Source organism: Pristiophorus japonicus, chromosome 12 (assembly GCF_044704955.1).
Source record: "Pristiophorus japonicus isolate sPriJap1 chromosome 12, sPriJap1.hap1, whole genome shotgun sequence".
In the NCBI taxonomy this organism is placed as follows: domain Eukaryota; kingdom Metazoa; phylum Chordata; class Chondrichthyes; family Pristiophoridae; genus Pristiophorus; species Pristiophorus japonicus.
In genome coordinates this window covers 51,287,297-51,431,475 of record NC_091988.1, presented here as the reverse complement: position 1 = coordinate 51,431,475, position 144,179 = coordinate 51,287,297, and the positions used below count along the sequence as shown (strand labels likewise).

Sequence of the window (144,179 nt, the reverse complement as noted above, 5' to 3'; positions counted from 1 at the left end):
AGGCTATGGGAACCATCCCGGCTAAAGCCCAATATAAAAGCAGCTTTATTTTGGTCCTAATGCAGTGATTCATTGTCATTCTTTACCAGTTAAAACCACATACTTTATTTTTCATTTCTTCAGGATGGGGGAAAGATTGAAGTCTACAGCTTGAAGATCAATTCGAAAGTTACATCTCGATTCGCTCACAATGTGATAACAAGCCGAGTGGTAAACCGGGCGACTCAGTCCAAGGAAGCCCTCTTTGAAGTTGAGCTTCCCAAAACAGCTTTCATTACCAACTTTACCATGTGTGTAACTATAACAATTAACCAACAAACTACCAAATTAGGGTTAAAATGGATACATTCGCACACCCTATTTTTATTTTATATTATTGGTGACAGCTGTTAATTCCTTTTCTTTCCGTAACCTACTGGTCCCTTGTCTTTTAAAAAAAATATATGATGGCAAATTCTCTGCCCAAGGAAGCAGTTGAGGCTAGCTCATTGAATGTGTTCAAGTCACAGATAGATAGATTTTTAACCAATAAGGGAATTAAGGGTTACGGGGAGAGGGCGGGTAAGTGGAGCTGAGTCCACGGCCAGATCAGCCATGATCTTATTGAATGGCGGAGCAGGCTCGAGGGGCTAGATGGCCTACTCCTGTTTCTAATTCTTATGTTCTTATGTTCTTATTAAATTCTTTCCACCTCTCCTCTGACAAATCTTAATACCTTTGCCAATTATCATATGCTTTTGGTTGTAGACCCCACCACGTATAGCGGGCATGTTTTTGCTGACGCGATTTGCCCGTTATACGTGGTGGATGGTAAAACCTGAATGAAGCTGCTGGAATTCCCCACTTTCCGACTGCCCCTTGTAGAGTGCAGACAGCTGACTGAAGCTGCCTGAAGTCTCTATCAGCTGTTTGCATTGTTAATAATGACAAGTGGTCATCAGAAAGTGGAGACTTGTAGCTCCCTGAAGACCTGACGTTGCCCCAAATCAGCGGAGTTTTAAAATCGGTAAGTAGTGAACTGCAAAAAATGGCCAGCGTTTTAAACGGCGCCTTTGTAATTGATATCTATGGTGATGACAAATGGTTAGCCCCATTTGCCCGATTATAGTTGGCTGTGAAGAGTATGGATGGTGTACATGGTGGGGACTGTACATAGCAAGTGGGAACTACTTGTACTGTTTATAATTTTATTTTTGGAATTGTAGGAGAATGTAATCAACCTTTGCAATTCAAACTCACCACTAATGCAGAGTACTAAGGCAGATAATGACATCTTAAAAAGGATGTGCTTTACGTACAGCTTGTAAACTGAGAAATGAAAAGTGGGAATTTTTTATTTCTGAGTTTTCATGCTGATTTGTGTGGAGTTAGAATGGGGATAGATAATACTTAAGCCTACCTAGTTACTCTTCTTCTTAGGCAATCCCTTGGATTCGAGGATGACTTACTTCCACACTAAAAATGAATTCTCAGGTGGCAGATGAGTCCAATGCGGGACCTACAGTCTCTGTCACAGGTGGGGCAGATGGTGGTTGAAGGAAAGGGTAGGTGGATTGCTTGGGTTGCCGTGCGCTCCTTCCGCTATTTACGTTTGGATTCGGCTTGCTCCCAGCGAAGGGACTCGAGGTGTTCGGCGCCTTCCCTAATGCTTATCCTCCACTTTTAGCGGTCCTGGGCCAGGGATTCCCAGGTGTCGGTGGGGATGTTGCACTTTTTCAAGGAGGCTTTGAGGATGTCCTTGAAGCGTTTCCTCTGCCCACCTGGGGCTCACTTGCCGTGTCGAAGCTCCGAGTAGAACGCTTCTTTTGGGAGTCTCGTATCGGGTATATGGACACTGTGGCTTGTCCAATGGAGCTGATCAAGCGTGGTCAATGCTTCAATGCTGGGGATGTTGGCCTGAGCGAGAACACTGATGTTGGTGCACCTATCCTGCCAATGGATTTGCAAGATCTTGTGGAGGCAGCGCTGGTGGTACTTCTCCAGTGTTTTGAGGTGCCTGCTGTACATAGTCCATGTCTCTGAACCATATAGGAGGGCAGGTATCACGACTACTCTGTAGACCATGAGCTTGGTGCCAGGTTTGAGGTCCTGGTCTTCAAACACTCTCTTCCTCAGGTGACCGAAGACTGTACTGGCACACTGAAGGCGGTGTTGGACCTCGTCGTCGACGTCTGTCCTTGTTGACAGTAGACTCCCGAGGTATGGAAAATGGCCCATGTTGTCCAAGGCCTCGTCGTGAATTTTAATGACCGGGAGGCAGTACTGTGTGGAGGGGGCAGGTTGGTAGAGGACCTTTGTCTTACGGATGTTTAGTGTAAGGCCCATGCTCTCATATGCTTTGGTGAAGATGTTACATAGAAAATAGGTGCAGGAGTAGGCCATTCGGCCCTTCATGCCTACACCACCATTCAATGACTGAATATGCAACTTCAGTACTCCATTCCTGCTTTCTCGCCATACCCCTTGATCCCCCTAGTAGTAAGGACTACATCTAACTCCTTTTTGAATATATTTAGTGAATTGGCCTCAACAACTTTCTGTGGCAGAGAATTCCACAGGTTCACCACTCTCTGGGTGAAGAAGTTTCTCCTGTTGATATTGGCTTGGAGTTCGGCTTCCGAGTGTGCGCAGACGCAAGCTTCGTCTGCGTACTGTAATTCAATGACAGAGGATGGGATGATCTTGGATCTGGACTGGAGGCGATGGAGATTGAACAGTTTCCTGTCTGTTCTGTAGATTAACTCCACTCCAGTGGGGAGCTTGCTGAGGGTGAGATGGAGCATTGCAGAAAGGAAGATCGAGAAACATAGAAACATATAAAATAGGTGCAGGAATAGGCCATTCGGTCCTTCGAGCCTGCACCACCATTCAATAAGATCATGGCTGATCATTCACCTCAGTACCCCTTTCCTGCTTTCTCTCCATACCCCTTGATCCCTTTAGCCATAAGGGCCATATCTAACTCCCTCTTGAATATATCTAACGAACTGGCATCAACAACTCTCTGCGGTAGAGAATTCCACAGGTTAACAACTCTGAGTGAAGACGTTTCTCCTCATCTCGGTCCTAAATGGCGTACCCCTTATCCTTAGACTGTGACCCCTGGTTCTGGACCTCCCCAACATCGGGAACATTCTTCCTGCATCTAATCTGTCCAGTCCCTTCAGAATTTTATATGTTTCTATGAAATTCCCTCTCATTCTTCTAAACTCCAGTGAATACAGGCCCAGTCAATCCAGTCTCTCTTCATATGTCGGTCCTGCTATCCCGGGAATCAGTCTGGTGAACCTTCGCTGCACTCCCTCAATAGCAAGAATGTCCTTCCTCAGATTAGGAAACCAAAACTGAACACAATATTCCAGGTGAGGCCTCACCAAGGCCCTGTACAACTGCATTAAGACCTCCCTGCTCCAAGACTCAAATCCCCTAGCTATGAAGGCCAACATGCCATTTGCCTTCTTCACCGCCAGCTGTAACTGCATGCCAACTTTCAATGACTGATGTACCATGACACCCAGGTCTCGTTGCACCTCCTCTTTTCCTAATCTGCCACCATTCAGATAATATTCTGCCTTCATGTTTTTGCTACTAAAGTGGATAACCTCACATTTATCCTCATTATACTGCATCTGCCATGCAGTTGCCCACTCACCTAACCTGTCCAAGAAGAGCGCTGATGCAATGACACAGCCTTGCTTGACCCTGGTGAATTGGGTCTGTGGTTGATCCATTGGTCAAGATCACGGCTTGCATGTCATCATGAAGCAGGTGGAGGATGGTGACAAATTTTTGAGGGCAGCCAAATTTGAGGAGGATGCTCTTTAATCCCTCACGGTTGACAGTGTTGAAGGCATTTCTGAGGTCAAAGAAGGCCATGTACAAGGATTGGTGCTGTTCCCTGCATTTCTCTTGGATTTGCCGCACGGTGAAGATCATGTCCATTGTGCCCCTTCATGGGCAGAATCCACATTGCGACTCTGGGCGGAATTCTTAAACCACAGGGAGAAGGCAATTGAGAAGGATTCTTGCGATGACTTTCCCTGTGGCCAACAGCAGGGAACCTCCTCTGTAGTTACCGCAATTGGACTGTCACCTTTCTTGAAGATGGTCACGATTACGGCATCTCTGCGATCTCCAAGAATGCTCTCCTCCTTCTAGATAAGATAAATGAGGTCATGTATTCGTGCCAATAGTGCTTATCCGCCATGCTTTAGTGCTTCGGCGAAGATTCCATTTTCTCCTGAGGCCTTGCTGTTCTTCAGTTGTTGGATGGCCTTTTCTACCTCATGCCGGCTGGGGTTGTGCTGAAATGGTGGCGGGAGGCATGCTGTGGGATAGAGTCGAGGACACTCACGTCGAAGACGAAGTCTCGGTTGAGGATATCTTCGAAGTGCTGCTTCCAATGGGCACTCACTGCCTCTCTGTCCTTGATGAGCACCTCTCCATTCTTGGCCAGCAGTGGGGTAGGACCTTGGGTGCTTGGGCCGTAGGTGGTCTTGACTGTGTTAAAGAATCCATGCACGTTGAGGTTGTCGGCTAGTAGCTGGATCTCCTGCGCTTTCTCCACCCACCATCTGTTCTTTAGGTCGCTGCTTTGAAATGCCTTGGGATGTTTTATTACATTAAAGGCAATATAAATGTAAGTTGTTGGAAATGCACAGTAGGTCATTCAGCATTTGGATGATCATTTAAAAAAACAGATGCAATATCTGCAGAAAATGTTGGAAACATGCAGCAGGTCAGTCAGAATCTGTGGAGAGAACAAACAAGTTAATGATTGGGGTTGAGCCCCTTCATCAGAACTGAAAAATTGAAGAGCAGCTAAATGGGATCAGATCAAAGGGGAAGACAAAAAACATACACCAGAGAGGAAGTATGACTTGTAATGTATTTAAAAGAAAAATAACAGATGGTTAAATGACATTTACATAAGATGATGGTATGAAGTAAAGGAATTTTTATAAATAGTACTGGAGAAATTAATGGGACTGAAAGCCAATAAATCCCCTGGACCTGATGGTCTACATCCTAGGGTGTTGAAAGAGGTGGCTATAGAGACAGCGGATGGATTGGTTGTCATCTTCCAAAATTCCATAGATTCTAGAAAGGTTTCCACGGATTGGAAGTTAGCAAATGTAACCCCACTATTTAAGAAAGGAGGGAGAGAGAAAATGGGGAACTACAGACTAATTAGCCTGACATAAGTAGTAGGGAAAATGCTTGAATCTATTACTAAGGACGTGGGCACTTAGAAAATAATAATAGGATTGAGCAGAGTCAACATAGATTTATGAAAGGGAAATCATGTTTGACAAATCTGTTAGAGTTTTTTGAGGTTGTAACTAGCAGAATAGATAAGGGAGGGACCAGTGAATGAGGTGTATTTGGATTTTTAGAAGGCATTTGATAAGATGCCACACAAGAGGTTATTAAACAAAATTAGGCTCTTCGGATTGGGGGTAATATACTAGTATCGATTGAAGATTGGTTAATAGAGAGAAAACAGAGAGTAGGAATAATCAGGTCATTGGTAGACTGTAATTAGTGGGGTACTGCAAGGATCAGTGCTTGGGCCTCAGCTATTCACAATCTATATAAATGATTTGGATGAGAGAACCAAATGTAATATACCCAAGTTTGCTGATGATAAAAAGCTAGGTGGGAATGTAAGTTGGGAAGAGGTTGCAAGAAACTTCAAGGCAATAAAGACAGGCTAAGTGAGTGGACAAGAACATGGCAAATGGAATATAATGTGGTGAAATGTGAAGTTATCCACTTTGGTAGGAAAAATAGAAAAGCAGAGTATTTTTTAAATGGTGAGGGATTGGGAAATGTTGGTGTTCAGAGGGACCTGGGTGTCCTTGTACATGAATCACTGAAAGTTAACATGCAGGTACAGCAAGCAATTAAGAAAGCAAATGGTATGTTGGCCTTTATTACAAGAGGATTTGAGCACAAGAATAAAGACATCTTCCTGCAATTATATAGGACCCTGGTGAGACCACACCTGGAGGACTGTGTACAGTTTTTATCTTCTAACCTAAGGAAGGATATTCTTACCATAGAGGGAGTGCAATGAAGGTTCACCAGACTGATTCCTGGGATGGGGAGATTGTCCTAAAAGGAGAGATTGAGTAGATCCAGCCTATATCCTCTAGAATCTAGAAGAATGAGAGGCGATCTCAATGAACACAGAATTCTTCCAGGGCTGGATAGGGTAGATGCAAGGAGGATGTTTCCCCTGGCTAGGGAGTCTAGAAGCAGGTTTCACAGTCTCAGAATAAAGGGTCGGTCATTTAGGACTGAGATGAGGAGAAATATCTTCATTCAGAAGGTAGTGAATCTTTGGAATTCTCTGCCCCAGAGGGCTGTGAATGTTCAGTTATTAAGTAGGTTCAAGACAGAGATCGATCAATTTTTGAATATTAAGGAAATCATGGGAAATGGGGATAGTGCAGGTAAGTGGAGCTGAGGTAGAAGATCAGAGTGATCTTATTGAATGGCAGAACAGGCTCGAGGGACCGAATGGCCTACTCCTGCTCCTAATTCTTATGAATTAAAGACATAGGAGAGGCAAAGAATATGTGAGTAGTTGATGGGATGGTGAATAAGTTAGATCCGAAATGGAAACAGAAGAAGCTGACAAAATAGGGTAAAAATTAGCAGTCCGATGAAATGAATGGTAGGCCAACACCTCTATACAGTTTAGTAAGGTTGCCTTTGCATACTTTGTGCTGAATATTAGTATTTACTATGTGCATGGCTTTTCGAGGATCCTGAAAGTCAAGCATGCTCATGTGTTTGTTAGTGATGTAGAACTGGAAATGAATGAGATACCCCAGAAAATCAGCTTCGGGTGGCTGCTGTGTGATTTTTCTAAACACATCATGAGACTGCATCCTGCACTAAGGAGGTCATGCTACTGATGAGACCAGTGTAAGAGTGCAGCTTGAGTCCTGTTAACAGACCCATCTCCTGCTGCTGTCCCTTTTAGCTCTATGCATCAACAGAAGAGTATCTAGTCGGCATTTGTTTACTAGATTTCCAACATAACTGACATTTTGCCAACTACCCATTACTCATGCTATATAATGCTAATGAAAATTCATGGGCATTCTGGCAAGCCATGAAATGTATTGTTAGTTTCAGGGTTGAATAAACCATTCTATAATATTGTATTCCAGCCAAACTTTTGATTTGCATACTATGGGCCTGAAATTGGTGGACAGACCGTTGCATACCACCTGCGGACTGCTGACATACCGCCCAAAATTGCGAAATTGATTGAAAATTACCAACATACCGCCCACATACCACCCAGTGGGAAATTCATCAGCGACATACTGTCGGGCGGTAAGTATACCGTCCGCCCACACAGAGCACCCTACAGACCACCCATAAGTCTGACATTGGTAGCATTCCGCCGACATACCATCGGAGCTGCACACCTTCTGCAAAAAGGTGATTTTATGCCGATGGTATGTCGGCAGTATGTAAACTACAATGTTCCTCTACCCCCAGCAATCTATTTCAGTTCCCCCCCAGCGATCTAGTCCTCCCCCCCAGAGATCTAATCCCCCCCAGAGAGATATAATCCCCCCAGCGATCTAGTACTCTCCCCCCCCAGAGATCTAATCCCCCCAGAGATCTAATTCCCCATTAAAACGCAAAAATAAATAAATAAATAACAATATAAGTATTATAAATAAATCAAAAACACTGCACCAAACAATTGAAAATCTAAACGTACGTCGAGACACTTACCTGCGACCCGACGTCGGTGGTCTCTGGCCTCCGGACTGCTCTTCTTGAAGGGGGGGGGGGAGGGGGGGCAGGGGACGGGACAGAGGTCGATGGAAGAGCATGTGTGCGCAGAACTTGGGATCCAAAGTGTCCTGAGTTCCAGACAACTTAAACTGCACCACCGGAGCAGACCGTCCGTTGAACTCCGCTGACGCACCGCTCAGGACCGCCTGGACCAATTTTGCCAGCACTCCGCCCCAGCGGTACCCAGCGGTATGAAATGACATACCACCGGCATAATGCCGAGAAATGGGCGGACGACCAATTTTGGCCCCTAAGGGTAAATGGCACTTTGATAGAATTATTGTTGTACCTAAAAAGATTTAAAAGAAGACACTGCACAGATTAATTTCTGAGCAATTGATATGTAAGTGTTAATACATTTCAGTGTAATTGTGATCTAAATGAATTTGCCGACCCTTTTTGGTCAGAATTATTGAAGAAATGTTTTCTTTATTAATACTAGCACACACATTCCTCAAAACCAAGTTAACCGTACACGTTTCTCTCACATCAATTATTCTTCCAAAGGTTATTTCAGGCTGGCAATCAATCTAAACAACCTGAACAGATGGTATCATTTTTAAAGGGTTTGATGTTATTAAATGTAAATTGCAAGGATATTGAAGTTTCAGTTCTTTTGTATTGCAACACTTCCAAGCATTGCAAGTAAGTGTGCAGAAAATACCCAGCCTGAAAAGCGTGCAAGTAGTCCAATTTAATCATCGAAGACTATTATGGAAAATTAACTTTATTCCCTCTTTAACCTTTCTCTCATCTGCCCAGGCTATGGGTATGGCTAACAATATATTAAACAGCCAGTTTCATTGTAGTGTAATAATACATTCTTCTGGTGCTTTCCTCTGTAGGACTATAGATGGGGTGATGTACACTGGTGATGTGAAGGAGAAAGAGGCTGCTCAGAAACAGTACAAAGCGGCAGTTTCCCAGGGACAAACTGCAGGTCTAGTAAAGTAAGGGCTAAGCTATACTCATATAATTACAGAATAATTAGCAGAGAATAGTGAGAAAAATGAAAATAATTCACAGGACAGTGCGGTGGAAACATGATTTGCACCCCTACCCTCATCCCACAGACGCTGGGGTTACAAGCTTTCCAATATCCATCGCTGAATTATTTTCGTGCTCTATTCTCAAAATGCTACCTAAAGCGCCATTATTTGATGACTCTTATCTTTTAACTCTTACTTGTTTTCTGGTGAACAAAGAGCATCCGGGAAAAAAATGGAGAAGTTTAAAGTGTCAGTAAATGTTGCAGCAGGCAAAAAAGTCACATTTGAACTAACTTATGAAGAATTATTAAAACGCACATTGGGGAAATATGAGATGATCATCAGCGTAAAACCTATGCAGCTTGTCAATCATTTCCAGGTACATCTATAAAATGATTATTTAATTTTCTGTAACTAAAAATACTTTAACTTGACATACACATAAAATTATCATTAAATTCTTTAATATTTTTGTTAAACAATTTTTTTTTAGATTGATGTCTATATTTTTGAACCAAAAGGCATTGCCTTCCTCAATGTTCATGGAACCTTTTTAACGAAAGACCTGGATCAAACTGTGGTGAAAAATAGAACTGAAACAAAGGTATGTAATTATAAACTTGATGGAGCCATCTTTAACATTCTCTTTATCAGAATTTCAGAATGTGATAACTGGAATCTAAAATCAAACTGACGCTCAATTTAGGCACATATTTCCTTCAAACCAACCCTGGAGCAACAGCGCAGATGTCCTGATTGCAGTGAAACACTGTTGGATGGAGACTTCATTATACAGTATGATGTCAATAGAGACCTGTCCGGTGGTGACATACAGGTGATTAGATGACAATTTGAAATAGTTACTACTTCTTCACGTTGTGCAACATTTCACCAATTGCTTCATATATATTATTTCAGATTGTGAATGGCTACTTTGTCCACCATTTTGCACCTACGAATCTACCAAGATTGCCGAAGAATGTTATCTTCGTGATAGACCGCAGCTTTTCTATGCGTGGCCTTAAATTTAAACAGGTATTGCAATCCGCCTAATCCATCTAGAAATTTATTTTGAAGTTTTTGTTGAAAAATATTTGCCAAACTCTCTCTATTTGTTTGAAAGATACTCTCACATCTTCAATAGTGTTATTTGTGTCAAAACACACCATTGCAACAAATGTGCATTTGCACAGCAACCTTACTGTTGCAGCGATGCTAATATTGAAGTTTAAATTGAGTCATATAAATGTCTGACACCTGATCGCACAACTGTAGTTGCCCAGCCTCAGCCTAAATATGATCTTCAGTCGTGCGGTTTTTGAATTCTTCTCACCTATCACTGGCTCCTTTGTAACAGAGCAGAGGGAGGAAAATTGGATGCTGAGACATCCTGAGCTGCATTGGTCAGGTTTCCCTCTCCAGCTTCACATGTGGAATGTTGCCCAATAAGGGGGAAACACAAAAGAGGAGTGAAGAACAGCCTTAACCTGAATCAATAACACAAGTATTATTTTCTCATTTACAGACAAAGTTAGCTCTTCTTAGAATTTTAGGAGATATGAATTTAAAGGATCATTTTACAATAATCAGTTTTGATTCCACCATTGAAAAGTGGAGGGATTCATTAGTTCAGGCAACTCCAGAAAATGTACTGCAAGCAAAAAGATACATCTTCCACTTACGGCTAGGAGCAGGTAAATATATACTTTCTACTTACAGCTACCAGCGAGTAAAGATTTAAGTAAGAACAGGTAAAGATGCAATTTTACTGTGAGGCGCAGGTAAAATGAGTTCCTAATTATTGCTGTCATAAATTTCAAATGTAAGCATCTTCCAATATAATGTTTTTCAACAGATTATAAAACAATTCGATAAGCATGTGATAAGTTTTAGTAAATACTCTGCAGAGCCCAGAGGCAAAAAAAAAAGCTAAGTAAGAATCAGGCTGCAATCAGACCCACCACAATACTATCAGTGATAAAACAGGTGAAATGTTGTGACATGGCTGCTTCAGCTGAGCTTCCGGTTAATGCTGACCCTTAGAATGATGATAATGAGGAGGAACTTGTTCAAAGTGGCGCCTTTGAAGGTCAGGAGGAGTTTGCTGGGACTTTTCTTATTGGAGATGGTGATTGTCTGGCTTTTGTGGTGTGAATGTTACCCCAATCACGTATCAATCCAAGCCTGAATGTTGTCCTGCTGTAGGCTGGCAGGAACAGTTTCATTATTGGAGGAATTGTGAATGGAACTGAACACTATGAAATCATCAGTAAACTGTCCCAATTCTGACTTTATGAAAGAGTAGTTAGCAACTTACATTCCAATGATTACTTCTAATGTAAAGTTATATAACTGTCTGCTTACTTTTGATTTTTTACTGACTTCCTCTCTTGTCCCTATGCACGATATACATTTGCTGGTCACAGTATCAGTAGACAACCTGCTGCCAGATATCTGCTAAGAGTTATCTCCAGCCAGCTGGTGAGAGAGTTGTTGATTCAGCCTCTAATATTATCTATCTTCTTGTGAAGAAGCACTTAACTGTTATTCCTTAACTTGCTTGGATGTGACAACTGAGATCAGGACCTTACCTTGTGGCCAATGGGGATGAATTACTCAACCTATTACTCAATTCATTTAGTTCTATATTGCTAAAAATTGGACAATCAAAAACAGAAAAGAAAAGAAAACGGCCAAATGCTCAACCTGAATAATTATCACTGTGGCTCAGTTTGTATGCATATGGAGGGTAGGGGGAGATGTTTCTTTCTTGAAGCTCTCTTTTTATGGAATTTAAGTACCTTTTCCCTGTATAAATTATCCCTTATCTTTGGTCTGCTTGCCTTGATGCCTCTGCAGTCAAGGGGCTGGGCAGTCAGCCAGCTCCCAGCTTGCCACCAATTCCTCCTTCCTCCAAGAAGCACCCAGGATTACTCAGGTAACTCTTCCCTCTGATAGGACATCAAAGTCCCTACGGCCCCTCCATGCTCAGCATGATGAAATTAGGTAGCTCTGATATGGCTGACCAGAATCTTTTATATCAGCTTAACTTGCTTGATAGCACTCTAGCCTCAGAGTCAGAAGGTTGTACGTTCAAGCCAAACTACAGACTTGAACATATAATCTAGGCTGATATGTTGATGCAGCACTTGAGAGATTGTTGCATTGTTGGAGGTATCATATTTTGGATGAGACTTTAAACTGAAACACTCTTTGATTGCTTGGGTGAATGCATAAGGCCTCATGACACTATTCAAAGAAGAGCAGGGAATTATACTGGTGTCCAGACCAATCATACTTCCCTCAAACAACACCAAAAATAGACCATTCATTTATTTGCTGTTTATCGCACCCTGTTGTGTGCAAATTGGCTGTTACATTTGAGTGCATAACAAAAATGATTGCACTGTTAAAGTAATCCATTATCTGTAAAGTGGTTTGGGACATCTGAGTGCATAATAAGGTGCTATATAAATGCAGGTTTTTTTCTTTATCATAACTCAATTTCTATGCAGCTAAACTTTAAAAATAATCTGCGAAAAAATGATACACTAGGGCTTGAATTTTTACAGATTGATTGTGAATGAGGGCGGGGAGGTGAAGGAAAATGCAGCCAGATTTTTTAATATTATCACCACATTAAATCGCTGATGAATATAATTGAAAACAAATTACAAAATCCAATTCTTCACAAGAAGTTGTTACTGTGAGAGGGATGGCTCAGTGCTCTGGGCTGATTATACTCCGCGTGCTAAGTGATAAAAACATGAATAATTGAGAAATGGCATTGTGCTTGGGTCAATGTTATATATTTTAATGTTATGTCACTTCGATCAGATATGTTAACAAATGTGAGGCAGTTTGCTATATTTGAAATGTTGTGCTTGAATCAGAATTATAATGAGATCAGTTCTGTGTTTTATGCCGCATCGACTGCACTATTTTGAGTAAGTTATTATCAAATACTTATTATAATTAAATAATAAAAATGGTAGGCCAGCATGCATTTCCTCTCTGTTGCACTTGCAAGTGTCAGACTAAAATTTCTGTTTCATGAAGTATATTGAACAAGGCAGCCATTTGAGTCAGGAGCAAGGGAACAGTTCCTAGTAGTCATGTTATTGGACTAGTAATTTAGAGGCCTGGTAAAAGGTCTGGAGACATGTATTCAAATCCCACCATGACAGCTGGGGAATTTAAATTCAGAAAATAAATCTGGAATAAAAAGCTAGTATCAGTAATGGTGACCATGTAACTACTGGATTGTCATAAAAAACCCATCTGGTTCACTAATGTCCTTTAGGGAAGGAAATCTTCCGTCCTTACCCGATCTGGCCTATATGTGACTCCAGGCCCACAGCAATGTGGTTGACTCTTAACCACCCTCTGAAATGGCCTTGCAAGCTATTCAAGGGCAATTAGGGATGGGCAATAAATGCTGGTCTTGCCAGCGACACCCACATCCTGTGAATAAATTAAAAAAAACATGTCTGAGTGATCTTGCCAGAAAAAAAGAAAAAGTAAGCCCGAATGACATTCAAACGGCAATTAAATGCTGACCTCACATAGTGTTTACTTAAAAGCAGTTAGGCTTTTTGGCCTTGAAGGAATACAAATCGCCTTAAAAGCAGAACAATATATTATGCATTACAATGTATAACATGGTTCTTATAAAACCACATATAATCTGACCTACCATGAGTAATTCCATGGGGGTCCACTGGAATACATATATATATATATATATAAATATGCTTGCACTTCAGAGGGTGCACTTTGTCACACATGCAAGTCTCTGTGTCACACATAAAAGATAAAAAACTATAAAAGAAGAGAAGGCCTCACAATCGATTTTGGGTAGGATCACAGAGGAGAATTTCCCCAATGTCTTTTCCATATATAAGTGTATAAGATATCCATGGCTAAATGTGAGCTTATAACACAAGCTGATTTTCTGCCCCACCTTTCATTCCAGAAACAAATATAAATGATTCTCTGCTACTAGCTGTAAGTCTTCTGGATACAGCTCACAAACAAAAGCAACTGCCTGAAAGAAGTGTCTCCATGATAATTCTCTTAACTGATGGTGATCCAAATGTGGGTTAGTTAAAACAAATTTTCCTAATCGATATAAAACTTTTGGAATAATCAGAATTCTCAAATATTGTGTAAACCTATAACATATATTTTTTTTTATATATAACATATATCTTCTGGCCATAAATTTAGAATTTATGTTATAAGTTTTGAATAATATTTATTTTGGGAGAACCAGTACTTACTTAATTGTAATCATAATCATATTTATATCACAACTGATTTGAGCATAATCACATGCAAAAATAGTGAAGGGAACTTGGAAAAGATGACTTACATTAGCCCACTGTTGCATATCTCCATGCAATTGGTTGCACAGGGAGTTGATAAAAAAAAGCTGTCTAACCTTTCTCTCTGCATGGAATGGTGCATAGTTTATGAAGACCTAAATACTGGAAGAAAACTAATTAAAATGGGGATTAAGAGAAACACAAAGGTTGCTTAATAGGATAAATGTATTCACTTCTATCACAGGGGAAAAGGACCCAGTAAAAATCCAAATTAATGTTAAAAGTGCCATACAGGAGAGGTACAGCTTGTACTGCCTTGGTTTTGGTTTTGATGTTGATTACAGTTTTCTGGAAAAAATGGCACTGGATAATGGAGGTGTGGCTCGACGTATTTATGATGATTCAGATTCAGCCTTGCAGCTCCAGGTAAGCAGATGTCAAAGTAAAGATTCATTCACCATTAGAATCAGTCTCCACACAGGCCTCTCATTCAAGGGGGCATAGGAAATGTTGGTGTCATTTGTGTAGTTTGCCTTTTGCTATGTCAGAAGGGAATTTTATGTGTGACTAGAAGGATTGGATATAAAGTAGAAAAAATGGTTGCCAGAAGGGGAAAGCTGATAATATTTTGCCTGTTATACAGATTTACATAGGCAAACATAAGGGGAAGGACTGAAGTGATACAAACCTACAAAGATCTGATTGATCAAATATTTCTCTAAAGAATGCCATGTTTTACCTCAGCGTTAGTGACAACCTTGTTTTACCATGGAATGGCTTTGTGTAATTCCTTTTCAATTCATTACTGAAAGAGGCTAGGATTGGGTTCGGTAGTGATGTACCGAGGGTGAGTAGTTTGCTGACGCTCACTGCCAAGGTTCACACGCGAAGAGTGTAAGGTACCAAAGGGCAACATGTACCACGACTTCGATTACCCAATTAATGCCTTCAGGAAGGGAGAAAATTGGTGATGAAAAACTAAATAAACCTAGCATACAATCTATGGGCCCTGTTGTACCTTTTTAACCTCCAGTTGGCTACGGTTTCCATTTAGTCCAAACATTTTAGATTTTTTACGTACCATATAGATATTTGCATGTCCCTCCAGTAATTTATGGCCTTCTTTGCAGTTAAAAGAGGAAGGCTAGCTTGTTCACAGGCCAGTTTTTTCCTCAGGTTATTTCTCCCAGCAGAGGAATTTCTCCAAAATGGTGGTCCCAGCAGAAACATGGTACAGTGCATAGCTATCATCAGTTGTTTCACTCCTCCAGCATTGTGATATTTAAATACCAACCTTTCCACCTGAGTCCAGGCTCTGACTGACAATTTTAAAATTGGAAACATCTCAGGAGGCTAGACTGATGCTGGGAGGAAGAGTTGCCCTTTGAATATCATTATGATGAAGGGGTGGAGCAACATCTGATAGGAATGCTATGTATTTGCACCTGCCAGCTGAATATGAAGGTGAAAATTTTGCAAAATAGAAGCTCTGAAATGTTCACCCTCGTCGTATATGCAGGTGATGGATATTTTAGTGAAAATGTGATGGAGGGTGGCTATCTTATGCTGGCGGAGCCTAGTCTTCTGCGGGGTAGAAATTGCCCTCCGTCCGAAACGTGGGCGCACCTTCCGTTTTTTAAAGGGTTGCGGCGGAGATGCCGTCGATATTCGGCACTATGAAGTTTTTTTTGGTGTCGGGGCGGATGCTGTGGCAGCTACGGGGCGGAGGCGCTCTTGCAGCGGGTTGGCCGTCCCAAGCAGGACATCAGCGCGTTGTGCTGTTGCATCCCATCTCTCCCCTTCAGGTAAAGGGGAGGGCCGCTGTGAACTCTGCATATTTTTCACATCGGTTCCCTGTGCCACCCAAGAGGGGGTGCCAGCCTGCCTGTGGGCGGCCCGGCCGAACCCGGGGGCATAATTGTCGGGCCGACCTGGCAGTCGGTCAACAATAAAAAATAAAATGGCATCGCCGGCAGTGTCACCTCCCCTTTAAGGGCGGCCATGCCGCCAGCCAACAAGAAGTGCACCGACAGAAAAAGCTGTCAGGGCACCGACCGACAGCAGTGCCACTCCCACGGGGCAATTCTGCAAAAGGGCGATTTCCTGCGGAGCAATTTTTGGAAGGGGTCAGCGCGTGCATGCTGCAGCGGGAAAACGGGTGGAGCAGTCCCCTACACTGCTCCGACCCTGAGGAAGGGCAATTAAAAATATGGCAGTCCCTCCGCGGAGACTTGGCAGCCATTCAGCACCGACCCATGGCCACCGCTTTCAGGCAGCCACAGGTCTTATAGAAAGGGGCAATTTCAGCCCCAGCTAGTTTTAATTCTTGATACAGTTAGTAGAACTGTTTTTTTTTAAGTTTGTTCATCTTTATTTCAGGTATGCCTTTAACCCATGTGAGAGCTGCAATCTGTATTTTGCTCTCTCTAACATTTTTAAAAAGTTAGAATCAAAGGGGTTTACCCACTTCCTGGTTTGCTGTCTGTGAGAATTCTGCGTTTTGATTGGCTGCTTCGACATCTTGTTGACATCACAGCAGCTCTTTGCTGGGAATCCCCATTAATTTCCGTTTACTTGAAGGTAAAGCCGAAACTCGAGACTCAAAGATCGCAAGCCCTTTGTGCTAAGCATACTTCGAGGCCTGCAACAAATGCCTTTGCTTCACTACTGACCGCAAATTCCAGGCCAATATTTTGCATAGAAGTCCCCTGGTCTGACTGCAAGCCAGATACTCGGCAAGATTCTCACTATTTCATAACTGTTAAAGAAGCAAAGTGAAAATAAAAGTCTCAACAGTTCCAATGCAGTAGAGGCCACAACCCCAAACTACTGTCATGTTTCACTCATATATAATAAACAATTAGAAAAGTATGAAATGTTCACCTTGCACTGCGTATCAGGATTGGCTATGTGACACTTTGCACATAAGAGGGAGTTCTGGCATTTGGCCAGTGCTGTACCTCATCTGAGGATCAGTGATCTGTGATTGGATGAAAGATTGTTTTACCTCTCTGTATATTAACTTTATCTTGTGCATATATGGACTGAAAATTCACTTTAAAAAGTAATCTTTACAATTTGCCTATTTGTATGTTAATGTTTCATTTAATTAGCTTTTTTAAAAAATTGCTTAAGCCCTTCATTCTGTGCAAATGTCTGTACTTATTTGTTTTCCTACAGGGTTTTTATGATGAAGTGGCAAATCCCTTGCTTTTGGATGTTGAGCTGCAATATCCAGAGAATGCCATTTCAGAATTAACAGAGTTCAAATTTAGACAGTATTACGCTGGATCTGAAATTGTGGTAGCTGGCCAGCTTTCAGACAACAGTCTGGATATATTCATGGTTGAAATTACAGCTCAAACTGTAAGTCCCCAAACTCCTCACACATGTTCTTTAAATTATTGCAGTGCAGCATTTGCACTTGATAAAATAGACAATAAAACAAAACAGAACTAAATTGCTACTGAATATTAGTTCCACTTTTAAAATAGTCATTTCTACTTTGAGCAGCACTGTTAAGTAACAACAAAAACCACAGCAAGTTGGTCAGTAGAAAGGTCTAATTTTACATGGCAACTTCTCACTCTCTCTGAAATATCTGAAAGCTTCATACGTTAATTACTTTTTTTTTGGAGTGCAGTACTGTGATAAATGTGGCAGCCTGTTCGGTTAGGCACAAGATTCGACAAATAGAAGTGCAAGGAATTACTCATTTATATTTTGGTTGAGGGGGGATAGTCAACACAGTTCTCAGCTCCTCTTTAAATAGTGCCATGGGATCTTTTATAACAACAAACTTCCATCTATATAATGCCTTTAACATAGAAAATGGCCCAAATGTTTCACAGAGGACTCAACAGTTCCTGTTGCTGTTTTTGTTTCTCTTTCAGATGCTGATCAAACTGAAAGAAAGAGTTATGTTTACATGGCACCTTTTCATGTATCAAATGTGCTTTACGTAGAAAGAACAACTTTGTAATGCAGTGACTGTTTTTAGGTAGACATATGCAGCAGCTATCTTGCACATAAAATGACACCATCAACAATGAGATAAATTACCAGCTAGTATGCTTTAATGGTTGAGATCATCAGGAAGAACACCTGAATATAGAAAACTCATTGATCTTCTTGGAGTAGCACGACGGAATCTTTAACATCCACCAGAACAGACCATTTAATATCTTATCTGGAGGACAGCAACTGCAGCAATGCAACACTTCCTCCAACTACATTAGTCAAAATTATGTGCTCAGGTTCTGAAATGAGGCTTAAACCCATGATTTTCTGACTCAAAGGCGAGAATGCTACGAACTAAACCAAGCTGACAAGCAGTGCATGTACAATATGTTATTAAAGATTTCCTGCATTCAGTTCGTTTCATTTCTGACAACATGCCACAGTTGATTTTTCTTAATTTAAAATGTCTTCCTAAGAACAGAATGACTTATCTTTATGGAGTCAGATTGAAATCTTTAATGTCAACCACATTGATGATGTAATTCCTTTGCAGGCCAGCAATAATTTATCTGTTGAGAGTAAAGTCAACATGTCAGAGGCAGAGAGTGTTCTTGAACATCAGCAATATATTTTTGGTGACTTTACTGAGAGACTGTGGGCTTACTTGACTATTCAACAGCTCTTAAAACAAAGGTAAATTCGTGCTTTCTACAAAATTGCACAATTAATTAGCAAGCAGTACAAACTGAGTTCATATTTGAAAAGAATTCTGAGCATTTTAACGCCCATTTATAGCTAACAAAATATGCTTTGATCATAAAGAAGAATGTAATAAGTTAGCTGATCTAAGCCAACGCAGCAGTAGGGAGCTATAGTTGGCCCTCAGCATCTTACATCTGCGAAGGGGACAAGTTGGCCAAATTGCTCTTCATAACCATTATCAAAAATCCCTGCTAGAGAATGTACTCGTATGGATGAGGCTGCGGATAAGATTGTGATCGGCTGTGAAGACCCCATGGTTAAATAGCCTACCAACACCAACTCGTCAGACTCTCCAATGAAGAATGGCTTTTTGGTGAAGTTGTCCCTAGCTTTGAAAGGATGAGACATTGGTTTCAGAAGAGGATGTGTACAAGAGGAAATAGGAGGGAATGTTGGAGGAGAGAAAAATTGGTTGCTTGTTTGTTGAAACAGTTCGTAAATCATTCAATCGGTTTCCATATTCAGGGTTTCAGCAGGTGCAGAAGAAAAGAAAAAACTAACGAACAGAGCCTTGGAACTTTCGCTGAAGTACAGCTTTGTAACGCCACTAACGTCAATGGTTGTGACTAAACCAGAGGAGAACAGAATGGATGGAATCCTCGTGGCTGACAAACCCATGGAAAAAGGTAACCTTTGTTTTTAGTTCTTTGGTTTAAACTGCTTTTTTGGATATCAGTTAAACTTTGGCCAAGACATCAATCATAAATATTTCCTTCATAAAAACTATCATACAAAAATATTTTGCGAGTGATTTAGCCTCAAGATTACTTGTGGAGGAGATAGCTAATTTACTTAATGGGTTCAAAAGATATTTCTCATGTGTTATTTCAAGAACATCAAAAAAGTTAATAATTCATCCACTGGTATTGCCACGATAATTTCTAGTCTTTTATGCTCTTGCAGTATTTGCACTTCCCAGGGATGTAATAATTAACCACAATAAAAAATACACCATAACAATACACCAAGAACAGTAGTTAAAGCATTGTGCCTGACATGAGGCAGACAGACCATTGAAAATAACTATGGCCCAGAATTTGTGATCAGCGGCAAAGCGATGGTGATCGCTGCTGACCTTGAAGAAAACTGTCCACAAAGATCTCGTGATCTGTGTTGAAACCTTTGGCTTTCTTGACGTTAATTTGATTGTAGCGCTGTCTATAGGGGATCGCCAGCATCCAGCAGCAGTGATGTCATCAAGCTGGCTAAGCAGCCAATCACATTGAAGAATTCTCACAGACAGCAAACCAGGAACTAAAAGGCAGGTTTTATCATTCACTTTTTAATTTTACAGAGAGCAAAATAAAGATTGGTATATATACACGGGGTTAAGGTAGAACCATAAATATCATACATAAACCAAGCATAAAAAATATTTTTTATTATTTAAAAAATCTAGTAATTTCTATCATAATATAGCAATTTGATATTCCACAAATATAAAATTAGTGTTTCAGGGCCAGAACGGTTTTTCAGCAGTAGTTATTACTCAGAACACCATTAAAAACTCAGTTATACCTCATTGAACAAGGCTTGACCTTTTTATGGGGTGTTTAACAGTGATATGACAGCGGAAAAGAGGAAGTTTTAGTTAGTTCAAGTGATTTCAATGATTGCCGGCTATGGGGAGTTTCACAGCGCAACCTGTGGCAGAGCAGCGAATGACTGACTGCAACTTCAGAATTCCTGCGTTTATCTGTGCATGTACTAAATCCTGAAGTTTCAGAGGAGTAATGATGGCGACGCTGACAGGTTCATCATCATTACCACCGTAAAATCTGAGCCATTATTGGGAAGCACAGTTTCAATAAGGAATTAGTGCCAAATTTGTTTACCAGCTAAACTAGCAGGCAGCTCCGGATTTAGGGTGTTTGATAAACTCCTAGGGGACGAAAATGCCCCTTTTTAAAGCTCCGTTAGTGTTTCCGGGGGTCACTAATGGGGCAGAAACATTTTTTCACTCAGGGGAGGGGGTCGCTACCGTCTGCCGGGAAATTGCTCGTGAGTTTGCGGAGGCGCATATACATTGATTCCCTTAATATCCCAAAATCTATCGATCTCTCTCTTGAATATACTAAGGACGAATACATAATGGACATATTCTGGGCATTGAGTGAGTGGTAGCCCTTTCTGTTCAGGAACACCATAAAACAGGATGGCCCCATCTTATTGCCATGCTGTGATGCCAAATTGGAAGAATTCCCCAGACCTCTGAAAAACTATATGAGTTACCTGATAAATATTTGCCTGGTTACATGACCCTGGCTGATGGTCAACAGACCTCCTCACTGTCTGAAATGAGCCGGTGGCATAAAAGTTGTGTGGTCGACACCTTCACTGCTACGGGCAAAGCTCTGAAGGTAGATGACCATAGTTGCAGGTCTTCATGTGGTAGCGGGCACAGTTCCCCAAGTATGTTTTTAGTGAAATGCACTCCTCCAACACAGAGCCCCTCCATAAGGTCTTCATCGGACCTGTGTAGCCTGTAAATTCTTTGGGTGGAGCATAATATCTTAAAGGGTGCAACTCCTCATACACTGCTACACTCGCCTTTCCTCCATCCTCTCCTGCTGTTCCTCTTTCTCTATTATAATGTAAGACAAGGGAATGCCCAATGGGAATTCCATACCTCATCCTTAAAACCTCTCACTGCGAGTAGGGGCAAAAATATCCTAGTGGTCTCACAAGCAGTCAGAGGTTAAGTCCAACACTGTTTAGTGGAAAAGCAAAAAAAAAGGTTTCAAGAACTCTTTTGAAGTTCCAGCAATCTGTAGTCAAAGTTTGTATACTCTTTAGACTGAAAGGTTTCTCAGTTACTCCAGTTTCAGTTATTACTGGTAACAAGTTCCCCTTATAAATCCTGCTCTAAGTTACACCTGGTGCATTGTGAGTGTAACTTTGGAATTTTGGCATGCCAACACCACTGGCCCTCAGTTACATATTTAAAGCTGCTCTATGGTAATTTAGTGGTTGAATCGTGGGGAGGACCAAACCACAATAGGAAATTCAGACATATCAACTTTGAGATAGAATACTGGTGGCAATGGCTTCCACTCCAATTCACAGATCAGTAAATTGAGTTGCACCAATTGTAAGCCCTAGAAATACTGACAATGGTGAGCAAAACAGAGCTTTAGTATTCTGGTTGATTTTGTAATTAGAGCCTGGTCATTTATTATTTGCTGAGTTCACTTTTCTGTTGAAAATGTGCATGGATAACCACAGATCCCCTCTCCTCAATTCAGCATTCTGCAAAACTATACACTGCGCAAACACCAGTCATACCCAGTGAGCATTAACTCACCCTTCTGGAATAACTCAATGGGGGTAATCTTGAAGGACTATTCCACTACATGTTAAATCTAATTTTGGATAGGTATTTTGTAAAATCACCTTTGCAGTAACCAAAAATGTACCTGATGACTACTAACAGATTGTAAGCACGTTATAACTTCACACATGTACCTTGATTCATTGTACCAAATGTATTTTTGATACATTTGGTACAATACTCATTGGAGTTCAGAAGAATGATAGGTGATCTTATCGAAACATATAAGATAATGAGGGGGCATGACAAGGTGGATGCAGAGAGGATATTTCCACTCATGGGGGAAATTAAAACTAGAGGACATTGTCTCAGAATAAGGGGACGCCCATTTAAAACTGAGATGAGGAGGAATCTCTTCTCTCAGAGGGTTGTAAATCTATGGAATTCTCTGCCCTGTGGAGGCTGGGTCATTGAATATATTTAAGGTGGAGATAGACAGATTTTTGAGCGATAAGGGAATAAAGGGTTATGGGGAGCGGGCAGGGAAGCGGAGCTGAGTCCATGATCAGATGGCCTACTCCTGCTCCTATTTCTTATGTTTTTATATGTTAACTGTTTTCATATTAATCAAACAAGTATACAGTAATCGTAAAGCCTAAAATTTGTCAAGCTTTGCAAAACTGAGAAAAAGCATTATGGCTTCACGCAATTAACACAGTGTGAAAATCAACTAACTGGTCTTGGGATTAGATAAGACACTGTCTGTACAATCGGGTCTTAGAATTACCAGGCCTGGGACCAGACAATGTCTGTAGAACAGGAGATAACAGATCCTGAAGTTGTTGGCTAAGGCCTTGAGAAAAAGCAAAAGCCAGATAAGATGGAGGAACAGCCCTCTTCCTCTGTTGTAGGCCAATGATTGGTCAGGCATAAAGGTATGACATCTTGAGGACCAGCCAATCACCCCTTGACCATCAAAGGTAGGGATGGGAAGTGGGCTGACTCTTCTTAACCACTTGCGTGGTCAATTAGCATTACAGAACCTGCCTGATTTTAATTTCCATCTGTTTATTACCCAAGCGGTGAAGACAAGACTTACCACAGTATGTAATTTCATCGAGGCCCTGTTTGCCCTTTCAGGTAGATGTAAAAGATTCCATCACACTATTTGAAGTAGAGCAGGAGAGTTCTTGTCGGTGTCTTGGCCAATATTTATCCCTCAACCAATACCAAAAAACAGATGATCCAATCATTATCTCATTGCTGTTTGTGGGACCTTGCCATGTGCAAATTAGCTGCCGCGTTTCCCTACATTCCAATAGTGACTATACTTCAACAAGTACTTCATTGGCAATAATGCACTTTCGGGCATCCTGCGGTTGTGAAAGTTGCTATATAAATCCAAGTTCTTTCTTTCTTCAATTAAATGGACACAACTGTACAAAATCTTCAGCTTATGTATTTGCAGATGCCATGTAATTTGATATAACCCAAGAGCGCTTGTAAAATGCTGAATTCAATACAATTTAAAACAAAATGTTCTAGAATGGGTTCTCTGTGATGCTATAGAGAGTAACACAAATGAAGACAAGGAGATTTATGAAACATTTTTTGGTCCAGCCAAACTCCAGGCAGTGCCGAATGGAGGATATTCCCGTACATCACAAGATTCCCGTACATCACAAGGCTTCCGTGCATCACAAGGCTCCCGTGCATCACCAGGATATATTCGCACAACAAGCATTGGTAAGATCACCTAGTAAGATTTATTTTTCAAATAAATGTAGTCATGCATGTATATTTGCTAAAAAGCAATATTATTCAGAAAAGAATACAATATAGGTTATGTTCACTCTATTGTGATAATTAGCATCAAATAAGATTTTAGGTAAAGAGATATCACCAAAAAAGTAGTCTGATTTCTGGAAACAGGACACTACAGAGGTAGTCAACTAGTAAAAGAAACCAATAAGATTTTAAATAAAGAATGGTTGAATCATTTTTTGTGGGATAGAAATGATGAGCACTATTGCTCTCATAGGGTTAACCTGCTCATATTGAATTCCTTTGTGCTATTTTAGTGCAGACAAATACCCAGTTATTTTTTACCTTGGTGCTTTAAGTGTAATTATAGAAATATACAATTTAAGCTTTCAAGTTGAGGTGTATAAATTGTTATTTTTATTCATCAGAAAATGTTAGTATTATTCATTTAATTCCTAAATCAAGAATTATTTAAGTTTATAGTTAAATAAAGTGGCACCAACATTCCTAACTACACCTTTCTACTCTGAAAAACTTACTTTTAACTTTATAATTGCTCTCTGTTCTCCATTTTTCTATCCATATGTCAACATAGTCCTCAATTCCACACACCATTATCTTTGCATAAGTCTCTTGTATGGTACTTTATCAATAAAGTGCCACATAAGAGATTTATGGCAAAGATAATAATGCATTTTGAAAATCTGTCTGAATCCCATCTATTCCTTTATCTATGTTTCGTTATTTCTTCCAAGAATTCAGTGAGTTGCCTTGCTAGACTTGATCAGATTAACTCCTCTGCATCCCGTCCTACAGCCCAGAGTAGGACATCCACTCCCTGCAGACTCCTTACTTATACAGTCTTTTACTAGTTGCCTACCTCTGTAGTGTCCTGTTTCCAGAAATCAGACTACTTTTTTGGTGATATCTCTTTGCCTAACCTCTGCTTCAGACATAGACAAAGATCAAAGTGTTTTCCAACACAGTGGGTGAGAGGTGTTTTTCCAGTTAGCTAGACATGCTAATGATTTGTTTATTGTTAAGTCCCTGGGTTCAAAGTTCTTGCATTTAGCATATTAACCACCCTTCACGTGGGTGACCTTTTTTTAAACTAATGAGAATGCACATTGTTTTCACAACACCCCAATTAAAAGTAACTCTTCTGAATTCTTTGTGTAAAAATGGTCAAACAATTCTGAAATATGAGAACTATCTTATCCTGTTTTACCTCTCTCGCAACCTATTATCTAAAAACCTATAAAGATTACTTTTCCTTCCAAACAATCTACTCCCCTTTGTTACTCCCCATAGCGCCATTTAACATCTTCATAAGGATATTAGGTGGACTGTACAGCCACCTAAGAACTCATGTTAACAGTGGAAGCAAGTCTTCCTCAATTCCGAGGTGCTGCCTATGATGATGATGATCCATCATAGACAGTCCCTCGGAATCGAGGAAGACTTGCTTCCACTCCTGAAGTGAGTTCTTTCGTGGCTGAACAGTCCAATACAAGAGCCACAGACTTTGTCACAGGTGAGACAGATAGTCGTTGAGGGAAAAGGTGGGTGGGACTGGTTTGACGCACGCTCTTTCTGCTGCCTACTCTTGATTTCTGCGTGCTCTTGCCGTTGAGACTCGAGGTGCTCAGCGCCCTGCCGGATGCAATTCCTCCACTTAGGGTGATCTTTGGCCAGGGACTCCCAGGTGTCAGTGGGGATGTCGCACTTTATCAGGGAGGTTTTGAGGGTGTCGTTGTAACGTTTCCGCTGCCCACCTTTGGCTCGTTTGCCGTGAAGGAGCTCCGAGTAGAGCACTTGCTTTGGGAGTCTAGTGTCTGGCATGCAAACTATGTGGCCTGCCCAGCAGAGCTGATCGAGTGTGGTCGGTGCTTCAATGCTGGGGATGTTAGCCTGGACAAGGACGCTGATGTTGGTGCGTCTGTCCTGCCAGGGGATTTGTAGGATCTTGCAGAGACATCGTTGGTGATATTTTTTCAGCGACTTGAGGTGTCTACTGTACATGGTCCATGTCTTTGAGCAATACAGGATACCGGGTATTACTACAGCCCTGTAGACCATGAGCTTGGTGGCAGTTTTGAGGGCCTAGTCTTCAAACACTCTTTTCCTCAGGCAACCGAAGGCTCCACTGGCGCACAGGAGGCAGTGTTGGATCTCATCGTCGATGCCTGCTTTTGTTGATAGGAGGTTCCCAAGATATGGGAAGTGATCCACGGTGTCCAGGGCCGCGCCGTGGATCTTGATGACTGGGGGGGCAGTGCTGTGTGGCGATGAAAGATATTAGTCACAGCTCTATTCAGATGTAGGCCATCCCTTTTGTACAACTCAATCCTGCTGTTTCTAGTGCCCAAGAATATCAGAATCTTCAGCATGCCTTGAGCAATACAATAACCTCCCTAAACTGACTATTCTTATACTGGTGTGGCAGTGATGGTAATCCTGAATTTACTACCGTTTGAGGTCCTGCTTCCTAAATTAATTCCTAACTCTTGATACTTCTTCCCTAAGCCATTGACGTGAACTATGACTTTCAGTTGTCCCTCTTCCTTTGGAAGAACTTCTGCACTAGAACATAAGAACATAAGAAATAGGATCGGCAGTAGGCCATTTGAACATTCGAGCCTGCTCCATCATTTAATAAGATCATGACTCAGCTCCCCTTCCCTGCCCGCTCCCCATAACCCTTTATTTCCTTATCGCTCAAAAATCTGTCTATCTCTGCCTTAAATATATTCAATGACACAGCTCTCTGGGGCAGAGAATTCCATAGATTTACAACCCTCTGAGAGAAGAAATTCCTCCTCATCTCAGTTTTAAATAGGTGGTGCCTTATTCTGAGACTATGTCCCCTAGTTTTAGTTTCCCCTATGAGTGTAAATATCGTTCTGCATCCACCTTGTCAAGCCACCTCATTATCTTATGTTTCGATAAGATCACCTCTCATTCTTCTGAACTCCAATGAGTATAGGCCCAACCTACTCAACCTATCTTCACAACTCAACCCCTTCATCTCCGGAATCAACTTAGTGAATCTTCTCTGAACAGCCTCCAACGCAAGTATTTCCTTCCTTAAATACGGAGATCAAAGTACGCAGTAATCTAGGTGCGGCCTCACCAATACCCTGTACAGTTGTAGCAGGATTTCTCTGCTTTTTTACTCGATTCCCCTTGCAATAAAGGCCAACATTCCATTTGCCTTCCTGATTACTTGATCTACCTTCATATTAACTTTTTGTGTTTTATGCACACTGCAGCACTTTGCAATTTTGCTCTACTTAAATTATAATTTGTTTTTCTATTTTTTTTGCCAAAGTCGATAACCTCACATTTTCCCACATTATACTCCATCTGCTACATTTTTGCCCACTTAGCCTGTCAATATCCCTTTATAGATTTTTTGTGTCCTCCTCACAATTTACTTTCCCACCCATCTTTGTATCATCAGCAAACGGTCCCTTCATCCAAGTCATTAATATAGCTTGTAAATAGTTGAGGCTCCAACACCGATCCCTGTGGCACCCCACTCATTACTGTTTGCCAACTAGAAAATGACCCATTTATCCTGACTCTCTGGTTTCTTTTCGTTAGCCAATCCTCTATCCATGCTAATATATTACCCCCAACCTCGTGAACTTTTATCTTGTGCTGTAACCTTTTATGTGGCACCTTATCAAATGCCTTCTGGAAATCCAAATACACCACATCCACTGGTTCCCCCTTATCCACCCTGCTCGTTACATCCTCAAAGAACTCCAGCAAATTGGTCAAACATGATTTCTCTTTCATAAAACCGTGCTGACTTTGCTTGATTGAGTTATGCTTTTCCAAATGTCTTCCTTAATAATGGATTCCAGCATTTTCCCAATGACAGATGTTAGACTAACTGGTCTATAGTTCCCTGCTTTCTGTCTGCCTCCTTTTTTAAATAGGGATGTTATATTTGCGGTTTTCCAATCCGCTGAGACCTCCCCAGAATCCAAGAAATGTTGATAGATTACAAACAATGCATCTACTATCTCTGCAGCCACTTCTTTTAAGACCTGAGGATGTGAGCCATCAGGTCCAGGGGACTTGTCCGCCTTTAGTCCCATTATTTTATCGAGTACTACTTCTTTAGTGACAGTGATTGGATTAAGTTCCTTCCTCCCTATAGCCCCTTGATTATCCACTATTGGAATGTTTTTGGTGTTTTCTACCGTGAAGACCGATACAAAATATTTGTTCAACATCTCTGCCATTTCCCTGTTCCCCATTATTAATTCCCCAGTTTCATCTTGTAGGGACCAACATTTACTTTAGCCACTCTTTTTCTTTTTATGTACCAGTGGAAACTCTTACTATCTGTTTTTATATTTTGTGCTAGTTTACTTTCATAATCTATCTTCCCTCTCTTTATTAGTTTTTTAGTCATTCCTTGCTGGCTTTTAAGTTTCCCAATCCTCTGGCCTTCCACTAGTCTTGGCCACATAATATGCCCTAGTTTTCAATTTCCTTAGTTAGCCACAGTTGGTTATCCCTTCTCTTACAGTCTTTCCTTCTTATTGGGATATATTTTTGTTGTGAGTTATGAAATATCTCCTTAAATGTCTGCCACTGCTCATCAACTGTCCCATACTTTAATCTATTTTCCCAGTTTCCTTTATTTAAGCTTCGGACACTGGTTTGAGATCCAACTTTCTCAACCTCCAACTGAATCTGAAATTCAATCATGTTATGGTCATTCATTCCGAGGAGATCGTTTATTAATCCTGTCTCATCATGCAATACCAGATCTAAGATAGCCTGCTCCCTGGTTGGTTTTGCAACGCACTGTTCAAGGAAACTATCCCGGATACACTCAATGATCTCTTCCTCAAGGCTACCCTGGCCAATTTGCTTTGTCCAATCAACATGAAGGTTAAAATCTCCCATGATTAATGCCGTTCTTTTTTTACAAGCTTCCTTTATTTCTTGATTTATACACCGTCCAACATGTAGCTACTGTTAGGGGGCCTATAAACTACGTCCACCAGCGACTTTCCCCCCGTATTATTCCTCATCTCCACCCCCCACTCATTCTTTTTTGTTTCTTACCATGTCACCTGCGAGGTAACATAACAATTGGAACTCACATTTACAATTACAGAAGTGACTGATTAGTTGTCTCACTGTCCAATCCCCCAATACTCCTGCTTATCTGCATTTAACTCTCATGCCGTCCCCACCACTCCAACCCCCCAAGTAATTTATTAGCACTGCTTATTTATCTACCCTGAATTGCAGTTCTCAGCTGTATTTGTTGGCTTTGTCCCTTTATGTGACCTCTGACTTTGACTCTGGTCTCTCTATTATTGTCTCCAACCTAATCCCTGCTACTGCCAGGAAATATGTAACCCATTAATTACGACATAACCTGGCTGATGTAACCTGAGCTTTTTCATGAACTCGCTTTGGCTGCCTGTGAGTGCTCAGGATTTCGGGTCCAGGGGTGCTCAGGGTGTGGGGTTCTGGGAGTGCTCAGGGTGTGGGGTCTGGGAGTGCCCAGGGTGTGGGGTCTGGGAACGCTCAGGGTCTCGGGTCCAGGAGTGCTCAGGGTGTGGGGTCTGGGAGTGCTCAGGGTGTGGGGTCTGGGAGTGCTCAGGGTGCGGGGTCTGGGAGTGCCCAGGGTGTGGGGCCTGGGAGTGCCCAGTGTGTGGGGTCTGGGAGTGCTTAGTGTGCGGAGTCTGGGAGTGCTCAGGTGGTGTGTGGTTCTGGGAGTGCCCAGGGTGTGGGGTCTGGGAACGCTCAGGGTCTCAGGTCCAGGAGTGCTCAGGGTGTGGGGTCTGGGAGTGCTCAGGGTGTGGGGTCTGGGAGTGCTCAGTGTGTGGGGTCTGGTAGTGCTCAGGGTGCGGGGTCTGGGAGTGCTCAGGGTGTGAGGTCTGGGAGTGCTCAGGGTGCGGGGTCTGGGAGTGCTCAGGGTGCGGGGTCTGGGAGTGCTCAGGGTGTGAGGTCTGGGAGTGCTCAGGGTGTGGGGTCTGGGAGTGCTCAGGGCGCGGGGTCTGGGAGTGCTCAGGGTGCGGGGTCTGGGAGTGCTCAGGGTGCGGGGTCTGGGAGTGCTCAGGGTGCGGGGTCTGGGAGTGCTCAGGGTGCGGGGTCTGGGAGTGCTCAGGTTGCGGGGTCTGGGAGTGCTCAGGGTGCGGGGTCTGGGAGTGCTCAGGGTGCGGGGTCTGGGAGTCCTCAGGGTGCGGGGTTTGGGAGTGCCAAGGGTGCGGGGTCTGAGAGTGCTCAGTGTGCGGGGTCTGGGAGTGCTCAGTGTGTGGGGTCTGGGAGTGCTCAGTGTGTGGGGTCTGGGAGTGCTCAGTGTGCAGGGTCTGGGAGTGCTCAGTGTGTGGGGACTGGGAGTGCTCGGGGAGCGGGGTCTGGGAGTGGTCATGGTGTGTGTGGGGTCTGGGAGTGCCCGGGGTGCAGAGTCTGGGAGTGGTCAGGGTGTGTGCGGGGTCCGGGAGTGCTCAGGGTGTGGGGTCTGGGAGTGCTCAGGGTGTGGGGTCTTGGAGTGCTTAAGGAGTGGGGTCTGGAAGTGTTCAGGGTGCGGGGTCTGGGAGTGCTCAGTGTGCAGGGTCTGGGAGTGCTCAGGGTGTGGGGTCTGGGAGTGCTCAAGGAGTGGGGTCTGGAAGTGCTCAGTGTGTGGGGTCTGGGAGTGCTCAGTGTGCAGGGTCTGGGAGTGCTCATGGTGCGGGGTCTGGGAGTGCTCAGGGTGCGGGGTCTGGGAGGCTCAGGGTGCAGCGTCTTGGAGTGGTCAGGGTGTGTGCAGGGACTGGGAGTGGTCAGGGTGTGTGCGGGGTCTGGGAGTGCTCAGTGTGCAGGGTCTGGGAGTGCTCAGGGCGCGGGGTCTGGGAGTGCTCAGCGTGCGGGGTCTGGGAGTGCTCAGGCTGGGGGTCTGGGAGTGCTCAGTGTGCGTGGTCTGGGAGTGCTCAGGGTGCGGGGTCTGGGAGTGCTCAGTGTGCGGGGTCTGGGAGTGCTCAGGCTGGGGGTCTGGGAGTGCTCAGGGTGCGGGGTCTGGGAGTGCTCAGGGTGCGGGGTCTGGGAGTGCTCAGTGTGCGTGGTCTGGGAGTGCTCAGGCTGGGGGTCTGGGAGTGCTCAGTGTGCGTTGTCTGGGAGTGCTCAGGGTGTGTGTGGGGACTGGGAGTGCTCAGGGTGCGGGGTCTGGGAGTGCTCAGGGTGTGTGTGGGGACTGGGAGTGCTCAGTGTGTGGGGTCTGGGAGTGCTCAGTGTGCGGGGTCTGGGAGTGGTCAGGGTGTGTGTGGGGTCTGGGAGTGCTCAGTGTGTGGGGACTGGGAGTGCTCAGGGTGCGGGGTCTGGGAGTGGTCAGGGTGTGTGTGGGGTCTGGGAGTGCTCAGGGTGCGGGGTCTGGGAGTGGTCAGGGTGTGGGGTCTGGCGTGCTCAAGAAGTGGGGTCCAGGAGTGCTCAGGGTGTGGGGTCTGGGAATGCTCAGGGTGTGGGGTCTGGGAGTGCTCAAGGAGTGGGGTCTGGAAGTGCTCAGGGTGTGTGTGGGGTCTGGGAGTGCTCAGTGTGCAGGTTCTGGGAGTGCTCAGGCTGGGGGTCTGGGAGTGCTCAGGGTGCAGCGTCTTGCAGTGGTCAGGGTGTGTGCAGGGTCTGGGAGTGGTCAGGGTGCGGGGTCCGGGAGTGGTCAGGGTGTGTGCAGGATCTGGGAGTGCTCAGTGTACAGGGTCTGGGAGTGCTCAGGCTGGGGGTCTGGGAGTGGTCAGGGTGTGTGTGGAGTCTGGGTGTGCTCAGTGTGCAGGGTCTGGGAGTGCTCAGGGTGCGGAGTCTGGGAGTGCTCAGGGTGCGGGGTCTGGGAGTGCTCAGTGTGTGGGGTCTGGGAGTGCTTAGGGTGCGGGGTCTGGGCGTGCTCAGTGTGCGGGATCCGGGAGTGCTCAGGGTGCGTGAGAGGTCTGGGAGTGCTCAGGATGTGTGAGAGGTCTGGGAGTGCTCAGTGTGCGGGATCCGGGAGTGCTCAGGGTGCGGGTTCTGGGAGTGCTCAGGGTGCGGGATCCGGGAGTGCTCAGTGTGTGGGGTCTGGGAGTGCTCAGGGTGCGGGATCCGGGAGTGCTCAGGGTGTATGAGAGGTCTGGGAGTGCTCAGGGTGTGTGAGAGGTCTGGGAGCACTTTGGCTGCCACTCTCGACCCAAGCCATTTATTTCTATTTCCACTTTTTTCTCCCCTTTTTCCTTTCCTTTTCTCTCTCTCCCTCTCTGACCGTTCTCTCATGTTGTCACGCCTCTTTTCATCTCTCTTCTCTTGGATAATCTGCCATCCCAAATACCTACCCCAATCCTAATTACTCTTTGACCTTCCAACTCTCTTGCTGCTGTCCCAGGCTTGACTCCCTCTTAGATTAGCCTACAGATTCCCATTGTACCTCTCTTGGCATCCTCCAAAGGGCCCATCGAGGCAGCAACCCCAACAGTCCCATCCGAATCTCTCGCCGACCTTCCCGCCCAGTGGGGGCTAATCTTGCCAATCCCCTCCCCATCACTGACCCTCTCCACATCTCCCTTCAGAATGACCGTTCACTTGCGAACAAGGCCCTTGCCATCCATGAGCTTACCGTGGATGATTGCATCGGCATCTTGACAGAATCTTGAGTGAGGGTTGATGCTACCTTACCCTTAAATGATGCCTCCTTGCCTGGCTATAACCTTCCACCACTTGCCCCGCTCAGACCTCCGTGGTGGCGGCGTAGCTCTCATCAGTAAATCACACCTTGGTCTGTCTCCTCCACCTATATTCACGGCCACCCCCTCGACCTTGCCATCTCTCGTAGCCTCGCTACTCCCATCGTGTCAATTGCAGATAAGGTCATCACCCACATCCCCCTTCCCCCCTCAACCCTGCTTCCTTCTGTGTGCGCCCCTGGAAAAGATTCTCTCCCAACTCGCTTACAACTGCAGTTACGAAAACTGTCCGGTCTTTGAGCCTCCATTGACCCCGACATTTCTGCAGCTACCGATCTGCTCAACCACACCCTCACCATCACTTTTGATGCCCTGGTCCTTATTAAAACAATTACTCTCTCTCAAGGGATGCAGACCTGAACGGATATGGCAGACAACTGGTTTAGCCATTCACCGCCAGATCTGGCTGGACCACATAAAGCATTATCGGGTCCTGCTCTCGTCTGCCAAAATTGTTCACTATTCCAGAATCATTCTGGAATGCAAAGATAAATCCTAGCTTCTATTCTCTACTGCTACAGTTTTCTTAAACATTTCTCCCCTGTCTCTTCCACCCTCACCTCAGACAACCAGTGTGAGATGCTCACGGACTTCTTTGTCACTAAGATTGAGATCATCCGTTCAGTTGTCTCTGCCACTTCCCTTCCTTCTCCTAGCCCACCAGGCCAAATGTCCAATAAGGTTCCCCACTGCCCTGAATTCGTATCTTTCTCCAGTTTCTCTCCGAACTTCCCTCTTGACCTCGCCGCACTCCACTTGTCCATGAGACCCACTTCCTGCTCCCTTGACCTAATTCCCACCAAACCGCTGACCAACCAACTTCCTTTTCTGGCTCCCATGTTGGCTTATATTGTTAATGTTCCCTCTCCTCAGGTACTCCCCGCTCCATCAAATCTGCCATTATCGCCCCCTCCTCAAAAAAACCTTTACCCCTCGATCCTTGCAAACTACCGCCTCATCTCCTACCTCCCTTTCCTCTCCAAAGCCCTTGAACGCGTTGTCGCCTCCGTGCCTATTTTTCCCGCAATTCCATGTTTGAATCCCTCCAATCAGGTTTCATCAAAGTCACAACTGACATCCTTTGTGATAAAGATAAACTATTCCTCCTCGTCCTCATCCTTCTTATTTGTCTGCAGCCTTTGACGCGGTTGACCACTCCATCCTCCTCCAATGCCTCTCCACCGTCATCCAACTGGGTGGGACTGCACTAGCCTGGCTCCTTGGTGACATCATCCGAAAACACAGCAATAGATGACATCCGGTTCTACCTCACCGCCATTTCTCTCGACCCCTCCACGGTCTCTAAATTGTCAGACTGCTTGTCCGCCATCCAGTTCTGGACGAGTAGTAATTTTCTCCAATTGAATTTTGGGAAGACCGAAACCATTGTTTTCGGTCCCCGACACAAACTCCATCCCTCTCCTTAACATCTGTCTGAGAATGAACCACACTGTTTGCAACCTTGGTGTCCTATTTGATCCTGAAATGAGCTTTCGACCACATATCCGTGGCAACTAAGACTGCCTATTTCCACCTCCATAACATCGCCCGTTTCCGCTCTTGCCTCAGTTCATCCGCTGCTGAAACCTTCATCCATGACTTTGTTTCATCTAGACTTGACTATTCCAATGCACTCATGGCTGGCCTCCCACGTTCTACCCTCTGTAAATTTGATGTTATCCAAAACTCGGCTACCCATGTCCTAACCGCACCAAGTCCCATTCATCCATTCCATTCCTACGCTCACACCCACATTGGCTCCCGGTTAAGCAACGCCTCAATTTCAAAATTCTCATCCTTGTTTTCAAATCCCTCCATGGCCTCGCCCCTCTCTGTCTCTGTAATCTTCTCCAGCTCCCCCCCCCCCCCCCCCCCCACCACTCCCCGGGATATCTGTGTTCCTCTAATTCTACCCTCCTGAGCATCCTTGATTATAATCGCCGAACCATTGATTGCCGATCCTTATGTTGCCTAGGCCCCAAGATCTGGAATTCCCTTCCTAAACCTCTCCACCTCTCTTTCCTCCTTTAAGACGCTCCTTAAAACCTACCTCTTTGACCAAGCTTTTGGTCACCTGCTCTTATTTCTCCTTATGTGGCTTGGTGTCAAATTTTTTTCTCTTATAATACATCTGTGAAGTGCCTTAAGACATTTTATTACGTTGAAGGTGCAATACAAATACAAGTTGTTGTTGTGCCATAGATATCTGGTACAGTATACCCATCAGACAGCTTGAAGAACCCGTGAGTTTTCTGCATTGTCTGTACTTGAGTTTTCCTCTCTGTTTCCTCCACCCATCCCCACAGCTGGTGGTCACCCATATCCTTTCTCCTGCCTATGTGCATCTTCAGCTGTCTAATGATCGCCCCCTGCAACTTCCATTCTAACAACCCTTCTTCCATCCCATGGAGTGGCAAATGTCTTCAAATATTTCTGAAGCTCAGTAACATTCAGTTCAACTGAGTCCACCAGGAGACACTTCTAGCACCTGTCGTTCTTCTGGGCACTCACAGTTTCAAAGAAACTCCCATATGCAAGTGCTGCACAATATAGGCTGCCATGTCCTTCCATAATAAATTGATTGAAAATACTTGGAAAATCAAATAACTGAAAGTCTACTACACTTCAGTGCTAGACTCTAGTTCAGGTAAAACTCCCTGTACTCACTCAGCTGCCTTCTCACTCCATTTAACCTCCAGCAGTTCAATTACCTTTTGTTTGTCTGCTCTACTTAAATTCTCTTAGCCCACACAGTCAACATTCAAACACTACCCTTGCTGACCTTGCTGATTTTCAGGCCAATTGTATCTCAGTGCTAATTTCTGTTTGGGCCAAACTCATTTATTTACCTTCTCTTGGTTAAAAACTCTCTGTCAGCAATACACTCAGTCAGCCTCTCAGAAGTAGATATGGTCTTCAAGCTGTTCATATAATACATTCTAATCAAATCTTAAAGTGATAACAGGGGCAAAGGAAATTGACTATTAAAGTCAATTAAGTACAACAACTTATATTTAACATAGTAAAATGTACTAAGGCACTTCACAGGAGCATTATCAAACAAAATTTGACACCGAGCCACATAAGTAGATACTAGGGCAGAAACCTTGGTCAAAGAGGTAAGTTTTAAGGAGCATCTTAAAGGAGGAAAGAGAGGCAGAATGGCGGAGCGGTTTAGGGAGGGAGTTCCAAGACTTAGAGACTCAGCAGCTGAAGGCACGACTGCCAATGATGGAGCGATTAAAATCGGGGATGCGCAAGAGGCCAGAATTGGAGGAGTGCAGAGATCTCGAAGGGTTTTAGGGCTGGAGGAGGTTACATAGATATGGAGGGATTTGTAAACAAGGATGTGAATTATAAAATTGAGGCTGAGGCATTGCTTAACCGGGAGCAAGCACAAGGGTGATGCCCGGCCGCGCAGCACTCTAGACTTCCCACGCCGCCGGCTTTTTAATAGGAAAAAACATGCGTGTGCGATATTTTGAAGGGGCCGAGCACCCAAAAAATAATTATCGGGAATATTGGTGATGGGTGAACGGGATTTTGTGCGAGTTAGGACATGAGCAGCAGAGTTTTGGATGACAGTTTACAGAGATATTTTGATTTATTTTTCAGCCACTCCTGGAGCTGGAAGTTATGCAGAATATTTATATTCACGAGGTAAATTCATCTGCATTATTGTATCTTATCCAAAATAAAACCCTGCATCGTTATCAGCTGATTTTAAAATGTCTTAAATCCAAAATAATAGCAGCTAGGTTTGGTGCAGCAACTTTTGCGGGAGCGCGAAAGTATCGCCGGGCGCTACTCAATTCCAGTGGACGCGAACTTCCGGTTTAGCACTCCAGAAGGGAAGTTAAGGGCTGAATCAAGCGCTACCACTTCTCTTGGAGCGCTAAAGGAGGCAAGAGGGGTAGTAGCAGCAGAAAGCTGCACAATGTCCTGTGCAGCACTGCTGGAATCACAGGCTCCTTTCCTTCCTTGAAGGGAAGGGCCATTGCTGAGGGCATTGCAAGGCAACAATTTGACTGATCGGCGACAGCACCTGCGATCCACGATGATCAGCCGCAAGCACTCTTACAAAGTGCAGAGCTGATCAATCGCAGCACTGGAAAAATTCAAAAATGAGCAGAGAGGTGAATATTTTTTTTTGGCCTACCTGACCACCAATGCCTTTAATTACCGCTCCCCAAGCAACCGGTCAACCTCACAACGCCTCCTGCAGCTGCCATTACGATGCAGCAGGGGGCGGAAGCGAATTTAGGATCCGGGGCGGTAACGGGGCACTGTGCAGCATCATATCAAGTAGCTGTCTTTTACCACATTATCACACATCATTTCTTGTGCTATATTTCCTTTCACTCTGTAAATTCAAATACATTTGTTGGGTTTTGATGGTGAGGTTGAAATTTTTTCCAGAGAACAAATGTACCTTCAGTAATATTTAGAGAACTATTTTCTTCATGTTTGCGCTTTGGAATTGCACAACACATTATGCACAAACTGTTGAAGAAAATCAATCAATGACCTTCAGTATAGTTCTCGTTTTGTTTATTGATACACAATGATGCAGCACTAAAAAATTTACTGATGGATTAATGATTACCAACTAGACAAATTCAGTCATTCACCCTCCCTTACCCTCAATGACTGTATGTCCCATCTGTGCTGGGGACTGTGGTTCTCATATTGGACTGTTCATCCACCTAAGACTCATTTTAAGAGTGGAAGCAAGTCTTCCTCAATTCCGAGGGACTGCCTATGATGATGATAAAACATAGTAACCTTGTTGATAAACATACCTGCAGTTAGACACCAATTATACATATGAACAGTTTCAAACAGGAGAAGACTGTTAGTCCATCTCGCCCACTTATTCATGGTATTCCCTTGATGCATTTCTAATAACCCTGAATCCCATTTGTTGGTATAAATAAAGGGCTGCTTGATGATTTGCTTCAATGGCTGGTCTTGAACCACCCAGCTTTTATTTAACAGCTGAACACATGGCCCATTGTGCCACAGGGACAGATTATGATGGGTACTATTCTGATATGAATGTGTATTGCACTTACATGAAATTCCATTTTAAATGAATTAATGTCTGCATTGAAATAGTGCAGAGAAGAATTTCATGTGAGTGCATTGAGAGTTCGTACAAGAACTGTGTCACTCATACTTCCATCTCTTCCGTGATTCTTAAAATGTAAACAATTCATAAACTATATTTGCTCAAAGTTGGATGTCAGATTTAAACAAGGATTTAGGAAACAGTTCATTAGCTGTAAGATATTTCAATATAATATGTACAATGTAGGAACTTTTTTTCTGTAATTCTGTTTTCCTCCAAAAAACCTGGTAATGCTGGAACTGTCTATATCGAGTTACATCAAGTTTACAGCACAAAAACAGGCCATTCGGCCCAACTCGTCTATCCCAGCATTTACGCTCTACACATCCATCCCATTTCATCTAACCCTATCAACATACCCTTCTATTTATTTCTCCCTCGTGCTTATCTAGCTTCCCCTTAAATGCATCTATGCCATTCGCCTCAACTACTCCTTGTGATAGTGAGTTCCACATTCTTACCACTCTTTGGGTAAAGATGTTTCTTCTGAATTCCATATTGGATTTATTAGTGACTATCTTATATTTATGGCCTCTAGTTTTTGTCTCCCCCCACAAGTGAAAACATTTTCTCCATGTCTACCCTATCAAACCCTGGACGAGTGCAGCTCCCACAACACTCAAGAAGCTCGACACCATTCAGAACAAAGCAGCCCGCTTGATTGGCACCCGATCCACCACCTTAAACATTCACTCCCTCCATCACTGGTGTACTGTGGCTGCAGTGTGTACCATCTAGAAGATGCACTGCAGCAACTCACCAAGGCTTTTTCGGCAGCACCTCCCAACCCTACGACCTCTACAACCTACCAGGACAAGGGCAACAGGCGCATGGGAACACCACCACTTCCACATTCTCCTCCAAGACACACACCATCCTGACTTGGAAGTATATCACCATTCCTTCATCGTCACTGGGTCAAAATCCTGGAACTCCCTCCCTAACAGCACTGTGGGAGTACCTTCACCAGAAGGACTGCAGCGGTTCAAGAAGGTGGCTCACTACCATCTTCTCAAGGGTAATTAGGGATGGCCAATAAATGCTGGCCTTGCCAGTGTGCTCACATTCCATGAATGAATAAAAAAATATATATATCTTCATAAGGTCACCCCTCAGCTTTCTCTTTTCTAGAGAAGAGAGCCCCAGCCTGTTCAGCCTTTCCTGATAGTTACAACCTCTCAGTTCTAGTATTATTCTTCTGAATCTTTTTTGCACCTTCTCCAATGTCTCTGTATCCTTTTCATAACATGGAGCCCAGAACAATGCACAGTATTCCAAGGTTCCATACAAGTTTAGCATGATTTCCCTGCATTTCAATTCTATCCCTCTAGAAATGAAACCCAGTGTTTAGTTCGCTTATTTTGGCCTTATTATCCTGCTTTTAGTGATTTGTGTATCTGTACCCATAGATCCTTTTGCTCCACTATCCTATTTAGATTCTTATTATCTAAGCAGTATGTGGCCTTCTTATTGATCCGACCAAAATGCATTACCTCACTTATCTATATTAAAATTCATTTGTCAATTACACACCCACATTTATTAATATCTTCTTTTATTTCGTCACATGCTTCCTTTGTATTAACTACACCCCCAATTTGGTGTCTTCTAAAAATTTTAGACATTGTGCTTCCGATTCCCTATCACACATTCAAACTACGCTTAGGTCCTACATCACAAATGAAGCACTCCATTAGATTTTATGCGAAGAAAAGATTTGTCCTATTGTCACATGGGATCTTTTAAAGAGTAACAAAAACATAGCAACAGCACCACACTAAGAAAAATATTTTTAAACAATGTTACTACCACACAACCATTATACACAAAAACTGATCCCGAAAGTCTTTCTGAAACAGAAGTTGAATTTCAAAATTTCAAATAATGAACTTAACTAAGAAACTGAAGTTTAAGTGATTTATGTTTGTTACCTGAGCCTCTTAATTAGCTTACTGCTTCATAATTCACTGAAATTGAGTAGTATCTAGTTTCCTCTATGTAATCTTATTGAACAGTGCATTGACTGGCTTTGTTTATTCCTAAACAGCTTACCATCCAGTAACTAGCGGTAAGTTGGTCATGTTTCTGTCTAACTACTAAATAGATGCAGTGCACACCAAGTTACTTTCAAATGTATTTAGCAGCTTCATTAGTAGGTTTTCAATCACATTGAGACATGTTTCGGTCCATTTCTAATCACTTCTATTATCTGTCTTGCCTTCCCTTTGTAAATCAGGTTTGGGCTGGAGAAAGATGGCGACGTTACTTCTCTGTTCAGATGTTCCGTATTTTCTCAAGCCTTTCTAGTTGCTGTGGAGTTTTGTCTTTTGTTGCCATTATTTTGTCTGTGTGCGCTAATGAAGGGGCAGTCAACGGTAGCTTCAAACTTTTTGGAATCAAAAGCTGAGAATCTTTAAATACCCAAATTAATTTCCTTAGAAGCGCTTTTAGCCAAAAGAATATTTCTTCTTTAGAAAGTGCAGCTGTACAGCCATCCCATATAACCAAAGGATCACCAGCTCGCTATTGAGTGTAATTTGATCATTTCATTCTGAAAAGTTATTAATGTTTCAGCAGCATTTTAGAATTCTTCAACTAATGCTGTGTTTATAGTTCCTACGCACAGCTGTAAATCTCTCTACACTGTTTTAACAAGGTGCCATAACCCCATCCTCAGAAAATATCCATTTCTGGTATTGTAATTTTTCTATTCCTTACACTAGCCATCCTCATGACCTGTGTCAGTGCCTTTTCAAATTTAGTGCCTATTTGCCAATTTGTGTTGTGAGCCTGCACCACTAACAAATGTGTTAAGATTAGTGGATTTACAGCTCGTGGAAAGAGTAAACTTTCATTTGATCAATCTGGACTAGGTGACCCACTGCACCATCAATTCCCTGTTATTATATCTTTGATAAATGATTTTCTTCACATAATGTTGATCTAGCCGATTTTATTGCTTGTTATCATGGTCAATGTATTTTGTATCATTTGTGGGGATAAGTATTTAAAGTGTTCCTCCCTTTTCCTGCCCTGGGTTTCCTCACATCATGCACTACATCTGACTGGGCAAGAAGGGAGAGATGAGCTCTCCCAGGCTTTCGTCAACACGACTGAGAAACTTGCTACTTTAAGATGTTTAAGAGCGGCATGGCATGTCATTCCACCCTGCCTATGGGAAAACTCTTGGGCTCTTATCTATATCTCCCCAGGGCTGAGATTGAAAATTCACCATGCAGAGGATCATGGAATTGATCCTGTAAGGTAAAATACATCGAGATTCAGAAGGGTTTGGATTTTTGGGCAACTGGGCCTGTAGATGGCAAATGTGATTTAATGCAGACAAATGTGAAAGAATTGAGGTGGAGGTAAGAAAACAACAGGAGTTATGTGTTGAAAGGGGCTTGGGGGATTTTTTTGAATGAAAATGATTTTGTTAACAGAGTTTACTGTTTATGAGAAAAATATACATAAAACAACGTCTTTTGGAGTTAATATAACTTTTTTATTGCCTAGTGTTTCCTCCATTCTGATATCTGACATCACAGAATGGAATATCCTTTATTATCTTTAAAATATAAAATATTAATTATTTATTGCAATTACTTAAGATTTGTTCATTTTGCATTTTTTTTAAAGTTGATGGAGATCCACATTTCATTATCCAAATGCAAAAGCAGTATGATGCCATATGTTTCAACATTGATGGGAAACCAGATTCAATAGTAAATCTTGTCACTGATCTATACACAGGTAACATATCGTATTTTGTGTATCCAACACTGTGTTCCATTTAAGCAGAGCACTAGAACAGAAACCAACCATAAGTATAGTATTGAAATTGTCACAACGAAGGAAGGAAATAACTTGCATTTATATAGTGCCTTTTATATCCTAAGGATGTCCCAAAATGCTTCACAGCTAATTAATTGCTTTTTAAATATAGTCACTGTTGATTTATGCAAACACAGCAGCCAATTTGCATATAACAAGGTCCCACAGACAGCAGTGAGATAAATGAAATAAATTGAGAGATATATGTTGGCCAGGACCCCTGGAAAATTTCTCTGCTTCTCTTTGATGAGTGCCATGGGCTTTGTTTTCCAGGCAGCAATTAATGAATATGATATAATTGGCATCACGGAGATATGGCTCCAGGGTGACCAAGGCTGGGAACTCAACATCCAGGGGTATTCAACATTCTGGAAGGATAGACAGAAAGGAAAAGGAGGTGGGGTAGCGTTGCTGGTTAAAGAGGAAATTAACGCAACAGTAAGGAAGGACATTAGCTTGGATGATGTGGAATCTGTATGGGTGGAGCTGTGGAATAACAAAGGGCAGAAAACGCTAGTGGGAGTTGTGTTCAGACCACCAAATAGTAGTAGTGAGGTTGGGGACAGCATCAAACAAGAAATTAGGGATGCGTGCAATAAAGGTACAGCAGTTATCATGGGCGACTTTAATCTACATATAGATTGGGCTAACCAAACTGGTAGCAATACGATGGAGGAGGATTTCCTGGAGTGTATTAGGGATGGTTTTCTGGACCAATATGTTGAGGAACCAACTAGAGGGCTGGCCATCCTAGATTGGGTGATGTGTAATGAGAAAGGACTAATTAGTAATCTTGTTGTGCGAGGCCCCTTGGGGAAGAGTGACCATAATATTGTAGAATTCCTGATTAAGTTGGAGAGTGACACAGTTAATTCAGAGCCTAGAGTCCTGAACTTAAGGAAAGGTAACTTCGATGGTATGAGACGTGAATTGGCTAGAATAGACTGGCAAATGATACTTAGAAGATTGACGGTGAATAGGCAATCGAAAAAATTTAAAGATCACATGGATGAACTTCAACAATTGTACATCCCTGTCTGGAGTAAAAATAAAATGGGGAAGGCGGCTCAACCGTGGCTAACAAGGGAAATTAAGGATAGTGTTAAAACCAAAGAAGAGGCATATAAATTGGCCAGAAAAAGCAGCAAACCTGAGGACTGGGAGAAATTTGAATTCAGCAGAGGTCAAAGGGTTTAATTAGGAGGGGGAAAATAGTGTATGAGAGGAAGCTTGCCGGGAACACAAAAACTGACTGCAAAAGCTTCTATAGATATGTGAAGAGAAAAAGATTAGTGAAGACAAACATAGGTCCCTTGCAGGCAGATTCAGGTGAATCTATAATGGGGAACAAATAAAAGGCAGATCAGTTGAACAAATACTTTGGTTCTGTTTTCATGAAGGAAAACACAAATAACCTTCCGGAAGTACTAGGGGACCGAGGGACCAGTGAGAAGGAGGAACTGAAGGAAATCCTTATTAGGCGGGAAATTGTGTTAGGGAAATTGATGGAATTGAAGGCCGATAAATTCCCGGGGCCTGATAGTCTGCATCCCAGAGTACTTAAGGAAGTGGCCCTAGAAATAGTGGATGCATTGGTAATCATTTTCCAACAGTCTGTCGACTCTGGATCAGTTCCTATGGACTGGAGGGTAGCTAATGTAACACCACTTTTTAAAAAAGGAGGGAGAGAGAAAATGGACCGGTTAGCCTGACATCAGTAGTGGGGAAAATGTTGTAATCGATTATTTCAGATGAAATAATAGCATATTTGGAAAGCAGTGACAGGATCGGTCCAAGTCAACATGGATTTATGAAAGGGAAATCATGCTTGACAAATCTTCTGGAATTTTTTGAGGATGTAACTAGTAAAGTGGACAAGGGAGAACCAGTGGATGTGGTATATTTGGATATTCAAAAAGCTTTTGACAAGGTCCCACACAAGAGATTGGTGTGCAAAATTAAAGCACATGATATTGGGGGTAATATACTGAAGTGGATAGAGAACTGGTTGGCAGACAGGAAGCAGAGCGTCGGGATAAAGAGGTCCTTTTCAGATTGGCAGGCAGTGACTAGTGGGATGCTGCAGGGCTCAGTGCTGGGACCCCAGCTATTTACAATATACATTAATGCTTTAGATGAAGGAATTGAGTGTAATATCTCCAAGTTTGCAGATGACACTAAACTGGGTGGCGGTGTGAGCTGTGAGGAGGACGCTGAAAGGCTGCAGGGTGACTTGGACAGGTTAGGTGAATGGGAAAATGCATGGCAGATGCAGTATAATGTGGATAAATGTGAGGTTATCCATTTTGGGAGCAAAAACATGAAGGCAAAATATTATCTGAATGGCAGCAGATTAGGAAAAGAGGAGGTGCAATGAGACCTGGGCGTCATGGTACATCAGTCATTGAAAGTTGGCATGCAGGTACAACAGACGGCAAAGGAGGCAAATGGTATGTTGGCCTTCATAGCTAGGGGTTTTGAGTATAGGAGCAGGGAGGTCTTACTGCAGTTGTACAGGGCCTTGGTGAGGCCTCACCTGGAATATTGTGTTCAGTTTTGGTCTCCTAATCTGAGGAAGGACATTCTTGCTATTGAGGGAGTGCAGCGAAGGTTCACCAGACTGATGCCCGGGATGGCTGGACTGACATATGAGGAGAGACAGGATCGACTGGGCCTTTATTCATTGGAGTTTAGAAGGATGAGAGGAGATCTCATAGAAACATAGAAAATTCTGACGGGACTGGACAGATTAGATGCAGGAAGAATGTTCCCGATGTTGGGGAAGTCCAGAATCATGGGACACAGTCTAAGGATAAGGGGTAAGCCATTTAGGACCGAGATGAGGAGAAACATCTTCACTCAGAGAGTTGTTAACCTGTGGGATTCCCTACCACAGAGAGTTGTTGATGCCAGTTAATTGGATATATTCAAGAGGGAGTTAGATGTGGCCGTTACGGCTAAAGGGATCAAGGGGTATGGAGAGAAAGCAGGAAAGGGGTACTGAGGGAATGATCAGCCATGATCTTATAGAATGGTGGTGCAGGCTCGAAGGGCTGAATGGCCTACTCCTGCACCTATTTTCTATGTTTCTATGTTTCTATCCACCTGAACAGGCAAGATGCTGCATTTAAGGAAACATGATACATTACAGCATCAATTGAAGACCATAGTAATTCTTATAATCTCAGCAAAAGAAAAATATCTCTCAAACTTCATAAAATGAAAACAGTGGAATTAGTTCTCAATTAATGCTGAGCACTGACCTCTGTAATTATTATTTATCCTTATTTGCTGTTAAAAAAAAATCGGCATGGTAAAATGATTTCATTATCGTGTTCTCTTGTAGAAACAAGAACAAATTAATTCAAAAGCAAAATGCTGTGGATGGTGTAAATCTGAATTAAAAACAGAAAATGCTGGAAATACTCATCAGGTCAGGCAGCATCTGTGGAGAGAGAAACAGAGTTAACGTTTCAGGTCAATAGCCTTTCGTCAGCAGTTCTGATCAGCATTTCTAGAATTTTAAAACAGAGTTGTTTGCAGATAATATGTCTTTATAGATAGTCATTTATTTATCACCAGTTTTTACAATGCCACCATCCATTACATAAATATAAAAACTTCCACAAGATTGTACTACAGACTGGCACATAATTTATCCACTAGAAAATAATGGGAACTAATAGCACCAATACTAGTAGATCTCCATTGTATTGCTGATGGGAAGCAAGAAAACCCATGTTCTTTCTTTCCTGTCTCTGTTGTCTTCACATTGCTGCTTCTCTCTATCTCTCTTTCTTTTTGGTTCTCTGTGCCTTTCACTTCATTTCAGCTTGTCTCTCAGTCATCATCTGCATTTATATTTTTATATTTTTATTTTGGCTGAATGATGGTGAGGAAGGGAGTCAGCAATGATCGCATGCCACATCTGCTGCTGCTGCTCCTTTCTGTTTTGGTCTCAGTCACATGCTTGTCCACATTCCCACTCTTACCGTCCCAGCATGTGCTATTCCCCCATTTCCCACTCTGAGCTCTTCTTCTGCTCTCCTCACTATTTGCCTTGCTGTTTCTTTCCCTCCATAACCTTTCCATTCTCCCTGTAGTTTTCTTGTTGGGTTATGTTGTACATGTAACTACCATACATTTCAGAGTATTAATAATAATTATTGGTGTGTTCTATTTGCGCATTGAGTTTTATTGTTCATTGTTTATTAAATTATGTTCAATATATTTGTCATAAAACAATAGGTATAAAAATAAATGGACAATTGATAGGAGACAAGAAAACAGAAAATAACCAGAAATTAAATACATACTTTGGAACATTTGGGCTTGAAAACAGTAAAATCGGCTTGAAAATAGCAGTGACGACTGAAGTGATCACTGTTTATTACAGCGAAGACAAGACTATTATCCCTTGGTCAACAACAGCAACCTTAACGTGTGAGAGGTATTGGCTGCACTGTAATAATATAACCTCTATATGTTTCTGTTTTAGAATTCTAATCAATGGTTCTGCAAATACAACAGTAGACTTCTGCTTAGACTAATGGAGGTGAAAAGTCCGGAATTTAAAAAAAAACAATTGGATGCTGCATGGGGGTTCTTCAGGGCTATTCTGAATCAGTAAACTAAAATCAACCTTCCTCATCAGTAATTATCTTATAATCTCGTAATTTTGTGTTCTACTAATTTTCTGTTTAAGAATAGTTCCAGGTCTCCACCAGGCTGCCAAGGAAGGCAGCAAATAGAGGTAAGAATCTTCCCACATGGAGAGAGAGGAAAGTTGGGTGGTGACTGAACACTGGCTGCTCTTTTGCAACTTTCTAATAGATGGTTACAGAATTGCAAATTAGGATTGACATATCTGGGCACAGGTCATCTGTCATACTCTTAACTCAGGGGGGACAAAAGCAGTCAAATAACTTTAAATATAGGAGCTAAAATATCTCCATACCAATTAAGAAGAACCTTTGAGACCTTTTGCCTGAGTTCAGTCTGTATAGTGCTCTCATCGACATGCCAGTATATAGATTTGCACGGTTAAATTTATGTAACAAAAAAGGTGATGCCTTCTAGTGATTACATCACAAGTTTAAGATTTCAGTGACAATGTCATCAAGTGGTCCAGCACTAGGGAAGAAAAAGCAGCACGCATATCGAATAGGTCAAACATAGCACAGTCATTTCAATAAACTTAATTTCATCTAAAGCCTCTGATGACAAATCCTTTGAGACCTATAATCATTCATTTTTACCCATGCTTTTATAAAGAGTTGAAACAATTTTGGATCAATAATAAAACACCTTAAAAAAAAATCTCTTCCCAGCTTCTCAGTCTCAGTCATGAAAGAGAAGAATCTCACAGTAACGATGGGAGACGATGCAACGTTTGTTATTGTGCTGCATCGCGTCTGGAAAAATCACCCTCAACACAGAGACTTTCTGGGATTTTATACACTTGACAGCCACAAGCTTTCAAATATGACCCATGGATTACTAGGTATGTAGAATATTCATTTCATTATCGTCAGGAAAGAATGAACTTCTATTTATATAACACCTCAGGATGCCCCAAAGCACTTCACAACCAATTAAATACTTTTGAAGTGTAGTCACTGTTGTAATATAGAGAAATGCAGTAGCCAATAAGCACACAGCAATATTCCACAAATAGAATTGACATAAATGACCAGATAACCTGTTTTAGTGACACAAATACAAAAGCAAAATACCTCGGATACTAGAAATACTCAGCAGGTCGGTAATATCTGTGGAGAGAGAAACAGGTTAACGGGTTGGATTTTGCTGAGGCTGAGGGCGGGTCCATTGTCAAAATCTAAAAGATTGACAGTGGGACGGTATCCCGCTCTGAACCCTGTCTCCTTGTAAGTTTCCCAAGTGCTGGCTCTGCCTGTGCTTTGCAGATGTGGCACGAAGTGGCGGGTGAGCCAATTGAAATATTTAAGAGGGTGTTTAAAAGTATTTAAGCAGGGCTTTTTACCAGCTACTAAAAATTTTTCCAACTTTTTCACGAGGTTCCCGTCACTCAGGGATCTCGTCCAGTTTTCAGTGACTCACCATTGCTTTGATTAGGTGACAGCTGCAAAAGTGGTATAAAAGCTACCATTTCACAGCTGTTCACTTTCCATTGTTAGACGCTGGGGCTTTCAGGATTTGGAATACACTTCTCAGCTTTATGCAGTTTGGAAGTGTTTGGAGCATACTCTATCCACTGTCACCTCCTTGGAACAACCTATCTCACCATTGACAGATTACTTCTGTCGTCTCAACTTCAGTTGCCATCAGCGTCGATGCCCTTGAAAAAAATCTCACCTTGGTCCTCAGAATCCCACCACGATCAGTCCCAATACCAGCATCAGTAGGCACACCAATATCAGCAAGAACAACACCAACCTTCTCCGCAATCACCTGATGCTGGACAGGACTCAGGGCATCAGCACATGACCACATTGCTGCCCAGGAGGCCAGGGATGGCTTCACCAAGGCCAGATTTACTTAACTTGACGCTGTACACCCTGGCTTCCACATGATGCACCAGGTTGGCACCACCCCACACTAACACCATAAAACATCCTCACAATGCCCAAGCTATTCCTTTCACACTCATCACCAGTGGGTGGGGGTTCCGTTATGTATCACCATTCACTATAATTCACTAAGCCACTTCTAAAGGAGCACACAAATCTGTCCAAGAATGCAAAGTGTTGAAAATAAAGATTTCAATGCTCGGCAACACATTAGCAGAAACTCTGCATGAACATTGGCTAAAAGACCCAATTGCTTACCCTTGTGTACTGTTAGTTGGTATGACTGGACAAGGATGAGGGTGAGTGTGAGGTATGGCAAGTGAGATGGGGATGTGATAATGTAGATAGAGAGGAAGGGGTGGAGGTGCAAGGTAAGTTGGTGTGAGTAAGGATGTGCAGGAGTAGGGTAGGGAAGGCAGAGTGATGGGGATGTGATGAGATCATTGAAAGATTTGGGCCACTATAGCCAGATCTTCCTGACAACATCCCTGCTTGTGCCCTCCTGTGCAATGTGCAACCAGGCTGTGTTGGTGTCCTGGGGAAGTCTCTTCCGTCCATTGGAAGGGAAAAAAACCTCCCTGCATTCTGAGAATCCCTCCATAAGCATCTGGAAGGAGTCATGGGAGAGCCCGGGTGCATCCGTGCACCTTTATGCAGTGCTTGTCAGTGTTTGCAGCACCTCAATGCTGCAGAACACTGACAGCACAACTGTCAAATTGAACGTGGGCATGGTCCCTTTAAGGAAACTGGCTGATGACGTGTTATCAAATGACATCATCAGACTCGCTTCCTTTTAATTCGCCGGGAACCTCGCAGGGTGGACTTAACAAGCCCAATCTGGAAAAATTACTGCAACAGAGTGCGATGAAACCAGGAGCAGGGTCTCAGTCCGCCATCTACTTCGGCTGCACTTAGCCTGCCTCGGTAGCCGAAATCGCAGCCAATGTTTCAGGTCGATGTGAAACGTTAACTCTGTTTCTCTCTCCACAGATGCTGCTTGATCTGCTGAGTATTTCCAGCATTTTCTGCTTTCAATATCTGTTTTAGTGATGTTGGTTGAGGATAAATGTTATCCAGGACACCGGAAAAGCTCCCCTGCTCTTCTTTGAATAGCGCTGTGCAATCTTTTACATCCCTTCAGACAGCAGATGGGAATTTTAACCCCCTAAAACGCCTCCCACTTTTAACGGGGGCGGGACGGTGGGTGGGGGGGATGGGGCGGAGGGAGGCGGCAGTGGTGGGAAGCCTCATTTAAATATAATGAGGCTCTGTGCCTCATTTGGAAGCACCAGTTTAAATTATCTCTGGCAGGTCGGGTTTCTCAAGCCTCAGGAACCCACCAGCTAAAGAAAGGCAAGGACTGCTGGATCCAGGATAAGAGACTTTTCATTTACCTGCTGGATTGAGCATTCCTGCCTTGCCAAACCCCTGTGATCAGACCCCCCGTCTCCCCACCCCTCGCTTCCCACAACCCTTCCATTCTCCCCAACTCCCCCACGAGGCCTTCGATCCCCCTTTCAGCCTTCAGACCTTCCCACAGCCACCCCCGGCCTCTCAACCCACCTCCAACCTCCAGTCCCCAATCTTGCCGACAATCTCAGGCCCCCGACACCCCCCTTCTAACGATTGAGCTCCCAACCTCTCTTTCAGCAGTCGAGCCCCTGAGATCTCTTTCAACGATTGAGCCCCCGAACTTACCAACAATCCCCAGCCTTTCTATCCCACACTCCCCATTATCCCAGATCCTTCCCTCCCACCTCTCTGCAGTCCGGTATTGCAGGCCTATCTGCCCGCCAGCCAGCTAGCCTCTCCATCTGGCTGGCTGCGGGCAAAACAGAGATTCAAAATCAAGCCCCAACATTAAATTCAGCAGGGCCCAAGGGAAACCGGTCTCCTGGGTTTTCCGACTGCTTTCCAGCCATCCCGCCCCCTACCTGCCTCCAAATTAAAATTCTAGCCTGGGTCTCAATTTAACATCTCATCTAAAAGACTGCACCTCTGTCAGTGCAGCACTCTCTCAGTACTGCACTGGAGTGTCAGTCTAGATTATATGCTCAAATCCCTCTGATTGGCCTGAACCCACAACCTTCTGACTCAGAGGTGAGAGTACTACCACTGAGCCACGTTTTATACCAGTCATAGCTAGGACTGAATTTTGGGGCAGGGATGAGTTTATTATATAGATTGAATCTCTCTTATCCGGCACCCTGGCAACCTGGCCTGTGCCGGATAAGGGATTTTGCCAGATGAGGGGAGATCGCGTTAAATTGGATGGTACAGGTACTGAGCAAGGGGATAGCGGGGCTGGCTGGCTTGGGGCTGGGAGTGCGACAGAGAGAATGTGTGTGGGGGCGGGGTGGGGGGAGGGGCGGCGGTGGATTGCAGGGTCAGGCCAGCGATTGCGGGAGTCGGCAGCGCGAAAAGACTTCAATTTGTTCACATTGAATTTCTGCGCATGCGCCATCTGGTGGCTGGGAATAGTGCCGGACAAGCGGGGGTACCGGATAAGGGAGTACGGGATAAGGGAGGTTCAACCTATACTGTGATGGATTTGTGAAATTCTCATTTCTAGCCAGAACTGATTTTATTTCACGTTGACACAGGTCAATTTTATCATGATGTTGATGCTGAGGTATATAACATTCAGCCTGGATCAGACCCAGAGAAACCAGATGCAACAATGGTTGTAAAGGGTCACAAACTCATAGTCACGAGGTAAATGCTTCAATTATGGTTTCGTATTTTCATAACTTAGGATATGATATCCAAAATTATATTTTTGGAACTGATAATTTTCTGTAATTCTTACATGGACATTACTTTTTTGTTTAGAGGGTGGCAGAAAGATTACCGACTGGATCCAAAGCGAGGTACCAATATCCCATGCTGGTTTATTCACAACAATGGGAAAGGATTTATTGATGGAACTCCCACTGACTACATTGTTTCTTCTTTATTTGACTCGACATAGTTATAACATCTGACCAGCTTAATAAATAAAGATGGTGAAAGTATGTAATTATAGTTTTTATGTTATTAAATCTTTTTTCCATACAGATCATGTCAAAACATTGCAAAGCACTTCAGAGAATAAATTACATTTGAAGTCCAGTGAGTGGTGTTATGTAAAAAAGAATTATCTGCTCTTCAAATAGGGACATAGAAAATAGGAGCAGTAGTAGGCCATTCGGCCCTTCGAGCCTGCACTGCCATTCAATATGATCATGGCTGATCCTCTAGCTCAATGCCATATTCCCGCTTTCTCCCCATGCCCCTTGATGCCTTTTGTTTCTAGAAATCTATCTATTTCCTTCTTAAATATATTCAGTGACTTGGCCTCCACAGCCTTCTGTGGTAGAGAATTCCACAGGTTCACCACCCTCTGAGTAAAAAAAATTCTCCTCATCTCGGTCCTAAATTTCCTATCCTGTATCCTGTGACTGTGACCTCTTGGTCTAGACTTCCCAGCCAGGGGAAACATCCTCCCCGCATCCAGTCTATCCAACCCAGTCAGAATTTTATACGTTTCAATGAGATCCCCTCTCATTCTTCTAAACTCGAGTGAATACAGGCCTAGTTGACCCAATCTCTCCTCATACGACAGTCCTGCCATCCCAGGAATCAGTCTGATGAACATTCGTTGCACTCCCTCTATGGCAAGTATATCCTTTCTTAGGCAAGGAGACCAAAACTGCACACAATACTCCAGGTGCGGTCTCACCAAGGCCCTGTATAATTATAGTAAGACATCCTTGCTCCTGTACTCAAATCCTCTTGCAATGAAGGCCAACATATCATTTGCTTTCCTAATTGCTTGCTACACCTGCATGTTTGCTTTCAATGACTGGTGTACAAGGACACCCAGGTTCCTCTTACATCGACACTTCCCAAGCCATCACCATTTAAATAATACTTTGTCCTTATGTTTTTCCTACCAAAGTGGATAATTTCACATTTATCCACGTTATATTGCATCTGCCACGTGTTTGCCCACTCACTCAACCTATCTAATTCGTCTTACAGCATCTTTGCATCCTCCTCACAACTCACAATCCCACCTAGTTTTGTGTCGTCAGCAAATGTGGAAATATTACATTTAGTTCCCTCATCCAAATGTACCATAGGATCTTTAGCATCCAACTGTACAGACAGCCGGGACCTAGGAAGATACAAACATATGAAAATGCCAGAGTGGAAAAGACTGGTTGGTCTATCTAACCGGTCACGATTAATCATTCTCTACCCACTTGGGTCCATGTAGTCTCCTGGGAGAGGCAAAAAAAAAAAAATCCAAGGCATGCAGACAATCAAAAGGAACCAAGACTTCAGCAAAAAATTGCAATAAAACCAAACTCAATAACTGAGGCTCCAAACTGAATGCCAAATTCTTGACATAGGAATGGGCTTCTGTAAAAACAAATCTTTTCTAGAGGTGTGGTGCACAGCACCAGTATGGGGTCAATAATGTAATGACTCTCAGATGATAAGGCATGGAGGGAGGAGGCCTATTATGCGACCGATGCATACTGTCCATGAAAACATTTAGGTCCCAGTTTTCATACTAATTGTCATACTATTTCTAATGGGTAATAAGCATTTGGAAAGCCATTCATGCATTCCACCCATAAAGTTTTATTAAGGAAGAGTTATTTAACTTATGGGAGATTGTTCCTCTCACAGTTGGCTTGAAGGGAGCTCAAGGGAGGAGAAAAAATTGATTTAAAAACACAGCAAATTAACCAATTCGGGAGTTTGATTTGCTATTTCATTTATACTCTTCAATCGCAGTTTGAATGAATCATAGAGTGGTTACAGTACAGAAGGAGACTATATGGCCCATCAAGCCCGTGCCAGCACTCTGCAAGAGCACTTCAGCTAGTCCCATTCCCTCGCCCTTTCCTTGTAGCCCTGCAAATTGTTTTCCTTCAGGTACTTATCCAATTCCCTTTTGAAAGCACATTTGAATCTGCCACCATCACCCTTTCAGGCAATAAATCCAGATCCTAACCACTAAAAATGTTTATCCTCGTGTCACCTTTGTTCTTTTGCCAATCACCTTAAATCTGTGTCCTCTAGTTCTCGAACTTTCCGCCAACGGGAACAGTTTTTCTCGATCTACTCTGTCTAGACCCCTCATGATTTTGAACACCTCTATCAAATCTCCTCTCAATCTGCTCTGCTCTAAGGAGAACAACCCCAGCTTCTCTAAGTCTATCCATTTAACTGAAGTCCCTCATCCCTGGAATTATTCTCCTAAATATTTTCTGCACCATCCCTAAGGGTTTTATAAAGGTTCATCATAACTTCCTTGCTTTTGTACTCTATGCCTCTATTTATGAAGCCCAGGATCCTGTATGCTTTTTTTAACCGCTTTCTCAACCTTTCCTGCCATCTTCAACAATTTGTGCACATATACCCCCAGGTCTCTCTGTTCATGCAACCCCTTTAGAATTGTACCCTTTAGTTTATATTGCCTCTCATTTTTCCTACCAAAATGTATCACTTCGCAATTTTCTGCGTTAATTTTCATCTGCCACGTGCCTGCCCATTCCACCAGCCTATCTATGTCCTCTTGAAGTCTATCACTCGCCTCCTCACTGTTCACTATACTTCCAAGTTTTGTGTCATCTGCAAATTTTGAAATTGTGCCCTGTACACCCAAGTTAAACTCATTAATATATCAGTATTGATTGCATCTGCCCTCATAATTGGTCTTTGTTAAGACAGTTTGGGGGCAAAATTGTCCCTTTTTATAGCCCTGTTCGTGCATCCAGGGGGAGCACTAAAAGGCGTTGGAGACTTTTCGCCTGGGGGAGGGGGGTGCTACCGCCTCCCGGGAAATCTGCCCAAGAGTTTGCAGAGGCACTGTCGTGGTTAGTGCCCCTAGCCACCGCGCAACCTGTGATGATGTCATCACCGTTTGCGATGGCCCCTCATTAACTCCTTAATGCCTAGAGGGGGAATTGCCCCTGGAGCTGTGAGGCTGGCACAAATGGATGTCAATGCCAGCTTTTGCGGTTTGCGAAACTAGCCGACATCCGCGCTCGGGGAGCTCCATAAAGTGGAGTGCACCAGTGCCCCGGGTCGCCATCTTTTCTTGCCTGCCGACTCTCGGGTTGGCTCTACGATGCCAGCCCTAGCGTGGTCCGGGCTGCCATTGTGCAGCCCAACACTCCATTTTGGGTATTGGGCTGCAGGCCTGGTCGCAAGCTGCCCTGATAGAAACATAGAAAATAGGTGCAGGAGTAGGCCATTTGGCCCTTTGAGCCTGCACCACCATTCACTCAGAGAGTTGTTAACCTGTGGAATTCCCTGCCGCAGAGAGTTGTTGATGCCAGTTCATTGGATATATTCAAGAGGGAGTTAGATATGGCTCTTACGGCTAAAGGGATCAAGCAGTATGGAGAGAAAGCAGGAAAGGGGTACTGAGGGAATGATCAGCCAAGAACCCTCAGTACCCCTTTCCTGCTTTCTCTCCATACTGCTTGATCCCTTTAGCTGTAAGAGCCATATCTAACTCCCTCTTGAATATATCCAATGAACTGGCATCAACAACTCTCTGCGGCAGGGAATTCCACAGGTTAACAACTCTCTGAGTGAAGCAGTTTATCCTCATCTCGGTCCTAAATAACCTACCCCTTATCCTAAGACTGTGTCCCCTGGTTCTGGACTTCCCCATCATCGGGAACATTTTTCCCGCATCTAACCTGTCCAGTCCAGTCAGAATCTTGTAAGTTTCTATGAGATCCCCTCTCATCTTTCTAAACCCCAGTGTATAAAGGCCCAGTTGATCCAGTCTCTCCTTATATGTCAGTCCCGCCATCCCAGGAATCAGTCTGGTGAACCTTCGCTGCTCTCCCTCAATAGCAAGAACGTCCTTCCTCAGATTAGGAGACCAAAACTGAACACAATATTCCAGGTGAGGCCTCACCAAGGTCCTATACAACTGCAGTAAGACCTTCGTGCTCCTAAACTCAAATCCCCTAGCTATGAAGGCCAACATACCATGCCTTCTTCACCGCCTGCTGTACCTGTATGCCAACTTTCATTGACTGATGAACAATGACACCCAGGTTTCGTTCCACCTCCCCTTTTCCTAATCTGCTGCCATTCAGATAATATTCTGCCTTCATGTTTTTGCCCCCAAAGTGGATAACCTCACATTTATCCACATTATACTGCATCTGCCATGCATTTGCCCACTCACCTAACCTGTCCAAGTCACCCTGCAGCCTTTTAGCATCTTCCTAGTGGAGGCCATCAGGAGCCTTGCAGAGTGCGCAGCGGTTCTCCCTTTTAAGCGAAGAGGAGCGGCGTGGAAGCGCGTCAGTGCTGCCTGGAGCATCCATGTAGTGTTTCCCTCAGTGCCCCAGTAGTGCCCCGTTAACCACCCGCAAAGGAAGTTGAGTGCGCGAGATTGCGTTCTGCTTCCTTTCAGGGGCGGTAAGCCGAATTCACTGGCGGGGGCAGGACTTCCTGGCCCCAGCTGGTTACCGACCCCCTTTGTTCTTCTGTACTGATTGATTTATATCAGTGATGGGGTACACTTCCACAGGACATGTCAGAACTTTGGTACCTCACACAAGTAGCCATTCTTCATGTACCAACCAAAAATGTGTGTTGTTGGAAAAGGTAGCAACACTTTCATTGTTTCTTTTACAAATTCTGAGCACTGATTGGCAAAAGAACCAGAGGTGACGTGAGGAAACATTTTTTATTGCACTGCATGTTGTTGTGATCTGCAATATGCTGCCTGAAAGGGTGGAGGATGCAGATTCAATAGTAACTTTCAATAGGGAATTGGATATATACTTGAAGGGAAAACATTTGCAGGGCTATAGGGGAAGTGGGACTTGTTGGATAGCTCTACCAAAGAGCCGGCATGGGCATGACGGGCTAAATGGCGTCTTTCTGTGCTCTATGATTCTATAATAACGGAAGTACTTGTCAGTCATGAATGGTGCATTGTAAGAAAATACATTAAGTATTGATACTTTACCTGTAATTTGGGTTTAATTGAAGTTTTCTCACTGTGGTTTTGCTTTAGTTTATGGACTAGACTTTCCACTTTTTTTGCATCGATACCGCCCATTTAATGTCCATTTTAACACTGAGATGAGGTATAACGCCCAGATATCACCCAGGTAGGCACAAAATGGAAACTAACGCCACTTATCACTCACTTATTGCCCAGCGTTACTTTCAGCATGTATTTAACGCCGAGATATAATAATAATACCACCCCCACTTTCTTTTGGTGTAAAGATCAGAATGGGCGAAACCAACGCCCATTATATCGCCGAGCGTTACTTTCGGCATATAATTAATGCCGGGATTTAATAATACTGCCCGCCCACTTTTTTTTATCGTAAAGATCAGAATGGCCGAAACTAACTTCCATAATATCACCGAGTGTTACCTTCGGCACCTCGCCCACAAAACACCGAAAATATCGCTCGCCGAAAAACCCGCTGAGATAAAGTTGCTCTCACCTGAACTAAACCCAACGGTATGGACGCCATTTTGTAAATCAGAGGTCGGTTCATATAAAAGACGTCTTCAACTTCTGGGGAGTTTGGATGTACTCTGGAGGTCTTTTAAGGTGATTTGGACATCTGAATAAACATCTTATCATATTGTGGACGATTTGAAGTTATTTTAGGTGTCTTAGCAGGTAAATTTATTGTTTGTGAACAATAGGTATAATACTGATAGTTATTGTAATGGAGCCTGTAATTTCTCAGCCTGTCTTGATGACCACACACATGCTGTAGACTAGAGATGGCAGAAGGTATATTCAACAGCATTATGTGCCCAGTCAAAGATGTACCAGATTGCTGAGGAGGACAAGACCTTACACCCCATGCACTTACAGGTAAAAGTGGTCTTACCTGAACTTGTCCGATAACACGTGCCTTAGGAGACTGCGCTTCCACAAAGAGGGTATCAGTGAGATATGCCAGCTCATCAGGGGAGAGGTGCAGCCTGTCAGCACCATCAGGACCGCACTGTCCATCGAGGTCAAGGTCAATGTCACTGCAGCACGTGCCTTCTACGCATCGGGTTCCTTTTAGGCCTCAGCTGGTGACATTTGCGGTATATCTCAGCATGCCACACATTGCTGCATTTGACAGGTCACTGAAGCCCTTTACGCACACATGATGGACTTTATCAGCTTCCCTATGACCAGGGAGGCCCAGACTGAGAGGGGTCTAGGATTTCCCAGAATTGCTAACTTCCCCAAGTTGCAGGGAGCAATAGGCTGTATGCACATCGTCATGCGGGCACCTTTTCAGGATGCAGAAGCTTTTCGGAACCGAAAGAGATTCCACTCCCTGAATGTGCAACTCGTTGTCGACCAACAGCAAATTATAATGGCAGTAAATGCAAAATTTCCGGGCAGCATCCATGATGCTCACATCCTGCGTGAGAGCTCTGTATCTGACAAGTTTACCAGTCAGCCACAAGGTCAATGCTGGATGCTTGATGACAAAGGATATGGCCTCGCCACCGGGCTAATGACCCCCTTGCGTAACACCCATACAGAAGCCAAGAAGCGATACAACGAGAGCCACACGCAATATCGTCGAGAATACCAATGGAGTGCTTAAGCAGCGCTTTAGATGCCTGGACCACTCAGGAGTCGAGCTACAATACCACCCTGACCAGGTAGCTCAATTCGTGGTGGTGTGCTGCATGCTGCACAACTTGGCTATCAGGAGGGGACAAGAATTGCCAGAAGGGACTGATGGTCCACCTCAGGAGAGAGAGGAAGAGGAGGATGAGGAGGTGAATGCTGACCTCGGGCCAGACAATCAGGATGACGATGAAACCATGCTCCCGCCTCCCCTCTAGACCACAGAAAAGGATCTGTGGTGGGTGCACAGCTGCAAGACTCCTACGTTAACAGCTCATAAATGAGCGCTTTGCTTGAAATAACATTGGTCGTATTTACAAAGCTGCAAGACTGCTGTGTCTGCAGCTCATACATGAATGCTGTGTATTACCTTGGTGACAGTTAAAGTTTAAGTTGATTCAAGTTAAGTTTAATTATCCCCTTTCATGTTAAGGAATCATCAGTATGTAACGGTGCAGTTATCTGAGACAATGCGCAACAAGGTTATGTTAAATAAAAAACATTTAATGAGAACATTTGTATGAAATCATAATTATAAATGTAAAAAACAACCCACCCCACAACAAATTTATAACATTTATATCATACATTCAAGGTTTAACAATTCCAATAACACTTCATAAACATAGAACATAAATGCAAAAAAACAAGGTGCCCCCCTCCCCCAAACAAAATAGCAGCAACAACATTAAAATACTGTTACCAGACAACACCTGTGGCCATGCACCTCACTTTCCTTTCCCCCCCCACCCCTCTGCTTCTCCTCCCCACCTCTACCCCTTCCTCTTCCCCTCCTGACTCCAAGCCACCTGGCTGAGGAGCTCCTCAGGCACTGCTTCATTGGGGGGGATGATGGCAGAACCGCTGCTTAGACGGATATGGGAGAGGACGGTCCCGAGGTGGGAACGTGCTCCAAGCCATAAGCAAGACCTTCCTCCTGGCTCGTCGGCAATGGGGGTGCGGCACCTTGGGGTGCAGTGCTGCGCTCTGGGACCACTGGGAGGCCTCTGCCAAGAGTGTTCCTGGCTATCGCCTCCAGGGCCTCCGCCATCCGCGACATGTACTCGTTCATGGTGGCGGACATGCTGGCCATCTGTTGGGATATGCCCCCCATTGTCTGGAGGATCTGCTGACCTATGTCAACACTCCTCCTGGACAAGTGTATCATGTCCCCGCTCATATCTACTGTGTCAAACCAATCTCCGCGGGGTCCATGCCATCATGGAGACACCTTGGGTGCCCTGCAGCAAGGTGATTGGGCCCAGTACCTCCACAGTGGAGGAGGGAATGGCCGCAGGAGCGCTAGATGTCATGGGTGTCGACTGCATTAAGGAGCTTGGCGATGCAGGCTCCTCGAAGTCCGCACTCTCATCTGTGGAGAAGGCACCCAGCAGCTCCACAGATGAGAATCGGGGCTCCTCAACACCAGATGCATGATCGTCTGGCAACTCCAGCCCTTCACCCCCAGTTTCTGGGATCAGTGGTGTTGCATGGGGCCGCGCTGCTGGCTGAGTTTCAAAACATAAATGAGGTCATTAGAGGAGAAGGGGGTGTTAGGGTCACAAGGTGAGTCCAGCGCTACACACAGCATATGCACGACAAAAGCACCACTGCTATCAACATCATTACAGACATCACATTTCATGACCATCACCAAATTCTGCATTGCAATGATTCTCATGAGGCCATCATTATTTAGAGAACACTTATCAATCATCTATCATATATTATTGGTTGGATATGAGTGGGTGTGGCATCTATTGGCTTTACATCACGCAATGGTGTATACTTTACTCACGTGGCATCACATCAGATTCTGCTGCTGCTTGCGTGGCCGACTGGGGGTGGCTCCCGACTAGTGCCAGCACCTGCTCCTCGATGTCGGTGAGGTCACTGATGACAGGTGGCCCACCACCCGTTCGCCTCTGCTCGGCCCTATTCTTCAAAAGCTTCTTCTGTAAAAGGTAACACCAGCACGACATGGCACAAGATCATTGCATGAGATCATTCCTAGGTACTGTCACAAAGACTGATACAACACATAATTGACAGATGTAATCGTGATTATTATGATAATTATCATTCTTTACCTAAAGATGTGCACCGTAAACACAGGCTTTCAGTAAAACATTCCCAGTATAAGTGTAAGCCATCACATCTGATTTTAATCAATCATTACACTTACAAATCAAATTATCTAAATATATAAGTACATGTAAATAAATGTAATACTTACTCTGGCGGATCCGACAAGGTCGTTCCAGCGCTTACGGCACGGGTTGCCCTCACGCACCTCGTTGATCGCCGCGAGACCATCTCGGCTATGTCAGCCCATATCCTCTGGTAGACCTTTGGGGTGGGCTTCCCATGCCCACCCTGGGTCAATTGACCCTAGTGTGACTCCACCTCCTGCAGGAGAGAGGCATTTGCCTCGTCGGAGAATCTCCTCGCACATTTGCATCCTCTGAATTGTTCCTCTCCCACTTCACTGCTTTCGCCAGTGTCTTCAGCCTCCGTAGCGTGCTGTGTTGCCTCCTCCAGCCCTTCCATTTTAAATATTATTTTTTTTCGACAAAAACTCGGTGGCTATGTTCTTTGTGCTCAGCAGTCTTTTTGCTGCTGGTAAATCTCCCTCCTGCCTTCCACAACAGCCAAACAAGCACACAACACACGTACACACACTTTCAGTTCTCTCTCTCTCTCTCCTCTTCTACGCATGTAATGATGACCCCTAACCTCCTGAAATGCGGGAAACAACCGTTGCCATGCTATTGCTATGGACACCGACACTTTACGGCAGACGGTCAAAATAATTTAACACTAACGCCCATTTCAGGTCACTCGCGGTAACGCCCATTTTATAAAATCGAAAGTTGGGGTTTTGAAAATAGGCGCTAATCCGGTGATCTCAAAACCCGTATTTACCGCCAACGCTGGAAATAATGCCCATTTTTGGACGATCTGCACAAAAGTGGAACGTCTAGCCCATATTGTATTTTTCCACAAGGAAGGTTTAAATATATTTAAACTCACTGGCATGTGTGGGGACAGGGGCCCAGCCTGGGAGGGGGAGCATGTACCGACTGTACGCAGCGCCATTTTGTTTCTTCAGTGAGGCCAGCACATGGCTGCTGCAGCTCAAGTCATAGACTGTCGCCGGGGGGCCTGGGCGCACAAACCGTCGGGGTCCCGAAAGCTGCTGAGCAGCGGCCTGAGCCGCCATGCCGCGCCGCGCCTTCCGCAGTCTGTCCGGCCTCTGCCTGACTGCCCACACCCAGGCAGCCCACGCCAGGGCCTGGGGGTGCCCTAATTGGAGGAAGAATATCCAGGAGGGTGCTGAGCACCTAGAGTCTTGTCGCCGAGAGCGTGCAGAAAACAAACGCAGGCAGCGGAAGGAGCGTGCGACAAACTAGTCTCCCTACCCACCCTTTCCTTCAACGACTGTCTGTTCCACCTGTGACAGAGACTGTAATTCCCGTATTGGACTGTTCACAATCTGAGAACTCACTTTGAGTGGAAGCATGTCTTCCTCGATTTTGACGGACTGCCTATGATGATGATTTAGGAGATGAGATGCCGGGCTTCTGAAAGACAAAGAAGTCGACTGAGCGAAGGACAGCACAAAGTGTATATTTATTGCAGAAAGGAAGGAGATAAACTGTCACAAAATGCAAGATTTTATCAATGGCAAAAAGTAAGCTTCACTATTATTTCGCGGACCCCACCTCAGAAAGGCTCGCCGGCCCTCCTCCCTCATTTTGAGGGCCACTGCTTCATACAATCTGTGTCACCGATTTCAATGGAATGAAAATCGGGCAGGTCCGACAACAGGTGGCCAATTCATGCTGTCAGATTACTGGCCAAAAGGCGAAGACAACATTTAACCACAACTTATTTTGAAATTAATGAGGCTACTGTTATTGAAGAGTATAAATGAAATGGCAGCATTGGAAGTGTTTAGAGTTGATAGCAGCTAGTGACTAGATAGAGACCATGGTAACTTAGGGCAAGGCAGAAATTGTCGCCTTTATTGAAGAGGTGGGGAATAGAAACCACAGAAGCATTGCTTTGTTGGATGATGATTATACAGCTTGAACAAGAACCAGACTCTGTATTTGCACTTGACATGTTGCTTCATTACAGTTTACGAAATACAAAATAATATTTAATCAACCTAATGCAATTCCAGAGTGTTCAGAAATTCAATTTAAGGATATGGCATGGTAGAGAATAGATCATTTAAACATCATGGGCCCAAGTTTCAGGCCGCGCCTAGAACGGCGCAGCCCCGACCTGGACACCCGTTTTTTGCGCCACAAAGTGCGCCTAAAAAAAACTTCCAGGTTCTCCACCTCCCTGCAGGTCGTTTGCAGCTTGGCGCGGCGCAGCACGAGCTGTAGGGGGCGGAGCCAGGTCCCTGCGCTGAAAACAGTGCCGGGACCTCTGCACATGCGCGCTACAGTGGGCGCGCATGTGCAGTAGCTCCAGGCGCCCAAAACTGTGTGGGAGGGGCCCGAAGCACGCAGCCCCTAGCCCTGGCCGAATGGCCTCACTGGGACTGCGTGCATAAGGCTGCCTCCCACGCCCAGCTCCTGCTTCCTCCGGACCCGACCCGACTTGACTCCCGTCCCTCCCCTCCCGACCTTCCCCCCACCTCCCCGACCGACCTCCGCTCCCGACCGATCTACCCCCCCCGACCGATCTCTTCCCCCCCCCCCCTGACTGACCGACCCCCCCTCCCCTCCGCCCCGACCCGTGCTCTCACCGGACCCCGGACCCGACGCCACCTACCTGTCAATCCAGTAAGTCTAAGCTCGAAGTCTTGGGCCCAGCCGGGCCTGGCAAGTTCAGCCTCCCTCTCTCTCTCTCTCTCCCTTCTCTCTCTCTCTCTCTTCCCCCCTTCTCACCCCCCTTCCCCTCCCTCCCTTCTCTTCCCCCCTCCCCTCCCTCCTACCTCTCCTCCCCCTCTCCCCTCCCTCCTTTCTCACCCCCTCCCCTCCCTCCCTTCTCACCCCCCTTCTCACCCCCTCCTCCCCTCCCTCCCTTCTCACCCCTCTCCCCTCCCTTCTCACCCCCCTCCCTCCCCACCCCCTCTCCCCCACTACACCACCCCTCCTCCCCCATCCCTCCACTCCTCCACGCCCCCTCTCCATCCTCCCCCTCCCCTCCACCCCTCGCTGTCAGAAACACAGACACTGACAGACAGAGAGTGAGAGAGACACACACAGGCAGACAGAGAGATAGAGACACTAACAGAGACACACGGGGGGTGGGGGGAGGGGGCGGGTGCCGTCCCAGCATGCTGTTGGAGGACTCCCGGTGCTGCAGTCAGTAAGAAGAAAATGTTTTATTTATTGATTTTTAAAAAAAAAATTTTTTTATTTTTTTTGATTGATTTATTGGTTGATTTATTGATGTATTTATCATTTATTATTGATGATGACTCTTTTTGTAAAATTGAAGTGTTTAATGTTTGTAAACTTCCCTTTAAATCAACCCCCCCATTCCCTACGCCTGATTTGTAACCTATGCCTGATTTTCTAAAGTGTAGACAAGGTTTTTTCCAGCGTACAAAAATCTTCACTTACTCCATTCTAAGTTAGTTTGGAGTAAGTTTTCACTGACGAAACTTTGAAAACAGGCGTAAGTGTCCGGACACGCCCCCTTTTGAAAAAAAAATTCTGTTCCAAAGTGAAACTGTTCTAACTGACTAGAATTGGAGCAAACTAAATGCCGAGAATTTGAATTTCTAAGATACTCCGTTCTACACCAGTTGCTCCAAAACATCAGGAGCAACTGAGGCCGAAACTTGGGCCCATGCATATAACAAGTCATGGCTTTTCTGTATATCCGGTTGGATAAATTAGGTGCCCTCCTGTGTGTTTTGCAACTATCTTGCATGTGTTGGCAGTGGGTATAAAAGATCATTTGAGACAAACATTCATTTCCTACTTGAGCAGTTTATGTTCTCCTGAACCATGAGCACAGAATGGATATAGATTCAATCATGCCTTTCATGTCCATGCTCAGGGATCAAATGTTTCCTCTCAGGACATTGTGGGATCCCTGTTCTTTACTAGGCTCGTGAAGTGCTGAATATGTGAATCCTATGAAGGGAAAGAGTGTGTTAAAATAAGGTGATGGGTAAAGTAAAATAATGCAATGATTCTGCTCTGCCCATGACAGCAGAGTAGGGTTTAACTCAATTATATCGACTGAAATTCACCCCAGTGCACACATTAAGAACATAAGAAAAACAGAAGAAATAGGAGCAGGAGTAAGTTTGTGATGCAAACTGTTACAAACGGCAGATTCTTATCGAAACAGTGGTTTAGAAAGTGATGGACACGAAGTTTATGAACAATATCCATGATTTTATACATTTATTATACTGCTCTCCTGCAAGACTAGTAAAAACAGGCTCCATCGAAATGCTACTTGTCCTTCTCAAAACTATTTTCTCTTCTTCTGTGACTTACCCATTTTACACCTTATATTGTTAGGAATTGACACTAAAATGTGAGAGCCACATATGACATTGAATTGTCATCCCATGCCAACCATCTTTACAGCATCTTTGAGTGACAATCAATTTATCACTGACCTGAGGCAATTTATGGGCTGTGGATCTATGCCCAGTTGGAGCTGGGTTGAGATTTACATATCATTACACAAGTAGAGAAAGGAAACTTTCTTCCTGTGAATGTGTTGGATTCATATCCAGATCCCATAGGTCAAACAGCAGTGCGATAGCCAAGTATTTGAAACATCCCTCTTTTCTCTCCCTCGCTGCCTTTCTTTCATTCTCTTTCATTCTCTCACTTGCTCAAGCTCACTCACTTGTTCTTTGTCTCTCTTTCTCAGTATGTCGGGAATTCTTTAAGATATTGAAAAGTGTAATATCAGATCCTTACTCGACTCAATATTTTTATTCTTTCATTCTTACTGGCTTTATAAACATGTTAGTTCCAGGTAATGTTCAATCAGATAACATCAAACAGGTGGAGGGTAAGCAGTTAAAATTGACAGGGTGACTTACCCACCAATATCCTGCCATCTTCCAAGTTAACTAGATTTTCTGAGTAGATGGCAAAGGCTGAAGCTAATGGAGGTCCTTCTTTAAATAAGCAAAATTTGGCCACCTACCAGTGCCTGTTGAAAACTCCAGCTCCTGTCCACCTCCCCCGACTCCCTGATTCAGTGGGTTGATCTGTATTTTGAAATTCATTAGGGTTCTAGGCTGGTTTCCAGGCTTGGCCTGGATGAAAAAGAAAGAAAGACTTGCATTTATATAGAGCCTTTCATGACCACTGGACCTCTCAAAGCACTTTACAGCCAATGAAGTACTTTTGGAGTGTCGTCACTGTTGATGGGGCCCACATATGCTCTTGTGGAGGCTGGTATACCTCAGCTCACTTGGCCACCTCGACTACATCGGGGCCCCTTCCATGGCCAGGACCCTGTGAAGTTATGGGCCACTGGGACTAAAATAATTAATTCATTTATATTTCAATGTTGAGCTCCATATACAGACTACTCTTTGGATCAGATTGCATAATTTGCGTAAAAACATCTTTGCTTTAAATATGCTGTGTGTTTACATTACATTCTCTGTTGGGTCAACACTTTCTGTCAATTTTAGGCAGTAGGGTCAATGTCACTGTTGCTTATTAACAGAGCTTAGAATAAAGCCTAGTTTCTCGTGGCTCTTTTGACAGCACAGTATTGTTCAAGATGAAGAGAATGCTGTCCTATTTTTTACTCATTTCTATTCCCGGATTAATATCCTCTGATTTCATAATAACGGAATCAGAACATCATAAGGTAATGTACGACTTATATTATCAAATATTTATAATAATTTTGTTAATTCACTGAATTACTGTTTAAACTTAAAAAAAAATTATTCAAGCAGATTGATAATGTGAATCGATGGTCAAATGTTCTGAAACTGGGCGGAAGAGCACTGAAGGTATTCAGCAGTTAATCCAATGCATACATGTAATATTACTGTGCTTCAATTAATCACTGCAAAATATTGTTGCAAGTAAAATATAAAAGGATTAACTATTGATGTTTCATGTCTGAGCTTTTAGCAATTCCAATCATATCACGCGTTGTTCTCACCAGTCGCGATTTACAAGTCTCACACATTACGATTGAAACTATTATTGAACTGCCTACCCACTAATGCAAATTAGAATGATTCAATGCAACAATCTCAGTAACTTTACCAAATGAAATCTCGAGGACAATCTTTGCCCTAAAGGATCATGTCTTTCCTGTAAGTTTAGCAATATGTAATTCTATTATCAATTACACTAAATAATACTGTATCACCGTGAGTATTTTGTACATAAATCTCAGTTACTATGTAGTACTTCAACTACAATGAATGCATTTTGTAACATTGATGTGTTGGTCTTTCTACTGGCTGGCAACAGAAAAGAAGCACCGAGGGACATGGCACAAAAGTAGGTTTGATTTCTCTGTTATATTTATTTCAGCAACAATTTCATTTTTTTAATATGCTGGGTGATTTTTATTACTTCTGTTAAATTCTCTTCATTCTCTGAACAATAGTTTGATTGTTTTTGTTTTAATGATTAATTGGGGGTGTGATTTTGTAAAGAGTACCATTCATACACTGTGACCATTTATAGTAAAAATATTAGACCCACTTTATCGCTAATGTTCCAGTAGAACAACATACAGCACTAATTTAAATTAAGTCTGATCTTTCCAGTTATTTTACGTTCTTGAATCAGTCACTTCTCATTGAAATATTACCCCTTAATTCCCTTCAGCCTGTGAGGGAGCTTGAAATCTACAGTATGAAGATTGATTGCAAAGTTACATCTCGATTTGCTCACAATGTGGTAATCAGCCGAATGGTAAATCGAGCAAATGAGTCGAGAGAAGCCGCCTTCGACGTGGAACTACCCAAAACAGCCTTCATCACCAACTTCAGCATGTGTGTATCAGCTCGGTTTATTCAGTCAAACGTGAAAGAGCACTTTTATATATATGTGTGGACATTTTATATATATTGTTTGAATGTTTTATAAATACTGCATATAAAACCAAAGATAAAAAAAGACCTATGTGTTTCTATCTCAACAAATTCATTTTGCTAGTACAAATTGCAGCATGTCTAAATGTTCTGTCATGATGCTTAGCTTATTTGTGCACCTTAGAGGCCTATAGTTATCAGTAAAAATATTAGTTTCTTAGTTTTGCCATGTTTTGCTTGTTGCAAAGCCATTACTACTGATTGGCCATTTCTGCCAAATTAAAATTTTACTTTGTGTAATTAAATACACATAAGAGCACTACTCAAGTCTACTAACAATAAACTGTTTAGAATTCAGTGGATCTATTTGAAATTGCCATGCCATTTGTATCTCGGATTATATATTTTGTAGGTCACTGGGTTTGCCTGTTTGAATTCGGGAGACTGTGGTTTTAAAAAGTTTGTATTCAGTGTTGCTTCCTTACTGGTGGATTTAGAATTTATCCATTAATGAGGGAACAACACTGAGAATAAACTATCAGTTCTGTTAAATTGAAACAGGTGAACTACACAGATCAATGCAATGGGTTACACAATAAAACAGGCAGACTACACATCCTCCCACCCGCTTCCTTTATTCCATTCTCCGTTTCTCCGTCGCATCTGTTCTGACAACACCACCTTCCATACTAGTGCTTCCGTTATGTCTTCCTTTTTCCTCAACAGAGGATTGCCCTCGACCGCATCTGTTCCATTTCCCGCACTTCTGCTCTCATTTCTTCTCCTCCTTCCCAAAACCACAATAGGGTTCGCCTTGCCCTCACCTTTCACACTACCCACCTTCACGTTCAACAGATGATCCTCTGCCATTTTTGCCATATCCAGCGTGATCCCACCACCAAACACATCTTCCCCCCCCTCCCCCTCATCATTCCGAAGGGACTGCTTCCTCCGTGACACTCCTCAATCACCCCGAGTGCTCCCTCCCCTTCCCACGGCACCTTCCCGTGCAAGTGCAGGAGATGCAACACCTTCCCTTTTACCTCCTCCCTTCCCACTGTCCAGGGCCCCAAACACTCCTTCCCGGTGAAACAGCGATTTACTTGTACTTCTTTCAATTTAGTATACTGTATTCGCTGTTCACGATGTGGTCTCCTCTACAGTGGGGAGACCAAATGCAGATTGGGTGGCTGCTTTGCAGAACACCTCTGTTCAGTTCGTAAGCGTGACCCCAAGCTTCTGGTCGCCTGTCACTTTATCTCATCTTTCGTTTAGGTACTTTACAGCCTTCTGGACTCAACATCGAGTTCAAAAATTTCAGATCGTAACCCCTACCCCTATTTTTTTTTCTATGTTTTTTCTCTTTCCCATGGCAGCTGTTGATGATTTTTCCATTTACATACGCTCTAGATTTACCTTTTGTTTCTTAACTTGTCCCATTACCATCTCCTTTTGCCTTGTGCCAGCATCCCGTTAGTCTCGTAATCTCTTCTGCCTTCCACCCTATCACAGACCTTCCATTTTGTTCTTTCCTCCATGCCCTCCTTTCCTTGCCCTGACACTTGCTTAAAAATCTGTTACACCTTTAACTTTTTCCAGTTCTGACGGAGAGTTATCGACCTGATGAAGCGTCTTGGGACGTTTCTCTATGTTAAAGGCACTATATAAATACAAGTTGTTGTTGAAACGTTAACTCTGTTTCTCTCTCTACAGATGCTGCCTGACCTGCTGAGTATTTCCAGCATTTTCTGTTTTTATTTCAGATTTCCAGCATCCATAGTATTATGGCAGTCAATCTCTGTTTCACTGTGCAGTCTTACTATATATAGTTCACAGTGCTATAAGCTGAAAAACTCTAGATTCTACAGCAGTATAACCAGTAGAGCCTTGGGGCCTTCACTACTATAATCACCAATACACCAGGTCCAAGGTCATGTGGCAATTGAAATGAAAAAAATGTTCACATAATGTTAGGACATAAAATATAGAATGAGAGCATAAGAAATAGGAGCAGGAATAAGCCATTTGGCTCCTTGAGCTTCCTCTGCCATTCAATGAGATCATGGCTGATATTCTACCTCAAGTCCACTTGTCTGCACTATCCCCATATCCCTTGATTCCAAAAATCTATTGATCTCTGTCTTGAATATGCTCAATGACTGAGCTTCCACTGCCCTTTGAGGTATAGAATTCCAAAGATTCACCACCCTCTGGGTGAAGAAATTTCTCCTCGTCTCAGTCCGAAATGGCCAACCCTTTATTCTGAGACTGTGACCCCTGGTTCTAGACTCCCCAACCAGGGAAAACATCCTATCTGCATCTACCCTGTCAAGCCCTGTAAGAATTTTGTATGTTACAATGAGATCACCTCTCATTCTTCTAAACTCTAGAGATCATACGCCTAGTGTACTCAATCTCTCTTCATAGGACAATCCTGCTATCCCAGGAATCAGTCTGCAGTCCCTCCTTGGCAAGTATATCCTTCCTTAGGTAAGGAGACCAAAACTGTACACAATACTCCAGGTGTGGTCTCACGACGGCCCTATATAATTGTAGTAAGATGTCTTTACTCTTATACTCAAATCCTCTTGTAATAAAGGCCAACTTACCATTTGCTCTCTTAATTGCTTGCTGTACCTGCATGTTTACTTTCATTGATTCATGTACAAGGACACCCAGGCCCCTCTGAACACCAACATTTCCCAATCTCTCACCATTTAAAAAATACTATGCCTTTCTATTTTTCCTACCAAAGTGGATAACTTTGCTCCCACCTTACAACTTACATTCCTACCTAGCTTTGTATCATCAGAAGAGGTAATTTGGCCCACCAAGCCCATTCCTTTCCACTGACCATGTCCAAGTTGCACTGTCAGGGTCTCGACCCAACTTATTTAGGGGCTTATTTTTTACCTTACCCACCCAGCAGAAACCGGTCAGATGGACAGTTAAAACTGATCAGGTTCGTTCCTGCTTGAAACTTGCCGGAATTTGGTAGATGGAGCATAATGTGGGAAACTGTGAAGTTATCCACTTCGGTTTATTTAAATGGGGAGAGATTACAAAATGCTGCAGTACAGAGGGATCTGGGGGGTCCTTGTACATGAAACGCAAAAAGTTAGCATGTAGGTACAGCAAGTAATCAGGAAGGCAAATGGAATGTTGGCCTTTATTGCAAGGGGGATAGAGTATAAAAGCAGAGAAGTCCTGCTACAACTGCACAGGACATTGGTAAAACCACACCTGGAGTACTGTGTACAGTTTTGGTCTCCTTATTTAAGGAGTGATATACTTGCATTGGAGCCAGTTCAGAGAAGGTTTACTAGGTTGATCCCTGAGATGAAGGTGTTGTCTTATGAAGAAAGGTTGAGCAGGTTGTGCCGATACTCATTGGAGTTTAGAAGAATGAGAGATGATCTTATTGAAACATATAAGATTCTGAGGGAGCTTGACAGAGTAGATGCAGAGAGGATGTTTCCCCCCATACAGGAATCTAGAACTGGGCGCCATAGTTTCAGAATAAGGGGTCGCCCATTTAAAATGGAAATAAGAAGGAATTTCTTCTCTCAGAGGGTTGTGAATCTTTGGAATTCTCTACCCCAGCTGTGAAAGTTGGGTCATTGAATATATTTAAGATGGAGATAGACAGATTTTTGAATGATAAGAGGGTCAAGGGTTATGGGGAATGGGCAGGAAAGTGGAGTTGAGGCCAAGATTAGATCAGCCATGATCTTATTGAATGGTGGAGCAGGCTCGAGAGGCCAAATGGCCTTCTCCTGCTCCTATTTCTTATGTTCTTATGTTGCCCCTTTTTCGCTGCCTGCGATCTTAACCTGCAAGGTTCTTCAGGCTACTTAGGCACCTTCCAAAAGCAGGCAGATGCCTCATGAATTTATGCAAATCGGGCACGATTATTACATCAATATGACCCCGATTTACATAAAACAATTTTGAATGATGTTGCAACCTCAATGTCCCGTAGAGATTGCAAACTCTCAAACTTTAGGATTGACCCCTCCCTGTTTCTGAAATTTCTCCTCCTTGCTCCCTGCTTCCAAGTTTCTCCTCTCCAGCTCCTGACATCGTCCTCCTTGTCTCTCTGTCTCAGAGATATCCTCAACTGTTTCCTAGACAAACTTCCACTCATTTTTATGCATTCAGTACCCACTCAGTCTTTTCAAGATTGTCCTGCTAGGTGCATAAATAGGAGTTAAAATATAGTAAAGTAATTAATAATTAGATGTGTATTAAATTGGTGCGTATGAATGGAATTAAGAAGTGGGTTAAATCTGCTAATTAGCTTCAAGTTATTGCAAGATGCCTATGTTAATATGGATTGAGTATCTGAATTAACGATTATACAGAATAGCTCTCTCTCCTCTATCCACTGCTTCTATTTGTGACAGGAATAAATATTTTATCAACAGATCTTCTACCAACTAAAAGATAAGCCAAATGTGATTATTACAAATCTTATTTGTGTTTTGTGCAAAGATTTTTTTTTTGAAAATAAAGAAAATGTAAGAAGAGACCAGTGGAAGATGTACAAGAGGAGAAGTCGAATGAATCAGGTTCTGGATATATAACATTCATGTGGTTTCTCCCTCTGTAGGACTCTAGATGGAGTGACATATGTGGGAGCTGTGAAAGAGAAAGAAGTTGCTCAGCGGCAGTACCAACAGGCAGTTTCACGGGGACAGACTGCGGGACTTGTGAAGTAAGGACAAATTCATATCATTTAAGTGAGGACCTCCATTCTTCATTAATTTATTCCCCACACTATTTGACAAGTGAAACTCTGTGGGATAATGACCATGTAAGTACCAACTGCAAAGAAATGAGAACAGGTACATGGGCCGGAATGTTCTGTACCTGAGCGGGTCAGGTATGGGCGGTCGCCGTGGTGGGTCACAACTCCGTTCTTCTTTCCATCCCGCTGCGGAGATCGATTTTCCACTAATGGCTCCGATTAAGGCCGTCCTGCGCATTACCCGGCCCTATTAAATGGCGCAGGTCTGATGACATCCTCGATGAAGCTTTTTCAGCTGGGATATTTCAAGGAGCCATGGCCACATTGCATTTGAAGGTTCATCTAGGACCATGCAGCCACTATACTGCACCATTGGAGTGTTCCAAACAGTGCCAGACATAACTGCACAGAGACAGAGGGCTGCACCCAGGTTCTCAGATGACTCCCTCCATATGCTTGTGGAGGTTGTGAGAGCACGCAAGCAGATCCTCTTCCCTTAGGATGGGCAGAAGAGACCTCCCCTGGAGACCAAAGGAACCTGGCTCCAAATAACAAAGGAGGTCAACAGCAGAGTGGTTTCAGGAGGACATGGATGTAGTACCTCAAATGTTTCAATGATCACATTAGATCAGGAAAGTTGTGTGCAAAGCCACAATAAACTTCATCCTGCTGTGCCTCTCATCACATCCCCATCACTCTGCCTTTCCAATCCTGCTCTTGCACATCACGCCAACATACTTTGCACGTCCACCCATCCCTCTTTCTCTATCTACATTATCACATCCCCATCTGACTAACCACCCCTCACCCTCATCCTAATGCAATCATACAAGTAACAACACAAAAGGAGGCCACTTGGCATTGCCAGGCCGCTCCCTCATAGTCATCTCTAAAGATGTAACCCATCCATTCCTTACACTCATTCCATCTCACTCACTCAACCTTCTCTTCTTTCCCGCCTAGCAGGAAAAGAGAGCACACAATATGAGGGAGAGGACTGGAGGTGGCATTTCACCCTTCGCCACCTTAAAATCAGCAGACGAGGTTGTTTTGGAAGTGCCCGGAGTCGTAGAGCAGCTGGAGGTGGGAGGCGGAGAGAGGGGGACATCTCAGCAACCTGGTGACAGAATTACATCTCATACAGCCACATGGCATACAACAGTCACCCATATGGGGACTGATGTCAGCAGCCTGTGAATATTCATCATGTGCATTATGGTATCTGTACCCATTCTTGATATGACATATCTAACTCATCTCTTTACTCTCCCACGGTCCAGCAAGAGCCCCCACTGTCCAGGAGGATGAGGAAGAGGATTCCTCAGAGGAGCCTCCAGTCTTTGAGGGTGCACCATCACCAGACATAAGCGCATCCAGCGCAGCTATGCACACCTCTGTGGGTGCCACGTGAGATAGAGTAGTATTGTCACCTGGTGTCTCACAGGTCACAAGTGAGCAAGAGCAGATGGTGGAGACAGGGTCAGCAGTGGAGACTCCTCGCTGGAGGGCGCAGGATGTTCCCAGCTCTGCTCAGCTGTGAGCAGAGGTGCTCTCCAGCTCCTTGCTAGCAGGGAAGTGCAGGTGGGACATAAGAGGGATGACGGAGAGAGGGGACATGAAAGTGGAGGCTCCTCTCAAAGTGCTTCCATTTCTCCCCGCCTCCCCCAACAGTCAGAGCCCCAGATGGCTCCTCAGATCATGATGGCCGAGTCTGCCCCTGCACAGTTGCAGGAGGATCAGACTTTGGCGGGACTATCAGAGGCTCCAAGACCCAGATGACATCCACAAAAAATGTCTATGCGGTTGCAGCAGCGATGCGAGCAGGCCTCTACCTCTGCTGATGCCACAGAGGTAGCACCTCGTATAAGCATGCGCAAGAGAAAGATGAATCACAGTTAGATGCACAAGGGTAACCACTTAGGTGTTTTAATAAATGTTTGTGTAAAGCTTCCGTTACTGTGATGTCACAGATAAAAATATTTATTTTCACGACTCTCGTCATGGGCAAATTTTTGTGGAAGTGGCTTAGTGAGTTGGAGTGAATGATGACATATAACGTTACCTCCAGCAACGGTGGTCAATGTGAAAGGAGTGGCTTGCTCATTGGAGCGATGCTTTATGGTGTTGTTGTGGGGTGGTGGGAATTTGGCGCAGCGTGTACCAGCCACATGGTTGTACTGCATGACGTTAAGTAAATCTGGCCATGATGAGGCCATACCAAGACTCCTGGGCAGCAAGGTGCTTGGGTGCTGGTGGGATGCGGACTGCAGGTTCCACCGATCCTCCTCCTCCTAGTCTTCCAACTGATGGTCCTCCTACTCCTCTGAAGAGGCTGTACGCTCAGTGCCTGGCTCTTCATGCACGGCTAATCCTCGTTGATGTGCTATGTTATGCAGAAGCAGCAGATCACAGCGATTCTGGAGACCCTGGCTGGTGCATACTGAAGGGTTCCTCCAGATCTCTCAAGGCATCTGAAGTGCATTTTGAGCATGCCTATTGTCTGCTCTATGACACATCTGGTGGAAATGTGGCTTTCATTATATCTCTCCTGGATCTCAGTATTTGGCCTCCTTGTGGATGTCTTGAGCCACGCCTTCATTGCTGTTTGTGGGACCTTGTTGGTCACCACGTTTCCCTACATTACAACAGTGAGTACAATTCAAAAGTAATTCAGTGGCTGAGAAGCACTTTGGGACGTCCTGAGATTGGGAAAGACGCGATATAAATGCAAGACTTTCTTTTGCTGCTCCTAAATATTGACATTCTTGATTAACAGCTTTAGTCAGTATGATGTAAATGTCACAGTGGGACAGCAGCACATGACAGGAAGACAATAAGAACCTTTCCTCAGTATATCACCAGTATGTCCATTATCTTGTGTGTACGTGACAATAACATTTTAACTTCTGCATTTTGTTTTCTGATTTCCAAAGAGCATCTGGAAGAAAAATGGAGAAATTTAAAGTGTCAGTTAATATTGGACCAGCCAAAAAAGTCACATTTGAATTAACTTATGAAGAATTATTAAAACGTAACCTGGGGAAATATGAGATGAACATCAGAGTAAAACCCAAGCAACTTGTCAATCATTTCCAGGTATATTTCTAAAGTAGCAACATTACCAATATATTTTAGCTTTGGCTCTGTTTGATTTTTCTACTTGGCGATTAAATACTATATTTTGAATTGCTGTTTCCAGATTGATGTACATGTTTTTGAACCACAAGGCATTGCCTTTCTGGATGTTGATGCAAAGTTCCTAATAAATAATCTGACTTCAATTGTGAAAAAGACTCTTACTGCAACAAGGGTATGTGGCTTTGTTCATATTTTTTGTTTAAATAAAAGCTTTACTGGAACAATAACTGGATAAATTAACATTGAGTCACTGCTTCATTCAGGCGCACGTTTCCTTCAAACCAACGCTTGAGCAACAGCGCAAGTGTCCTGATTGTCATGAAACAATTCTGGATGGAGACTTCATCATACAGTATGATGTCAATAGAGATCTGTCTGCTGGTAGTGTTCAGGTAATTGAAAATTATACTTAAAATGCAAGCCTCTGATGACTCTGCTGATTATTCTGCTGAGTTTTGATTTTATGTTTTTTCAGATTGTAAATGGATATTTTGTACATCATTTCGCACCCGCTAATCTATCCCGAATCCCTAAAAACGTTATCTTTGTGATAGACCACAGCGGATCTATGTCGGGGACTAAAATGCAGCAGGTAAGAAACGTTTTTGGTGCAGGAGGGAAGGATAGGAATCCCTCTGTTTTTCTCTTGCTATTTACTTCACAGGTCTACACAACCTGCCCCCAAAATAGTGACTAACTTGATCCACACATCCACCAATATGAGAAAGCAGAAAAATATTTCATTTATATAGCAGCTTTCTTGACCTCAGGATGTCACAAAGTGCTTTACAACCAATGATGTTTTGAAGTGTAATCACTGTTGCAATGTAGGAAATGTGGCAACCAATTTGCGCACTGCAAAGTCCCACAAATAGTATGATAATGACCAGATAATCCATTTTAGTGATGTTGGTTGAGGGAGAAATATTGGCCAGGACACTGGAGATAACTCCCCTGCTCTTCTTTGAAGTAGTGTCATGGGGTCTTTTACATTCCCTGAGAGGCAGACAGACACCTCATCCAAAAGATGGCACCTCCAACTGAACAGCATTCTCTAAGTACGTCACTGGAGTGTCAGTCTAGATTTTGTGTCCTTCAGAGCTGGAGGCACAAATGACATCACATGTTGTTCAATGGGTCAGTAGGAAGCAGATAAGCGTTCCGGGGAAAAGTATGCTTCTGACTTTTCCCTCCCCACATTCAGTGCCTCCACACAGCAGCTGATGGAGACGGGCATATTGGTGGCATGAAAGATTGAGTCTGTCTACCCGACCTCTGTGGCAATCTGCATTGGTGCTTCATTGCACTGCTCCAGCAGTAAGGAAACACTATTGATATCAGGCATGCCATCAGGTGATTGATTATCAGTCAATAGGGCCACAAACACTGATTATTTCAGTTCAGCACGTGAATTTCCACTGATAGACAGAGAGCACAGACTCATCCTATCTTTGGATCAATAGGAAATAATGGACGTGTGTTCATTCTAACCTAACAAAGACCACAATAAGTGTATGCAGATGTCTTACTAGATTAACTACAGACTACAACATGTACTCCTACGTTCTTAAATTAATATTGTTAATATAGCATTAATTGATGTAGGGGTAAAAAGGAGGCTTCTTTCTCTCGGGATGGATTAACTGATATAGTTAATCGGCACCTCACTCAGCTCCCACTGTATAATGACCACGGAAGTAAACAAACAAAACCTCAGCTTTACCGGCTTTATTATGAGCAATGCACGGGACAGTTCAGTCTAAAACGAAATACAAGAGTTTTCAAGTATAATTTACACAGGTTTTGGAGAGGAGCTACCCTCCTACAAAATCATCGATAGGTCTATTGCTATCAGCAATTTATAGGTCTATAAATGGCCCGACATTAAGAAAAGGCTGCTTAGGAGCAAAGCTGTATTTGATGGTTATCTCCCCCGCACCCCGGCACAACATGCAGACAAACATTCTTGAAACAAAGCAGAAATGCTGGAAATATGCAGCATTTGTAAAAAGAAAAGACAAGCTAATGTTTTGTTCATATGGTTTCCATATTTACAAAAGGATATACTTGCTTTGGAGAAAGTTCAGAGAAGGTTCACTAGGTTGATCCCGGGGATGAGGGGGTTGACTTATGAGGAAAGGTTGAGTAGGTTGGGCCTCTACTCATTGGAATTCAGAAGAATGAGAGGTGATTTTATCGAAACGTATAAGATTATGAGGGGGCTTGACAAGGTGGATGCAGAGAGGATATTTCCACTGGTGGGGGAGACAAGAACTAGAGAGCATGATCTTAGAATAAGGGCCACCCATTTAAAACAGAGCAGAGGAGAAATTTCTCCTCTCAGAGGGTTGTAAATCTGTGGAATTTGCTGCCTCAGAGAGCTGTGTGGAAGCTGGCATTGAATAAATTTAAGACAGAAATAGACAGTTTCTTAAACGATAAGGGGATAAGGGGTTATGGGGAGTGGGCGGGGAAGTGGAGCTGAGTCCATGATCCAATCAGCCATGATCTTATTGAATGGCGGAGCAGGCTCGAGGGGCCGTATGGCCTACTCCTGTTCCTACTTCTTATGTTCTTATGATCTTATTTCATAAATATGGCATCATCGCTTTAGTATGAATCTCTTGCAAATGTTGCTGTAACACAGAGTTAAATTCTACTTTGCTACTTCTGATTTAAGGAGCAATTAACAATAACATTGTATACAGTTCCCACAGCATACTTCTTAAATCTATTTGAGTGCAAGTCAGTTTCAAATTATTTGGTCAAAGTTACCGGTGCACGCTCTTATTCATTGAGTGTTTGTCTGTGATTCATAGGGGCCATCTTCATGGCACAGCAACATGTTGAGGAAAATGCTATCAAAGCCTGTTGTGCTCTACAGTTAATGTGATTGGTAAAGTCCATGCTCTTAAGTTACAGTTGCTGACTGATGTTTCATCCCTTCCAGACAAATGAAGCTCTTATAAAAATTTTAGATGATATGGACACACAGGATCATTTTGCAATTATTATCTTTGATCATAATGCTGAAACATGGAGAGATTCCATATTTCAAGCAACTCCGGACAATGTGAATGAAGCTAAAACATTTGTGCGAACCATTTATGCCAGAGGAGGTAAAGATTACTGTTTTCATCAGTATAAAATGAGAATTTATTGTGCTAATATTTTTCAAAATTAGTTATTGGGGAATTTAAATATACAGGAATACTTATTCTTCAAAGTATATCCCCATTTTTCTCAACAAAAGAATTATTCTCTTAATTATTTATATTTTTAAATTACAAATATATGACAATGGAAAGAAAAAATCATTCTATAGTACTTTTCACATCCTCAGGATGTCCCAAAGCACTTCTCGGCCAATGAATTACTTTTGAAGTGTAGTCACTGTTATATAAGCAAATGCAGCAGACTACTTGAACATAACAAGCTCCCACAAACATCAATGAGATAAACGACCAGTCAATCTGTTTTTGCTGGTGCTAGTTGAAGGGTAAGTGTGAAGGGTGAACAGTTAGAAATGGCTGAAGCTTATCATGCCGATTGTCGATGGAGAGATGGAAGTAAAAAGGGGAAAAGTGGATAAGAGGCAAAGAAAACCTGCAGGATGTCTCCTCCAGCGCTCCCACTCATCATGGCCACTTTCGTATGACTCTCCCCCTAACCGTGATGGCCAGCACATTTTCAACCACAGGGTAGAGGATAAAGAGGCAGGCTTGGCCTTCTCCGTTTGCAGGCTCCTGTCGCAAGCTATGCGCAATTTTCTTCTGTAAAAAAGAATAGAGTGTCTTAGTGGCATCCTTGTGACGTGTTTAGATTGTGTCTGTCATGATCCTATAGTTCATATGGGAGGAAAAGCAATGTGTGAGGAGGACACAAAAAATCTGCAAAAGGATATAGACAGGCTAAATGAGTGGGCAAAAATTTGGCAGATGGAGTATAATGTTGGAAAGTGTGAGGTCATGCACTTTGGCAAAACAAATCAAAGAGCAAGTTATTATTTAAATGGAGAAAGATTGCAAAGTGCTGCAATACAGCAGGACCTGGGGGTACTTGTGCATGAAACACAAAAGAATAGTATGCAGGTACAGCAAGTGATGAGGAAGGCCAATGGAATCTTGGCCTTTATTGCAAAGGGGATGGAGTATAAAAGCAGAGAAGTCTTGCTACAGCTATACAGGGTATTGATGAGGCCACACCTGGAATACTGCATGCAGTTTTGGTTTCCATATTTACGAAAGGATATACTTGCTTTGGAGGCAGTTCAGAGAAGGTTCACTAGGTTGATTCCGGGGATGAGGGGGTTGACTTATGAGGAAAGATTGAGTAGGTTAGGCCTCTACTCATTGGAATTCAGAGGAATGAGAGGTGACCTTATCGAAACATATAAGATTATGAGGAGGCTTGACAAAATGGATGCAGAGAGGATGTTTCCACTGATGGGGGAGATGAGAACTAGAGGGCATGATCTTAGAATAAGGGGCCGCCCATTTAAAACTGAGATGAGGAGAAATTTCTTCTCTAAGAGGGTTGTAAATCTGTGGAACTCGCTGCCTCAGAGAGCTGTGGAAGCTGGGTCATTGAATAAATTTAAGATAGTTTCTTAAACGATAAGGGGATAAGGGGTTATGGGGAGCGGGCAGGGAAGTGGTGCTGAGTCCATGATCAGATCAGCCATGATCTTATTGAATGGTGGAGCAGGCTCGAGGGGCCGTATGGCCTACTCCTATTTCTTATGTTCTTATTATATGGTGTGTATAAGGTCTGGGAAAGTGAGGATTGCAGTAGTGGTGAGATTAGGAAGTGCAGAAAGAAGGAGGTGGACTGAAGTGTGTTGCAGTGATTTTTGGAGAGTGAAGGAAAGTGGGGAGGTGAATATTGTGAGTAGCGAGGAATCATATGGTGCAAATGTGAGGCGAGAGTTGTTGAGGTGATCGGCAAGATTCTTATCTTGAGAACTCTGGTGAGGTTATGGAACTTCTTTCAGAATAAGAACATAAGAAATAGGAGCAAGTTTAGGCCATTTGGTCCCTCGAGCCTGCTGCGCCATTCAATAAGATCATAGCTGATCTGATCTTGGCCTTAACTCCACTTTCTGGCCCGCTCCCCATAACCCTTGACTCTTCTATTGTTCAAAAATCTGTCTAGCTCCACCTTAAATATATTCAATGACCCAGCCTCCACAGCTCTCTGGGGTAGAGAATTCCAAAGATGCACAAACCTCTGAGAGAAGAAATTCCTCCTCATCTCCATTTTAAATGGGTGACCCCTTATTCTGAAACTATGGCCCCTAGTTCTAGATTCCCCCACAAAGGGAAACATCCTCTCAGCATCTATCTTGTCAAGCCCCCTCAGAATCTTATATGTTTCAATAAGATCACCTCTCATTCTTCTAAACTCCAAAGAGTATAGACCCAACTTGCTCAACCTTTCTTCATAAGACAACCCCTTCATCTCGGGCATCAACCCAGTGAACTGCCTCGAAAGCAAGAATATCCCTCCTTAAATAAGGTGACAAAATCTGTATGCAGTACTCCGGGTGTGGTCTCACCAACGCCCTGCCCTGTACAGTTGTAGCATTGCAGCCATGTCCTCAGAATTAAACTCCTGGCGTTAACTTCCTCCTCAATCTCTTGCGACTAGCAGTGGTGGTGTTTCTTGGTGTGATTTCTGCCCCAAACAGAATCTGTCTCCTGTCTACTACCTTGACCAAGGCCTCCAATGGCACATCAGACAATTTGGTTGCTCTCTCTGTACCTCAGGCTGACTCTTGCAGTGTGACTTTTGGCCACTCCACTGTCTGCTGGTGGATCAGAGCACTGGTGAGCCAACCTGACTGGGTGGAGTCTAAGGGCTCAAAATTCGGTATCGCGTTTTTGAGGCGGTGTCACCGCCTGAGTGCTGATTTTACCGCCAGGCATTAGGTGTAAGCTCAAATTTCCAAATTCAGTTTTAACGCCCAAAGCTGAGAGAGCAGCGCTAAAAAGTGGTGCTGCACACTCATCCTCAGGCGGGAGCTCAGGAGATCGACTGAATCTCGCAACGGGAAGCTGCCGCCATGCAAGTTGAAAAAAGCGAAGAAAAAACACCCTCAAGCTTCTCTGACCCACATTCAAACTTCCCCACTGTTACAACTAATGAAAAAATGAAGAAAGAAATAAAGAAAATAAGCTACCTTGCTCTCTGGACAATTCCACCCGAGTTCCGCTGTTTACTCAGTACTTTTTTCAAGTTGTAAGAACGCCTGTTGGGAAGGCCGACGTTCACACTAAATATCATGATAGAGGCGTCAAGGAGTCACGACATGGGTGGCATTAGCCGGCGCAGCGTTAGCTCTTGGCGCCTCTGCCAAAAAGCCGACTGAATTTCTGCACAGGTGTGGACACCGTTTACTATTAAAGGTAGGCCTTTGCTGCCTGTTAGCTGCCTCCCGCTAGCAGTAACGGGTGGCAATGGAAACGGAATTTTGACCCATAAGGCTTTGGGTGTGGCCGCACGTTCGACCTGTTTTGCCACACTTTGGAATTTTATCCCAGTGAAAATCTCTTGATTGGTAAAAACAGGTAGTTAACTGGCGCTTTAATATCTGAAATTTTGATGCCCAACTTATATTTTGGTAGCATGACACAACCAGGTGAAATTCTACTCCAGACTGCAAAATATTAAAAGATAAAGTAATTTTTTTTTTGTTACAGGAACAAATATAAATGATCCGATGCTGGAAGCAGTAAAACGTCTAGACAAAGCCCATCAAGAAAAGCAACTGCCTGAAAGAAGTGTCTCCATGATTATTTTGTTAACTGACGGTGATCCAAATTCAGGTTCGTAAAAATAAATGAATTATATCTCTGTGTTGTCTCTGGGCCCAAGTTTCCACATGATTCGCGCCTGATTTTTAGGAGCAACTGGTGGAGAACGGACTATTTTAGAAATCGCAATTCTCCACATTTTTTTTTCTGCAGTTCTAGTCAGGTAGAACAGTTCAAGTTTAGAACAGAATTTTTTCTTCAAAAGGGGGTGTGTCCGGCCACTGACGCCTGATTTGAAAGTTTCCACAGTGAAAATGTACTCCAAACTAAAGTAGAATGGAGCCAGTGAAGATTTTTGTAGAATGAAAAAACCTGTTCTACACATTAAAAAATCAGGCGCAGGTTACAAATTAGGTGTCCAGAACGAGGTGGTCGACAATAAATCCTGATTTATACTTCTACAAATATTATACAAATAAATCCAACCTGAATAAACATTTATAAGCCACGAAAAGATTAAATAAACCATCTTCCTACTTGTGTGAAAGTGCTTCAGCCAGGGAGAATTCTGCAGCCGTTCGTGCCGCTGAGCGGGAGGGGGAGAGAGAGAGAGAGAGGGGAGGAGAGAGAGAGAGAGAGAGAGGGAGGGAGAGAGAGAGAGAGAGTGAGGGAGGGAGAGAGGGGGAGGGAGCGAGAGAGGGGGAGGGAGGGAGAGAGAGAGGGGGGGAGGGAGGGAGAGAGGGAGGGAGAGGGGGGAGGGAGGGGGAGGGAGGGAGAGGGGGGAGGAGGGAGAGAGAGAGGGGAGGAGGAGAGAGAGGGGGAGAGGGGGAGAGAGAGGGGGAGGGGGAGAGAGGGGGGAGGGGGAGAGAGAGGGGGGGAGAGAGAGGGGATGGGGGGAGAGAGAGAGGGGAGGGGGGAGAGAGGGGAGGGGGGGAGAGAGAGAGGGGAGGGGGGAGAGAGAGGGGGGAGGGGGGAGAGAGAGAGGGGAGGGGGGAGAGAGAGAGGGGAGGGGGAGGGATAGAGAGAGGGGAGGGGGGAGGGAGAGAGAGAGGGGAGGGGGGAGGGGGGAGAGAGAGGGGAGGGGGAGGGAGAGGGGGGGAGGGATAGGGGGGGAGGGAGAGGGGGAGGGGGAGAGGGGGAGAGGGGGGGAGAGAGGGGGGAAGAGAGAGAGGGAGAGAAGGGGGGAGAGAGGGAGGGAGAGGGGGGAGAGAGAGGGGAGGGGGATGGAGAGGGGGGGAGGGATGGGGGGAGGGGGGAGAGGGGGAGAGGGGGGAGAGAGGGAGGGAGAGGGGGGAGAGAGGGAGGGAGAGGGGGAGGGATGGGGGGAGAGAGAGGGGGGAGAGAGAGAGAGGGGAGAGGGAAGGGGGGAGGGAGGGAGAGGGGGAGGGAGAGAGAGAGAGGGGAGGGAGGGAGGGAGAGAGAGGGGAGGGGGGAGAGAGAGAGAGAGGGGAGCGGGGAGAGAGAGAGAGGGGAGGGGGGAGGGAGAGAGAGAAAGGGGAGGGGGGGAGGGAGAGAGAGAGAGAGGGGAGTGGGGGAGGGAGAGAGAGAGAGGGGAGGGGGGAGGGGGAAGGGAGAGAGAGAGGGGAGGGGGGAGGGAGAGAGAGAGGGGAGGGGGGAGGGAGAGAGAGAGGGGAGGGGGGGAGGGAGAGAGAGAGGGGAGGGGGGAGGGAGAGAGGGGGGGGGTGGGGAGAGAGAGGGGGGAGGGAGAGAGAGAGGGGGGAGAGAGAGAGGGGAGGGGGGAGGGAGAGAGAGAGGGGAGGGGGAGGGAGAGAGAGAGGAGAGGGGGGGAGAGAGGAGAGGAGGGAGAGGAGGGGAGGGGGAGGAGGGAGGAGAGAGAGAGAGAGAGAGGGGGAGGGAGGGAGGGGAGGGGGGGCGTCGGGTCGGGGAACAGGAGCGCGGGTCAGGTCAGTCGGGGGAGGGGGGGAGCGGGGTGTCGGGTCTCGGGTCGGTGCGGGGGGGGGGAAGCGGGTCTCGGGTCGTAAGGGGGGGGGGTGTAGCGGGTGTCGGGTCGGTCTGGTCGGTGGCGGGGGGTGGGGAGAGCAGGAGCTGGCCGTGGGAGGAGCCCCAGTGAGGCCATTGGGCCAGGGCTAGGGGCTGTGTGCTTCGGGCCCCTCCCACACAGTTCGGCGCCTGGAGCTACTGCACTTGCGTGCCGACTGTAGCGCGCATGTGCAGAGGTCCCGGCACTGTTTTCAGCCCCCCCACAGCTCGTGCTGACTACGCCAAGGGCCAGAGGACCTGCAAGTAGGTGCAGACTACCGAGGATTTTTTTAGGCGCTGTTTTAGGCGCGAAAAACGGGCGCCCAGCTCGGAGGGGCGCCCGTTTTTTTTCTTGTGGAAACTTGGGCCCTCTGTGTCTACCCGAACTAATACTCAAAGCTGGACAGGGACAGGGTCGGCCTGAGACAGACGATATCAGGGCTTGCGTCCTGATGCTCTCTTTGCTGCTGATGAAAAATTATTTGAAAACATGACTAACTTTCAGAACCAAGGCCTTCAGATAATAAAACACAATACTAGGAATAAAACGTCTCATGTTCCTTTTAGAAATTGCCCAACCAAACTGATTGTCACTGTTATAAATTTGGAACTACAGAAGATATCTCCCTGGGTACACTTTCTTAACCAGTCCGACTGTCTAGTTTTTATGGAACTTGATTCCCACTGCCTTCACTCTATTTGTGCAGTGGTGGGACCGAGGAGTGTAACAATTGTTCCTTATGGTCTAGACTGGATTTCCGTGTCTGACATTCATATAGCACCTTTCATGGCCTTAGAACTTCCCAAAGCACTTTACAGCCAATTAGTTATTTTTGAAGTAAAGTAGGAAACGCGGCAGCTAATTTCCACACAGACAGGTTCCACAAATAGCAGTGAGATAATGATCATATAAAATGTGTTATTACTGATGTTGGTTGAGAAATAAATATTGGCCAGGGCACCGGTGGGCGCTTCTTCAAAAAAGTGCCTTGGGATCTTCTACGTCCACCGGAGAGGGTTTAATGTCTGATCCAAAAAGTGGCACCTCCGACAGTGCAGCACTCCCTCAGTATTGCACTGGCAGCCAAAAATGATGTGCTCCAATCTCTGGAGTGGGACTTGAACGCACAACCTTCTGACTCAGAGGTGAGAGAGTTATGACTGAACCATGGCTAACACCTTACACCCGTGAACCCCTTCAATTTCTCCAAAGGCAAACTGAATGCACTGGATGAGGCAAAGTTTGTCTTGAATCGTAAGCTGCCTTATACCCTGGTAGGTAAAGCATACAGAATAATAAGATTGATGAGTCATTTGATACAATTTCTCCAATATCTGTTTTGTGTACTATAGCAAAAAAATTCACCTGTTCAAGAGAAGCTAAACTATGACTGAAGTATATGTCACATGTAATACTCATGGGTGATTGGACAAAGCAAGTTGGCCAGGATAGCCTTGAAGAGGAGTTCATAGAGTGTATCTGGGATAGTTTTCTTGAACACTACGTTGCAGAACCAACCAGGGAGCAGACTATCTTAGATCTAGTACTGTGTAATGAGGCAGGATTAATAAATTATCTCATAGTAAAAGATCCTCTCGGAGTGGTTGAATTTCAAATACAGTTGTGAGAAAGTTGGTTCTCAAACCAGGGTCTAAGCTTAAATAAAGGAGACTACAAAGGTATGAAGGCAGAGTTGGCTAAAGTGGACTGGGAAAATAGACTAAAGAATGAGATGGTTGATGAGCAGTGGCAGACATTTAAGGAGATATTTCACAACTCGCAACAAAAATATGAGAAGGAAGACTGTAAGAGAATGGATAACCACCCGTGGCTAACCAAGGGAATAAGGGGGATATCAAATTGAAAACAAAGGCATACAATGTGGCCAAGATTAGTGGGAGGCCAGAGCATTGGGAAATTTTTAAAAGTCAGCAGAGAACGACTACAAAAATGATTAAGAGATAGAAGATAGATTATGAAAGTAAACTAACACGAAATATACAAACAGATAGTAAGAGTTTCTACAGGTACATAAAAAGGAAAAGAGTGGCTAAAGTAAATTTGGTCCCCTGAAGGATGAGACTGGGGAATCAATAATGGAGAACAGGGAAATGGCAGAGATGTTAAACAAATATTTTGTATCGGTCTTCACCGTAGAAGACATTAAAAACATCCCAATAGTGGGTAATCAAGGGGCTATAGATAGGGAGGAACTTAATGAAGTAGTACTAGGTAAAATAATGGGACTAGAGGTGGACTAGTCCCCTGGACCTGATGCCTTACATCCTACGGTCTTAAGAGAAGTGGCTGCAGAGATAGTGGATGAATTGGTTGTAATCTACCAAAATTCCCTGGATTCTGGGGCGGTCCCAGCAGATTGGAAAACTGCAAATGTAATGCTCCTATTTAAAAAAGGAGGCAGACAAAAAGCAGGGAACTATAGACCAGTTAGCCGAACATCTGTCATTGGCAAAATGCTGGAGTCCGTTATTAAGGAAGCAGTAGAGGGAAATTTGGAAAAGCATGATTCAATCAAGCAGAGTCAGCATGGTTGTATGAAAGAGAAATCATGTTTGACAAATTTGGTGGAGTTCTTTGAGGATGTAATGAGCAGGGTGGATAAGGGGCAACCAGTGGATGAGGTGTATTTGGATTTTCAGAAGGCATTCGATAAGGTGCAACATAAGAGGTTACTGCACAAGATAAAAGCTCACGGGGTTGGGAGTAATATATTAGCATGGATAGAGGATTGGCTAACTAACAGAAAACAGAGAGTCGGGATAAATGGGTCATTTTCCAGTTGGCAAACAGTGTCTAGTGGGGTGCCGCAGGAATCGGTGCTGGGTCTTCAACTATTTACAGTCTATATTAATGACTTGGATGAAGGGACCGAATGTAATGTAGCCAAGTTTGCTGATGATACAAAGACGGGTGGGAAAGCAAATTGTGAGGAGGACACAAAAAATCTTTAAAGGGATATAGACAGGCTAAGTGAGTCGGCAAAAATTTGGCAGATGGAGTATAATCTGGGAAAATGTGAGGTTATCCATTTTGGCAGAAATAATAGAAAGGCAAATTTTAATTTGAATGGAGAAAAATTGTAAATTGCTGCAGTACAGAGAGACCTGGGGGTCCTCTGCATGAAACACAAAAAGTTAGTATGCAGGTACAACAAGTAATCAGGAAGGCAAATGGAATTTTGGCCTTTATTAGGGGATAGAGTATAACAGCAGAGAAGTCCTGCTACAACTGTACAGGGTATTCGTGAGGCCATACCTGGAGTACCGTGTACAGTTTTGGTCTCCGTATTTAAAAAAAGGATATACTTGCATTGGAGGCTGTTCACTAGGTTGATTCTGGAGATGAGGGGATTGACTTATGAGGATAGTTGAGTAGGTTGGGCTTATACACATTGGAGTTCAGAAGAATGAGAGGTGATCTTATTGAAACTTATAAGATAATGAGGGGGCTTGACAATGTGGATGCAGAGAGGATATTTCCACTGATAGGGGAAACTAAAACTAGGGGACATAGTCTTAAAATAAGGGGCCGCCCATTTAAAACTGAGATGAGGAGAAATTTCTTTTCTCAGAGGGTTGTAAATCTATGGAATTCTCTGCCCCAGAGAGCTGTGGGGGCTAGGTCATTGAATATATTTAAGGTGGGCATAGACAGATTTTCGAACGATAAGAGAGTAAAGGGTTATGGGGAGCGGGCAGGGAAGTGGAGCTGAGTCCATGATCAGATCAGCCATATTGAATGGTGGGGCAGGCTCGAGGGGTCAAATGGCCTGCTCCTGCTCCTATTTTTTATGTTCTTAATATCTGTTTCAGTGATCAAAGTACTGTAATATATGTTTTTAGAACTACTGCTAATGTAGCCTCAAGTCAAACCTTCTGTCCTTCCTAATAGAACCCCTCATCAAATCTATGAAAAAAAGGCATTGCTGATTAGTTATTTAGTTTGTCTTAGGATTGTAGCATGCTCCGTCTAAGAACTGTGTTCATTAAATGAATTATTGCAAAATAAATTATGTTTGTTTATTTTTATTACAGGGGAATCAGACCCAACAGTCATCCAGAATAATGTTAAAAAAGCCGTAAAAGACAGGTACAACGTGTACTGCCTTGGGTTTGGTTATGATGTTAAGTTCAGTTTTCTGGAGAAAATGGCACTAGATAATAACGGTGTAGCGCGGCGAATCTACGAGGATTCAGACGCTCCCTTACAGCTCCAGGTAAAATGGTTATTAGATGTTTACAGATATTGGTTCTCTTATTATGGCCCAGAATTTCCTCTGAGCAGCTCTCGCTGCTGTAACTTCATTGAAAGTGCGGCAGAACCCTGTTGGCGCTTGAGAACTGGATTTCCACCGCACTTCTGTCAAAGTTACAATGGTGGAGCGGGAGCATCTGAGGAAACTCCCAGCGTTTCACTCACCTCTGCCGTGAGTCATTTTATGTACTGGGTGGTATTAAATGGTATAATAGTTGGTAACTCGTGTCTTGAAAGTCTGCTGCTGACTTGCAGTAAAAACGGTCAGAAACACTACACCTCTTCAATCCAATCTTAGCTCCACTTGCGGTGTTGGATAGAAAGCCCAGCGAACATTAAGGAATTTCCATCTGACTGATGACAACCACCTGATGAGAATTTCCTGGTTTATTCGGTGATAAAATAAAATGCCAGTTAAGTGCTGAGTTTGGAATGTAAGTTCAACTAGCACATCTCAGAGGTTATGAGCCAACCAGTGGCTCATGACAGTGGTTGTCACCAAATGCAGTATTATGGCTTTATACAGCTCGAAATAAGATCTCAAAAGTATTGACTGGAAGATATAAGGACTGTCTGTCCAAATTGCTGAATCACATCAGTACCTGGCATTCATGTTGGACATAGTTGTTTGTGCCTAAAAAAGAGAAAATAGTGCTTTAATCTATTTTGCCCAAAGTGGGATATATAAGATATGCATCAGGATGGCTTTCTTTGTCTCATATGTGAAGTCCAGAAGCCAGTTGTCAGACAAAAGTGGAAAAGATTGTGTGGAGACGGGTCTGTAGCCTACAATCTGTTGCTCAGTGCCCTGCTGTGATAGTGCTGTTGTCAGGAGATTTGGAAAAGCACACACATATGTTATGGTGAATCATCTTCTTCTCATGCCATTTCTCACATCATTTCTGATGAAGGGTCATTGACCTGAAACATTAACTCTGTTTCTCTCCACAGATGCTGCCTGACCCGCTGAGCTTTCCAGCCTTTTCTGTTTTTATTCCTCAGTTGCCTACCGAGCATAGGCTCAAACCTGTGCTTGTCAGTTGCTTGATAACTAACTAGTGACTACCTAAACAAAGATAGTCTGTTTGTCTCCTATTCATTTACCTGGTTGGTGCTCCCCACTTTCTGGTCTGGCTTTTAAGAACCTTGGTGTGTCCTGCGACCTGGATGTACTTGTGCATGAAACACAAAAGGATAGTATGCAGGTACAGCAAGTGATCAGGAAGTCCAATGGAATCTTGGCCTTTATTGCAAAGGGGATGGAGTATAAAAGCAGGGGAGTCTTGCTACAGTTATACAGGGTATTGATGAGCCACACCTCGAATACTACGTGCAGTTTTGGTTTCCATATTTACGAATGGATATACTTGCTTTGGAGGCAGTTCAGAGAAGGTTCACTCGGTTGATTTCGGAGATGAGGGGGTTGACACGAAGAAAGGTTGAGTAGGTTGGGCTTCTACTCATTTGAATTCAGAAGAATGAGAGGTGATCGTATCGAAACATATAAGATTATGAGGGGGCTTAACAAGGTGGATGCAGAGAAGATGTTTCCACTGATAGGGGAGACTAGAACTAGAAGGCATTATTTTAGAATAAGGGGCCGTCCATTTAAAACTGAGATGAGGAGAAATTTCTTCTCTCAGAGGGTTGTAAATCTGTGGACTCTGCTGTCTCAGAGAGCTGTGGAAGCTGGGATATTGAATAAATTTAAGACAGAAATAGACAGTTTCTTAAACGATAAGGGAATAAACGGTTATGGGGAGCGGGCAGGGAAGTGGAGCTGAGTCCATGATCGGATCAGCCACGATTGTATTAAATGGTGGAGCAGGCTTGAGGGGCCTTATAGAAACATAGAAACACAGACATAGAAAATAGGTGCATGAGTAGGCCATTCGGCCCTTCGAGCCTGCACCACCATTCAATAAGATCATGGCTGATCATTCACCTCAGTACCCCTTTCCTGCTTTCTCTCCATACCCTTTGATCCCTTTAGCCGTAAGGGCCATATCTAACTCCCTCTTGAATATATCCAATGAACTGGCATCAACAACTCTTTGCGGTAGGGAATTCCACAGGTTGACAACTCTCTGAGTGAAGAAGTTTCTCCTCATCTCAGTCCTAAATGGCTTACCCCTTATCCTTAGACTATGTCCCGGATTCTGGTCTTCCCCAACATGGGGAACATTCTTCCTGCATCTAAACTGTGCAGTCCCGTCAGAATGTTATATATTTCTATGAGATCCCCTCTCATCCTTCTAAACTCCAGTGAATACACGCCCAGTCGATCCAGTCTCTCCTCATATGTCAACCCTGCCATCCCGGGAATCGGTCTGGTGAACCTTCGCTGCACTCCCTCAACAGCAAGAACGTCCTTCCTCAGATTAGGAAACCAAAACTGAACACAATATTCCAGGTGAGGCCTCACTAAGGCCATGTACAACTGCAGTAAGACCTCCCTACTCCTATACTCAAATCCCCAAGCTTTGAAGGCCAACATACCATTTGCCTTCTTCACCGCCTGCTGTACCTGCATGTCAACTTTCAATGACTGATGTACCATGACACCCAGGTCTCGTTGCACCTCCCCTTTTCCTAATCTGCTATCATTCAGATAATATTCTGCCTTCGTGTTTTTGCCACCAAAGTGGATAACCTCACATTTATCCACATTATACTGCATCTGCCACGCGTTTGCCCACTCACCGAACCTGTCCAAGCCACCCTGCAGCCTTTCAGCATCCTCCTCACAGCTCACACCACCACCCAGCTGAGTGTCATCTGCAAACTTGGAGATATTACACTCAATTCCCTCATCCAAATCATTCATGTATATTGTAAATAGCTGGGTTCCCAGCACTGAGCCCTGCGGCACCCCACTAGTCACTGCCTGCCTTCTGAAAAGGACCTGTTTATCCCGACTCTCTGCTTCCTGTCTGCCAACCAGTTCTCTATCCACGTCAGTACATTACCCCAATACCACATGCTTTAATTTTGCACACCAATCTCTTGTGTGGGACCTTGTCAAAAGCCTTTTGAAAGTCCAAATACACCACATCCACTGGTTCTCCCTTGTCCACTCTGCTAGTTACATTCTCAAAAAATTCTAGAAGATTTGTCAAGCATGATTTCCCTTTCATAAATCCATGCTGACTTGGACCAATCCCATCACTGCTTTCCAACTCTTGCTCCTAGTTCTTATTGTCTTATGTAGGGGCCGTGGCAGTCTTTGTGCTGTCAGTGTCACAGCATTGAGGTGCTGCAAACACTGACAAGCACTGCACAGAGGTGCAAGGCTGCACCAAGGCTCTCCCATGACTCCCTCCATATGCTTATGGAGGGAGCCACAGGATACAGGGTAGTCCCCTTCCCTCCCCATGGGCGGAAAGACCTCCCTAGGAGATCAAAATAACCTGGTTGCACATTGCATAGGAGGGCATAAGCAGAGATGTGGTCAGGAGGACCTGGATGCTGTGCCGCAAACGTTTCAATGATTTCAGTAGATTATAAAACGTTAGTACAAAGCCACACTCAACCTCATCCTGCTGTGCCTCTCATCACATCCCCTTCTCTGTCCTACTCCTGCACATCTTTACTCATAGCAACTTACCTTCAACCTCCACTCATCCCTCTCTATCCACATTATCATGTCCCCATCTCACTAGTCACCCTTCACACTCGCCCTCATCCTAGTGCAGTCATACCAACTAACAACACACAATCGTAGGTACTTGGATGTTTTATGCAATGTTCATGTAAAGTTGGCAGGGGGTTGGGCACCAGGATGTAGCATTCGAAAGGGGAACCAAAGGGCACAAAGGATTGGGAGAGATGGAAAGTAAGAAATAGTAAGGTATTAGATGGGGTCAGACTAAAGGAGGACACAGGATGGTCTAAGATAGGTTTACAGTGTATGGATGTGAATGCACAAAGCATAGTAAACAAGGTTGGTGAGCTGCAGATGCAAAGAGCCACATGGGAATATCATGTCGTGACAATAACGGAGACCTGGCTCAAAAAAAGGGCAGGATTGGATGTTAAATATTCCTGGATACGAGGTGTTCAGGAGAGATAGGGAAGAAAAGATAGCAGGTGGTGTGGCAGTATTGATTAAGGAGAATGTTACAGTGCTGGAGAGGATGTCCTGGAGGGGTCAAGGACAGAATCTCTATGGCTAGAGTTAAGAAATAATAGAGGTGCCATTACATGACTAGGTGTATTCTATAGGCCACCAACTAGTGGGAAAAATATGGAGGAGCAAATTTGAAGAGAAATTACAGAGGAATGCAATAATTACAGATTAATGAAAATGGGGTACATCAACTATCCTAAAATAGATTGCAATAGTAATAGTGTAAAGGGCAGAGAGGGGGAAGAATTTCTGAAGTGTGTTGAGGACAACTTTATTGATCAGTATGTTTCCAGCCCAACAAGGAAGGAGGCATTTCTGGGGAATGAGGTAGATCCAGTGGAGCAAGTGTCGGGAGGTGAAAATTTAGGGAACAGTGATCATAGTATCATAAAGTTTAGATTAGCCATGGAAAAGGACAGAGAGCAATCTACAGTAAAAATAGTTAATTGGAAGAAGGCTGATTTCAGTGGGATGTGAACGGATCTGACCCGGGTAAATTGGAATCAAAGATTGGCAGGCAAAACTGTAATGGAACAATGGGCTGCCTTTAAAGAGGAAATAGTTCAAGTACAGTCGAGGTACATTCCCACTAGGGGGAAAGGCAGGGCAACTAAAGTCAGAGCTCCCTGTATGATGAAAGAGATAGAGAGTAAGATGAAGCAGAAAAAGGGCAGGTATGACAGGTGTCAGGTTGAGAATACATAGAAAGTTCAGAGAAGGTGAAAAAGAAAATAAGAGGGGCAAAGAGAGGATATGAGAATAGAATGGCAACTAACATAAAAGGTAATCCAAAAGTCTTCTATGGGTATATAATTAGTAAATGGGTAGTAAGAGGAGGGGTGGGGCTGATTAGGGACCAAAAAGGAGACCTAAGCATGGAGGCAGAGGGTATGGCTGAGGTGCTAAATGAGTACTTTGCATCTGTCTTCACCAAGGAAGATGTTGCCATAGACATAGTGAAGGAGGAAGTAGAGGAGATACTGGATGGAAAAAAATTGATAAAGTGGAGCTACTAGAAAGGCTGGCTGTACTTAAAGTAGATACTTTACCAGGATCAGATGGGATGCATCCTAGAATGCTGAGGGAAGTGAAAGAGGAAATCGCAGAGCTACTGGCCATAATGCTGGAGAACTTCAAATGTTACACCCTTGTTCAAAAAAGGGTCTAAAGATAAACCCAGCAACTACATGCCAGTCAGTTTAACCTTAGTAGTGGGGAAGCTTTTAGAAACCATAATCAGGGACAGAATTAACAATCACTTGGACAAGTGTGGATTAATTAAGGAAAGCCAGCACAGATTTGTTGAAAGCAAATAGTGTTTAACAACTTGATAGAGTTTTTTAATGAGGTAACAGAGGGTTGATGAGGGCAATGTGGTTAACGTGATGTACATGGATTTCCAAAGTGCGTTCGACAAAGTGCAACATAACAGGGTTGCCAGCAAAGTTGAAGCCCATGGAATAAAAGGGACAGTGGCAGCATGGATACAAAATTGGCTAAATGACAGGAAACAGATAGTAGTCATAAACGGTTGTTTTTTAGGACTGGAGGAAGGTACACAGTGGTGTTCCCCAGGCGCCGGTTCTAGGACCACTGCTTTTCTTGATCTATATTAATGACTTGGATGTGGTCTCCACAGAGTGCAATGGAGTGCACTTAAACAGAGTTGTTTATTTGGGAATTTGGAAAGAGTGGGAATTTCTGGTAAGTATTGGGTAAGTGGAAGCTGTAAAAAGTGAAATTTAGTTTAACATTTTGATTTAAACCTAGAACTTTAAAACTGTAGTTAACAGAAGTTAAGAGCAATAGTGGTAGGGGATTTAATAGTTAGGGGAGCAGACAGGTGTTTCTGTGGCCACAGACGTGACTCCAGGATGGTATGTTGCCTCCCTGGTGCCAGGGTCAAGAATGTCACTGAGCAACTGCAGGACATTCTGAGGGGGGGAGGGTGAACAGCCAGAGGTCGTGGTCCATATCAGCACAAATGACATAGGAAGAAAGAGGGATGAGGTTCTGCAGGCAGAGTTTAGGGAGCTAGGAGAGAGATTAAAAAGTAGGACCCAAAAGGTAGTAATCTCTGGATTACTCCCAGTGCCACGAGCTAGTGAGTACAGAAATAGAAGGATAGAGCAGATGAATGTGTGGCTGGAGAGATGGTGCAGGAGGGAGGGCTTTAGATTCCTGATGCATTGGGTCCATTTCTGGGTGAGATGGGAGCTGTACAAGCTGGATGGGTTGTACCTCATCAGAGCCGGGACCAATATCCTCACGGGGGAGGTGGTTGCTAGTGCTGTTGGTGAGGATTTAAACTAGCTTTCCATGGGGATGGGAACCTGAGAGCATTGTCAGAAGGAAAAAGCAGTCAAGCTGGAAATGGAAGGCAGAAAATTAGTAAGCGAGTTTGGAAGGCAGAGGAAACAAAGGCTAGAATCATAGAAATTTACAGCACCAGAGGAGGCCATTTCAGCCCAGTGAGTCCCCATCGGCCGACCAAGAGCTATCCAGCCTAATCTCACTTTCCAGCTCTTGGTCCGTAGCCCTGTAGGTTACCGCACTTTAAGTACACATCCAAGTATCTTTTACATGTGGTGAGGGTTTCTGCCTCTACCACTCTTTCAGGCAGTGAGTTCCAGGTCACCACCACCATCTGTGTGAAGAAATTTCCCCTCATAACTCCTATAAACCTCCCCTTAATTACCTTAAATCTATGCTCTCTGGTTGTTGACCCCTCTGCCAAGGGAAACAGGGCATTCCTATCCACTCTATCCAGGCCCCTCATAATTTTATACACTTCAATCAGGTCTCCTCTTAGCCTCCTCTGTTCCAAAGAAACCAGACCCAGTATCTCCAATCTTTCCACATAGTCAAAATTCTCTAGTCCAGGCAACATTTTTGTAAATCCGCTCTGCAACCTTTCCAGTGCAATCACATCTTTCCTGTAATGTGGTGACCTGAACTGCACACAGTACAGGTGCAGCCTAACGAATGTTTTATACATTTCAAGCATAACCTCCCTGCTCTTGTATTCCATACCTTAACTTATAAAGGCAAGTATTCCATATGCCTTCTTAACCACCTTATCTACCTGGTGCACTACTTTCAGGGATCTTTGAACCTGCACTCCAAGGTCCCTTTGTTCCTCTACACATTTTAGTGTCATACCATTTAATGTGTATTCCCTTGCCTTGTTAGACCTCTCCAAATGCATTGCCTCACACTTATCCGGATTGAATTCCATTTGCCACTGTTCTGCCCAACTGACCAGTACATTGATATCTTTCCTGCAGTCCGCAGCTTTCTTCTTTATCAACCTCACAGCCTATTTGAGCGTCATCTGCAAACTTCTTAAACATACCCCCTACATTTAAGTCTAAGTCATTGATATATATCACAAAAGCAAGGGACCCAGCACCGAGCCCTGCAGAACCCCACTGGATGCAGCCTTCCAGTCACAAAAACAGCCATCAACCATTACCCTTTGCTTCCTGCCTCCAAGCCAATTTTAGATCCAACTTGCAACTTTGCCCTGGATCCCATGGCTTTCGTGACCAGTCTGCAATGCGGGACCTTATCAAAAGCTTTGCTAAAATCCATATACACACTCCACTCATCGACACTCCTGGTTACCTCCTCTCAAAATTCAATCAAATTAGTCAGACACGACCTTCCCTTGACAAATCCGTGCTGACTGTTCTTGATGAATCCAAATGAAGATTTATCCTGTCCCTCAGGATTTTTTCCAATAATTTTCCCACCACTGGGGTTAGGCTGACTGGCCTATAATTACTCAGTCTATCCCTTGCGCCCTTTTTAAACAAAGGTACAACATTAGCAGTCCTCCAGTCCTCTGGCACCGCACCTGTAGCCAGAGAGGATTGGAAAATGATGGTCAGAGCCTCTGCTATTTCCTCTTCAGCTTCTCTTAATAGCCTTGGATATATTTCATCTGGGCCTGGGGATTTATCCACTTTCAAAGCTACTAAGCCCCTTAATACTTCCTCTCATTATATTTATCTCCTCCCTCATTGCAAAGTCTGCATCGCCTCTCTCTTTTGTGAAAACGGATGCATAGTATTCATTAAGAATCATACCCACGTCTTCGCCTCTACACACACATTTCCTTTATGATCTCTAATAGGCCCCATACATTCTCTAGTTATCCTCTTGATCTTAATTTATTTATAAAACATCTTTGGGTTTTTCCTGATTTTACTTGCCAACATTCTTTCATGCTCTTCCTTTGCTTTCCTGATATCTTTCTTAATTGCACCCCTGCATTTCTTGTACTCCTCTAGAGTTTCTGCAGTGTTGAGTTCCTGGTACCTGTCATAAGCTTCCCTTTTTTTCTTTATCTTACCCTGTATGTCCCTTGACTAGATTTGATAGCCCCACCCTTTTTTTTAAAGGGAACATACTTGCTCTGTACCCTCAGGATCTCCTCCATGAATGTCCCCCACTGCTCTGACACTGATTTACCATCAAGTAGCCATTTTCAGTCCACTTTAGCCAAATCCCATCTCATCTCAGCAAAATTGGCTTTAACACAATTGAGAACTTTTATTCCTGGTCCCCCTTTGTCCTTTTCCATAACAACCCTAAATCTTACTGAACTATGATCACTAGCACCAAAATGTTCTCCCACTGATACTAGGGTAGTTAAACTCCCCCACTATTACAGCCCTATAGGCTTTGCACATTGCAGCAATTTGCCCACATATTTGTTATTTTATCTCCCTTTGACTGCTTGGGGGTGTATAGTACACTCCCAGTAGTGTGATTGCCTCTTTTTTGTTCTTTAATTCAACTCATATGGCCTGGTTTGATGACCCCTCTAACATATCATCCCTTCTCACAGCTGTAATTGTTTTCTTTAATCAATACTGTGATCCCCATCATTTTTTATCCCCCTCTCTATCCCGTCCGAAAACCTTGTAACCAGGAATGTTGAGCTGCCATACCTGCCCTTCTTTCAGCCATGTCTCAGTAATAGCTATAATATCGTACTCCCAAGTATGAATCTGTGCTCTCCGCTCATCTTCCTTATTTCCTATATTCCTTGCATTGAAGTATATACCATTTAGTATTGCCAAACTCCCCTGTTGTCTATTTTCCAACCCTTGGTTCCTGTGTCTTCCAAATTCACGTTCTACTTCTCTGCTGCCCAATTCCAGCTTTGCTTCTCTCTCCTCTGAATCTATTCTCTGATTTCCATCCCCCTTCCAAGCTAGTTTAAACCCTCCTCAACAGCACTAGGATACTGGACCCGGCTCTGCTGAGGTGCAACCCATCCGGTTTGTACAGGTCCCACCTCCCCCAGAAACGATCCCAATGCCTCAGGAATCTAAAGCCCTCCCACCTGCACCATCTCTCCAGCCATGCATTCATCTTCTCTATCATCCTTTTTCTGTACTTACTAGCACATGGCACCGGTAGTAATCCGGAGATTACTACCTTTTAGGTCCTGTTTTTTAATCTCTCTCCCAGCTCCCTAAACTCTGCTTCCCTCTTTTTACCTATGTCATTGGTACCGATATGGACTACGACCTCTGTCTGTTCTCCCTCTTCGCCCCAGAATGTCTTGCAGCCGGTCAGTGACATTCTTGACCCTGACACCAGAGGGCCAACATACCATCCTGGAGTCATGTCTGCAGCCACAGAAACACCTGTCTGCTCCCCTGACTATTGAATCCCCTACCACTATTGCTCTTCCATTCTTTTTCTTCCCCCTCCCCACCGTGCAGCTGAGCCATCCAGAGGCACCATCGCCCTCACCAGCACTCAGAACAAAATATTGGTTGGAGAGCGAGATGGACCTGCCAATACTCCTCCTCTGTCTGATGGTCATCAACTTCCTCTCTGCCTGCACATTGTTAAGGAGTACTTAAGGAAGTGGCCCTAGAAATAGTAGATGCATTGGTGGTCATTTTCCAACATTCCATGGACTCTGGATCAGTTCCTATGGATTGGAGGGTAGCTAATGTAACCCCACTTTTTTAAAAAAGGAGGCAGAGAGAAAACAGGGAATTATAGACCGGTTAGCCTGACATCGGTAATGGGGAAAATGCTGGAATCAGTTATTTAAGATGTAATAGCAGCACATTTGGAAAGCAGTGACAGGATCGGTCCAAGTCAGCATGGATTTATGAAAGGAAAATCATGCTTGGCAAATCTTCTGGAATTTTTTGAGGATGTAACTAGTTGAGTGGACAAGGGAGAACCAATGGATGTGGTGTATTTGGACTTTCAAAAGGCTTTTGACAAGGTCCCACACAAGAGATTAGTGTGCAAAATTAAAGCACATGGTATTGGGGGTAATGTATTCATATGGATAGAGAGCTGGTTGGCAGACAGGAAGCAAAGAGTCGGAATAAATGGGTCCTTTTCAGAATGGCAGGCAGTGACTAGTGGAGTACCACAAGGTTCAGTGCTGGAACCCCAGTTATTTACAATATATATTAATGTTTTAGACAAAGGAATTGAATGTAATATTGCCAAGTTTGCAGATGACACTAAGCTGGGTGGCAGTGTGAGCTGTGAGAAGGATGCTAAGAGGCTGCAGGGTGACTTGGACAGGTTAGGTGAGTGGGCAAATGCATGGCAGATGCAGTATAATGTGGATAAATGTGAGGTTATCCACTTTGGTGGCAAAAACAGGAAGGCAGATTATTATCTGAATGGTGACAGATTAGTAAAAGGGGAGGTGCAACGAGACCTGGGTGTCATGGTACATCAGTAGGCAGGTACAGCAGGCAGTAAAGAAAGCAAATGGCATGTTGGCCTTCATAGCGAGAGGATTTGAGTATAGGAGCAGGGAAGTCTTGCTGCAGTTGTACAGGGCCTTGGTGAGACCACACCTTGAGTATTGTGTGCAGTTTTGGTCTCCTAATCTGAGGAAGGACATTCTTGCTATTGAGAGAGTGTAGCGAAGGTTCACCAGACTGATTCCCGGCATGGCAGGACTGACATATGAAGAAAGACTGGATCGACTAGGCTTATATTCACTGGAATTTAGAAGGATGAGAGAGGATCTCATAGAAACATATAACATTTTGACGGGATTGGACAGGTTAGATGCAGGAAGAATGTTCCCAATGTTGGGAAGTCCGGAACTAGCGGTCACAGTCTAAGGATAAGGGGTAGCCACTTAGGACTGAGATGAGAAGAAACTTCTTCACCCAGAGAATTGTGAATCTATGGAATTCTCGACCACAGAAAGTTGTTGAATCCAGTTCATTGGATATATTCAAAAGGCAGTTAGATGTGGCCCTTACAGCTAAAGCGATCAGGGGGTATGGAGAGAAGGCAGGAATGGGGTACTGATGTTGCATGATCAGCCATGATCATATTGAATGGTGGTGCAGGCTTCAAGGGCCGAATGGCCTGCTCCTGCACCTACTTTCTATGTTTCTATGTTAAGCTACGGGGTGGCCACCTCCTGAAACGTGCTACTATGAAATTCTCAGTCTCGCGGATGCACCGCCACTAGTGATGACTCCAGCCACCACTGAAACTCCGAAACACAGAGCTTGAGTTGCTGCAGTTGGAGACACCTTCTGCACACCTGATTGTCCCAGGCTGCGCGAAGTGTCCAGGACTTCCTATGTCACAGGATGTGCAATCCACGGGACTGAGCTGCCCTGCCAGTCTCTAGTTAATAGCTTCGGAACTATCGAGCAGAAATAAACTTTAAAACTTAGGAAAACGCGCCCAGCAGCTACTCAGCAATCAGCTGATTTAATTAATGAGGTTTTTTAGATTAGAAATATTACTTATCTATGTTTACTTTTTTAATTGGACAACAAGGTAGTTTGGCAATGCTAAATGCTATATACTTTAATGCAAGGAGTCTAGAAAATAAGGCAGATGAGCTAATGGCACAGATGGCTACATGGGATTATGATATTATAACCATTACTGAGACATGGCTGAAAGAAGGGCAGGAATGATAGCTCAACATTCCTGGTTACAGATTTTTCAAGCGAAATAGAGGGGGGTTAAAAAAGGAGAGGGATCGCAGTGTTGATTAAAGAAACAATTACAGCTGTGAAGAGGGATGATATGTTAGAAGGATCACCAAAGTAAAGAACAAAAAAGGGGCAATCACACTATTGGGAGTGTACTATAGACTCCCAAACAGTCTGAGGGAGATAAAATTTGTAGGCAAATTTCTGACAAGTGCAAAAACAATAGGGCAGTAATAGTGGGGGATTTCAATTGCCCTAATATCAATCAGTGTAAATGATACAGAGGGCACAGAATTCCTAAATTGCAGTCTGGAGAACTTTTTTTTAGCCAATACGTAGCAAGCCCAACAAGAGGGGGGACAGTTCTAGATTAAGTGTTCGGGAATGAAACTGGGCAGATGGAAGAAGTATCCGTGGGAGAGCATTTTTGTGGTAGTGATCATAATTCAGTTAGTTTTAGCATGATTATGGATAAGGACAAAGAAAAAACAGGAGTAAGGTGTCTAAATTGGGGGAAGGCCAATTTTACTATAAGCTATTTCGCAAAAGTGGACGGGAAACAGTTGTCAGTAAATCAGTGTCAGAAGAGTGGAGGCATTCAAGAGGGAGGTACATGGAGTTCAGGATAAACATGTTCCCACAAATTAAAAGGCTAGAATTGACATTTTTAAGCCCCCTGGATGACAAGGTGCATACAGGGCAAGATGAGGCAAAAAAGGGAAGCCTAGATCAGATATCATGAGCTCAATATTGCAAAAAACCTAGAACAGTCTTAAAAAGTGCAGGGATAAAATTCAGAAGGAGATTAGGAAAGCAAAAAGAGCACAGGAAAATAAACTGGCAAGTAGAATCAAAGAAAACCCAAAGATGTTTTACAATTACACAAGAGCAAGAGGATAACTAAGGAAAGAGTAAGGCCTATTAGGGACCAAAATGGTGACCTATGTATTGAGGTGGAGGATGTGGGTAAGGTACTTAATGAATACTTTTCAGCTGTCTTCACAAAAGTGGGGGACAATGCCGACATTGAAGTTCAGGAGGAAGATAGAGTAAGAGAATACATTTGAAAGGGTTTAGCACTCTTGAAAGTAGATAACTTGCTGAAGAGTCTCGAACCAGGGGTCACAGTCTCAGAATAAGGGGTCGGCCATTTAGGACTGAGATGAGGAGAAATTTCTTCAGAGTGGTGAATCTTTGGAATTCTCTGCCCCAGAAGGCTGTGGAGGCTCAGTTGTTGAGCATATTCAAGACAGGGATCAACAGATTTTTGGATATTAATGGAATCAGTGGATATGGGGATAATGTAGGAAAGTGGAGTTGAGGTAGAAGATCGGCCATGATCTTACTGAATGGTGGAGCAGGCTCGAGGGGCCGAATAGCCTACTCCTGCCCCTAATTCTTATGTGGGTGTACAGGACACAACTTCAAAATTTGCCAATAGCACAAAACTTGGAAGTATAGTGAACAGTGAGGAGTATAGTGATAGACTTCAAGAGGACATAGACAGGCTGGTAGAATGGGCAGACATGTGGCAGTTGAAATGTAACGCAGAAAAGTGCGAAGTGATACATTTTGGTAGAAAGAATGAAGATTGGAAATATAAACGAAAGGGTATAATCCTAAAGTAGGTGCAGGAACAGAGAGATCTAGAGGTATATGTGCACAAATCATTGAAAGGGGCAGGGCAGGTTGAGAAAGCAGGTAAAAAAGCTTACAGGTTCCTGGGCTTCATGAATAGAGGTATAGAGTACAAAAGCGTGGAAATTATGATGAACCTGCAGAGAACACTAATTCAGCCTCAACTGGAGTATTGTGTCCAATTCTGGGCACTGCACTTTAGGAAGGATGTGAAGGCCTTAGAGAGAAAACATTTACGAGAATGATTCCAGGGATGAGGGACTTCAGTTATGTGGATAGACTGAAAAGGCTGGGTTTGTTCTCCTTAGAGCAGAAAAGAGTGAGGAGATTAGATAGAGGTGTTCAAAATCATGAGGAGTCTGGATAGAGTAGAGAGAAACTTCCCATTAGCAGTAGGGTCGAGAATCAGCGGACACAGATTTAAGCTGATTGTCAAAAGAACCAAAGGCGACATAAGAAAAAAACTTTTTTACGCAGAGTGGTTATGATCTAGAATGCACTGCCTGAAAGGGTGATGGAGGCAGACTCAGTCACGGCTTTCAAAAGGGAGATGGATATAAGGAAAAAAATTGCAGGACTACGGGGAAAGGGCGGGGGGGGGCGTTGGTGGGGGCGGTGAGACTAGCTTAAGTGCTCTTGCAGAGAGCTGGCATGGGCTCAACAGGCCGAATATCCTTCTTCCGTGCTGCAATCATTTTATGTTTCTGTTAATGTGGTGTCAAACATTAAAATCTTTATTTTCAACACTTTGTGTTCTTGGACAGATTTGTGTGCACCTTTGAAAGTGGCTTAGTGAGTTGCAGTTAATGGTGAGACATAATGGTACCCCCACGCAATGTTGATGAGTGTGAAAGGAATGGCTTGGATATTGTAAGGATGCTTTATGGTGTTGGTGTGGGGTAGTCTCAACCTGGCACAGGATGTGGCAGACAGGGTGGACAGTGTCAAATGAAGTAAATCTGGCCATGGTGAGGCCATCCCTGGCAACCCGGGCAGCAATGTGCTCGGGTGCAAATGCCCTGTGTCCTGTGCAACATCAGTTGATTGCGGAGAAGGTTGATGTTGTTGGTGCTGCTGGTGTTGTGGCTGATCGTGGTGGGATTCTCAGGACTAAGGTGAGAGAGCTTCAAGGGCACCCATGCTGATGGAATAGATGTCAGATGAAGTAAAGATGACAGACACGATCTGTCAATGGTGGTGGAGGCAATGAGGTCAGATTGGATGGAGACTTGGTAAAGACTTGCAGCATTCTGAATCTGTAGTGGAAATGCAATTTAGAAAAGCTAGTGGTTAAGAGAACATTTCTCAGTTAGCTGGGAGCTTTAATTTGACTTGAAGTTGTCAACTCATCAGCTGGTTCAATGGCCACTGACCCTCCCACCTCAGCTTCACAGACGAGGTCTAGGCACTGGGGAAACCGATGGGTGACCTGTCAAATTCAAAAAGCTGGGAAAAAACATTGTTAAATGGCTGTAAAAAAGCCACTAATGACCTCCCCCGCTGCTGCATGTCAGGTCTGCACAGTGCTGACAGGCCTGACATTTGGTAAAGGTATGTGTCACCGGAGTCTCGACCTGCTGGGGAAAAAAAAGTTTCCCACCCAAACCGTCACCGATCGTGCCCGCTGATCCCCCACAAAATCTCCGCCCCTGCATTCTGGCTTCATGTGGTGCTCTCCACTTCTGGCCTGCTCTACTACTATCTGCTGTCCTTCTGTCGCCCAACCTGGTCTGGTTTGCTCCACCATTGCTCGCCTCACTGCTGCCTCGGCGATCTCCTCCGCCATTTGACCCTGTGATCTCCTGCACTGTTCCACTCTCCAAAGTTGGCTCTACAGTTTATTTTGAACTTCCCAGAGAATTGCTACAAAATGCTCTCTGATTGGTGGAAAAAGCTGTTCCTTCATTGGTCTATGTCTACCAGTGAGAAGTCTTTTCCAATCCTCTTGGCCCAGAAGGTTCAAAAGACTGAAGCCAACAATAAAAGAAACATGCACACAAATAGAAAACATCCAGTCTAAGGATTAAAATGCTGGATAATGAGAATTCACTGCCTGGGTCTACAACTCTTTTGTTCTGTGGTGACATTACATAGGATATATGGCACAGAAACAGGCCACTCGGCCCAACCAACCATGTCAGCGTTTATGCTCCAATCGAGCCCATATTGTGCTATTCCGATGTGCTAACAATTATACATTCCTTTATTACCTGAGAGGAAGACAGACAGAGATACTGAACCCAATTACACCTCTCTGAGCCATTCATCACATTCTAATATCTGGTTGTCAAAAACATTTGGGTATAACATACCAAGGAAGTTGTGAGTGGCCAGCTGAGATAACTGATACAAAAAGTGTCAATAAGTGCTCGAGATGGTCGGCTAAAGTATTTAGAATCACTTTGCCATGGTGGTACTATGATTGATTTTTAGTGTGACTATTCCATGACTTCCCCAGTGGACAGAGTAAATGTACTATAGCAAAATACTGCGGATGCTGGAATCCAAAACAAAAACAGAAAATGCTGGGAATACCCTGCATCCGCAGTAGTTTGCGAGAGTAAATGTACTGACGGGCTGCTGGGCTTTTGTGGGAGTCTCATGGGATTCAGGTGAGCCTGAACTTCCTTATGCTGATTCAGCCATGTTTAGTACTGCAATGGCTGGCTGATGCTGCACACTTTCTGGCACATTTATTGTCGCTTGGATGCTCTTCTTTGAATAATACCATAGGAAGTTTTACATCCACCTGAACAGACAGATCAGGCTTCAATTTTACATCTTATCTGAAAAATAAGTCCAACTGCAGGACTTTGAACCAGACTTTCTCTATATCACTTCAATAATAGTGTAGCCTCAGCCAGGATTTCCCTTCCTTGAGTTAACGTTTATTGCTATCCTTGTTGTTGTGTTTTATTAGACACAAATACACAGAGAAGAGAGATTCAGCCAGCAGCTACCATTCTGAACCTATATCAAAATAAACAAACAGTGCCAAATTTCATGTGTAAAGTACACTTTTCACACACGCATTATACTGCTAGATTATGTTGGAAGCAATTGCTGCGTTAAGCTGTTTATAACATTTCAGTACGACACTTTCACTTGCAGCTTGTTTGTGTGCCCTGCTGCAGCATAGCCATGCATGGTAAGCACTCAAAGAACTGTAAGGTAAGAATGCTTTGAATGGGACAGCAGTAATAGAGTAACCGATTATGAGGAAAGATATTGGGCGTGCATACTTGGGGCAGTTACTTGGCATAGGAAGTCATTACCTTGGCAGCTTTCTCCAGGTCTACCATCTCCTTACAAATTTGGAGCCAGCGCATCTGGGTTTCATAGCAGTATTCATCCTATCAACTATTTTTTGCCAAGCTTGTTGGTTCTGTAGAGGGTGCCCATCAGTGCCACACAGAACAACCCTCCTTTCCCTCACTGCCGACAGCATGAATCTCAGTACTGCAACGGTCAATTGAGAAGTCTCCTGTTATGTATGTAACTATGTAATACTTGCCACCAGAGGGCGCGATTGTTGGAGTCCTAATGGTCACCTGCATACACGTGCAGGGCCACTATAAAAGGTTGGCTGCCATGTTGTTTAGGCATTCTGGAGTTGTAATAAAGAAGACTAAGGTCACACTAAGTTTAGCTCACAGTATTCAGCCTCGTGGAGTTCTTCTATACACAACACCTCCATTGTCCAGGAATGCAGCAGCTTACAGAACCTTCCCTTGTGTTGCAGACAAGAATACAGATATTTGACTGCTGTGGTGCTTTAACAGCCATAAACATTTCATTAGCATGCCTACTGTGCATTTGAGAGCAGAAACTGAGTAGAAAAACTTGCAAATCCTTACTATCAGGAGTAAATATTCTTGCAAGTGCAGTCTGACCTCAGCTTATACTTGAATGGGAATTTCCAGCTGAAACACTAATCAATGTTATAATTATTATGAAAGATTGTGAAACTATTTAAGTATTTCTTTTTCACAGGGTTTTTATGATGAAGTGGCAAATCCTTTGCTTTTGGATATTGAATTGCAATACTCCGAGAATGCCATTTCAGAATTAACACAGGCCAATTTTAAACAGTATTACGATGGGTCTGAAATTGTAGTGGCTGGCAAGATTACAGACAATAACCTGCAGTCACTCGTAGCAGAGGTCATTGCTCAAACAGTAAGTATTCTCTCTCTTATTCCAATTCATTTATTTACATTTTGGATGAAACATAGAATACAGTATTACAGTGCAGCAGGAAATTATTTAGCCCATTGTACCTGTGCCGGTTCTTGGAAAGAGCTTTCCACTTAATCCCATTTCCCTCTCCTTTTCAAAAATGTTCTCTTTCAAATAAATATCTACTTCATTTTTAAATGATATGATGTATTCTGCTTCTATTACTTTTTCTAGGAGCTGTAAGGATGTCCTAACAACTATCCTAACAAAAATCTCAGAGAGTCATAGAATGATACAGCGCAGAAGGCTGTTTGGCCCATCGTACCTGAGACGGCTATTTGAAAGAGCGATCCAATTAGTCCCACTCCCCTGCTCTTTCCTCATAGCTGACCACATTTTTCCTTTTCAAGTATTTATCCAATTCTCTTTTGAAAGTTATTATTGAATCTGCTTTCTCCAACCTTTCAGGCAATGTATTCCAGATCGAAACATTTTTTTCATCAGGTCACCTCTGTTTTTTTTCCAAATTCTTTAAATGTGTGTCCGCTGGTTAGTAACCCTTCTGCCACTGGCAACAATTTATCCTTATTTATTCTATCAAAACCCTTCAACATTTTGAAACTCTCCATCAAATATCCTCTTAACCTTCTCTGCTCTGAGAGCATCTCTAGTCTCTCCACGAAATTGAAGTCTTTCATCCCTGGTATCGTTCTGGTAAAGTTTCTTTGCATCCTCTCTAAGGCCTTGATATCCTTCCAAAATGTGGTGCCCAAAATTGGGCACAATAATCCAGCTGGGTCCTAACCAGTGTTTTATAAAGGTTTGGTATAACATCCTTGCTTTTGTACTCTGTGTCTCTATTAATAAAGCCAAGGATCATATCTGCCTTTTCAATAGCTTTCCCAACTTGTCCTTTCACCTTCAAAGACTTGTGTGACTACACCCCCGGGTCTCTGTTCCTGCACCCACCTTTAAAATGGTACCATTTAGTTTATATTGCCTCTCTTCATTCTTCCAAATGAATCAATCCACACAAGTGTCAGCTGTGGCTCAGTGGGTTGCACACTCATCTCTGAATCAGAAGGTTGTGGGTTCAAGTCCCACTCCAGCAACAAGAGCTGATGTTGCAGTGCTGAGGGAGTCCTGTCTTTTGGGTGAGATGTTAAACTGAGGCCCTGTCTGGTCTCTCAGGTGGACATAAAAGATCCCATGACACTATTTCAAAGAAGAGTAGGGTTGTTATCCCTGGTGTCCTGGCCAATATTTATCCCTCAATCAACCTAACCAAAAAACAGATTATCGGGTCATTGCTGCTTGCTGTGTGCAAATTGGCTGCCATGTTTCCTATAACAATGGCTACATTTCATTGGTTGTAAAGCACTTTGACACATCCAGTGGTTGTGAAAGGTGCTATATAAATGTATGTCTTTCTTTTTTCTCTGCATTTCATCTGCCATGTGCCTGCCCATTTCATCAGTCTGTCTATGAAATAGCCTGTTACTATTCTCCTCACTTTTTACTAAATTTGTGAGTTTCGTATCATCTGCAAACTTTGAAATTATGGCCTGTGCATCCAAGTCCAGGTCATTAATATGTATCGAAAAGAGCAGTCGTCCTAATACCAACCCCTGGGGGACACTTCATTCCAGTCTGAAAAGCAACCGTTCACCACTTGACCTTAGCCAATTTTATATCCACGTTGCCACTGCCCCTTTAATCTCACGGGCTTCAATTTTGCTAACAGGTCTATTATGTGGTACTTTATCAAACGCCTTTTGAAAGTCCAGATACACAACATCAACCCCACTACCCTCATCCACACTCTCTGTTACTACATCAAGAAGAAAGCACTTTCACGTCCTTGGGAATCTCAAATTACTTCATATGCTTTTGAAGTGTAGTTACTTTTTTTTTATGTCCAATTTCTTTCCAGATCAACTCTAACGCCAAAGATCACTTTGCGCCAATATATTTGATCTTAGGCCAAAAGGCCGAGAGGCGAAGTTGCACCGTTCCTGGAAATATTGCAATACCATGTCGGTGCATGGAGTGGAGGGGCAAGCCCCTGATCCAGCTCCCTGTCCAAAAATCAATTCAATATCATGTCCCCATAGGGGATATTAAACTGATAAGAACAGATACTACACTTGATCTTAGCCAAAAGGCCGAAGTGTAGTTACTGTCGTTATGCAGGCAACCACAGCAGCCAATTTGCACACAGTAAGATATCAAAACCAACAATGAGATCAATAACCAGGTAATCTGTTTCGGTAGTGTTGGTTAACAATAAATGTTGGACAGGATAGTTATAAACTTCATATCAACACAAAATTGTAATAAAATACTATCTGTTTATTATATATTACATAAATCCTATCAGGCTTTGTTGTTCATATCGATTAAAATAATTCATGTGCTTTATGCCTAATGCGTAGTAATGAAATGTTACAAATTAACAGTCTCTTTAAAAACATAATTAACTGCAAATTGTGAGCTTATGTCATGGAACAAAGAACTAAGTGTAATTTATTTTCATGATTTTGAACTACAAGTTTTAGCCGAACTCCTTAATTTTCCAACAGGCCAATGAAATCCTGACTCTAAAAGCTGAAGTGAAGGTATCAGAAGTGGAAAATATTACTCAACAACAGCAATACATTTTTGGTGACTTTACTGAGCGACTGTGGGCTTATTTGACCATACAACAACTCTTAGAGAAGAGGTAAAGTAGCAAGAGTTTTCTGTCTGAGAAATTAAAATATAAGAATGTGATTAAAGTTCAAACAGGTGATTGCTGCACATACAGAGACAGTTCATCAGCACCTGAAAGAAACGTTAATGTTTTGATTGTTGACCCTTCGTTCCCCTTTTATCTTTTCTAAAACTTTAGCTATCACAGCTGCAAAATGGCTCATCATCATTGTGGTTTTATCTGTTTTGCTTACTTGTAGACAAAACTTGCATAAACAGTTAAAAATAATGGCAGGAACATTTGTTTATATGGCAGCACAAGTATTTACTGTAACGGATGACAATAGGTTACAAAATTAATTGCTCTCGATTGTTGCATTCAGGGTTTATGCAAACACAAGTGAGAAACAAAACATAACGGACAGAGTCGTGGAACTTTCACTCAAGTACAACTTTGTAACACCATTAACATCAATGGTTGTCACAAAACCAGAGAAAGAAACAAATGACACCTTTGTGGCTGACAAACCATCGGAAGACGGTAATGTTTCAATAAAACTACTCTTTATTAAGTCTTGATTTTGCAATTCACATTCACCTTGTATATCAGTCAGTACATTGCGTGTAGGTTTGATTTAAAAAGCTACATTTTTTGACAATGTGCAGATTTGATTTATCAATTAATTGTCAATTAAAGATCTCTGCGGTCCCAAAAATAAAGGTAACTTCTGAAACAAAGTTCATATTAAAAAAAAAATCAAATTTTACAAGGAATAACATTCTGAACAAATCAAGATCTTTCATAATACCTTCAAAAGCAGCAAAGAGTTTTAATTTTATTGAAAGTAGTTGATTATTTCATGAATTTGTTCCCGAGAAGTAGGTACATTGTTTTATAATGAAAGAAACATTATGCTAGTAACACACAATGTATTATTATGCAATAATGTTGATATCTTGTGCTGTTGCTCACCGAAAAAAATGCCTCTGGCTTCCTGTGACTGTGTCTCTACTTTCTAATTATTTTTGTTTCCTTGTCTTTATTTGTCTTCCATTGTTTCTGTATTTCTCTCTGCCTCACACTTCCGTTGTTATGCATCACTGGGTTTGACTCTAATTCTGTTTCTCATTAGGGTCGATTTTTAACTTGCAGAAATCAGCGATAACAGGGTTGTAATTGTTGTAAATTGATGCCGACATAGTAATATATTCATTTCCTCAGAATAAATAGCTTAAATTGCTGAACCATGGATACTTACACAGGTGTAAGTATGATTACTGTTATGGACTTCTTTGGTGGACAATTAGTTCCTTTGTTTTATTCACACATGTATGGGTATAGGAATGTAACCTTCAGATTGCTCTGCTGCCAGGCAAATCCATCAAACATTATGTTTAGGTTAGAAAAAATATTTAGCCTATTTATTGGATACTTGAGTGTTTATTAAATGTTCGAATTTGATGATGTAAACTTTAGCCTTACGTGCTCTGTGCAAAGATTTGGTTTAGAACTCCTATATTTTACTAAACCTCAATGCAAATATCAGTCCCATCTGTTGTGACAGATCTTTGGCCGAGTTCTGAGATCTGCAGGCATATCATTGGCCCGAAGTCCTACTATATGTCACTGTTAGTGTCTCAGAAGCACGTTCCAATTTCTTTAGATCGGACCTGTGGTCAGCCTGTAGAGGATAATGATTGGCCGAGTGTTTCTGCAGTTCTGACAATGTGGGCGCCTTGAGCCCAGCTGCACCCAAAGTGAGCTCAGGAAATCTATGATTGCTTCTAAATTGGCAGCTGTCCCGAAAACCTGCAGTCAGGCTGGGGCCCGGCTCTGATCTCAGCGTGAGCAACTTCGTTTCAACCTAGCTTGTGTGTTTTTCCCCACAGTGTTGATTGGCAGCTAGTTAGACAAATGTTTTATGCTTGTTTCATATGATTGTCTGTCACAAAGCTCCGGTCTCCAAAATTGAGTTTAATGCTCTAGGCTTTAGTCGGAATGAAGCCTTGCAGCCCCGCTCGATGTCCCTGAATGTGGGCCAGATCAAACTGTTCTGCAGATCAGATCTGGCTCGCAGGCCATACGTTTCACACCCCCGGTAGAGCCCTTGGCCCTCCATTCACCACAATACTCTGGAGTTATTGCTTTGCTCAATCATTCCCTCTCGTCCACCTTTGATGCCTGATATGTTCTTACTATACAGTATAAATGCACACGAGACCCATGCTTGAGAGAAGGTCAGTCTGTGACCTGTCCTTTTTTCCTTAGCACTCATGTGATAAAGGTGGGTGGAGTTTCCCCTTTTATACCTGAAGGTCCAGGTTAGGAGTGTCTCCCGCCTAGTGGTCATTGTTCTCACAGTGTACAACTTAGGTCAGATTATACATGGGTTACAATGCTGGTTGAATACATGACATCACCTCCCCCCCAAAGTCTTATTGGGATCACAGGTTAAGTCTCTCTGGTGGTTTACGCTCTCTTGTAGAGTGCCTGAGTTGGGGCTCCGGTTGTTGGTCGCTGGCCTGAGTGTCTGCTGTTTGCGGTGCCTCAGGCCTATCCACACTGCCCACAGTGACTGGGCTCTCCTCCCTTTGGTTCCGGTGTTCAGTCACCTGTGGTGGAGTGAACTCTACATCGTGTTCTTCCCCTGCTTCTTCTATGGGGTTGCTGAACCTCCCTTTTGTTTGATCCACATGTTTGTGCCAGATTTGTCCATTGGCAAGTTTAACTACCAGAATCCTATTTCCCTCTTTGGCAATCACAGTGCCTGCAAGCTATTTGGGCCCTGCAGCGTAGTTGAGGACAAAAACAGGATTATGTACATCAATACATCGCGCCCTCGCATTCCTGTCATGGTAGTCATATTGTGGCTGGCGCCTGCTCTCGACAATTTCTTTCATGGTGGGGTGTATAAGCGATAGCCGGGTTTTGAGCGTCCTTTTCATTAGCAGCTCTGCGGGTGGAACCCCTGTGAGCGAGTGTGGTCGAGATCTATAGGCCAACAGGAGGCGTGATAAGCGGGTTTGTAGGGAACCCCCTTGGATTCTGAGCATCCCCTGTTTGATTATCTGCACTGCTCGTTCTGCCTGGCCGTTTGAGGCCGGCTTGAAAGGTGCCGTTCTGACATGGTTAATTCGATTGCCTGCCATGAAGTCCTGGAATTCAGTGCTTATGAAGCACGGGCCATTGTCACTGACCAAGACGTCCAGTAGACCGTGGGTGGCGAACATTGCCCGTAGACTTTCTACCGTGGAATTTAAAATGACACACTCGATCCATTTGGAGTAGGCGTCTACTACAACCAAAAACATTTTTCCCATGAAAGGACCTGCGTAGTCCACATGGATCCGTGACCAAGGCTTGGTGGGCCATGGCCAGGGGCTAAGGGTGGCTTCCCTGGGCGCATTGCCCAGCTGGGCACACATGTTGCACCTGCGAACACAAAGTTCCAGATCTGCGTCTATCCCTGGCCACCAAATGTGTGACCCGGCAATTGCCTTCATCATGACAATGCCCGGGTGCTCATTGTGGAGTTCGCTGATGAACACCTCTCTGCCCATCTGGGGCCTGACTACGCGGTTTCCCCACAGTAGGCAATCGGCCTGAACCGAGAGTTCATCCCTGCGCCTTTGAAATGGTTTAAATTCCTCAGGGCCTGCCCTGTACGTGGCTGCCCAGTCCCCATTCAGGACACATTTCTTGACTAGAGACAATAGCGTTTCTCTATTTGTCCAGACTTTAATCTGACAGGCTGTCACGGGTGAGCCTTCGCTTCTGAAAGCTTCAACAGCCATGACCATCTCAGCAGCATGCTCGGTAGCCCCCTCAGTGGTGGTTAGTGGGAGCCTGCTGAGTGCATCGGCGCAGTTTTCGGTGACCGGTCTATGCCAAATTGTGTAGTCATAGGCAGCTAATGTGAGTGCCCACCTCTGTATGCGGGCCGATGCGTTTGCATTTATGGCCTTGTTGTCGGCCAAAAGGGACGTTAGGGGTTTGTGATCTGTCTCCAGCTCAAATTTCCTGCCAAACAGGTACTGGTGCATTTTCTTTACCGCATATACACATGCGAGTGCCTCCTTTTCTACCATCCCGTAACCCCTTTCTGCCTGGGACAGACTCCTGGAGGCATAAGCTACCGGCTGTAACTGACCCTTGACATTGACATGCTGCAAAACACACCCGACACCATAGGATGATGCATTGCACATTAACACAAGTTTCTTACATGGGTCGTATAGTGTTAACAGAGTGTTGGAACATAGCAAATTGCGTGCTGTATTAAAAGCCCTTTCCTGGCTGTCCCCCCAGACCCATTCGCGACCTTTGCGTAGGAGCGCACGTGTAGCGACTCTAGCAGCGTGCTCAATTTGGGAAGAAAGTTACCAAAATAGTTCAGGAGCCCCAGGAACGAACGCAGCTCCGTCGTGTTACGGAGTCTGGGTGCTCTCTGGATCGCTTCCTTCTTGGACGCAGTAGGGCTGATCCCGTCTGCTGCTACCCTCATCCTCAGGAATTCTACCTCTGGAGCTAGGAAGACGCATTTCGCCTTTTTCAGTCGCAGCCCTACCCGGTCCAGTCTGCGTAGCACCTCCTCCAGGTTGTGGAGGTGTTCTTCAGTATCGTAACCCGTGATGAGGATGTTGTCCTGAAAAACCACCGTCCCTGGAATCGACTTGAGGAGGCTTTCCATATTTCGTTGTAAGATAGCGGCGGCCGAGCGAATCCCGAACGGACATCTGTTGTACTCAAACAACCCCTTGTGTGTCGTGATGGTGGTCAGCTTCTTCGACTCACTCGCCAGCTCCTGAGTCATATAAGCTGAGGTCAGGTCCAATTTTGAAAAAAGTTTGCCACCGGATAGCGTCGCAAAGAGGTTCTCCGCTCTCGGTAGCGGGTACTGGTCTTGGAGTGACACCCGATTGATGGGGGCTTTGTAATCACCACATATCCTGACCGACCCATCCGCCTTGAGCACCGGCACATTCGGGCTCGCCCATTCATTGAATTCGACTGACGAGATGATGCCTTCCCTCAGCAGGCGGTCCAATTCGCCTTCTATCTTTTCCCGCATCACGTACGACACCGCTCTGGCCTTGTGGTGTTCTGGCCTGGCGTCCGGGTTTATGTGAATCACTACCTTGGCCCCCATGAAAGTGCTGATGCCGGGTTGAAATAATGAGTCAAATTTGTGAGCATGATACTCGCTCCACAGAGGAAATTGCATGGACATCGCCCCATTTCCAGTTCATGACAGCAAGCCAACTCCTCCCCAGTAGTGCGGGACCGTCCCCTGGGACAATCCAGAGTGGCAACCTGTTCTCCGAATCTTTGTGGGTCACGACTACCGTGGCGCTGCCTAGCACCAGAATTATCTGCTTTGTGTAAGTTCGTAGATGTGCGTCAATCGGCGATAATTTTGGCCTCCTGGCCTTGGACGTCCACAACTTTTCGAACTGTTTGATACCCATCAGGGACTGGCTGGCCCCCGTGTCTAGCTCCATTGATACTGGGATGCCATTGATGAGCACTTTCATCATTATCGGTGGCGTCCTGGTGTATGAACTGTATACGCGCTCCACATGAACTCGCTGAACTTCAGCTTCCAGCGATTTCCCCCAGCGTTCACTTCTGCAATTTCTGCAGGTATTTTGCTCATCTCTGCAAACTCCGGCTGAGTGTGTGCCTCCACGCCTCCAACATGAGCTGTTGTTTGAAACAAAAGGTCCCTTGCCAGTCGATCGTCCCTGACTGCCCCTGTGACTGTCCTTGAATGCGCCATTAACAGATGTTGATGGCCCCATTACTGGCCGCATTGTCCCTTGCAATGGCGTGAATCGCCGTTCAGCTTGCCATTGTCTCTGTCGAACTCCCCCTCTGGGTTTGACTACATGTTGGGGCATGCCCGACTGCCCTTGTCTGCCTGGAGAACTATGTGCTGCTTTAACACTGTTGAATCTCTGTCACAACCATTCCTTAACACAGTACCTCTCATCTGTTCTGCTAGTGGCCATGCTTGCATGGTTTAAATCCAAGTTTCTCGTCGCCATTGATACGTCCTCACTATACAGTACAAATGCACACGAGGCCCATGCTTGAGAGAAGGTCAGTCTGTGACCTGTCCTTTATTCCTTAGCACTCAAGTGATGATGGTGGGTGGAGCTTCCCCTTTTATACCTGAAGGTCCAGGTTAGGAGTGTCTCTTACCTAGTGGTCATTGTTCTCACTGTACAACTTAGGTCAGATTATACATGGGTTACAATGCTGGTTGAATACATGACAATGCCCATGTCCCCACGCTTTCTGTCTCCCGCCTGAGTTGTTCCTCCTGATATGAACCCCATCTTCACTGTCTCAAGTCCAAAGGGTGCAGTCTTGAGCACATCTGATACACAACTGTTTCATCCATCACATCTGGCTGAACCCCATAAAGCTCTATCAGACCTTGCTCTCTTCTGTTTGTTACTCTAGGATAAGCCTGAAGAGCAAAGATAACTCCAGGTGGCATTTCTTCTCTATCAACCCTTTACCTTGTCACTAACATTAAGATAATCCATTCAGCATCCTCCCTTCTCCTTGTCTCCCAAGCCAAACCTCCTCTACGTCACCCCTCTGCCCTACCTCTGAACAAGCATCTTTCTCTAGTTGCTCTTTTGTCTCTCCTCATGCCCTCTCTAAATTAATTTCCTACTCCCTCGACACTATTGCCACTAAACTGCTGACAACTCAGCTTCCCTTCTTGGTCCCCATGCTAGCTGACATTGTAATCATCCCATCTCCAATGCCCCTTTCCTCAAGTCCTTGAACATGTTATCACCACCCAAATCCATGCCTGTCATTCCCACAACTCCATGTTTGAATCTCTCCGATCAGTAATCTGCCTCTGCCACAACACATCAATTTCATCCTCAGTGCCTGTGGTGCATTATCCTTCCTCATCCTTCTTGAACTCTGTGCAGGCTTTGACAGGTTGGATAGATCATATCCCTCCAAAGCTTCTTCTCCATTGTCCAGCTCAGTGGGACTGCCCTCACTTCATTCCATTCTTACCTCTCCAATCATAGCCAGAACATCTCCAGGAAAGGCTTCTCCTGCCCCCACACAATTACCTCTGGAGTTCTCCAAGGATCTATCCTTGGCCGCTTTCTCGTCCACATGTTGTCCCTTGGCGGCATTATCCAAAGCTATGGGGTCAAGATCCAAATGTACGCCGACAACACCCAGATCTACCTCTCCATCACATCTTGACTACTACACTGCCTATGTGTTGTCAGACTGCTTGTCTGGAATCCACTTTTGGATGAGCCACAATTTCTTCATTTAAACAATAGGAAGACTGAAGGTTAGTCCCCACCATCAGCTCTGTACCCTTGCCACCAATTTTAGCCCTTACCCCATCCATTTTCTCTGATTGAACCAGACTGATCACAACTTCGGCATCCTATTTGACCCAGGCTGCAGTTCCAACACCATATCCTCTCCATCACTAAGACCTCTGGTCCTTCCCTCTGCCCTTGCCCCAGCCGCAGCCCACCTGCTACTGAAACATTCATGAATGATTTTGTGATCTCAAGATTCAACTATTCGTATATCGTCCTGGATGGCCTCCCATCCTTTACATCCAATAAGCTTCAGCTCATCAAAAACTCTGCTGCATATATCCTATTCTGCAGCAAGTCCCTTCCACCAAACACCCCTGTCCATGCTGAAAAACATTAGTTTGTGAAATCCAACACCTTAAATTTAAATTCTCATCCTTGTGTTCAAATCACTACTTGGCCTCGCCCTTCCCTATCTCTGTAAGCTTCTCCAATCCTTCAACCCAACGAGAATTCTACATACCCATACCTCTTGCTTCATAGAAACATAGAAAATAGGTGCAGGAGTAGGCTATTCAGCCCTTCGAGCCTGCACCACCATTCAATAAGATCATGGCTGATCATTCACCTCACTACCCCTTTCCTGCTTTCTCTCCATACCACTTGATCCCTGTAGCCGTAAGAGCCACAATCTAACTCCCTCTTGGATGTATCCAACAAATTGGCATCAACAACTCTCTGCGGTAATGAATTCCACAGGTTCACAACTCTCTGAGTAAAGAAGTTTCTTCTCATCTCAGTCCTAAATGGCTTACCCCTTATCCTCAGACTGTGTCCCCTGGTTCTGGACTTCCCCAACATTGGGAACATTCTTCCTGCATCTAACTTATCAGTTCCGACAGAATTTTATATGTTTCGATGAGATCCCCTCTCATCCTTCTAAACTCCAGTGAATAAAGGCCCAGTCAATTCAGTCTCTCCTCATATGTCAGTCCTGCCATCCCGGGAATCAATCTGGTGAACCTTCACTGCACTCTCTCAATAGCAAGAACGTCCTTCCTCAGATTAGGAGACCAAAACTGAACACAATATTCCAGGTGAGGCCTCACCAAGGCCCTGTACAACTACAGTAAGACCTCCCTGCTCCTCTACTCAAATCCCCTAGCTATGAAGGCCAACATACCATTTGCCTTCTTCACCGTCTACTGTACCTGTATGCCAACTTTCAATGACTGATGTACCATGACACCCAGGTCTCGCTGCACCTCCCTTTTCCCTAATCTGCTGCCATTCAGATAATATTCTGCCTTCGTGTTTCTGCCCCCAAAGTGGATAACCTTACATTTATCCACATTATTACTGCATCTGCCATGTATTTGCCCACTCACCTAACCTGTCCAAGTCACCCTGCAGCCTCTTAGCGTCCCCCTCACAGGTCACACCGCCACCCAGTTTAGTGTCATCTGCAAACTTAGAGATATTACACTCAATTCCTTCATCCAAATCATTAATGTATATTGTAAATAGCTGGGGTCCCAGCACTAAGCCCACTATTCACTGCCTGCCATTCTGAAAAGGACCCGTTTATCCCGACTCTCTGCTTCCTGTCTGCCAACCAGTTCTCTATCCATGTCAGTACATTACCCCCAATAGCATGTGCCTTAATTTTGCACACCAATCTCTTGTGTGTGACCTTGTCAAAAGCCTTTTGAAAGTCCAAATACACCACATCCACTGGTTCTCCCTTGTCCACTCTACTAGTTACATCCTCAAAAAATTCCAGAAGATTTGTCAAGCATGATTTCCCTTTCATAAATCCATGCTGACTTGGACCGATCCTGTCACTTTTTTCCAAATGTGCTGCTATTTCATCTTTAATAATTGATTACAACATTTTCCCCACTACTGATGTCAGGCTAGCGGTCTATAATTACCCGTTTTCTCTCTCCCTCCTTTCTTAAAAAGTGGTGTTACATTAGCTACCCTCCAGTCCATAGGAACTGATCCAGAGTCGATAGACTGCTGGAAAATGATCACCAATGTATCCACTATTTCTAGGGCCACTTCCTTAAGTACTCTGGGATGCAGACTATCAGGCCCCAGGGATCTATCGGCCTTCAATCCCATCAATTTCCATAACACAATTTACCGCCTAATAAGGATATCCTTCAGTTCCTCCTTCTCACTAGCCCCTCGGCCCCCTAGTACTTCCGGAAGGTTATTTATGTTTTCCTTCGTGAAGATAGAACCAAAGTATTTGTTCAACTGGTCTGCCATTTATTGTGCATCCGCCATCTCCTTGGCCCCATCATTGGTGACCGTGCTTTTAGCTGTCTAAGTCCTACTTCTGGAATTCAGCAAATGAAGACAGCAAATCATCAGTGGTGGAAAAGGGGTTGAAAGCGTAGTTAAAATAAAATTGCTTTGATAGTTTGAATGGTTTATTTGGAATGGTAATGGATACAGTTTAGCATTTTTTAAGCTGTGATTAGATGTGAAACTCAGTCTGGAGTCAAATTTGTGAAGGAAGCCGTGATTTCAGGCGATTGTCACCTCACTTACCGAGGTGTGGAAGATTGGGTCTGGTAGCGCTGTGAGCAGGAGAAGGAGGAGGATCAGCTGCCAGAATGCCAGAGGAAAAAAATATACCTATGGAGTGGGAATGAGAATGCCAGATGAAGCATGGCAGCAGGAGATGGGAAGACACACATTAGTTTAAACATTCATAGTAGTCCTAGCTGTGTGATCACTCCTAGGAATAGTAATCCGTTACATGACTGAAGGAGTTTTATGCGCGGGTAGTTTGTAACTTTAAAATTGGGAACATGGACTGGTTGGGCCGAATGGCCTGTTTCTGTGCTGTATATCTTATGTATGAAGTTGGTTGGGTGGAAATGATAAAGTATTGGGAAGGAGGTTGTCCTTGGAGCCTAATGTGATGCATTATAGTATTGGTGGAAGAGGGGAAGAAAGTATTTGGAGACAAGCATTAATAAATACATTCAAAATTATATAATGTTATCAATTGATTTGTTAGCTGTATAGAGTGCAGTGAGGTCAGAAAAAAAACACCACAAAGAAAATTGTTGATCAATTTGATCAGTCCATTTTGTGGTACTTGCTGGTTATGAATTGCAGCGTGGGGTGGAAATTGTTCCTTCAATTTCTCATTGTTGCCATTAGCCACCTGCCAAGTGAAGGGAACTGTTTTGGTTCATTTACATTTAATCAATCAGAAACTTAATTGGTAACTTAACAAATAAATGGTTCTTTGAAACAATCATTTTTTTTTTGTTCCAGCTTAAAGAACCTCTGCTACTCAGTTAGGCTCAAGGTCCTTGGTCTATTTACTTTAAAGCAGTGTAGTCTTAGAGTGAACTGATAGAGATCTATAAAATAATAAATGGGCTGGATAGCATCAATATTGATCGATTATTTCAGTTTAACAGATTGGGCAGATGTTTTAAAGATATTAGACTTTTGAGGTATGATGTCTCTGAGCCACACTTTTAGATGTGATGCCAATGAACCATGAGTTGTCACAAAACTAACCAATCAAATTGATCATACAATTCTAACAGCTATTCCCAAGCTATCAAACTATATACAGCTAATAATTCCACTTAGAACATTATACCCTACGCAAACTTGAGGTCATCCAAAACTCGGCTGTCTACGTCCTAACTCGCACAAAATCCCACTCACCCATCATCCCTGTGCTCACTGACCAACATTGGCTCCCGGTTAAGCAATGCCTTGATTTCAAAATTCTCATCCTTGTTTTCAAATCCTCCATGGCCTTGCTCCTCCCTAGCTCTGCAATCTCCCACCCTCCCAACCCCCGAGATGTCTTCACGAAGGAAGACACAAATAACCTTCAGGAAATATTAGGGGACCGAGGGTCCAGTGAGAAGGAGGAACTGAAGGAAATCCTTATTAGGCGGGAAATTGCGTTAGGGGAATTGATGGGATTGAAGGCCGATAGATCCCCGGGGCCTGATAGTCTGCATCCCAGAGTACTTAAGGAAGTGGCCCTAGAAATAGTGGATGCATTGGTGATCATTTTCCAACAGCTTATCGACTCTGGATCAGTTCCTATGGACTGGAGGGTAGCTAATGTAACACCACTTTTTAAGAAAGAAGGGAGAGAGAAAATGGGTAATTATAGACCGCTAGCCTGACATCAGTAGTGGGGAAAATGTTGTAATCAATTATTAAAGATGAAATAGCAGCACATTTGGAAAACAATGACAGGATCGGTCCAAGTCAGCATGGATTTATGAAAGGGAAATCATGCTTGACAAATCTTCTAGAATTTCTTGAGGATGTAAATAGTAGAGTGGACAAGGGAGAACCAGTGGATGTGATTTATTTGGACTTTCAAAAGGCTTTTGACAAGGTTCCACACAAGAGATTGGTGTGCAAAATTAAGGCACATGCTATTGGGGGTAATGTACTGACATGAATAGAGAACTGGTTGGCAGACAGGAAACTGAGAGTCGGGATAAACGGGCCCTTTTTAGAATGGCAGGCAGTGACTAGTGGGGTGCCGCAGGACTTAGTGCTGGGACCCCAGCTATTTACAATATACATTAGTGATTTGGATGAAGGAATTGAGTGTAATATCTCCAAGTTTGCAAACGACACTAAGCTGGGTGGCAGTGTGAGCTGTGAGGAGGATGCTAAGAGGCTGCAGGGTGACTTGGACAGGTTAGGCGAGTGGGCAAACACATAGCAGATGCAGTATAATGTGGATAAATGTGAGGTTATCCACTTTGTGGCAAAAACACGAAGGCAGAATATTATCTGAATGGCGGCAGATTAGGAAAAGAGGAGGTGCAATGAGACCTGAGTATCATGGTACATCAGTCATTGAAAGGTGGCATGCAGGTACAACAGGCGGTGAAGAAGGCAAATGGTATGTTGGCCTTCATAGCTAGGGGATTTGAGTATAGGAGCAGGGAGGTTTTACTGCAGTTGTACAGGGCCTTGGTGAGGCCTCACCTGGAATATTGTATTCAGTTTTGGTCTCCTAATCTGAGGAAGGACATTCTTGCTATTGAGGGAGTGCAGTGAAGGTTCACCATACTGATTCCCGGGATGGCTGGACTGACATATGAGGAGAGATTGGATCAACTGGGCCTTTATACACTGGAGTTTAGAAGGATGAGAGGGGATCTCATAGAAACATATAAAATTCTGACGGGACTGGACAGGTTAGATGCAGGAAGAATGTTCTCAATGTTGGGGAGGTCCAGAACCAGGGACATAGTCTAAGGATAAGGGGAAAGCCATTTAGGACTGAGATGAGGAGAAACTTCTTCATTCAGAGAGTTGTTAACCTGTGGAAATCTCTACCGCAGAGAGTTGTTGATGCCAGCTTGTTGGATATATTCAAGAGGGAGTTAGATATGGCCCTTATGGCTAAAGGGATCAAGGGGTATGGAGAGAAAGCAGGAAAGGGGTACTGAGGTGAATGATCAGCCATGATCTAATTGAATGGTGGTGCAGGCTCGAAGGGCCGAATGACCTACTCCTGCACCTATTTTCTATGTTTCTATGTTTGAGATATCTGCGCTGCACTAATTCTGCCCTCTTGACCATTTCTGGTTATAATCAGTCAACCACTGGTGGCTATGCCTTCTGTTACCTAGGCCCGAAGCTCTAGAATTCCCTGCCTAAACTCTCTGCATCTTTACCTCTCTTTCCTCCTTTAAGACACTCCTTAAAACCTAATTCTTTCACTAAGCTTTTGGTCACCTGCCCTAATTCCTCCTTATGTGGCTCCGTGTCAATTTTTTTTGTCTTATAATACTCTGACGCGCCTTGGGACATGTTACTACGTTAACGGCACTATATAAATACAAGTTGTTGTTGCAGAATGCAATAACTACTTAAAAAAATTACATAATTATTTTAGGAATGTACTAAACCTGGCTCTATGAATGCATGCGGGACACAGATTTTTAAAAAATTATATAAATAAATGTTACTGTATTTTTCAGCAAAACCTCAAAGACAATACGCTCCTCCATCACATTACAATCCTCCTGTACCTGGTGAGTTTTAAAATCAAATCTTATCTCATTTTGAGATGTCTGAGAGATGTATTCAAATGCTAAATAAATGCAAGAGTTTCTTGTCAAATACAAATCACCTGTAACTACTTTAATTACTTGCAAAAGCAAGTATCTTTTTAATTGGCACAGCTGATAAATAAACTTATTCCCATGTAACCCAGAAGATAGAGCAGTGATGTTCAATGATGAAATACCTTAAGCTACTTTAGTTACTTGATTACACAATAATTTTTATTTTTCTCTACAGGTTATGGATACACTTATGGTAAGACACAGCTTGACCATTTATTGTTTCATATAATGTATTAATATTTCTTTCAACCATGTACATTTACATTCGAACATCCAAAAGAAAAAGACCAGCTGGTCCATCAAGCCTGCCCACACTCATGTTGACTGGAGCATCATGACTAAACTCTTCCTCCCTTCCTCCACCCTCGCAGCCATGTAATCTCCTGGGAGAGATAAAAAACAGAAAAAAAACCATGTTCAATAAGGGAAAAGTTCTCTGGGAAAATTTCACTCCTACTCCCTCAGCCTAGGAGATCACATGGAAGGAGTCTTACCTATAAAGACTTGCCTTTGAAATGATGCGATCTCTGCCCCAGTCAAGAATCGGTCCAGCTCCTTCTTGAAGGCATACCAATAGTCATCACCCTCCAGCTGTCAACATATTCTGGAGTCTAGTCTTTGAGAAAAGAAGAACTGCCTAACATCCAGTCTATTCTTGCTCTTAAAAATTTAAACATGTCTGCCCAATCTGTTAAACTGGAATAATCTATCAATATTGATGCTTTCCAGCCCTTTTATTATTTTATAGACCTCTAAGACTACGCTGCTTTAAAGTAAATAGACCAAGGTCCTGGAGCCTCAGTAGCGGAGGTTCTTTAAGCTATCATTTTTGTAGCTCTCCTCTGTACCTTTTCCAAGGCCACTATATCACCCACTACTTGGGGAATTAAAACTGGGCACAGTACTCCAGATGCGATCTGACCAGCGATCTATATAGTGACAAATTGGTACCCTTTGATTTATATTGCATGGTTTATTAATACAACCCAATACCCTTAGCTTTAGTTACAAGTTTTCTACATCGGGTCATGAGCCTTCAGTGATCTCTGCTCAATAACAGCAAAATCATTTTCTTTCTCCATCTGTATTCCCTTTAAATGATACGTATATTCAGTGTTGGCCCTGCCAAGATGCATGTCACTGCATTTATCTAGATTAAAAGCCATTTGGCAATATGGTCTGCTCCCCTTGCATTTCTAAATCTTTTTGCATTTGATTGCACTACTCCACTGAGTTAAGCCTTGCACAGATTTTGGTGTCATCCACAAACTTACTCACCATACTCCCAACACCCCTGTCCAGGTCATTGATAAAGACAGTGAACAGTAGTGGATCCAGGACTGATCCCTGGGGGATAGCACAAGTAACGTACCTCCAGACTGAACCACATTCATTAACTACAACTTTTTGGCTGTGGGATTGGAGCTAATTCATATCCAGCATTTCAAATCCCTACTGATGCCAGTGTGAAATTCCTTAAAGGTTTTCTGAAAGTCCAGATAAACAATGTCTTCTGGATATCCCTCAGTCAATAATCTAGTAACTTTCTCAACAACTATACCAAATTTGTATGGCATAACCTATTTTTTTGGAAGCCATGTTGTAAATTTCTAATGGCCCCCTCCCCCTTCCCAATGATCATCAAGGGCATCTCTTCTGATCCCTTCCAACCCCTTCCCAATAATGGATGTCTGGCTGATGGGCCTGTAATTGCCTGGCTCTGATTCTTTCCCCCTTTTTCAAAATTAGGGACTGCACGACTTAGCTTCCAGTCTGGGGGAACTTTGTCCCTGGCACTATTGAACTATTGAAGATATGGTTATGGGGTTCACAAATTACCAATCCTATCTCTTTAATCACCATTGGATAGATAGGTTCCAAGTCCGGATAATATCAATTTTGAGCTTTCCTAATCCAATCAAGATGACATCACGATCTATTTTAACATTAATAATGCTATTCAATGCAGAGTAACCTCCCCCAGACTCCAATCTGGAACACAAGCATCATCTGATGCAAAGTAATAATTTAGCAGTTCTTCATAGCTTGAGAAACAATTTGAATCTGTCCTACAGTAATCTTTGTTGGCTCTATAAGGTCCTTTAATAGTCTTTTGACATTTCAACTATCACAATTTCGCACCATCTTCATTTTCAGAGATATCTTGGCTACTATTCTGGATGTTTTTGTCTCCTTCAATTGTATGCGATACATTTCCCTGCTCTGCTGAGTTAAATGCCTTAAGTGTGTAGAATGCCTTTTGTTTCAACCTGAGTTGTCTTTGCACATTCCTGGTCAACCATAATCACGATTTTGTCATGTGCCTTTCTTTTAACCATTGGGACATACATGGCATACATGTTTGAGAATGGTTTTTAAATTGAACCCATTTGTTCTCAGTACTTGATTATCTATCTAGTAGGTTGCCTGGTTAACCTATTTTATGGTTGTCGGAACACAATTATGATAAATTTGGAGCTGACTGAAAAAGATCGTGTTTATGATATTACAACCTTCATATTCTGGTTGTCATATTAAAAAAAAAAGTAATTCAATGTGCTTCTATATTTAAGAAATAAGATCAAATACAGACAAATCATAGAATAATGATCTTTACTTAGATTAATATTTGACACAGTGCCCTGATCACTTATTTACTAAAAGCATTGCACATCTAAGCCATACGGACCAGAAGTTCTCCGTTTCAATCTATGGTGCTAAATTAACTTCAGCACGGCTGCACTAAGGAAGGGAAAATGAAGCAGTCATGATCGCTATCCAGTGAACTTAACTAGAAACTGGAGGCACGTTCTTGACCCACGTGTGGCGAAAGACTACTTAGGCGAAGTGCCAGAGAACAAATGACAACTGTGGAACCAAGGCCCTGAGGGTCAACATCTTGAGGAAAGGAGGTGGTGAAAGAAAAGGGGTAAAAAAAAATCACAAGAGAAAGCAATGTAATTTGATACACCACTAACTGTGATCATCATCATCATTATAGGCAGTCTCTCGGAATTGAGGAAGACTTGCTTCCAGTCTTAGCTTGAGGTGATATAGCACATATCACTCCCTTTTAAAAACAAACATAATATACTCTCTATCACATACCTTTTGAATGTCTCATTGTTGTAAAAAAATGATCTAATTATTGGTACGGTTCTTGTATTCAATAAATATGTATATCATTAAATTTACAGAATTATGGAGTAAGTTATGTATAGAGCATCAAATTCAATATTTTAAATGTATTTTTATCTATTAGACAAGAGCATATGCATTATTCTGCTGCTAAAGAGAACCGTGTCTTTTAGGCCACACAGTTTAATTGCTGTTAATACCGAAGGTCAATTAGAGGCCAATTCTTCTTAAACACATCATGAGATTCATTACAGGGTAATCGTTTGTTAAACTCTGGCTCCCTCCAAAATTCAGAAAAAGCATCAGGAAATGATTGGCTTTCTTTCAAGATTGTTTTGCATCTGTAACAATATGTGAAGCTGAAGTTCCTGGACTCAAAACTTATTTTATATAAAGGTGGCAATAATTTAAATGTTGTGGCAATTATTTAAATGTTGTAAAACTTTGATATCTTTTTCAAGTTGACAGCGATCCTCATTTTATCATTTCAATGAACAATCGCAATGATGCCATTTGTTTCAACATTGATGGGAAACCAGGCGCAATTCTAAATCTGGTCACGGATCCATATACAGGTAGGTGAATACTGTGTCTCAAGCTGTCATAAGGAAGGAAAAATAACTGTGCATTGCTACCAAACAGAAACGTACCTTGAGTCAACAGGTCATACAGTGACATTAAAGCTGCCCATTCTGGCAGTCTACTGTTTGATCTACCCACATTGCTGGCTGATAAAGGAAGATCTGATCAAAACATTTTTAGGGATTGAAAGAGAGAAAAGACGAGGATATAACAACATAGTTGTTATTTGTAGTGAGAGGTGTACAAAATCAAAGCCTTAGATTTATTATGGTGCTTTTCCACATTTTAACTTAACTAATAGATAGGGCCAGGATTTGAAGCAGTCTTTTGAATTGACAGTCCAGTGTAATGCTTCTAACTTTATGAAGTGGCCTTTCTAAGTGCACTTCTGTTTCAAACAAATCTTATGGATAATTCACTTGATGTATCCACTCCCCACAACTTTCTTCATTATTTCCCCTCACTTTTACTCATAGGCTCTCTGAAGTAGCCTTCCAGCAATAAAGGACATTGGGTAGGGTCTTCTTATATCTGCAATATGTACCTTGACATTATGGCCACTTCACTGAATCCCTATCATGCTTATTGTCCTTATCGAGACTCAAAACATTGTAGATTTATAATCAATTGGACCCAGTTTGTGTTGTAAGAATTTATTATATGTACTGTTTATCAACTGCTTTGTATCACAGTAACAATTTTATAGAAAAGGCATAAGTATCCATGCATTTTAGTTGAATACAAAAAATATAATTCAAAGTGTTATGCATTTATATATTATTTACAGTGTCGATAAGGAAAGTTTCCACAGTACTTTGTTACTTTCAGAGGAAATATTGTCTGTTTTTCATACAAAACCGGAAAACACTAGAAATACACAGCAGATCAGCATCTTTTTTTATTCATTTCACTGGATGTGGCGTCGCTGGCAAGGCCAGCATGGATTGCCCATCCCTAATTGTCCTTGAGAAGGCGGTGGTGGGTTGCCTTCTTGAACCGCTGCAGTCCATGTGGTGAAATTACTCCCAGAGTACTGTTAGATAGGAAATTCCGGGATCTTGACCCAGCGACGATGAAGGAATGATGATATATTTCCAAGTCAGGATGGTGTAACTTGAAGGGGAACTTGAGAGGTGATGGTGTTCCCATGCGCCTGCTGCCCTTGTCCTTCTAGGTGGTAGAGGTTGCGGTTTGGGAGGTGCTGCCGAAGAAGCCTTGGTGAGTAGCTGCAGTGCATCTTGTAGATGGTACACACTGCAGCCACAGTGCATCGACGCCACATCCAGTGAAAGGCTGTTGATGGTGGGGGATTCAATGATAGTAATGCCATTGAATATGTTAGAGGGGTCATCAAATGAAGCCATATGGGTTGAATTAAAGAACAAAAAAGGGGCGATCACACTACGGGGAGTGTACTATAGACCCCCAAGCAGTCAAAGGGAGATAGAAGAATAAATATGTGGGCAAATTGCTGCGAAGTGCAAAAACTATAGAGCTGTAATAGTGGGGGATTTCAACTACCCCAATATTAACTGGGAAAAAGGTAGTGTGAATGGTACAGAGGGTGCAGAATTTCTAAAATGCATTCAGGAGAACTTCTTTTGCCAGTATGTAACAAATCCAACAAGGCAGGGGGTGGTTTTGGACTTGGTTTTGGGGAATGAAGAGGGGCAGGTGGAAGGGGTATCAGTGGGAAAGCATTTTGCTGCTAGTGATCATAATTCAGTAAGATTTAGGGTAGTTATGGAAAAGGACAAAGGGGGACCACGAATAAAAGTTCTCGATTGGGGTTAAGCTAATTTTGCTGAGCTGAGATGGGATTTGGCCAAAGTGGACTAGAAATGGCTATTTGATCAGTGTCAGAGCAGTGGGAGGCATTCAAGGAGGAGATCTTGAGGGTTCAGAGCAAGTATGTTCCCTTAAAAGAAAAGGGTGGGGCTAACAAATCTAGAGCCTCCTGGATGTCAAGGGACATACAGGTAAGATAAAGAAAAAAAGGGAAGCTTATGACAGATACCAGGAGCTCAACACTGCAGAAACTCGAGAGGAGTATAAGAAGTGCAGGGGTGCAAATAAAAAAGATATCAGGAAAGCAAAGAGAGAGTATGAAAGAATGTTGGCAAGTAAAGTCAGGGAAAACCCAAAAAATCTTTTATAAGTACATTAAGAGCAAAAGGATAACTAGAGAAAGAGTGGGGCCTATTAGAGACCATAAAAGAAATGTGTGTGTAGAGGCGAAGACGTTGGTATGATTCTTAATGAATACTTTGCATCCGTTTTCACAAAAGAGAGAGGCAATGCAGACTTTGAATGAAGTAGGAGGAGTGTGAAATATTAGACGAGATTAACATATTGAGAGAGGAAGTATTAAGGGGCTTAGCAGCTTTGAAAGTAGAAAATCGCCAGGCCTGGATGAACTGTACCCCAGGCTGTTAAGAGAAGCAAAGGAGGAAATAGCAGAGGCTCTGACCATCATTTTCCAATCCTCTCTGACTACAGGTGTGGTGCCAGAGGACTGGAGGACTGCTAATGTTGTACCTTTGTTTAAAAAGGGAGAAAGAGATAGACCGAGTAATTACAGGCCAGTCAGCCTAACCCCAGTGGTGGTAAAATTATTGGCAAAAATCCTGATGGACAGGATAAATCTTCATTTGGGAAGACATGGATTAATCAAGGACAGTCAGCATGGATTTGTCAAGAGAAAGTCGTGTCTGACTAACTTGATTGAATTTTTCGAGGAGGTAACCAGGAGCGTCGATGAGGGCATTGCGTATGATATAGTGTTTATGGATTTTAGCAAAGCTTTTGATAAGGTGACCGTAGCAGACTGGTCACGAATGTAATAGCCCATGGGATAGTCCATGGCAAGTTGGATCCAAAATTGACTCGGAGACAGGAAGCAAAGGATAATGGTTGATGGATGTTTTTGTGACTGGAGGCCTATATCCAGTGGGGTTCTGCAGGGCTCAGTGCTGGGTCCCTTGCTTTTTGTGGTATATATCAATGACTTGGACTTAACTGTTGGGGGTATGATTAAGAAGTTTGCAGATGACACTAAAATAGGCCGTGCAGGAAGTACTGGTCAGGTGGGCAGAACAATGGCAAATGGAATTCAATCCGGATAAGTGTGAGGTAATGCATTTGGGGAGGTCTAATAAGGCAAGGGAATACACAGTAAATGGTATGATACTGAAAAGCGTAGAGGAACAAAAGGACCTTGGAGTGCAGGTCCACAGATCCCTGACGGCAGCAAGCCAGGTAGATAAGGTGGTTAAGAAGGCAAATGGAATACTTGCCTTTATTTGTCGAGGCATGGAATACAAGAGCAAGGAGGTTATGCTTGAACTGTATAAAACACTGGTCAGGCCGCAGCTGGAGTACTGTGTGCAGTTCTGGGCACCACATTACAGGAAAGATGTGATTACACTGGAAAGGGTGCAGAGCAGATTTACAAAAATGTTGCCTGGACTGGAGAATTTTGGCTATGAGGAAAGATTGGAGATGCTGGGTCTGTTTTCTTTTGACAGAGGAGGCTAAGGGGAGACCTGATTGAGGTGTATAGAATTATAAGGGGCCTGGATAGAGTGGATAGGAAGGATCTGTTTGCCTTAGCAGAAGGGTCAACAACCAGGGGGCATAGATTTCAAGTAATTGGGGTGAAGTTTAGAGGAGATATGAGGGGAAATTTCTTCACTTAGAGGGTGGTTGAGGGGTCTGGAACTCACTGCCTGAAAGGGTAGGAGAGGCAGGAACTCTCACCACATTTAAAAGATACTTGGATGTGCACTTAAAGTGCAATAAACTACAGGGCTATGGACCAAGAGCTGGAAAGTAGGATTAGGCTGGATGGCTCTTAGGCGGACAGCGTGGACACGATGGGCCGAAATACCTCCTTCCGTACTGTAAAATTCTATGATTCTATTAATGTCAAGGGAAGGTGGTTATTCCTTACCTCTTGTTGGAGATGGTCATTGCCTGGCACTAGTGTGGTGTGAATGTTACTTGCCACCTATCGGCCCAAGCCTGAATATTGTCCAGGTCTTGCTGCAGGAACAAGGACTGCATCATTATCTGAGGAGTTGTGAGTGGAACTGAAAACTGTGCAATCATCAGCAAACATCTGCACTTCTGACCTTATGATGGAGGGAAGGTCATTGATGAAGCTCCTGAAGCTGTTTGGGCCTAGGACACTCTAAAAAGAGACAAGATAGGTGTCGCCATTTTGGGTGTATAACCCTTCGTTAGAACTTACCGAGCTGCGTGTTTCCATTGTTTTGTTTTGATTTTGGATTTCCAGCATTTGCAATTATTTTATACATTTTTTGTGAACTTAGTTAATATATCAAAAGGAGCTTTTCAATAAATGACATAGGTGGTGTGGCGGGAGATTCCCCATAACAACATAACTAAATTGTTGCATCCCATTCTGAGCATTTCCTTCTTTTTCTCAGCTATTAACATTTGAGACGTACATGTATCAACAATTCAGCTGTTCCATAAGTTCACCAGTTTGCTTACTCCCCCCTATAACCGGCTCTTTACATTTATTTTTATGAAAAAGTGACTGTGCAGATTTTAATTTGACATTTTACAATTGATTAACATTAATTAATGTGTGTTAAATTTATGTGCAGGCTTTGTGGTAAATGGACAGTTAATTGGAGAGAAGAAAATAGAAAATAACAAGAAAATAAACACATACTTTGGAAAGTTTGGAATTGTGAACAACAAAATGGATGTAAAAGTGGAAGTATCGACTGAAGTGATTACAGTCTTTCATGGAGAAGACAAGATTATTTTCCCCTGGTCAACAACAGCATCTTTAACAAAAGAGAGGTACGGTTTATGCAGTAACACAGCAGCATTACATGTGTTTTAGAAAACAGTTGGTGGCAACATAGATACGAATATAGCCAAGAAGCAAAAGGTTCAATTCTCTGTAATGTCAGACCTAATTTGTACAAATAATGCCCTTTGGTAGACATCTATTTTGGTTTATCCTTGGAATTTTTGAATTATATTAGTTACAACATGTGAAGAAAAAATCCGAAGCAAAAAAGAAATATGAATCAAGAAGTCAACATCACGCATACAAGGCTTAATAGCAATATTTCTACAATAACTAACCGAATTGGAGATTCGTAACCGTCAAACACCTGAAGCAAAGCTAATCTGATTGCCATTAATTTCAAAAAATCAAAAAAACTAAGATGATCAATATTATAAAAAATAGACTTTAATCGTGCCTTATCATATCTCTTAGAAATGTCCCAAAGCACTTTGCATACAACAAATTATTTTGCAGTGCTGCTACTGTTGCTATGAAATTCCCTTGTAGGAATGGTCTCTCAGCCAAAGAGAACCACAAGATGTCTATTCAGGCTTAATTTTGGCAGGGCTGGTTGGGACTGGAATAGTAAGTCATGGAATCTGTACTAGCAAAGGTTTTTGACATAACTTTCAAAGATTAGACCAAGTAGAGGGAACAAATATTTGGACCACAGATATTGATGGTATGCAGGTGAGATGATACAAATTGGAGGAAATTTAGCAAATATCATACAGGGAGTGAAACAGACAGGGGAAACCAGAGCAGTGCTTGGAACAGAGAAGATGAGATGAGAGAAGGAGAAATGCACAGCTCTTCAGAATTCCAGCACCATCCTCAAGTGCAGTGCTAGAACTTATTCAAGGATCACAGCACAAATTCAGTCTGAATTTTAAAAAAAACACTCTATCTGATTGAGCCACCTTTAAGAATCACCCCTACCATACTGAATACTTTACCACCTGCCTCCAGAGAACTGAAAAGTTATGGCTTGCTGTGGATAAAAGGGGAATGATTAACAATCCCATTCAGTCTCCAATAAATCTTTTACAGGAAGATACAAGAAACATTGCAATAAATTGAGTAGACTGGAGATATCTGTGACAGACTCGATCTCCTGCAGCATTATAATCCAATAAGACTAGACTAAGGGACAAATCTAGAGGAATATGAGTAGCAGTTGAGGACTCTGCAACTGTTCCAACACCAAGAAAACTAGCAAGAGAGATAGATAATGGGACTAAAGGCAGATATATCCCCTGGACTTGATGGTTTGCATCCTAGGGTCTTAAGAGAAATAGCGGCAGGGATAGTGGATGCACTGGTTGTAATTTACCAAAATTCCCTGGATTCTGGGGAGGTCCCAGCAGATTGGAAAACTGCAAATGTAATGCCCCTATTTAAAAAAGGAGGCAGACAAAAAGCAGGAAACTATAGACCAGTTAGCCTAACATCTGTGGTTGGGAAGATGTTGGAGTCCATTATTAAAGAAGCAGTAGCAGGACATTTGGTAAAGCAAAATTCGGTCAGGCAGAGTCAGCATGGATTTATGAAGGGGAAGTCATGTTTGACAAATTTGCTAGAATTCTTTGAGAATGTAACGAACAGGGTAAAGTGAACCAGTGGATGTGCTGTATTTGGACTTCCAGAAGGCATTTGACAAGGTGCCACATAAAAGGTTACTGCACAAGATAAATTTCATGGGGTTGGGGTAATATATTAGCATGGATAGAGGATTGGCTAACGAACGGAAAACAGAGAGTTGGGATAAATGGTTCATTCTCTGGTTGGCAATCAGTAACCAGTGGTCAGTGCTGTGACCCCAACTATTTACAATCTATATTAACAATTTGGAGGAAGGGACTAAGTGTAATGTAGCCAAGTTTGCTGACGATACAAAGATGGGAGCAAAAGCAATGTGTGAGGAGAACACAAAAAATCTGCAAAAGGACATAGACAGGCTAAGTGAGTGGGCAAAAATTTGGCAGATGGAGTATAATGTTGGAAAGTGTGAGGTCATGCACTTTAGCAGAAAAAAAATCAAAGAGCAAGTTATTATTTAAATGGAGAAAGATTGCAAAGTGCCGCAGTACAGTGGGACCTGGGGGTACTTGTGCATGAAACACAAAAGGTTAGTATGCAGGTACAGCAAGTGATCAGGAAGGCCAATGGTATCTTGGCCTTTATTGCAAAGGGGATGGAGTATAAAAATAGGGAAGTCTTGCTATAGTTGTACAGGGTATTGGTGAGGCCACACCTGGAATACTGCGAGCAGTTTTGGTTTCCATATTTACGAAAGGATATACCGTATATACTCGCGTATCATGCGACTTTTGAAGACCTAAATTGTAACCTAAATTTGGGGGGTCGCATGATACGCGAGATATAAAAATTTGCGGGTGTGAAGTGCTGGCCAAGATTAGGCTGTTAGGCTGTTAAGCAGACCGTATCCACGCTGAATCTCGGCAGGTATCTCCTGGGCTGGATTGCAGCCTCTATTGTCGCTTGTACTGTATCGGGGGGGATGAGAGAGAGTCGCGGAGGTCGGGGGGGGAGAGAGAGTCGCGGAGGTCGGGGGGGGGGGGGGAGGAAAGAGACCGGACCAGATCCAACCTGACCCCCGCTCTCCCGGCAACCCGACCTCCGCTTCCCCCCGGTGACCCAACCCGACCTCTTCTTCACCCCCCCGGCGACCCGACCTCCGCCACCCACAACTCCCTCTGAAGTTTGCTGCATTATTAGAGGCTCCATCTATCTCAGCCCATGCTTCTTTTACCTGCAAACACAGTAGAGGCTGTGGCTGAACGACGCTAGTCAAGCCAGCTGGAACGATTGCTGTATCGGTGTTCGATTCGCGAACAGCTTTCACAGCAGAATCCACTCGATGTTTCATGTTAAGGTCTGTATTCGATCTCAAAAAAGTGACTCGCATGATACATGAGATATATGGTAAAATCATGTTTTGGGGACAAAAATTTAGGGGTCGCATGATACGCGAGATCGCAGGATACGCGAGTATATACGGTACTTGCTTTGGAGGCAGTTCAGTGAAGGTTCACAAGGTTGATTCCAGAGATGAGGAGGTTGACTTATGAGGAAAGGTTGAGTAGGTTGGGCCTCTACTCATTGGAATTCAAAAGAATGAGAGATGATCTTATCGAAACGTATAAGCTTATGAGGGGGCTTGACAAGGTGGATGCAGAGAGGATGTTTATACTGATAGGGGAGACTAGAACTAGAGGGCATAATCTTAGAATAAGGGGCCGCTCATTTAAAACTGAGATGAGGAAACATTTCTTCTCTCAGGGTTGTGGATATGTGGAATTTGCTGCCTCAGAGAGCTGTGGAAGCTGTGTCATTGAATAAATTTAAGACAGAAATAGACAGTTTCTTAAACAATAAGGGAATAAGGGGTTATGGAGAGCAGGCAGGGAAGTGGACCAGAGTACATGATCGGATCAGCCATGATCGTATTAAATGACAGAGCAGGCTCGAGGGGCCTTATGGCCTACTCCTGCTCCTATTGCTTATGTTCTTATGAGACATAAAACAGATTGTAAAAGCTTCTATTGGTATGTAAAAAGGAAAAGATTAGCGAAAGTAACCATGAATCCTTTAGAGGCAGAGACAGGAGAAATTATAATGGGGAGTAAGGAAATGGCAGAGACATTAAACCAATACTTGGTATCTGTCTTCACGATAGAGGCACAGTGGGGAACCAAGGGTCTAGCGAGAATCTGGAACGTAAAGTAATTTTTATTAGTAAAGAAATACTACTGGAGAAATTAATGGGACCAAAAGTTGACAAATCCCCTGGACCTGATGACCTACACTCTATGCTTTTAAAAGAGGTGGCAACAGATTTAGTGGATGCATTGGTTTTGATCTTCTAGAATACCCTAGATTCTAGAACGATCCCTGTGGATTGGAAGGTAGCAAACTTAAACCTGCTATTCAAGAAAGGAGAGAGAAAACCAGGAACTTTAGGCCAGTTTAGCCTGACATCAGTAGTAGAGAAATTGCTAGAATCTAGGGATGTGGTAACAGGACACTTAGAACATCATAATATGATTGGGCAGAATCAACATGGATTTATGAAAGGGAAATCGTGTTTGGCAAATCTGTTGGGTGTTTTTTTTTAGGTTTGTCACTAGTAGGGTGGATAAGGGGAATCAGCAGTTATGTAGTGTATTTGGATTTTTGTTGTGCAAGCTGCAATTTCACTAGTCGTGTGATTAGTAGTTGCCTGCGACGGTTCCTGAGTTAAATACCAAATTACACACCAGACAAATAACAGTATCGTTGATGTTCGTTTAATACAGGAAAAGTACAAGACTCACTACTTATACTCTATAATTCTCTGACACAGAAGAAGTACAAGACTCACCACTTATACTCTATTTAACTCTGCTTAACTCTGCAGAAAGGCATTCCAAAGGGTGTTCCTTTCCACTCAAAATACTCTGTCTGTTCAACTCTGTTTAACTCAACATATTCTCATAGTTACCCAATACGTCCCCGGGTGATCAATCTGGTCCTGACACTGTTCCTTCAAGGGTCACTCCTTGGTCCCTGCTTCTGTTGAGTGTTGGTCTTAGATTCTCACATCCTCGGTTTTCGCTGCTTAGGTGGTGTTTCCCCTCCTGGTTTATACTATTCTATAATCTGTCCCATCTCCTTTGACTACATATTTGTCTGTGCCCTGGTGATTGAGTTATTCTAGCTACAATCTGTCCTATTTCCTTGATTACATTTTGTCTGTACCCTGTTGATTAGTATATTCTAGTTGCTGGCGATGCTAAGGAAGCACAACTAATCAAATTTCAATTGGTAATTCATTTTATGTTCAAGGCACCTTAACCTTACTCTTGGGGGTCTTTCCATTTTATTTTGCCATAGCCTGCATATTTCCATAATTTTCAAAAAGCATTCGATAAGGTGCCACATTAGAAGTTATTACACAAAATTAGGGCTCATGGGGTTGGGTTAATATATTAGCATGGATTGAGGATTGGCTAAAGGACAGAAAACAGAGGTCATTTTCGAGTTGGGTACCATAAGGATCAGTGCTGGGGCATTAACAATTTATAATCTCTTAATTGCTCAGGTGAGGGGACCAAGTGGAATATATCCAAGTTTGCTGATGATACAAAACTAGGTGGGGAAGTAAGCTGTAAGGAGGCTGCAAAGGGATATAGACATGTTAAGTGAGTGGGCAAGAACATTGCAGATGGAATATAATGTAGAGAGTGTGAAGTCATCCACTTTGGGAGGAACAATATATAAGCAGAGTATTTTTTAAATGGTGAGAGATTGGTAAATGTTGGTGTTCAGAAGGACCTTGGTGTGTTTGTACATGAATCACAGAACGTTAAGATGCTGTTGTACAGCTTTCTTGCTCTTTTCACTTCATTGCTTTAAACATCGAATTACACACACACTCAGTTGTAGTAAAGGCAGGATCAGGTCTTTTATTCAGACATTTATACTAAACAAACCAAGTATGAAAGTTACTGAGACATTTCACAAAGGCAGCTCTCTGCTTGCTCCGATTTCCGTGGCTGCTTGTGAGGCACACACCTTCCGAATGTCCAATGTTTAGTGTCTGTGTGTCAAACTCTCATCTTTTTTATACCAAAAAAGCCTTTGAACTTTGTATAGTACATTTAGACAATTAACATGCAGACGATGTAAAATCAAAATGGCATTGTCCTGAAATCACGACTAACTGCTTTCTGAATTACTATATACATAGAAACATAGAAACATAGAAAATAGGTGCAGGAGTAGGCCATTCGGCCCTTCTAGCCTGCACCGCCATTCAATGAGTTCATGGCTGAACATTCAACTTCAGTACCCCATTCCTGCTTTCTCACCATACCCCTTGATCCCCCTAGCAGTAAGGACTTCATCTAACTCCTTTTTGAATATATTTAGTGAATTGGCCTCAACAACTTTCTGTGGTAGAGAATTCCACAGGTTCACCACTCTCTGGGTGAAGAAGTTCCTCCGCATCTCGGTCCTAAATGGCTTACCCCTTATCCTTAGACTGTGACCCCTGGTTCTGGACTTCCCCAACATTGGGAACATTCTTCCTGCATCTAACCTGTCTAAACCCGTCAGAATTTTAAACGTTTCTATGAGGTCCCCTCTCATTCTTCTGAACTCCAGTGAATACAAGCCCAGTTGATCCAGTCTTTCTTGATAGGTCAGTCCCGCCATCCCGGGAATCAGTCTGGTGAACCTTCGCTGCACTCCCTCAATAGCAAGAATGTCCTTCCTCAGGTTAGGAGACCAAAACTGTACACAATACTCCAGGTGTGGCCTCACCAATGCCCTGTACAACTGTAGCAACACCTCCCTGCCCCTGTACTCAAATCCCCTTGCTATGAAGGCCAACATGCCAGATCGTTTAACATACAGACGATGTCATCAAATTATTATTCGCATAGTAACAAGATACACTCAAATACAGGCAATGTCATGAATTACTATACACAACTCAGATTATTCTTACTCAAATACTCAACATACAGATAAATGACCAGCAACTCATTATCCTGAAGTCAAGTCTCACTGCCATAACTCGACTCCCACCATGAAGTACTGTAAACATACAGGTGATCAGATAGACACATTTGAATGGCTAAATGGCTCCATATTGTCTAGCAGCCTGTTTTAATCCAAACTTCAATCTTACAACTTTTAACCCTTTCGATATCTCCAGACTGCGCGAACAAAGCGTTTCAGAAATGCAAGCTTGCGCTCCCACACAAGCAATTAAGAAAGGACATGGTATGTTGGCCTTTATTATAAAGAGATTCGAGTACAAGAGTAGCGATGTCTTACTCCAGTTGTATAGGACCATGGTGAGACCACACCTAGGTACAGTGTACAGTTTTGGGGGGAGAAATTGCATAGTGCCCTTTTTGGGGGAGGTAACAGCTGCAAGGCGGGAGTTCCTGCGGCAGGTGCGTACGTCCCGCCCCGCTCGCGAAATTGGGGTTATCGCCCCCGAGACCAAGTGGAGTGCAAAAAAAGTGCTCCACTTTCTTTCTGGGGCACTAAAGGGGCGGAAGCACAGGGAGAGGGGTGCAACACTACGCGCTGGGATGCATAGAACGGGCCTTCCCCTTCGTGCTCCTGTTCCTCCTCCCTCCTCATCTCCCTTTCCTGAGGTGGTGTGGCTATGTCTGGTGGCAAAAGCTGTTCCCTCACGATGGCCAGGTTGTGCAGCATGCAGCAGACAACGAGGAAAAGGGACACCCGCTCAGCCGAGTACTGGAGGGCTCCTACTGAGTGGTCAAGACTGCAGAACCATTGTTTGAGCACTCCGATGATCTGCTCAATGCTGTTCCTAGTGGCAGTATGGGTGTCATTATATGAGTGTTGGTGTTGCGGAGGGGAGTCATGAGCCAGGTGGAGAGCGGATAGCCCTTGTCTCCTACCAGCCAGTCGCAAGCTTGATGTGGTGGTTGGAAGAGTGCTGGCACACCGGTCGGCGCAGGATGAAGGCTGCTGCCAGGATAGCGGGCATTGACGGTGAGGATTCGCTGTGTGTGGTCGCACACCAACTGCACAGTGAGTGGTAGCCTTTGCGGTTACAGAATTCCTCAGCATTGTTATGCGGTGCCCGCAACGCGATGTGGGTGCAGTCAATGGCGCCTTGCACCATGGGAAAGCCCACGATTCTGGAAAAGCCCACGATTCTGGCAAAGCCACATGCTGCTTCTCTTTGGTGATGGGGAAGGAAATGCAGTCCCTTCTCCTTCTATAGAGTGTCTTTGTGACCCCGTAGATGCAGCAATGCATGGCAAACTGCAATATGTTAGATACGTCTCCTGTTGCAGACTGAAAGGATCCGCTGGCGTAGAAATTGAGGGCGATGGTGACCTTGACTGCCACTGAGAGAGCTGTGGTCACCCTGGTCTGAGGCTGGAGGTCTGGTTGCAGGAGGTGGTAGAGCTCTGTGGCCATGTCCTTGGTGAAGCGGAGCCTTCTCAGACACTGTTCCACAGTGAAATTGATGTAGGAGAAGTGCTCCCGGAAAACCCTGGGAGGGCAAGGTCTCCTGCTGAGAGCCATGTTGACCCTCCTTCCTCTGGCCACATTTTGCAATCTTTCTCTCTGCCTCCGACGTTGGTGCTGGAGGGCGAGGTTGTGTGCCAGTACAGCCCCCATTAAAGTATGAAAATGCAGCATTTTAAAATCTCACCTGAATGATACTTAATAATTTTTATGAGGCAGAAGACTCCAAAGACTGAAAAATGCTTAAAATCGCTGAAAACTGCTGTTTGTCTATCTCAACCTGACAAGCCAGCATTAGAAACATAGAAAATAGTTGCAGGAGTAGGCCATTCGGCCCATCGAGCCTGCAACGCCATTCAGTAATCATGGCTGATCATTCCTTCAGTACCCCTTTCCTGCTTTCTCTCCATACCCCTTGATCCCCTTAACCGAAAGTGCCATATCTAACTCCCTCTTGAATATATCCAGTGAACTGGCATCAACAATTCTCTGCGGCAGGGAATTCCACACGTTAACAATTCTCTGAGTGAAGAAGTTTCTCCTCATCGGTCCTAAATGGCCTACCCCTTATCCTAAGACTATGTCCCCTGGTTCTGGATTTGCCCAACATCGGGAACATTCTTCCCGCACCTATCCTGTCCAGTCCCGTCAGAATCTTATATGTTTCTATGAGATCCCCTCTCATTCTTCTAAACTCCAGTGAATAAAGGCCCAGTTGATCCAGTTTCTCCTCATATGACAGCCCAGCCATCCCTGGAATCAGTCTGGTGAACCTTCGCTGCACTCCCTAAATAGCAAGAACGTCCTTCCTCAGACTAGGAGACCAAAACTGAACTCAATATTCCAGGTGAGGCCTCACTAAGGCCCTGTACAGCTGCATTAAGACCTCCCTGCTTCTATATTCAAATCCCCTAGTTATGACGGCCAACATACCATTAGCCTTCTTTACCGCCTGCTGTACCTGCGTGCCCACTTTCAGTGACTGATGAACCATGACACCCAGATCTCGTTGCACCTCCCCTTTTCCTAGTCTGCCGCTATTCAGATAATATTCTGCCTTCGTGTTTTTGCCCCCAAAATGGATAACCTCACATTTATCCACATTATACAGTGGTAGGATCAAAGAGCTCCTCGACTACAAATAAACCGGATGTTACTGCCTTTAAATACTGCTCCCACAGCGGCCATCTGACTGCATACCGCCTCCGCTTCCTGCCGTTGTTGACGGCAGGCACAGAGGCAGCGGGGAGAGTGAATTTCTGACCCGGGGCAGTAACGGGGCGCTGCACACTTGATGACGTCATGATCAATGGGGTGCTAGAGACCCAGGCAATTAGCGCCAGTGCAAAACTGCTAGGGAAGCTCGCGGGCTTCGGTGAATTTGCCATGCCCGGTCGGTTAACTCCTTGAGCCCCAGTATCTCTCATACTTGGTTGACATGGTTTGATGTTGGCAGCATCTTGAATGAGGAGCCTGCTTTCAGGCTGCCAGGCTCCCTCGCCTTAGCATCTTCCTACTCCCTCCATACATTTGCTCTGATTGCCAGTTACTCTTTCAGATCCCTTTCTGAGTCACATCTGAAGTCCTACACAAAGTGTGCTTTTGAAAAAAAAAGTTAAATTAATATTAAAATACTGAAGTTGCAAGTTGGAAGATGTGCTTTACAGAGTCAGTGGAGCTTAGAGTATGTGCATGAAGGATTCAAGAAGAGGTTGGATGGAGGATGCCCATTAGCCCACGGTAAGAAAGGGTGAGACTGAGAAGCAGGAACATAGGATGGGGTCTGAGGTCTAGGAGCTCTTTGATCCTACCACTGTGCTATCAAGATGGAACAATCGGATTGATAGTCACCACAGACCAGTTGATCATGGCTTCATGGATTGTATTCTTAATATATAAAGGTTATTAAAAAAATGAATTACCTGTACTAAAATGGACAATTTTGAGAGCTTTATTTGCGCTCATTCAGTATCCAGGATATGAGTTTAGACACTGCATAATTTATCATCTCCACCATTTATTTCCTAGTTTCTCAATCTCGATCATGAAAGGAAAGAATCTCACATTAACGATCGGAGATGATGCAACATTTGTTATTGTGCTGCATCGGGTCTGGAAAAATCACCCTCTCCACAGAGACTTTCTGGGATTTTATACACTTGACAGCCACAGGCTCTCAAATATTACCCATGGATTACTAGGTATGTAGAATATCTGCTTCATTACCTGCCCTGTCATCATCATCATCATCATCATCATCATAGGCAGTCCCTCGGAATCGAGGAAGACTTGTTTCCTAAGCATGAGTTCTTTGGTGGCTGTACAGTCCAATATGAGAACTATAGTCTCTGTCACAGGTCGGACAGATAGTCGTTGAGGGAAAGGGTGGGCAAGGAGCCTGGTTTGCTGCACGATCCTTCTGCTGCCTGCGCTTGATTTCTGCACGCTCTTGGCGACGATACTCGAGGAGCTCAGCGCCCTCCCGAATGCACTTCCTCCACTTAGGGCGGTCTATGGCCAAGGACTCCTAGGTGTCAATGTGGATGTTGCACTTTATCAGGGAGGCTTTGAGGGTGTCCTTGTAACGTTTCCTCTGCCTGCCTTTGGCTCGTTTCCACGGATGAGTTCCGAGTAGAGCGCTTGCTTTGGGATTCCCAGGCATGCGGACTATGAGGCCTGCCCAGTGGAGCTGATCAAATGTGGTCAATGCTTCAATGCTGGGGATGTTGGCCTGGATGAGGACGCTAATGTTTGTGCGTCTGTCCTCCCAGGGGACATCAAGATCCACAGCGTGGCCCTGGACAACGTGGACCACTTCCCCTATCTCAGGAGCCTCCTATCAACAAGAGCAGGCATTGATGATGAGATCCAACACCATCTCCAGCATGCCAGTGCAGCCTTCGGCCGCCTGAGGAAAAGAGTATTTGAAGATCAGTCCCTCAAAACTGTCACCAAGCTCATGGTCTACGGGGCCGTAGTAATACCTGCCCTCCTGTATGGTTCAGAGATGTGGACCATGTACAGTAGACACCTCAAGTCGCTGGAGAAATACCACCAGCGATGTCTCCGCCAGATTCTGCCCTGTCATAGTTAAAAACTGAACACCAATAAAAGGGGATATAGTTCTTGTACAATGGTGAAGTGGTTTTACAAATACCTTTGCATCAAAAGCTATAATACTGCAGTACCACATTTATTGATGACTGTGCAGGATGTATGTTCCAAGACCAGTCATTTCCATCCTTCACTGAAACGGACAGTGAATTTGGCACCATATATTCAATCACTGAATCATAGGTTACAGCAAAGATGGAGGTCATTTAGTTTGTCAAGTCCATGTTGGCTCTCCAAGAGCACTACAGCTAGAGCCACTCCTGTGCCCTTTCCCGTAGCCCTGCATATTTTTTTCCTTCAGGCATTTATCCAATTCCCTTTTGAAAGCCATGCTTGAATCAACCGCCACAACCCTTTCAGGCAATGCATTCCAGATCCTAAACACTCGCTCCGTAAAAAAGTTTTCCCTCATGTCGCCTTTGGTTCTTCTGCCAATCACCTTAAATCTGTGTCCTCTGGTTCTCAACCCTTCTGCCAATGGGAACAGTGTCTCTCTGTCTACTCTGTCTAGACTCCTCATGATTTTGAACACCTCTATCAAATTTCCTTTCAACCTTCTCTGCTCTAAGGAGAATAACCCCAGCTTCTCCAGTCTATCCATGTAACAGAAGTCCCTTAACCCTGGAACCATTCTTGTAAATCTTTTCTGCACCCACTCTAAAGCTTCCACATCCTTCCTAAATTGCCGTGCCCAGAATTGGACACAATACTCTAGTTGAGGACAAACCAGTGTTTTATAAAGGTTCATCATAACTTCCTTAATTTTGTAATCTAGGCCTCTATTTATGAAGCCAGTATCCTGTGTGCTTTTTTAACCGCTTTCTTAACCTGCCCTGCCACTTTGAACGATTTGTGCGCATATACCCCCAGGTCTCTCTGTTCATGCAACCCCTTTAGAATTGTACTCTTTAGTTTATACTGCCTCCCCTTGTTCTTCCTACCAAAATGTAGGCTGCGCTATCAAGATGGAACAATGATTAGAATATGCCCATTCCAGACTTTTTAAAATCAATTTTAATCGAATTACTGAATTGACTAATAAATTAATATTATACTGAATCATATTATCACCAAAGCTCTTGTACAAGCAATAGTATTACACAATGGAGAGAAGTGAAATTCTTAGTTTATCACAAAATTGAGCAACAGCTTCCTAACTCTTTCACCACAGTGAATCATTCGGTGTCCCTCAATGATAGAATAAACTAAGTGGTCCATTATTCCCCATGGGCATCCTGCAGTTACTACACTGTACTGTGTATTTGTGACTTTCCAGTCAAATTAATTTACCTTTACTTTGATGCAGGCCAGTTTTACCATGAAGTAAATGCTGAGATATATAACATTCGCCCCGGCTTAGATCAAGGCAAACCTGATGCAACAATGATTGTAAAAGGTCACAAACTCAGAGTAACAAGGTAATATATCCAAGATGGAGAAATGCATTTGATTTGTTCTGTTTAATAGTTGTAATTTTTCTATACATTTCTTACCTGCATTTTATTGATGACTTTAATTTTAGGGGTTACCAGAAATATTACAGATTCGATCCAAAGCGAGGGACCAATATCCCATGCTGGTTTGTTCACTACAATGGGAAAGGATTTATTGATGGAACTCCCACTGACTACGTTGTTTCTTCTTTATTTAACTCGCTGTATCAATAACCTGAGACTAGATGATGAAAGTCTATCCCTTGCATGAATTTATTGTTTAATTAAAAATCAGACAGCTGCACGCTTTTCCTGTCTTTTCAATTATAAATTCCTATGTAAACTGACCATATTTAGCTTATGTGTGTCAAGAATGGAAATGGTTGATGTCAGGTGAGCTCCAATACTGACCGAGTAAAGTAAAAAGCAGCATTTCTGGTATCCATTCTCCCAACAGAAGCAATTATGTATTCACCCTAGGCATCATAAGGTAGTGTAAGCTGGGTTCCCTGATTTAACTTGGGAGAATCACTTTGACACAATAATATTGATTCCAGAGGCAGTGACACTAGCACAGGCACTAGTACAGCTCCAGCATTAATAAAGAATAAAGAACAAAGTGGCCTGGTATTGGATTGGCTTCAGTACTGCTCATTATGATGAAGGAACACTGGGCTAAACAATGGAGTTGGGCAGCTCTAATATGAATATGCATTTGGAAAGATGATCCGTCTTAAGGGTTATCTAGTAATTTAGCAATATCAAGTTAGTTCCAAAAGTATTGCTGGTGGCAGGACAAACTTAATTGTTGCTGCTCAATTTTTAGTTGGTGAGGTCCAGTGGCAACGCTAAACATTATCTCCGGAGCTAACATCAACGACAATTGTGTATCTTCCAGGATAGGGCAGGCTCTGATATAAGGCTTTACATGGGCTCTAATAATTGTACAAATGAATTGACTCTGAAGAAAGATTCTGTGTACAATCACATAAAACATGTTAGCCATGCAATAGGTAATCTTACACATGTAGACAAAAAATAAATCAATTTTATTTCAATCCGTGTATACTGTTATTATTGCTGCGCTTTTTCCGATGGTTTCTGATCTTCCATTAAATAGACTAATATCCCAAAATTTCTCGACAAATAGATTTGCACCTTGACATTAATTTTAGTTATCTAGCTTTTCCTTTTAAATGTGATTTGATCACTGGTTTCATGTTCTATTTATGTGAGCTCCTGTGTTGTTTACTGGTTTGATTTCTTTATTTCTTCCTTCTCTGGATATTTCCCATCACTCGTTAATCTTC

The 144,179-nt window shown here is 43.6% G+C and overlaps 2 protein-coding genes and 1 pseudogene across 2 annotated transcripts; 2 read left to right on the top strand and 1 right to left on the bottom strand.

Annotated features, from left to right (window-relative positions):
- Positions 1-9,033: 9,033 nt before the first annotated feature.
- On the top strand, positions 9,034-51,098 carry LOC139276765 (inter-alpha-trypsin inhibitor heavy chain H3-like). The gene is made up of 17 exons (XM_070894773.1): positions 9,034-9,195; positions 9,310-9,420; positions 9,523-9,651; positions 9,735-9,851; positions 10,342-10,510; positions 13,792-13,917; positions 14,388-14,569; positions 18,657-18,796; positions 19,331-19,491; positions 23,682-23,882; positions 36,227-36,271; positions 39,790-39,810; positions 41,382-41,495; positions 45,825-46,026; positions 46,907-47,079; positions 50,731-50,842; positions 50,960-51,098. Exons 1-17 carry the CDS (start codon positions 9,049-9,051, stop codon positions 51,096-51,098), a joined length of 2,289 nt encoding a protein of 762 aa, XP_070750874.1. The 5' UTR covers positions 9,034-9,048.
- A 14,400-nt stretch (positions 51,099-65,498) lies between these two features.
- On the top strand, positions 65,499-143,103 carry LOC139276763 (inter-alpha-trypsin inhibitor heavy chain H3-like). Its single transcript, XM_070894772.1, is given in 21 exon segments — positions 65,499-65,588; positions 65,680-65,736; positions 66,209-66,238; positions 66,572-66,738; positions 71,390-71,494; positions 74,461-74,623; positions 74,727-74,837; positions 74,929-75,057; positions 75,141-75,257; positions 77,616-77,784; positions 81,367-81,492; positions 87,457-87,638; positions 105,401-105,586; positions 108,169-108,308; positions 108,661-108,878; positions 124,580-124,588; positions 125,346-125,459; positions 130,101-130,302; positions 140,351-140,523; positions 142,743-142,854; positions 142,959-143,103. Coding segments are annotated over 21 exon segments (2,745 nt in total).
- LOC139277884 (U2 spliceosomal RNA) lies at positions 107,586-107,763 on the bottom strand (annotated as a pseudogene).
- Positions 143,104-144,179: the final 1,076 nt, after the last annotated feature.

Bases quoted from the DNA above. Each gene is read 5' to 3' on its own strand.
- LOC139276765 (XM_070894773.1), top strand. From the start codon at position 9,049: ATGGAGAAGTTTAAAGTGTCAGTAAATGTTGCAGCAGGCAAAAAAGTC. The intron at 9,196-9,309 runs GTACATCTATAA...ATTTTTTTTTAG, and splicing joins AGCTTGTCAATCATTTCCAG to ATTGATGTCTATATTTTTGA. The intron at 9,421-9,522 runs GTATGTAATTAT...CGCTCAATTTAG, and splicing joins AAAATAGAACTGAAACAAAG to GCACATATTTCCTTCAAACC.